General features: G+C 43.6%; 1 protein-coding gene across 1 annotated transcript; it reads left to right on the top strand.

The window, feature by feature from the left end:
* The first annotated feature begins 15,301 nt into the window (after positions 1-15,301).
* Positions 15,302-121,404, top strand: Shq1 (SHQ1, H/ACA ribonucleoprotein assembly factor). Its single transcript, XM_052722042.1, has 11 exons — positions 15,302-15,530; positions 16,714-16,778; positions 21,280-21,402; positions 22,181-22,341; positions 31,909-32,021; positions 40,673-40,800; positions 52,455-52,609; positions 54,595-54,648; positions 56,141-56,269; positions 75,372-75,487; positions 119,990-121,404. Exons 1-11 carry the CDS (start codon positions 15,388-15,390, stop codon positions 120,513-120,515), a joined length of 1,713 nt encoding a protein of 570 aa, XP_052578002.1. The 5' UTR covers positions 15,302-15,387; the 3' UTR covers positions 120,516-121,404.
* Positions 121,405-136,286: the final 14,882 nt, after the last annotated feature.

The raw sequence follows: 136,286 nt of genomic DNA, 5'->3' as shown, positions 1-136,286 counted from the left end.
CTTCTCTATGCAGAGGCAGTCCTTGGCCCCTGCAGGACAAACACCCCTGCCCCTTTTCCTTGTTCCCTCCTCCTTCTCCCTTGTCCTCTGTGGCCTGTCTTTGTCCTTTATTCCTGCCCTCTGTCCCTCTGGGGCAAACAAATCCCCTTGGTCTGAGAACTTGGTCTTGGGGGCCCTGGGCCAATACCTTTCCTTTCAGAAAGTAGATCAACAAGTTGTGACTTGGGATGGGGGCAAAGGTTACAACCAAGTGAGGAAGAGAGGTTTTTTGGGGGGGCGGTGATGGAATGTTCTGGATTGTGTTGACAGTTGCACAACTTGAAACTAAAAATCCCTGAGTAGTCCACTTAGAGTGAATGCTACAAAACGTAAATCATAACCACAATAAAGTTGTTTTTTAAAACCTAATGGAGAATTTGGTGAAAGTTCAGAGGCTAAAAGGTTTCAAGTTTTTTTGCTTTTTAATTTTCTTTTGGCTCTACTTTTAATATGCAGAGGGTGGATAAGGGAAAGCTGGTAAGAGATTTACAATACAAAACTATAAGAACTTGGTTTGAACCACTCTTGTGTCTGGTAGATAGAATTGTCAGCTAGATGGCCCATGGTGTTTCTGGTGCCAGGACAGAAAGCCTACCTACATTTCCACACAGAACACCTGCCTTGTTTTCATAACCAATTGTGAGTTCCCAGAGGGGAGACGCTAGTGGGGTTAGCCCTGAGGATTCATGCCTTCACCACCCAGCTTTGAGATCCTGCCCAGGCAAGGAAACTCTCTAACCTCTGGTTTCCTTGCCTGGTAGGAGGCCAGTGGGCTGTGCTTGATGGTGTTATAGTCCTGTTCAGGTACAGGTTTCTTTTCCTTGGCATTCACCATCATCAACGCTTGTGCCAGATTCCAATCCGCTGACCTCAGTTCCTGTGTTCTTCACCTCCGATAAGCCGATGTGGAGCCACCTCATTATCTATGACTCCTCCCACTTTGTTCAGCCCCCGGACTTTCTTCTCAAAAACAAGATTTCTCTAATTGTTCCAATGCCTAAGCATTTCTCCATCTCTAGATCCCTTGGGTCAGTGATTCTCAACCTTCCTAATGCTGTGCCCTTTAATGCATTTCCTCATGTTGTGGTGACCCCCAACCATAAAATTATTTTTGTTGCTATTTTATAACTAATTATTCTACTGTCATGAGTCACAGAGTAAATATCTGTGTTTCCCAATGATCTTAGGTAACCCCTGTGAAAGAGTCATTCAACCCCCAAAAGGGGTCGAACCCACATGTTGAGAACCACTGTCTTTGACATTAATTTGTACATTATGTGTTGGCTTTTTATTCTCCCAAACGTACTACCTTAAAGTATTTTGTTATACTCACCAGTTTGCAGGTTAGGAATGAGGGTGGGCACAGTAGCTTCTCTGTGATATAGCAAGGACCTTGGTTGGAACAACTCTGATGCCTGGAGGTGGTTGGGATGGGCTTTATTTTAGTGACTTGTTTCTGTCCAAAGTAGCTTCCTCAACCATGGGAATGGCTTCTTGGCTGAATAGCTGAAGGGCAGGGAAGCCACTCCATGGACTAGGTTGTGTTTTAGAGTAGTTGGATTTCTTACACAATGGCTGCCCTCCTTCAAGCACATGGTGCAAGAGTCCAGGGTGGAAACATCAGTCTGTTATGATCGGGTTTCAGAAGTCATGAAATGCTCCTCTGACGTTCTAGTTGGCTACATGCAGCCAACTTGGATGCATTGTGGAAGGATATCCCAAAGGAGTACTTACTGAGCTCTGGTTCCAAGTGGTGTATGATCAGTCTTCATTGATAATTGGCCTGGATTCGAAATCATCTGGGAGACATACCTCTGGACTTTTCCAGAGAGATTTAACTGGGAAGAGAAGATCTACTTGAACGCGGGTCATTCCACCTCATGGACCGGGATCCATACCTGAATAAGAGACATGAGATTCTAGGTTATTCTAAATCCAGTCACGTTGACAAACTTGATTGGACTTAGATTAACCATTGCATAAAGTAAGCTTGGGGGCTCCTATCCTGGTCATGTCACTGGTGTGTAGCATGGTGTGACTTGCAGCAGTCTCTCAACCTTCTGCACCCCAGTTTCCTCATCCTGTGGTGGTAGTGAGTGGAGGTGTGCTTTTCCCTAGAGCTGGTATGTGGGTCAAAACAGAGATAATGCTCGCTAATCTGTTAGAGAAACCAATCTCACCTCAATAAGAAACCCATAAGCACCAGCCAGCATTATTGACTTAATTTATACTACTAATGTTCTGTTGGCCACAGTGCTTGCTACAGGAAGAAAAGAGAAAATTCCAGGCACTGTCTCCTGATGCAGAAGCATACCCATTCCAGAAACTGCTCTACAATGGCCATTTAAGCACTGCACCACTGGATGGAGACATTGACACCAGGAAGACATATATTTCAGGTTTTTCTTCCTTTGTGTCTCTTCCAAAGATATAATATACCTGAATAACAATGAATTAATTTTTTAAATGAATAACCACAAAGCTATTTAATATAGAAATGATCTTAGAAAACCAGCATATATAGAGCTGGGAGATGGATCAGTGGAGAAAGTGTTTGTCTTGCAGCTAAGGACCTGAGCCTAGTCCCCAGAATCCACAGAAAAAAAGTTCAGCATGATAGCATGCAGTTGCAATCCCATCTCTGGGGAGGCAAAGACAGGGGGATCCCTGGAGCTTGATGGCCGGCCAGCCTAGCTTATTTGGGAAGTTCTAGGCCAGTGAGAGACATTGTCTAAAAAAATGCAGATGATACCTGAGGAATGACATCCAAGGTTGTCTTTTAGCTCCCACTCACATGTGCACACAAGTGCACATGCGCACACATGAGCATTTGCAGAGTAATATGGGAAAATCAGAAGGGAGACGAGAGCAAAGAGCAAACAAGGTAGGAGGAAGGCCCCAGAGCTGTGCTTGGATGATGTGCAATTGGCGATAACATAATTGCCACCTGCATCTTCTCCACCAGAGCCTCTTACTGAAAGGATTTGTCTTTATTCTGGGGGGAAAAAGTGACTCCTGTGAACTCTTCTGGGAAAACAATATAAAACAAGCCTGTTACACTATTTTAACTTTATAGAGAAGTGCCTGAAATGAGTTTGCAATCCATGTAATCAACAGAAATAGCCCCAGATTACAGGAGGGCCTATTTTCCTTCTACTTAGAGCTTGGAGTTTTGTGGCTGCTGTTTCCACAAGATTGGTTTTCTTTCAGGCTAGCTGCACAGCTCAAAATGCGTTTAGGGAGAGGTGGTGAGCCCTGGCAATGTGTTTCAGAAAAACACACAAATCCATGGCTTTAGACCCCCCTCAGTTAAGGAACACCGTGAAATGATGCTGCCCGAAAACAACGGAGGAGGTTGTAAAGTTAATTTGGGAAATTCCACTCTGCGGAGGCTCAGCACTGCAGCTACAGTTTTCCTGGTCAGAACAAATCTCTCTCACCTGCCAGTCCCGCAACTGCTCAGACCCAACCCAGTAAACACACAGAGACTTGTATTGCTTACAAACTGTATGGCTGTGGGAGGCTTCTTGCTATCTAGTTCTTCTATCTTAAATTAACCCATTTCTATTAATCTATAAGTTGCCACATGGCTCATGGCTTACCGGTACCTTACATCTCGCTTGTCATGGTGGCGGCTGGCAACATCTTTCTGACTCAGCCTTCCACTTCCCAGAATTCTCCTCTCTCCGTGTTTCGCCTATACTTCCTGCCTGGCTACTGGCCAATCAGTGTTTTATTTATTAACCAATCAGAGCAACACATTTGACATCCAGAACATCCCACAGCAATATCTTATAGAGTAAAATGCACAAACCTCAAATAGAAGGCTTTGTGAATGTTTACACTTGCACATGCCCAGGCATCCCACCTACAACAGCATCCCAATAGGCTTGTGTACTCTCCAGTCAAGAACCGGGCCTACAAAGGAAATCACTATTTTGACACGTCTTCAATTAACATCTAGTATGTACTCTGATCAGTCCGACCCTTTTGATTTAATGCACCTGTGTGGTTCATGCGTGTTGCTGAGTGGAAGAATCACAGGATTGGTTCCAGTACCCTCTTCCTCATCCCCGTAAACAAACACCAAAATATGAGCCATTCAAGTCTCTGACATAAAATGGCATCATATCTGTGCACAACCCCTATATTCTCTTATATGATTTCAAGTCATTTCTAGGGCTGGGTGTGTGGGGAAGAAGAGACAGGAGGGCCCAGGGTTCAAGGCCAGATTGAGCTATTCTGTGAAACCCTGTCTTAAAATAAAATAAATAGTAAATCATGTCTAGATTCCCTACATTACCTAATACTGTGTGAATAGCTGTCATACTGCACTGTGCAGAGCTAACAACAGAGCAAGTCTGTGAGCATGTAACATGGGCAATTTTGTTTCCTGACTATTGTGAGTCTGAGGTTGGCTGGCTCGGTAGGTTCAGAGCCTGTGGGCCAGGCTGAACGTAGTTCATTCATTCTGATGGACAGCAACATTAATTGAACATACCACAATCTGTCACTTTTTTTTTTTTTACTTTATTTTTTAGCACTCAGGGTTGAACTAGGGCTTCATATGTGCTAGGCAATCACTCTACAACTAAGTTACATCTCCATTTTTAAACAAAAATTTAATTTTGAGATAGGGTCTCACTACGTTGCCCAGGCAGGCCTTGAACTTAATATTCTCCTGCCTCGCTTTCATGAGTAATCTGTAATACTCTGTGTGTGTGTGTGTGTGTGTGTGTGTGTGTGTGTGTGTGTATGTAGGCTAGAGGTAAATGTCAGGTGTCTTTTCCTATTGTTCTTCACCTTGTTTTTTAGGATGAGGTTTCCAGGCTTTAGGTACCTCCACACTTAAAAGCATTTACTGCTCTTCCAGAGGACCTGAGTTCGGTTTTGGCAACCTCACAGCAACCTGCAACTCCAACTCTAAGGGATTTGGTGCCCTCTTCTGGCTTTAAAGGATCCCCCACTCCCCTTAATACACATACTCATGAATAAAAAATTGGAAAAAAATCTTTACACACATGTGGTATACATACCTTTAATCCCAGCACTCAGGAGGCAGCAGCAGGTGGGTCTCCATGAGTTTGAGGCAAGCCTGGTCTACGTACCAAACTCCACGGTAGCCAGGGCTATATAATGTGATTCCATCTCTAAATAAATCATCTTTTTTAGAAAAGAAAATTAGAGAACTTGGCTTAAACCACTGTTGTGTCTGCATAGCTGGAAATGTCGACTAGATGGCCCATCGAGTTCCAGTGCCGGGAGAGAAAGCCCACCTACATTTCCACACAGAACACTGGCCTTCTTTCCATGACCAACTGTGGGAAGACGTTTTTAATTGGTCTCTCACTAACCCTGGAGCCCACCAATTGTCTAGACTGGCTGGCCAGCAGGCTCTGGGGATGCATTCGTCTCTGCCTCCCTGCCCTCCTTCCTTCCCACTGAGGTTGTAGGTGACGTACATGCTACCACAGCCAGCTTTTTTTTTTTTTTCCCACGCAGGGGTGCTAGAATCCAAATTCAGGTCATTATGCTCGTGTTTTACCAACTAGACCATCTTCCTAGCCCTCTATTATTCTTGATAGTCATTTAAATTGTGAAGGAATCAATAAACATTTTTTTCACATGTGTCTTGATGAACAACTACCATTTGCTTTTTTTTTTTTTCCTGTTGCTGTAACAAAATATTGACTAAAAATCTCAGGGGAGAAAGGGTTTGTTTTATTTTAACTCAGGTTCAAGGGTACATCCCATCATGTTGGGGAAGTCAAGAAGCAGCTAGTTACATTTCAGCTCCAATCAGGAGACAGGGATGAGTGTTTACCCAGCTCTCTTTCACCTTTACACAGTTCAGGGTCTCAGTCAGGGAACAGTGCCAACCAGGAATGCATGAGCCCTTCTGTAGAACACAATTAATGTAATTAAGATAATCCCCCACTGGAATGCCCAGAGGCCTGTCTCCCAGGCAATTCTAGATCCTGTCAAGTTGACAATTTATACTAATCATTACACCACTCATTTGTATTATATGTCAGAAATAATTGCAGCATGCTAAGATAAATATATGTTCAGACTTAATAGATATGGCCAGATAATTTTTCAAGTATTGGTGTTAATTTTCAATTTCTCTAGAATTTTTGAAGTGGCACATTTAAATAATTTTTTCATGGAGTCCTGTTCACTCTGAATCAAGAGGAAGTTTAAATTAAGGATAGTTATCAAAATTATTTGAATCAGGTATTCTCTGTGAACATTGAAGATAATTTTTCCTAGTAGTTTCGTGCGAATATGGTAAATATTAAGGGGCTTTCCAAGACTTGGTCATAGGTTAGATTTCTTAGAAACAAAACTTGGGATAGGGAACTGATATAATTTGTCAAGGGAAGGTTCTCTGGAGAAAGCTGTAAGAGGGAAAGGGAAGGAGGGAAGGGAAGGGAAGAAAGGCCACAGTGATCTGGGTGGAGGGAAAACTCAACTCTGACCCGATCGCATAAGGGACTCTGGAATAGACCACACCACTGAACCACCTTCCCCTTGAAGGGATCCTCTCTACCCCACACAGGCATTCCAGCTGTGAGTCTGGGGTCGTGGCTGTTCTTTAGCGGGGCTCCCACCAGTCTCAAGGAGTCGTTCTCAAATACGAGCAATTCCCCTCCCCAAGAGGTTGTATTAGTTACTTTTCTGTTGCTGTGATAAAACACCGTCTTAGGGTTTCTATTGCTGTGAAGAGACACCATAACCACGGCAACTCTTACAAAGGGAAATATTTCATTGTAGTGGCTCTCTTACAGTTCAGAGGTTCAGTCCATTATCATCATGGCAGGAAGCAAGGCAGCATCCAGGCAGACAAGGTGCTGGAGCTTAGAGTCCTTACATTGTGGTGATACTGTGTTCCCTAATATATTGTGCACCCTAATAAACTTATCTGGGGTCAGAAAACAGAACAGCCACTAGATATAGAGGCCAGAAAATGGTGGCACACATGCCTTTAATCCTAGCATTCTGGAGGCAGAGATCCATCTGGATCTCTGTGAGTTCAAAGCCAGACTGGAAACAGCCAGGCATAGTGACTCACACCTTTAATCTCAGGAAGTGATGGCAGGAAGCAGAAAGGTATATAAGGCGTGAGGACCAGGATCTAGAGCCTGGTTAAGCTTTCAGGCTTTTAGCAGCAGTTCAGCTGAGATCCGTTCGGATGAGGACACAGAGGCTTCCAGTCTGAGGAAACAGGATCGGCTGAGAAGTTGGTGAGGTGAGGTTAGCTGTGGCCTGTTCTTTCTCTCTGATCTTTCAGTGTTCACCCCAATACCTGCTTCTGGGTTTGTTTTTTATTAATAAGACCATTTAAAATTCATGCTTCATTACATCTTGATCCAAAGGCAGCAGGAAGTGCACTGACTCACTGGGTGTGACTCGAACATATATGAGATCTCAAAGCCTGCCTCCACAATGACACACTTCCTCCAACAAGACCACACCTATGCCAACAAGGCCACACCTCCTAATAGTGCCACTTCCCTTTGAGGGCCATTTCTTTCAAACCACCACAAACACCATGAGCAAAATCAACTTAAGGGAAGAAGGGGTTTATTTTAGTCTATAGTTCCAAAGGGAGTGTTCATAATGGTGCAGAAGGCATGGTGTGGTGGCAGGAACAGGAGGCTGGCTGATAATAATTCATTCGCACACAGGAAGGAGACAGAGAGGCAGACAGGGGACAGGAAGTAGGGTGAGGCTATAAGCTGTTAAAGCCTGCCCCCAATAACATCTTCCTCGAGAATGGCTGTACTCCTAAAGGTTCCATAACCTCCCCCCAAAGCACCAGCACCTGGGGACCAAGTGTTCAATACACGAGCCCATGGGGGACATTTCTCACTGAAACCGCCACTGGGACTGTGCTGGCTAATCTTGATTGTTGACTTGTTGAGAATGGTCACGGCACCTCTGGGTGTGTCTGTGAGGCGTTTTCTACGCTGTGTTAGTTAGGGTGGGAAGACTATCGGAAGTGTGGCACTGCTCAGGGAGCTGGGGTCTCAGACTGCGCATGGAGGAGAAAGTAAGCAGAGCCTCACCGTTCCTCTCTCTCTGCATCCTCACTGTGGACACAGTGTCCAAAGGCTGCTACAACTTTCCTGCTGTGATGGACAGGACCCTTGGACTGCAGGTCCAAATGAAACCTGTCTTCCTTTAATGCAGTGGTTCTCAGCCTCCATAATGCTGCAACCCTCTAATTCAGTTAATGGTGGGGTGACCCCCAATTATGAAATTGTTATCCCTGCTCTTCATAACTGTAATTTTATTACTGTTATAAATCCCAATGCAAATATTTTGGAAGAGCGAGGTTTGTCAAAGGGGTCACGACCCACAGGTTGAGAATTACTACTTTAACAGATTTTTTTTTTTGTGTGTGTGTGTGTGTGGGGGGGGGTCAGGTATTTTGTTGCAGCAGTGAGGGAAATAACTAATAGAATGCCTCAAAACTGAAGTGAAAAAACTCTGGGGCTAGGGTAATTCCTTGAAAAAGGGACCTGGGACAAGTCATTTACAACATCTGCTGTTAGGGACAGACCTGCTGGCTCCCAGTTCATTAGGGGTATCTAGGCAGGGTCTTCCAATGGCACCTTCTACAGCTGTCCTTTAGAAACATGACATTAAGAAACAACAGAAGCTCTCGAGGCTCTCCTTCTAGCACTTCTGTAGGAGCCTGTCCTTCGCCTGACAGAGTGCGATCACTTCCTGATAGGTATGTTGCTAAGCCCTAAGATCAAACAGACTGGTGTCAGCTATAGACATTGTGGATCTCTTTCAGAGGTTCACTGACTTTTTATAAAGTTAGAATTGAAGTAAGTCCCATCTGAAACATCCACTACTAACTCAGTACCCCTGAACAAGCTCAGGGCTTACAACTGTGGCTGGAATGGACTGAAGGATTGAGGTAAGGAACAAACCTAGCTATACCTAAATTAAATGGGGCTTTGAAAGCCTTTGGAGACATTACCAGTGCCACCCTCACGGTATGTATGTCTTAGTTACTGTTCTATTGCTGTGAGGAGGCACCATGACCAAGGCAACTTATAAATAAAAGCATTTCATTGAGGGCTTGGTTACAGTTTCAAGGTGTTAGTCCATGATCATCATGGTGGAGAGTGGGGCAACAGGCAGGCAAGGCATGGTGCTGGAGCAGAAGCTGAGAACTTATATCTGATCCACAAGCAAGAGGTGAAGAGAGAAGAGAGAAGAGAGGAGAGAGAGAGAGAGAGAGAGAGAGAGAGAGAGAGAGAGAGAGAGAGAGACAGAGACAGAGACAGAGAGACAGAGACAGACAGAGTCTGGACCTGGCATGGGCTTTTTGAAACCTCAAAGCCCAACCCCAGTGATACACTTCCTCCAACAAAGCCACACCTCCTAATCCTTTCTAAACAGTTCTGCTAACTGGTGATCAAACATTCAAATTTATGAGCCTATGGGGGCCCTTCTCATTCAAACCTCCACAGCATCCTTTGCTACTGTTCTGAAGGGTCTTTAACCAGACTACATTTATCTATTGGCTACCTGTGTCTTTACCCAACTGTTATCTAATCTAGCCTAAGTGTTTTGGCTCATGCCTTGTAGTTCCACTATCTCAGAGGCTGAGGCAGGAGGAGTCCTGTGAATACAGGGTGAGTCCCAGTTTCAAACAAAAAATGGCACCCCAACGAAAAGAATAATTTAGTTGGCATTTTAACTATTTTCTTCTTGATCTAGCTTTGTAATCTGTGCTCATGGTTCTAGCATTAGTTTCTTTTTTTGTCCTTTCTCAAAATGAATCATTGCCTTGTTCACTTCTCTTTTAAAAATACCAACATTAATGCTAGGAACTAAGAAGGATACAATTGTGTATAAGTCTATTTCTAGCAAGGTTGTAATAAAAGGGAGACACTGTAATGCTATGCTAATTGAAAAAGAGAAGTATAGAGCATGGTACCTTTTTTTGTTTAAAAAAAAATCTTTGTGTTTCTTTGAATAGAGTAAAAGTTTAAAAGGTTTCTATCAAAAAGTTAACAGGGCCTGCTGGGTGTGGTGGCTTACCCTTGCAATCCCAGAACTCAAGGCAGAAGCAGGAGGATTGCTGTGAGTTTGAGGTCAGCCTAGGCTACATAGTGAGTTTAAGGAGAGCCTGGCCTACTGCTTGAGTTTTTTTTTTTAAGAAAGTAATAAAATTTAAAGTAATAAAAATAATAAATAAAATGAAACACAGTAATAGTGGTTTAGTTTGAAAATTCTGTGTAAGAGGATTACTACCTTCCCCCAAATTGCTCAGAGAATGAACAGCCTTATCTGTAAACAGGTGTAAACAGCCTTATCTGCTTTAAACTCCAAGGTTACAGCCTGCTGTTTGAGTTAGCATTGTTTTAATCACCTAGGTGCTCGCCACCTTCTGGATGCAAGGGGTATTTCACCATTTGGAGACCATACAGTACAGCACCGCTCATTTGAACTCACAGAGACTAAGGCAGCATGCACAGGGCCTGCAGGGGTCTGCACCAAGTCCTCTGTGAATAGATTATGGTTTCCAGTTTAATGTTTCTATGGGACTCCTGAGCGTGTGAATGAGTGGGTCTCTGATTCTTGTGCCTTCTCTTAGGCTCTTTTCCCTCTGTTGGTTTGTCTTGTCCAACTCCCATGTGATAGTTTTTTCTCTATCTTATTATATTTTGTTTTGTTACATTTATTGTTGTCTCTTAGAAGCCTGTTCTCTTTTACTGAGAGACAGAAAGGGAGTAGATTCAGATGGGAGGGAAGATGGGGAGAAGTTGGTAGGAGTACAGGGAGGGAAAATAGTAATCAGGATATATTATGTGAGAAAACAACCTATTTTCAATAAAAAGTAAAACAAATAAAAATTTTGTTGGGGAAGAACTTGTCTTTTAAATTTAATGTTTAATTTTGAAACTCATTGGCCACAATCATATTCTTCAGACTAGAAGAGGGAATAATTTAATGTAAACAAAGATGACAAGCTATATACTGGTCCTCAGTAAGGAAAAATTATGAAGTCTAAACACAAATTCAAGGCATACATGAAAATGTCTGTAGAAATATAAAGAAGCCTGCAAAGACAGGCAGAAGAATTACCTTTGGAGAAAGCGAGGGAGCCAAAGTTGGACATCAGCTAAAAAAGAACTTTACATTTTTAAAGGGAGAATGAATGTATAATTTGTATAGTTTAGCACTAATCATAAATGCAAAAATAAAGTGAACTGGGAGCTGGGGATACAGCTCAGCAGTTAAGAGCACCTGCTGCTCTTCCAGAGAATCTGGGTTCAATTCCTGGCACCCACATGGTGGCTTGCAACTGTCTGTAACTCTGGTTCTAGGGAATCTGATGCTCTCCTCTGGCTTCCACAGGCTGCAGGCACACAAGTGGTACAGATACTCATTCAGGTAAAACACCTATACATATAAAATTAAAATAAAAAAATAAAGAAAACTGTTTACAAAGAAAAAGAAAGGAAGCAAACTCCTCTTCCTTTCCCCCATTATATAATCATAATTATTTCTGAGATACAGTAGATAAAGTAAATTCCTACTACAGAACAAGAGTATTGAACCATATAGCCTGTTTTTCTACGTGCTAGTACTTATTCGTTCTCTCTCTCTCCCATCTCTGTCTGCAAAATATATAATCAAGTATTCAGGAAAAGTACAACTTGATCTGTAAAGTGTTTTAAGTTAGCAGAGCTGGATAGCAGAGCTTGTTTCATTTAATTCCATGGCATGAATAATTAAAAATATTAATGCTTGTGACCTACAGGAATGAGGTCCCATGGTAGATATAATGATTCTTTCTAGGGAAGTGAGTTTGGAGTAATTGGCCAGAGGCTATCCCAGGGGAATCTTTCAAGGGCTTTACTAATCCCAGATTGTCATCAATTCATTGTCAGAATTGACATCTATTACTTTTAAGGATTCATATGGCCTAAAGCAGGCAGGCCTGGCCTTAGACTACGAAACCAAGATGTAAGTGGTAATATTAGAGGTTTTAGCTCTTTAGTGGTTTGGAGAGTGTACCTAGGAATGAGACTAACCTTGGTTCCAATTCCCATTGAGCCTCTGACAAATCGTGTGACTCTATGCAAGTGAACAGAATATAAATGGCTTCTTCATCGAGCTGCCAGGAAAGGAAAGAAGGAATCAGAACAAGGTGACTGTGGTTCCACTACATAGCCAGGAATCCAGCCAATGTGGAGGCCTGCTAATATCTTTTTCTGAGTCCCAATTGAATGTCAAGATTGCTTCCTTCGAATCATAAAAAGCCAGATGTCAAGAAGGCTTTTGTGGAGATCTGGGGACCTTTACTGTCATAAGAAATGACTTTAAATCCTTTCACTTGTATTTACTATCTGTTTTTGTTCTTATTAGTGTTGTCTTGAGACAGAGTTTCACTGTGTAGCCCAGAGTGCTGGTTAGTTTTTTTTTTATTAACTTGGTACAAGTTGGGGTCATCTGGGAAGAGGGAACCTCAATAAAGAAAATGTCTGTCCTATTGGCCTGTAGGCAAATCCACGGGGGCATTTTATTGATTACTGATTGAGGCGGGAAGGCCCAGAGCCTACTTGGTTGGTACCACCCCTGAGCAGACGGTGCTGGGTTATATAAAGAGGAAACTGAGCAGGCAGTGGTCCTCCATGGTCACTGCTTCAGTTCCTGCTCAAATGCCTACCTTGGCTTTACTGGATGATGCATTGTTACCTGGAAGTATAAACTAAACAAACCTTTTCCCTCCCAAGGAGCTTTTGGGCATGGTTTTTTATCACAGTAGAAAAGCAAACTGGAACACCTAGTCTGGCCTGGAACTCATTATACAGACAATGCTAGTCTAAACCTTGCACAGTCCTCCTGCCTCTGCCTCCTGTGTGTGCGGAGATTACAGGTGCAAGCCAGTGAGCCCAGCTATTCCACTAACATTCACAAACAGGGAATTATACTTGTCTTAAGTAGGGTTTCATCACTTGCTGTGAGGAAACACCATGGCCAAAGCAAGCTGGGAAGGAAAAAGTTTATTTGGCTTACACTTCCACATCACTGTTCAACTGTTCATCATTGAAGGAAGTCAGGACAGGCACTCAAACAGGGCAGGAACCTGGAGGAAGGAGTTGATGCAGAAGCCACGGAGGAGTGCTGCTCCTCATGGCTTGCCCAGCCTGCTTTTTAATAGAACCCAGGACCACTAGCCGCATGATGGCATCACCCACAAAGGGCAGGGCCCTCCCCCATTAATCACTTATTAAGAAAATACCCTACAGGCTTGCCTACAGCCTGATCTTATGGAGGCATTTTCTGCTATTTATTTATTTATTTATTTTTGGTTTTTCGAGACAGGCTTTCTCTTTGTAGCTTTGGAGCCCGTCTTGGAACTCACTTTGTAGACCAGGCTGGCCTCAAACTCACAGAGATCCACCTGCCTCTGTCTCCCAAGTGCTGGGGTTAAAGGCATGCACCACCACTGCCCAGCTGGCATTTTCTTAATTGAGGTTTCTTCCTCTCAAATGACTTTAGCTTGTGTCAAGTTGACATAAAACTAACCAGTATGTCAAATTGACATAATACTAGATTTGGACTGTGCTAGTTCCTGGAAGTAAAAGAACCGAGAAGGAAGGAAGACCAAGAGAATACATGAAGATGGAAACTAGTGGGAAAGGCATTGGGAGAGTGAGAATCACAGAGGAACTAAAAAGAATAAAGTGAAGATGAGTAAAGAAAAAAAAAGACAAAAGGCAGCTTCCAACATGTGTAAGAAAATCGAGAAAAATGAAATGGAAGCACAATTCTTGAGTGGGCACTGACAAGGCATCTGGATGCTGATCCTGTTTAACCTCCCTCAGCCCACCTTTCCTTGGAGTTTGTGTAAGCATTGCAGCTCGGATTAAAAGGGATCCTGGCAGTCAGGAACCAAGGAATACCACAAAGTCACGTTAAGCTTAAGCGTTGCAGTTTACAGCCCTGCTCCAGGGAAAGGTTTCCCCAAAGGAACAACTCTGCTCCAACAGGGGAGGGTCTCCCCAGCAAAGTTGTTACAGGTTCTGCTCAGGTTCCCCAGAGAGTAACAACTCTGCTCCGCTAGGGGAAGGTTTTCCCAGTGAAAGTGTTACAGTTGTGCTCTGCTCTTCTCCGCTCAGGCTCTAACGAAAAGTTGTTACTTCTCTGCTCCACTGCACTCTGGCAAAAGGTCGTACCCAAATCTCATTCAAGAGCTTTATTGGGAGGAAAGAATCCAGGAGAGCGGCTGCCTCTGTCTGCCAGGGTGGAGAAAGGCAGCCACAAACTGGACAGGCACAGAGATTATGGGGGGCTTTTTAGGGGCGGAATTTTTCCAGGGTGAGGATTTTTCAGGGTGGGAATTAGTCGGATTTCAATCCCCGAGCTTGGACAAGCTCAGAGATTGAATGGATTTCGCGCTCGGGGACTGGTTGGTTTTCATGTTGAGCTGGTCAGGGATAGGGTGTGTTTCTTTCACTGGCTCTGGTTTCAGGGCCAAAGTGTGTTTCTTTGGCTGGCTTTGGTTTCAGGGTGTTTCTTTGGCTGGCCTTTTACCCTACAGTTTGTAGTGTGGGTTAAATCAGAGGATGGATGCTCTGTTAATGAGAAAACCATTCAAAGAAGGGATGAAGAAGGAGAGAGGAAGCTGAGGGAGGAGACTGTCGGGCAGTTTTTTGGCACTTCAAGTGAGAACTGAACGAAACCTCGTAAGGAGGGGCGATGTAAGTCGCTGTGGCTACTGCAGAACCTGCTCCTACTTGCTGAGTGCTGGCAACTTGAAGGGTACAGCGTTTCTCCTGGATAACTTCATGCTATTCTAGCAGCATCTGAGGCTGGACTAATATTATCCTCCTTTTATAGTAGAGGTTTCTGAAGTATAGAGAAGTTTTGTAGTTTTCCTAAAGTCATACAATGGGGAAATGCCCGCACAGGAATTCAAAAACACTTCGTTGACTTGAAAAACCGAGGCGATTAAAATAATTTTTAAGCCTCTTCATAGGCCCTTAAGTGAGTCTAAAGTGAATTCGTGTTCCGGTTAGTCCGCACATTTCCCGGTTACATTTCCAGTTCTTCCAAAAATTCCCTCAGTTGAAGTCCAACAAGCCTGGCTCCAGGGCGTCTTTTCGCTTTCTAGTCAGCTTGAAAACTCCGCCTAGCCAGAGAAAGCGTCCCCGTCTCCAAGGAGACTGGCGGGGGACGGGACTTCCGGCCCCACGCGCACCCACTTCCGCCTCTGGCCGGAAGCGCTGAGGCAAACGGCGTGGGTCTGGCGCTTGGGGACCTGGTGCGTGCGGAGCGGGCCCGTGGCGGCTCCAGGCTTGCGCGGCGATGCTGACCCCCGCGTTCGAGCTGAGCCAGGACCGCGACTTCCTCACGGTCGCCATCCGCGTGCCGCACGCGCGCGTCTCCGAGTTCGACGTGTACTTCGAGGGGGTGGACTTCAAGTTCTACGCCAAGCCGTACTTTCTGAGGCGAGTTCCCGCCGCCGGCGCACCGCGTTTATTCGGGAGCCCGCGCTCGTGATTTAACCCACGCCCCGCGGACACGCTCGCGGGTCTCTCGCTGCTGCCTCGGCCGGCGGCTTCTCCCTGGCGCGCGGTCGGTCGACCTGCGGCGGAATCGCCTCCTTCCGCACCTGCGGGTCTCGGCACGGAGCGCGGGGCCGCCCACCCAGTGTCTGTCCCGTCACCCTCGATCCTCCCTGACCTGTGCTGTTGTTCTTGGGCTGCACGCCCGCGCCTCTCCCTGCGTGGTGACTTCCCCGCGTGGGTCGGTGTTTTGACACACGCCGGCGTGCTTGCCGTGTCCGCCTCCTGGCGGACTGCCCTCTGCCTCCTCCAGTTTTCAGGTTCCCTTCGCATCAGATTAGCCAATTTCTGCCTGGCTGCCGTGAGAGGCGAGCAGTACTGTGCACTTGTCCGTCTGGATTTTTCTGGATTTTTCTCCGTGTTGAACCGAAACAGTAGTGGCAGCTGACACTGGGGGCACCTTCGGTGTGGCAGGAGGCAGCGTCTTAAGGGCTCGCGTGTGTGTCATCTTGATTTTGATAGCCACCCTTTGAGTTAGGCAGTACTGTTGGCCCCCTCAGTGCAGTGGACGCTGAGAGAGTCTTCTTCCTAAACTCGCTAAACGTCAGCTGCCCCCCGCTTTTCAACTGAGCCCTCCAATGCATTCAAACTGGTTTCTTCACTGCTCGTGCGGGAACCACAGTAGATATTAACTAGCATGCTAACTTGAAAAATCCAGTAGATCACACCCCGTGGAAGATATTTCCAAGACTCCTCAATGGGTATCTGACACCGTGGATAGTAATGAACCCTGTATAAACTGTTTTCCCTATACCTACAAACCTTAGATGTCGATTTATTTACAAATTAAGTTAAAGCAGTACAAACATAACTGCATTTGATAACTAAGGTTTATTGTGAGCCCCTGACCCCCCCCCAAATCTGGTTATGGTAGCTATTCAAATGAAAAACTATTCCAATGCAGCATCTTTGATTTTTACTCTCTTAGTTGAAGAAGGAATCTAAGTTATTTAGCTTGTAAAATGTGAAAGAAGTGCTGAAAAATTGCCATTCAAATGGTTGGTAGATTTTGATGGCTACAGATATACTGTGATTGGTGATCACTGACCTTGTGTTAAATCTGCAGATTAACACTTCCCGGAAGGATTGTAGAAAATGGAGGTGAGCAGGGGTCCTATGATGCAGATAAAGGTATGGCCTTTGGGGTTTGGATTCATTTTTCTGTATTTTATGTGTGTGTATGCTCTTGTTGCTAAAATTCCTTCCCTGAGAGAGACATTCTACCTCTGCTAAGGTCTCATTGACAAACAGGTGTGATGCCACCCAAGTTCCCTGGGGGGAAGCATTGAGTTTATTAGGTTTACAGAGTAGTGGGTGAGGGGTTATGGCAGGAGCAGAGTAGTCACAGTAGAAGGTCTGCATTGCTTCTCCAGGGCTGCATAGATGGAACTCCCTCCCTTCATCCTATTACTCTAGCCTCTCCTCCAAGACCACATGTACTTGGGATAATTGTATTTATCATACACTGGTTGTGGGTGTGTGTGTGTGTGGTGGCAGCTGGATACTCAGGTGAGGGTCCCATGACCCCCTCTTGCCCCTCCTCCTGTGAGGGCAGGTAAAATAGTCCACAGGCTCAGCTGGCCCTCCAGAGCTGAAGTTTGACTCGAGAATAGAACTTTACTGATAGCATATGTAGATGTAGGTGGGTGTGTTGGGAGGGCATATGTCGATGTAGGTGGGTGTGTTGGGAGGGGCTTGTATATGTGTGGGGGTTCATGTGTGTGGATGTGCAAATGGAAGCCAAAGGACAACCTCTGATGTCATCCCGAGGAGTGCTTTTGAGACAGGCTTTCTCACTTGCTGCTTATGGGTTAGGCTGGACAGGCTGGGCAGGGAGCCCATGAATACTCTTGTCTCTGTCTCCCCAGCTCTAGGATGACAGACATGCTCCATTGCACTGATGTTTTTATGTGGGTTCTGGGGATCAAACTCAGGTCCTCCTGCTGGTATGGCAAGTTGTTGCTGACTGAGACACAGGCCCAGTCTTGGTTAGGGTTTTGTGGATTCCTCATGTTACAGTAGCCACAGAGTAGTAGTCCTTAAAGATACCAAGGGGCCTTTTAGATGTCTAGCTACACACGCTACATAATTCTTTCTTCAAGGTTTAGTGCCTGTTATCTGGATTTGGGGCAGTTAGCAATTTCCTGTCTTTTAAAGTATTTTTCGGTATTCTTTAAATTTGAATCAAATGTTCTAGTTTCGTTTTTCTGAAACTGTTTCTATGTTTAGCACATGCGTGAAAGTAAACATCAACATGAAATGATTGATTTTAAAATAGGGATGATTTAGGAGTTTTTGAATGGAATTTTTCCTTTACAGTTCTCAAACTTGAATTTTTTTTTTTTTGGTTTTTCGAGACAGGGTTTCTCTGTGTAGCTTTGCGCCTTTTCCTGGAACTCACTTGGTAGCCCAGGCTGGCCTCGAACTCACAGAGATCCGCCTGGCTCTGCCTCCCGAGTGCTGGGATTAAAGGCGTGCGCCACCACTGCCCAGCATCAAACTTGAATTTTAATAACAGGTAGATGGGAAATTATCCATGGAAGAATTTAAAGAGAAATTGAATTTTCTTTCATGATGGACTAGTCCCCATTTTAGCTAGCCACAAACTCGTTTATTTTACTCTTCACCTAGCTATTGTCTTTTCCTTTGTCACTGGGTTTGGAGAAAGAGTAACTTATGGGGCCAGCAAGGTAGCTCAGTGGTTAAAGGCGCTAACCTACCATTGTGAGTCTGGTTCCCAGAACCCATGTAATGGTAAAGGAGAAAACTGACTGCACAAAGCTGTGCTCTGACTACACACATACACCATAGCACACCCCCATACACACACATGCACGTACAATAATAATGACTTTTTTTAATTTGAAAAGGCTAGCTTGTGTACAGTTGTGTACTTTATTCAGTAATTATTGACCAGTGAACTAGGGTGAAGGAGGGGAAATGAGACTAAAGAAACTTATGATCAAATTCTCACTAATAATGCAGTATATCTGATGTGATCAGTATAAGGGAGCTGCCATCCTAGCTTGTGGATGTACATTTAATAAGTTGCATATAATAATGGAGTTATTAAACTTTATTGCTGGAGAGAGAGCTCAGCTGTTAAGTACATATATTGCTTTTGCAGAGGACCTGAGTTTCTGGTTTTACAGAAGCTTATAATTACCTGGAACTCCAGCTCTAGGAAATCTGACACCCTCTTGTAGCTTTCATACTTTGTACTCACTTGTATATATTTAAGAAACAAACTTTAAAACATAAAACAAAACTGTAAAGTTCTTAGAGTTGAGGAGTTGTATATGTGTGGCTTTTTGGGTTGAGTTGCATGTGATATATTAGATTGCATGTCAGTATGCTGAAAGAGGTAAAATGTTTAAAACAGTAGGCTGAACACACTTGTAATCCTGGTGCCTAGGAACCTAAGGTAGGAACATAATTTCATGTGAGTTTGAGGCTAGCCAGGACTACATAGCAAGGCTGTCTCAAAGAAAAAAAAATCTCTTGTGTTAATAAAGAAATTATTAAACTGTAATTGCTTTAGTGTATGTAGTTTGAAAGCTACTGCTATTCTTTGGATTAGCTAATCTAATTTGCCTCCTAGTCCAGAAATATATTTTATAAGTAACTGTTAGTGCTGTTGCCTCCTTGGGCCACTGATTTTAGAAACTCTTTGAGTTTTGGTATTTTGACTGGGTTAAGATGGTATGGTAATGCTAAAGCTTCTGTAGTTTGGACACATTGACTTCTAATTGTAGTGACAGCTTTGGAAAAGACCTTTTTAAGACTTTTTTTTTTAACCTTGACTTATAATCACCAAATCTATAATAAGGGCCAACTTTTGGAACCCCATGAGGAAATACATTTTTTTAAATAGTTCAGTTAAAAATGCTTTATTGGTGTATATTCATTGCAGAAGATATTAAGTTTCATGAAAATAATTTCTTCCAAGTATATCATATATTTAGAACATACTCACTACCCCAAACTTTTCCTTTCTCCCTTCTCCCTCTTTTCTTCTCCTGTGAGTGTCCTTGGCCCTAGTTCCCTATGCTTTCATGTCTCATATACAGGACATACCCATACACACACACACACACACACACACACACACACACACACACACACACAGAGATATATCATATCATATATTGTATATCATATCAGTCTATCTATGTCTGTCTGTCTATCTATCTATCTATCTATCTATCTATCTATTTATCTATCTATCTATCTATCTATCTATCTGTTCATGCATCCATAAAAAGACTTCAGTCCACAAAGGAGGAAAAGCCTATTTGTCCTTCTGAGTCTGGCTTGTGTGGCTTAATATGATTTCCAGTTACACCCATTTTCTTGTAAATGGCATCATTTCATTCTTTTTTATGGCTGAATAAAAAGTCCATTGTGTAGATACACATTTTCTTTATTATCTTTGATGGGCACCTAGACTGAGTCTATAACTGGGCTGTGGTGAATGTGCTGCAGGAAATTTAGACGTGCAAGTGTCTCAGTGGTGTGATGACTTGGACTCCTCAGGGTATATACCCAGGAGTGGTAGCTGGATCGTATGGTAATTCTACTCTTAGTATTCTGGGGACATCCTTCCTGATTTCTCAGGTGGTAAGATTAGTTTCTGCTCCCACCAGCAGGGTATAAGGGATCACTCATCTCTGCATCTTTTCTATCCTTTGTTGTGTTTCTTTGTGAGAGCCATTCTGACTGAGCCAAGATGGAATCTCAGTGTACTTTTGATTTGCATTTCCTTGTTAGCTAAGGATGCAGTTTTATGTGTTTATTTGCCATTTGGTTTGGTGGGTTTCTTTCTTTCTTTCTTTTTTTTTTTTGTCTATTTCTTTGTGTGAATATGTATGTTAGGTGTGGTTTGTACTGTGGAGTATTACTTATAACTATGTAAAGATGTGTTACATTTGCTTATGTGTGGAATATTTAACTATGTAAAGATACACCATTTGTTTATGCTGCATTTGTTTAATTATATAAAGATATGTTGCTGTTTTATATTGCCTGCCTAAGGCACCTGATTGGTCTAATAAAAAGCGGAATGGCCAATAGCTAGGCAGTAGAGGAATAGGCAGGGCTGGCCAGCAGAGAGAATAACTAGGAGGAGGAATCTAGGCTGGAGAGAACGCCTGCCACAGGCTTATATCTGTATGTGTTCGTGAGTGTATATGCATGTGGGTATAGACCAGAGGTTGACTTAGGGTGTCTTCCTCCATTACAGTCCACCTAATTTTTGAGACAAGGTCTTTCACTGAGCCTGGAGCTTGCTGTTTCAGCTTGGCCAGCAAACTCCAGGGTTCCTACTGTGTCCACTTCTCTAGCACTGGGATTATAGGTATTTGATGTGTTCGGTTTATTGTATATGTGCCAGATATTCAAACTTAGATCCTTATGATTGTGTGAGAAACACTACCAACTGGGCCATTTTTCCAGCCTGAGTGTTTTGAGTTCTTTATATGTTCTGGATATTAATTCTCTTCAGATGTATAGTTAACAAAGGTTTTTTTCCTCATAGAATTATATATTACTCATACTTGCATTTCTCTTATATATACTTATGAAGTCTTTGAGTATTTTAATCTGTCTAAATATAAAACCATTTCTTTTAAAGGAATTTTTACCATTCGATTGCCCAAGGAAACTCCTGGCCAGCATTTTGAGGGGCTGAACATGTTAACTGCTCTTCTGGCCCCAAGAAAATCCAGGTCTGCCAAACCACTTGTGGAAGAAATAGGTATGTTTACCGTAGTTGGAGATAAGTAGGAATGTTTGTAATATTTTGTGTTTCTAGGGCAAGAGACTTGGGGCTAGAAAATTAGATGTAAAAAGTTCAAGAGAAGAAAAGGAAAAGGAAGGTTCAGGTTAATGTGAAATAGCTTACTTGATATCACAGTTAGAAGTCATAGCTGGTAGTGGACCAGCAGACCACTCACATTTTTTTTTATCAATTAAAACTTGGAAACATTGTCTTATCAGAAGTGTATAGTTGAAAACATTACACAATACAAATACCTGCTAGGTCACAAACTGTAGTGTTTATTTATTTCCAATATCCCAGGAATCTCACCCATGCTCTTCCCAGGTACTGTGTCCTGTTCTTTCCCAGACCACCAGTACCCTCCCTTTGCCTGATTATGAGTTGCATACATAATTGTTCCATAGAGTGTGTTCCTTTTCATCTGGCTTCTTACACTCAATATTCTTTATGAGGTGTATCTATGTTACAGCAGAGGTCCATATATATATATATATATATATATATATATATATATATATACACATCTTCATCACTGTATGATAGATGGTTTGGTGAGTTTATACCTCCTACTGTTGGTGAACCTTTGGGCTGGTTCTACTTTTTGGCCATCATGAGCAGTGGAGCTGTGAATATTCTTGTCTATGCCTTTGGTGCATAATGGTAGGCCTTTTCCCTGTAGCAACTTCTTCCTCTCATTGTACCCAGAGACCTCGCTCGGTATTTTAAGGAAAAAATTAATGTTTAACACATTTAGGTGCTTCTGGTGTTTCTGAGGAAGGAGCTGACGATGAGGATTCAGATTTTGACTGGGAAATTGAGCAGACTCCCTATGAAGAGGTCTCAGAAAGTGCTCTGCAATCACAGTGTCACTATGGATTTGGAAACCTGCGGGCCGGTGTGGTTCAGCGGTTACAGGTATGCTGTCCTTCTGGAAGACTGTGGCACACAGGGTGTTTCAACTTCATTTCTGCTTACCTGGGGCGTTTTTAAGGTAACGTAGTGCCTGTAGCAAGCAGGGTCATACAGCTGTCCATTCTTCCCTGTCCAGCCTGCTGCTGTCCTTAGGGTTCTAATGGGAACAATCTAGAACAAATACAAACAACCTCTCTCCTGGTGCTTCTGGACAACCTTAAAGAAGCATGATACTTCTAAGGGATGTGCTCAGTACTAGGGTGACAGAATTTTCTGATGAGGATGAACCTAGGAGCTTTTCGTTTAGTTTCGCTTGTTCTGATTTTAAACTTGGGGACAGACAGACAGACAGATGAGATATAGCTCAGGTTGTCTTTGAGCTTGTGATCCCTCTGCTTCAGCCTCTCCTGGGATTACAGGTATGTGCCTCCTCTAGATTGTGTTGGATAAAATTGTTCAGTTCTTGTTGCATAGTAGATAGTGTATTCTGCTTATTCTTGGTGGAGGTCAAATGTAAACTCTCACTTTAGTGCTGCTTAGGAAGTTTTGGGTTTTGCAGTGTTTTGAATCTCAGATTTTCCCATGAGTGGTACTCAAATAGTAAAGGTGTATCTGAGTTTCAAGAAAAAGCCAAGACTATTCATTCTGGTTGTACTTCTGTCTCCATTTATATTGGGAATACTGTGATGATCACTGACCGCATGTAAATTGTTCTCTCTTGGTAAAATGGGAATTTTGCTAACCTATTCTGTAAATTTATTGTGAAAGTGTCATGAGATACTGCAAACATACGAGAAAATTCTGTAAAGTGTTGGACACTATAAAAACTCCTGCCCTTAAAACACTGAAGTTACTCTCAAGATTCCCACAAGAGAACAAAATTGGCATTTGCTCAGCAGCAAATAACCCAAAGGACCATGTCCGTGTGAACAGTTGGGCACTTTTCTGCAGCGTATGGTGAGCCCTCTGCCGCTCCTGTCCCTTGTTTCTCTGGTGATCTCTGAGGTACTTAGAATACAGTCAGCTTCACTCAGCTGTGATGAAAACCAAAGTGAGTGGGCCTCAGTTGTTTGGCCAACAGCTAATTTGTGATCATTTTATTTGGGGTTAGCCTGTCCAGAGCTATGAATGAAGTCTAGTAAATGTCATACAGGCTAAGTCCAGAATCTCCATTCAGGTTGAAAGTGCCCTTGTCCAGATTGCTAGTAGGGAAGATCCCTTTGAGGGCTTTGCTTACTTGTTTTGGTGTTTGGAGACAGTCTCACTATGTAGCTGGCCTTGAACTCGGTATCTTCCTGCCTCAGCTTCCCAAACATACTAAGTGTGACCACTTTGAAGGGTTTCTTTTTACTTAGAGGATACTTGAAGACCATAGTTTGGGTGAGGCCAAGTCCCTTTTAGGTCACAAGTTTTTGTGTTTTTTGAAAAGCTTCCCAAAGTTATTTAGGTTGCTTTTAAGCAAACATTGTTATGAAATACTCTTTGTTTTTTGATACAAGGTCTTATGTATCCTAGGCTGTCCTGGAGCTCAGCAAGTAGCTAAGGCTGGCCTTGAACTCCTGATTCTCCTGCCTCCCCTTTTCAAGTCTTGGGAGCACAAACATATACTAGGACACCTAGATTTTATTGTAAAAAGTGGTGCTTTGAAACATAAAAGTTATACATACTCTTGGGAATAACATGGTATTTCAGGACTTGTATGTAGGTAGTACTCTGTCTGTATGGTGTGACTAAAGCATGAGATACCTATATACTTGCCACTCAGGATAGGAAAGGAAGTATTAGTGTAGTTAGGATGCCCTGTCCATCCCTTTATGATTATATCTTCTTTCTCTTTCTCAGTCAGGAATGCTGAGTTTGTTTATTTAGTTTTACTATCTAAATTACTAAACTCTTTTTCAAACTTTAATAGCATGAACATTGTTTTCCTGAAAACTTGTGCTCCCGTTCCCCCAGTTTCGAAAAAGCACAGTACTGGAGCGAGTGGACTCCAAGGGTTTTATCATGTAAGTAGTACACTGCTAGCAGGAGAGGCTTGCACCCCATGCACAGAACACTGGAATCCCAGACACTCTCAGAACTTCCAGTCTCCACATATGTTTAATTTGGCACCAAAACCTTATCTGAAACAATATAGTTTTTGTTCTAGTTTTTCTTTCCTTTTTTTTTTTTTTTTTTTTTGAGACAAGTTCTCACTTTATAAAGCCCAGGCTGGCCTGGAGTCAGTATGTAAATCAGGCTGGCCTTGAACTTTTGGTAATCTTTCTGTCTCAGCGTCTTCAGTAGTGAGATGACAGGAGTGAGTGACCACACACGGCTGGTTCTCCCAATATGTTTTAAATTACTTAATTAAAAATTATTTTATTATTATGTTTGTGTATGTGTATATGACTCATGCATGTGAATGCAGGTGCATTTGTAGTCTAGCATGCACATGGAGCTCAGAGGATAGTTTTTGGGATTCATTTTTCTCCTTGTACCATGGGTTCTGAGGATCAAACTCAGGTCATCAGGCTAGCACAGTTCCTGTTGCAGTGATAAAATATCTCAACCAAAGGCAGCTTAGGAAAGAAAGAGTTTATTTGGACTTAGGGTTCTAGAGGGAGGGTCCCTTATAGTCTAGGGGAGGGCATGGCATAGTGGCAAGAACAGGAGGCAGGTTATTCCATTTTCTTCCACACAGGAAGCAGAGAGGGAACTAGGAGTGGGAAGAAGCTATACACTTTCTCAGTGGTTCCTCTTATACGGCTCCACATCCTTAAAGACCCATCACCTGTCCAAACAGAGCTCCAGCAGGTGACCAAGTGTTCACATGTCTGAGCCTATGGGTGACCTTTGCCACTCAAACCACCACACATGGCAAGTGCTCTGACCAACGGAGCCATCTCTCCAGCCCCCAGTATGTTTTTAAAGGTGTTTTAAACTACATACTTAGTGTGTGTCTTAATTACTATGTAGAAGTAGTAATGTGCTTGGATAGAGAGTGCTCCTGCAGCCTTCTAACACACACTGTTAAACATGGTGAGTGTTCTTGAATACCTTTGCAATCCAGAGAGAGTCTGAAACCTGAAGCCACCAAGTTGGCATTTATATGGATCTGTTCTGAGCACTGTTCTTGCGTCAGCCCAACAATACTGGTTCCTCAAGGTGTCTTTACTGTTATGTCTACACTTTCCAGTAAAAAGCTTTAAAGAAATGGGATTTCTTACACAAATTAAATTTGAGGGCTATGGTGTTCTTCATAACATTAGGAATTAATCAGATTTTCGAGAATCCTAGTAAGGTCGGTATGTTTTATCGGGTGTGTTTACAACTGCTCTGTTCGTGATGGTCCCATCAAGTGGCTAAAAATGACCATGTATTGCCCTTTGTCTTTAGTGAGGGAGCTAGAGATGCTCCTAGAAAAGGTTATCACACAGTAAGAGGATTCAGAACATTTATCTCATAATACGACTTAAAAAATGACTTTTCTAATCCTGTTTTCTCACAATTTTAGTTTCTCTAGTTTCTGTCTTTGAATCAAGACACAGCCAAAACATTTGTCAACTACTTGTATATTGCCAGTATTTCCCTATTCTTTTAAATGAAAATAGTTGTGTTTTTTCTGATAATAAAAGCAATGTACTCATTTAAAAATGTAATACAAAGAAAAAAGTAACGTCTTCAGTGAATAATTTAACCCTTTACAAGAATAATCCTGTCTCCCTTTAAATGGGTTTGCAAACTTCTGTATTTTATCTGATAATGAAAATATTATTGCTGAAGCAAATTCCCTTTCACCAACCCTTCCCACCCCTGTTTCCCATGTACATACACACACACACACACACACACACACACACCCGATTTCTTGCCTTTTTTGAAATCTCTGCCAGCCACCTTGGAAAACTGCCCTGGCTGCTCAGAGTCAGGGCTGCACAACAAGCTGTTGGCACTGGTGGCTGCCAGCAGCCGCAGTCCTGGAGTCTCTGGGCACCATCCCAGCCAGCTGTCTCCTGAGACAGCCTTCATTGCAGGATGCCAGGCCTTCTGGCCCTTGCTTTCCTTTGGCTGCTTCAGGGACCTGAGGCCTTTGTCTCCAGGAGACGCACTGGCCAGATGCACACACAGTTCATTTTCTTTCCGGCTTGGGTCCTGTTTGATCTGTGATTTAAGTGCACACAAGCCTGGCTTAAGTCCTCCATGACCTTTTCCTGGCAGTGTTCATCTTCAGATCACTCGGGACTAGTGACCACAGCAATTCTAAAACAGAGAAAAAGGAATTCTTTTCTTCCTGCTGAAGTTAATTCTCTGTTCTTCCTTTCCTTGGGTTGATTGGTGCCTCAGACTTTTTCTTCTTTTGTAGTACTGAGAAGTGAATCCAGGACCACATACATGCTAAGCAAGTGCTCTACCACCAAGCAGCACCTCCAGCCATACCTTCCTTTTAGATTCCAGTCTGATTTTGTGTATTAGCTTTTCATTGTTCTTACTACAGTACCTTGTAGGAGCAATCTAAGTGAGGAAAGATTTTGCTTCATGTTTTCTTTCCATCATGATAGGGAAGGCATGCCAGATGAGCATATTCATGGTGATGATAACATGTGGCAGAGGCTGCTCACATCTCAGAGGACCAGGAGGCCGAGTAAGACAGGAAGTAGATGGGGATAATAACCCGGAAGGACTTGCCTCCAGTGACCTACTTCTCCCAGCTAAGCCACACCTCCTAAAGGTTGTACAGCCCCCAACAAAGTGTGCTACTCTATGGGGAACAAATACTGTGCAGAGCATGTGAAGGACCTTTCACATTCAAAAACTTACCTCTGCTTTTTAGTTTGCTTTAGTTTCTTTCTTTCTTTCTTTCTTTCTTTTTTTTTTTTTTTTGCTTTTCGAAAGGGTTTCTTTGTATAGCACTGGTTGTTCTGAAACTCGCTTTGTAAACGAGACTGGCCTCAAACTTATAGACATCCACCTGCCTCTGCCTCCCAAGTGCTGGGATTAAAGGCGTGCGCCACCATAACCAGCTGCTTTAGTTTCTTATTAGGGTTCAATTTGAGCAAGGCCCTGCTATGTATGTGCATAGAACAATGCAGGTGGGGTTTGCCCAGCTGGGAGCAGGCATGTGGTGTGGTCTCTTTGCTGCATTGCTCTGGTGGCCTTGAATCAGTATACTAGCGGGGAGCAGCGGTGGGGCTGAAAGCGTTACTTTCTTATTCTCCAGTTCAGCCCGTGAGGTTGGGGACCATCTGTGTGCTCATTACTGGATCTCTATTCCAGCAACCAGACCAGTCTACAGCCTCTGTGCACTATGTACTCAGTAGTGATTTCTTTCTGACTGCTAGGCACACTGTTCTAGTTAGGGTTACTATTGCTGTGATGAAACAGTATCACCAAAAGTAAGTTGGGGAGGAAAGGGTTTATTTGGCTTACACTTCCACATCTTAGTCCATCATTGAAGGAAGTTGAGACAGAAACTCAAACAGGGCAGGAACCTAGAGGCCGGAGCTGATGCAGAGGCCATGGAGGGGTGGGGTGCTGCTTCCTGGCTTGCTCCTCATGGCTTCTCAGCCTGCTTTCTTATAGAATCCAGGACCATCAGCCCAGAGATGGCACCACCCACAAAGAGCTAGGCCCTTCCCCTAAGGGAAATAAGAACATGTCCTACAGACTTACCTACAGCCTGATCTTATGGAGGCATTTTCTCAACTGAGGCTCCATTTTCTCTGATAACTATAGTTTATGTTAGCTGGGCAGTAGTGGTACATACCTTTAATCCCAGCACTCAGGCATCAGAGACAGGCAGATCTCTGAGTTTGAGATCTACAGAGTGGGTTCCAGGACAGCCAAGGCTACACAGAGAAACCGTCTTGAAAACCAAAAAAAAAAAAAAAAAAACCAAAACCAAAACAACCAAACAAGAACAAAACTATTGTGTTAAGCTGACATAAAATTAGCCACACTACACACTGAGAATGCTGTGAAAATGAAAGTAGACTAGACCCCTCCCTGCATTGAAACAGTCTATGGAGAAGACAGACAGTCATCATGTAGACAACTAATAAGTTAATGGCGATAGTAGCAGGTGGAGGAAAACCGTGGTATGTGAGACTGGGGACTGTTGTGACTAGGATGCCCAGAGGTGGCCCCTTGAAGGATAGGACATGCATGGGGTTATAATGAGAAGGACACTGTAGATGTAGCGGGTCAGAGTGGAGACAGATGTGTATGTTCCAGAAATGAAAAGTCTAGTATGTGGCTCTAGTAGAGACTCAGGCCAGAGGGAAAGGCTGGCATTGGTTTGAAAGGCAAGATGGGCTTGATGATGTAGAGCTAGGAGTCGAGGTTCCAAGGTTCCATTTATCTGCTGAAACACCGTTTTCTGTCCTCACAGATTACAGCCCATTCGTGACCTTAAGTCTGTCCAGGTGCAATAATTAGTTGTTCTGCTGCCCTCCCCCCACTTTAATTGCTGTTATCAAGTATAGAACCTGAAGTGGAAGGAGGATTTGTGTTTCCAGTAGGAAGCCAGTGAGTAACAGGGAACAGCCATGGAATGGAGACAGAGAGAAAAGTGAATCTGACATTAGTGAGTGTATTTAGGCCTGTATTATATTAATACTAACAACAGCATGTGTCTCCGAATGCCACCCCTTTCCCCAAGAAGAACAAAAAGAGGTCATGTGATTACCTGTCCTGTGAAGATTTTACATTACATGGCAGAAGAACTCTGCAACTGTGATTAAGGACGATACCGACATGGATTTTGTATGTGGCCGACTCTAATCACAGAGGGAGGAGATAAGGCCGTGGGATGAGAGGAGCCGAGGGAGGATGTCATCGTGCTGTGGATTTGCAGTCCAAGGGAAAGCAGTGGTGCCCACAGAAGGATCCGACCCAGGCAAGCCCTGTGGATTCATTGTACTGCCTGCCCTCCCGAGGCCCTTGTCTACATGTGCCCTGTAGACCTGAGGCTGGAGTCAGGAATTCCAGTGAGGAAATTGAGGGGAGGAGGAAGAACCGATGCTGTATTTCTGGGGAGGAGATGTTCTGGTGGATTCAACTCCAGAGACTGCACGTTTTTCCCATGGAAACTCTGCTGTGTGCTTGTTAAGTTCTTTGCATCATGAATGTTCTGTTTCAATTTATTATGAATTGCATAAACTTGAGGACTGCCCTGAGCCTCTTAACTACTATTTATGATAGGATTCCTGTAGGAAAATGCATTCCAAGTCTCCAAAAAGTAAATTGCAAAGGAACTTTGGAATGTAAATTTTATGTTTGTGGACAGCCATTAGTCTGGTTGTTGCCTCAAATGTTTGTATTTGAAAGTATGAAGATATTCTAGTTGATCCAGTCGCTTCCAAAAAGGTCACTGGATCCCTTCGTTATATTTGAATGTACTTAGGTTAAGAGCTCCACGCCTTATGGTAAGAAAGAAGGAGTTTATTTTCCTTTTAAACTTTAGATGCTTATTTATTTTGTGTGAGTGTGTGTGCTTGTTTACATGCCATGCTTTACAGGCAGAGGTCAGAGATGAGCTTTTGGGGCAGTTCTCTCCTCCACCACGAGGGGCTTGGGGGTTGAACTCAATCAAATTACCCACTCAGCCATTTCTCTGGCCCAAGAATTTTTTTTTTTTAATTTGGAAATTATGGTTATGTAGGGAGGGAGACTGGGTCCTTATGACTCCCCATAACTTACTATAGCTTACTTTAGTTTTAGTCATCTTGTATTCTGACCATCAACTTTAAAGTGCTCTCCTATGAGTGTTTCTTTTCTTTTCTTTCTTTTTTTAATGACATAAGAAGTGAAGGGACTTGCTCAAGGTCCTAGGACTACTGACTTCAAAAGCAACCCTCCTTTGTCACTCTGTTTTCTTTTCGTGTATGTGTTCCACTTACAAATCTTCCGGAACAGTTGGTGTGCACAGCTTTCCAGGTTACTGCCTGATTTCTTCCCGATTACATCCTTCTGTTTCACCCAGTTCTGTACTTGCACCTAGAGTTGATAGCAGATGTGGAAGCAGACAGAAGAAAGCCACAGCTGGGGGCGAATGTTTTGGATTGGAAGAGGTTTCTTCACTTCACAATTCCTGTGTATGTCTGTTCTGTAGAATTCTGCTTGGAAAACGTGCTACATGTTCATATATGCACATCTTGCTTAAGATAGGTGGTGATTCTTAGAATTAGATTTTAAAGTTTCAAGTGAAAAATCAAAGACATCGGAATTACTCATAAAAATTCTTTAATTTTTTTTTTTATTAATGTGTGCCTGTGGGAATGGAGGTCAGAGGAAAGCTTCATGGAGTTGGTCTTCTTCATCTATCTCTGTGTAGTTTCCAGGAATTGAACTCAGGTCATCAAGTCTGCACAGCAAGTGTATTTACAAAGTAGACTGGGATTTCGTTCCTTGAGCTAGACAGTAGGAAGAAAGAAGCCAAGTCTCTCTGTAGATGTTGGATACTCAGACCTTCCTGTCTTCAGGAATTTTCAGATCTCCGCGGCTAAAAAGGAAAATGAATGGAGAATTAAATGTTCCTGTATGTTTGTAAGGGTTTATTCAATTCTGCTTTTTGTGTTAAACATTTTAAATAAGTAAATGTGTGTGTGTGTGTGTGTGTGTGTGTGTGAACACACGCACACATGTGCACACATGCACCTGCCACAATATGGTGGGAGCTGTATGCTACAGGATGTGTATGGAATCATGATGACAACTTCTTGGAGTTTTTCTACTTTATAGGTTCTAGGGATGAGGTGATCAGGCTTGGTGACAAGCCCCATGATCCTTTGTGTTAAATGTTAATAGCCTTGATATATGCTGGTTAGTTTGTTTTATGGGTTAAAATGGGTTGATTTATATGGAAGTGTCTAGCAGAGTCTATAGAATAGTAGATTCAAATAATTATAGCTTTTTGTTTGTTTGATTGATTTTGCTTTTTGTATTTTGAGACAAGGTCTCATTGTGTAGCTCTGACTGGTGGGACTTGGCTATGTAGACCAGACTGGCCTTGAACTCAGAGAGATCTGCCCACCTCTGCCTCCCAAGGGCTGAGAGCAAAGGCTTGCACCATACCTGTTTGTTAGATCTGAATTTAAATATTACAAGCTGTTTCATACTCTAGTGATCAGGCAGATTCCTCCATGTTTTGGGGTTCCTTCTCCCTTCCCCCAATTTGATTTATATATATACATACATACTTGGTTTTATGAAGCAGAGTTTCTCTGTAACAGCCCTGGCTGTTCTAGAACTCTCTTTGTAAGCCAGCTGGCTTTGAACTCATAGAGATCCACTTGCCTCTACCTCCCAAGTGCTAGGATTATAGGTGTGCTCCACCATGCCCAGCTTATTTTACTTATTTTTATGTGTATTGGTGTTTTGCCTGCGTGTGTTTCAGTGTAAGGGTACCAGATCCCCTGGAACTGGAGATACAGACAGTTGTGGGTGCTGGGAATTGAACCTGGGTCCTCTGGAAGAGCAGCCACTGCTCTTAACCACTGAGCCATCTCTCCAACCCCCCCCCCCCCCCCCATTTGATTTTTAATTGCTAAAGATTGGAGATAGTGTTCATTCTTGTTCTGGTGTTTTTAGGATGAACTGAGTGAAGTTATTGATATTAAGGATCCAGATTTCACTCCTCTGACTGAACGAAGGCAGAAACGCCTGGCTGCTGAGCTGGCCAAATTTGACCCGGATCATTATCTGTGAGTATTATTAACTTCTGTGGCAGTTAAATAGCTATTTAACACTTCCTTAGTTGTTTTTTTCCCCCAGAATCTTGGAGTATATACATGTGTTTGTGTAGTTATGTGTCCGTGTGTACATAGAGGCCAAACCTTGACAATGGGTGACTTCTTCAGTCACTCTGCTTTATTTCCAGGGACAAGGTCTCTCACTGAATACAGAGCTCACCCATTCAGCTAGGCTGGCTCATCAGGCCTTGCCAGTGAGCTCCAAGAATCCACCTATCTGTCTTCTCTGTGCTGAACTAGAGTGCTGGGAGGGTGCTGGGGCCCCGAACTTGGGTCCTTGTATTGGCATAGCAAGCACTCTACTGAGTGAGCCATCTCTCAGCCCCTCAGGGTCCTCGACACATGTGTTTTAGATCCTGGAGTTAGTGCAGGCACTAACCCTCATTCACATTCCCCTAACCTGTAATGGCTGTACCTGTGTGGCCTTTGTAAACTTGCTACTTAGTTTATACTAGCAATGGAGAACTCTTAATACTCTTTAGCAGTTTCCTCACCAGACTTCAAAACATCAAAGTCGGAGAGTGTTTGTTTGTACTTCTTTTAGTAGAGTTTTTGTCATGGTTATTTGTGCATGTGAATGAATATGTCTTGATTTCCACAAGAGCCCAGGTCTACACGTGCTATATTTCCTGCTAGTCTGGGATCTTCCCAGGACATTTATCAGCAGTGAATAGTTACTCTCCGGTAGAGCATCGTTAGAACCTAATCTTAGTTGTGCTGTATTTTCCACTTGCATCTGTTGCAACCTTTGCTGTAATCAGAACTATATTTGCAGAAGTAACTTATCAAAGCAGAGATGTGCTGTCTCTTCCTGGCCAAGATAGCAGCACTTTTTTGCATTTCCACTGGACATCTGAATGCCTCTTCCAGGGTATGTGGAGAATGAGTGTAATTTATTTGTTGATGTAGCTCTCATTTATTATTTTTCCCAGGCCCTGGGCCAGTGATTTCAAAACTGTTACCCATATAACTATAATCACTGCTTCCCAATACATTTGTACAATGTTTTCGGCTTATCAAGTCCCCTCAGGGTTATTTCATTTAGTTTTCACAAGGAGGAAAGAGGTGAAGGTACTTGCCCAAGGTCACACTACTACTAAGTGGGTTGGGTAAAACTTGAAAAGAGGTTCCGTTTATCACTCTGTGTTTCCCCTTTATGTACACTATTCCACTTTAACTGCCAGTGCTCTTGTGATTAACATTCTCTCTCCTGTGACCCAGTGGGATACTAATTGGAATGGCAGAAGTGAATCTTGTGATGTGCAAATGGAATGAGTGATGTGTGGTGATGAGTGGCTGAACTGTTGAGCATCCGAAGGGAAGCTGGGAGAGAGAGGGTAGTGGTATACTGTGGAGGACATCTGAGAGACTCAGCTCCATTTAGACTGCCATTTCTAATTACTTTTATCTCTTCAATGGTGGTTTTAAAGGTCCACTGAAGAGTAATTTGAAGAAACCCATTTAGAATCCTGCTGAATATTTAAAGTAGAAATTTCATTGTCAGCAAATTTCTCAGCCAGTATGAAAACAGAATGAGCTTTCCGAGGCTGAAATTTCACGTGGGAGGGAGCTTAATTAGAAGACCTGCCTAGAAGAGTGTGCCTGTGGCCTGAGAGGATTAGGGTATTGGGATTTGTAGTTGGCAGCAGGACAGTCTAAGCAGGCCCTGTTTTCCTCCATTTCCTGTGCAGCTTTATCCGGAAGCTTATTTTCTTTAAAAATATTTAAACTATATTTAAGAGAGAGAGAGAGAAGTGTGTGAGGTGTGTGTGTGTGTGTGTGTGTGTGTGTGTGTGTGTGTGTGTGTGTGTGTATACACACGTCATAACACATGTAGAAATCATAGAACAACTTGCAGGACTTGCGTCTCCCACCATCTGGGTTCCCAGGGATTGAACTCAGGTCGTCAGGCTTGGCAGGTACCTCTACCCACTGAGCCATCTCACTGGCCCCAGAAGCTCATTTCCTTTAGTAGTTTTCATGGACCGTTCTTTCCATTTCTTAAGGAGTGGTTCTCAGTGGAGTGGTGATGTCAGGTTTTGAAGGGACTTCAAGAAAACGAATGTGATTTTACCCTAAGCAGGACAGAGTGAGGCCGACTGCCTGTAAGGAGGAATTTATACATTTCAAAGTGAAGTCTAGCTACTTTTGGGTTATGACTGTTCTGAAATCTGTTGTAAAATCAGGGTCTAATGCAGTCTGATTATTCTTTTAGGATGCTCTGCAGTCTGAGCAAATGCTGTTCGTGGTGATTTATAAATCTCATTGTTCCCGATTCTTCTTTTTTAATCATTTCTTTTGGATATCATGTTAGAATTTTTTATTTTACTTATTTATTTCCTCATGTGTGTGAGTGCAGGTGTGTACATGTCATCAGGTGTCTGTTGGGACATTTTCAGGGTCTGGTGCTTTCTTCTTCCACCATGGCTTGGTTACCTTTGGCTTCAGACAGAGCTTCTCTCTCTTAGCGTGCTATCCAGTGTTCTCTGTGACCCGGACCCTGCTCCTCTGTCAGGTCACATGTGAGATAATTGATTGTGGAAGTAGATGGTTAGTCAGTCACAAACATGTTCACGCAACTCTTAATTCATAGACAGTGTAAAGATAAACCATTAGCTGGGTCTGATGGTGCAGGCCCACAATCCTAGGTACACTCGAGGCTAGGGCAGTAATGAGGACTATGAAGAAGCAAGTGTAAGGTTTAGAGATTACAAGTTCAAGGCCTGCCTGAGCTATTAAGTGAGTCCAAAGCCATCTAGGCAACTTAGTGAGACTCTCTCAAAATGAAAAATAAAAAGCAGGGTAGGGATGTAGGGCTGTAGTTTAGTGGTAGAGCACTTGCCCAGCATGCATGAAACATGAGAATCAATCTGCAGTACAGTGTAAAAATGGAAAACAGAATAACCTATCACAGTGTGGATTCTTGGAATGGTATCTGAGAATTTTTATTCAAAATAGTCAGTTTATCATTTTGGAGGGTTGTATTGGGGTGGTAGGATGAGGTGGAGGTGGTTGGGATGCCGTTCTACCAAGCCAGTTTACATTTCTCTCGAGCGCCCTCTTGAGGTGGGCTCTTTTCCTGCGTCCTCAGTGCTCCGTGTCCTACTCTCTCCCGGGTTGGTTCTTCCTGCATGATTCTTCCCTCTTCCTTAGTCACAATGCTTATGACTCTGCCTCCCACGGGAGTGTCAGACTGTGTGTACAGCTGCCTGGTGGATAGCTGTATATTTACATGTCCTAGATGGACACATCCAACTTAACCTGCCTCAGGCAGGAGCTGTTATCCCTCTCCTCATGCCTTTCAGCCTCCTGTGGCACTGTCTCCCTGAGGGGCACTGGTGTCCCCTATATTGCTGAGCCATAGTCCTGGTCATTGCTTTGACTCAGAGTTCTCAGCTTCTACTTCTTGAGGACCCTGCCTTCTCCCTATATGTCAGATCCACCTACTTTGCTCCCTGTCCCCTGCCACCATCCTGTTCTGGCAGTTTCTGCTGCTTTAGAATTGACCCTCTAGGATGCGTGCCCTGTGTTCAGTGACCTTAGGGGTAAGTCCTGTGTAGCTTTCAGGTGTGTCCAACCTTTATCTTGATCTTGTTATCTACAAAGTTTACAGTCAGGAAGCAGACAATGAGTTATGTGTGTGTGTGTGTGTGTATACATACCCACACACATACATGCTGTGGATGTCTTTCTGTATGCTGTGAATGTGTTGCTCTGATTAATTGATGAATAAAATGCTGATTGGCCAGTAGCCAGGCAGGAAGTATAGTATAGGCAGGATAAGCAGAGAGGAGAATTCTGGGAAGTGGAAGGCTGAGTCAGGAGACGCTGCCAGCCGCTGCTGCCATGAGAAGCAAGATGTAAAAGTACTGGTAAGCCACGAGCCATTTGGCAACTTATAGATTAATAGAAATAGGTTAATTTAAGATATAAGAACTAGATAGCAAGAAGTCTGCCACGGCCAGTTTATAAGTAATATAAGTCTCTCTGTGTTTATGGGATCTGAGTGGCTGCAGGAGCTGGGTGGACACAGGAAAACTCCAGCTACACATACATATATACATATGAATGTGTATATAAAGTAAATTTACATTATTGTGTTGGGTCTGATTGATATCTACTACTCTGGGGTGTCTGCAGCCTGTAGTTCATGGATCAGGCATGTCTGGAAGGTTATTGTTATCAGTATCTTATTTTCAACTTATCTTGGCAGTTCTTCAATATGAGCCTTGTTTTCTAGGTATTTCTATTCTTTGAGCTCAGGTTACTCTCTTTTAAGCCTGTTTTTTTTAGATTTTATTTTCTAGTTTAAATTATGCATCCATGTGTGATCTGTGTGTGGGTCTGTGCACAGGGATGCAGGCCTGTAGAGGGAGGTGGGTGCTTGGAGCCGGAGTTCAGGTGTATGTGAGCTGCCTTGTGTGGAGTCTGAGAACCAGTCAGGCCCTCTGCAAAGGCAGTGCCTGTTGTTAACTGCTGAGCCCTCTCTCCAGCTCCCTCCCAACCCTTAACTCTTAGGGTTGAATTCTTAATCAGCTGTTGGTTGAAATAGTGTTTCTCCCCAGACCCTTGAATGTCATGTCACTTTTGTTTTGCTGTAGGATTTTGTGCTGCTGTGTCACAGCATTCTGCCATACTTGAGTCTTTGGTAGGACTATCAATTGTATGGGGGCCAGGGCAGTCTGTATCTAAAGACCAGAGGAAGCCTAGTGCCTAACATGGAGCTTAGAATATGGTGCAAAGTCATTCCTTTTTTTTTCTTGATAATTTTTAAATTTTTGATTAAGATATAATGTATCATTTTCCCCTTTCCTTTTCTCCCTCCAACCCTTCCCTGTCCTTTCCCTCTTGACCTCTCTGATACCGTCCTCCATTACTCTCTAATTTGTGGCCTTTTTCTTGGATTGTTATTGTTTCTTCTCTCTCTCTCTCTCTCTCTCTCTCTCTCTCTCTCTCTCTCTCTCTCTCTCTCTCTCTCCAACCTATTGAGTTCTGTTTAGTGTTGCTTCTGTGTGTGTGATTTTAGGGCTGATTATTTTATATTGGATAGCCACTTGGGGGCTCATCCCTGGGGCAGACTAATTTTCCCCTCCTCAGTAGTCGTCAGTTGCCTGTAGTTCCTTGTCTGGGGTGGGACCCTTGAGATTTATGTCTTCCACTTTAGCATGTCTCTTAGTGTCGCCATTGTCTGAGTCTTGTTTAGGCAGCCATATTGTTACAGTATCCTGAGTGTGGCATCCCTCTCATTTCTAGGAGACACAGTGTCACAGCAGACTCTCTGGTCTTGTGGCTCTGTTCCTGAGTCTTAGGTGTAACTGTATCCCTTGGGGATAGGCACCCCACCATCAGTTGTTCTCTGTATTTTGGCAGTTGTGATTTTCTGTGATGCTTCCCACCTGCTGCAGAGAAAAGCTGCTTTGATGAGGGGCAAGGGCTACACCAACCAGGAGAGAGGGTTTGTGAACCCCGGTACTTATATGAATGAGTCAGGCAGTTCGTAGGATAGCACATTTACTCTTGGCGATTACTTTTTTGACACTCAGTTCTTAGAAGAGGCTCACATTCTGTTAGGTGGATGAATTTGTAGTAGAGCCTACATTCAGAACAGGTGAGCCTGCTCCCTAAGGAGGAGGGGACACTTCATAAGAAAACAGATTTGCAGGGCTAGTTTGTTGAACTGCTGCTTTATCCTAGTCTTGTGTGCTTTGTGCACCTGACAGAAGTGGATAGTAAATATTTTTACTTTAAGATAATAGCTATTCAGTTTTGTCCAGTATGTATTTTTTTCCTTGTACATAAAAATAAACTTTTTAAATTTTTTTAAAGATTTATTTAACTTAATCCTTATGACCGTTTTTGCCTGCATGTATGTATGTATACCACATATGTTTCTGGTGCTCACAGGTCAGAAGAAGATGTTTGTTGGATCTCCTGGGTTTACAGGTACTTGTGAGCCACGATGTGGGTGTTGGCAATCAAACCAAGGTCCTCTCCAAAAGCAATGAGTATTTTTAACCACTGAGCCAATTCTGTAGCACCCAATGTTTGTGTTTGCTAAGAACTTTGATTCTGGAGTAGGACTTGAATGGTTCCACATTTAACTGAATTTACTGAGGTTTTTCTTATATTTATTTATTAGTTTTTTTGAGACAGGGTCTGTCTATATAGCTTTCACTGTCCGATAACTCACTATGTAGATCAGGCCAAGCTTGAACTCACAAAGATCTGCCTGCCTCTGGCTCCCAAGTGCTGGCATGGTGTTCACTGCCGTGGCTGGATTTGTTTCATCTTTAAGTAAACTTTTTATTAATTTTTTTGTGTGGGTAGTTGTGTAGGGACGATTTGTATTTGTCACAGCATGCATGTGGAAGTCAGGACAACTGTGGGAGTCCGTTCTTTACTTCCACCATACTGGTTCTGCAGTCAGACTCAGGCAGTATGGCTTAGGGGCAGGCGTCCATACCTGCTGAGCCATCTGACCAGCCTCTTACTACTGTTTTAGTCTTGGCTAAGATATGTCACTTTTCTGGGCCTCAGTTTCCACCCAGGTAAATGAGAGCTTCAGTAGTAGTCTTCTCAGATGATAATGCTGGGCGGAGTGGAGGGAGTCTGCAGTCTTTCTGATTTTAAAAAGACTGCACTTTCTTCATTGAAAAAAATGAAGTGTGTGAGGTCATTAAACCATGAGTGCTTATGACAGCAATGGACTCCGTAAGTTTCTAGTCAACTGAAGTACACATGGGAACTTCAGAAAGGCTTAGACTTGCTGTTCTTCCCCAGGAATACCAGTTTTCAGCTTCAAAGGCAAGATCATGGGATTTCTGAATGTGTCTTCTAAAAAGAGCTAAAGGTGTATTTTAAATGTATTTTTCATTTTTCTAGTTAAAACTGAGAAAGTATAGAAAACTCCTAAAGGCTAGGGTATTCTGATTTCTACAAAGGTTGTTTTCATCTTTTTTCATAATTTTAAATCAAGGAACTGCTAAGATTAGCATAGCTAAATAAAGTAGCTAGCATTTTAGTAAAAAGTTTTCATGCTGAATAGTGTGTTTCAGTGTGTGTGTGTGTGTGTGTGTGTGTGTGTGTGTGTGTGTGTGTGAGAGAGAGAGAGAGAGAGAGAGAGAGAGAGAGAGAGAGAGAGAGAGGTAACACAAATATTAAAAGATCTTATTAATTAAAAAAACAAACCCAGAGCCAGATATTGGGGTAAATTCTGAAAGATCAGAGAGACAGAACAAGCCACAGCCAACCTCACCTTATCATCTTCTCAGCTGATCCTGTTTCCTCAGACTGAAAGCCTCTGAGTCATCATCCAAATGGATCTCAGCTGAACTGCTGCTAAAAGCCTGAAGCTTAAGAAGACTCTAGTTTCTGGTCCTCATGCCTTATATACCTTTTTGCTTCCTGCCATCACTTCCTGGGATTAAAGGTGTGAGTCACCATGCCTGGCTGTTTCCAGTGTGGCCTTGAACTCACCAAGATCCAGATGGATCTTTGCCTCCCAAGTGATAGAATAAAAGGTGTGTGCGCCACCATTTTCTGGCCTCTATGTCTATCTAGTGGCTGTTCTGTTCTCCCACCCCAGATAAGTTTATTAGGGTGCATAATATATTGGGAGACACAATATTGAGAGAGAGAGAGAGAGAGAGAGAGAGAGAGAGAGAGAGAGAGAGAGAGAGAGAGAATATGTGTGAGAGAGTGTGTAGTTGGAATTTTCTCCAGTCCCACTCGGGCCTGCAGCCACTCAGACTCAAGTAAACACACAGGGACTTATATTACTTATAAACTGTATGACCATGGCAGGCTTCTTGTTATCCAGTTCTTATATCTTAAATTAACCTATTTCTATTAATCTATAAGTGGCCATGTGGCTTGTGGCTTACCTGTACTTCACATCTTGCTTCTCATAGCGGCAGCGGTGGCTGGCAGCGTCTCCTGACTCAGCCTTCTACTCCCAGAATTCTCCTCTCTGCTTGTCCCACCTATACTATACTTCCTGCCTGGCTACTGGCCAATCAGCGTTTTCTTAATCAATCAATCAATCAATCAATCAGAGCAGCACATTTACAGCATACAGAAAGACATCTCCAGCAAGAGTGTGTGTGTGAGAGAGAGTGTGTGTGTGTGTGTGTGTGTGTGTGTGTGTCCGTCCATCCTCAGTCTCTTTGTGGCAATGCAGTGTCCTGAATCATCTGCTCATCTGTTTGCTTTTTTGCTGCTGGGTCTGGAAGATCTTTCCTTTATCCTAGCATTACTAGATCTGTGCTGCTCATACACCCAGCATTGGCTCTAGGCTGCAGTGCAGTCAGCGTTCAGATTCACTCAGCTTCACTGCAGTAGGAGGAGACCTCAGGGTAGGACAGTTCTTCCGTGTGCTTTCTGTGGAAAAGATCAGAAATGACCACTGTTCCTTTAGTCAGGTCGCCCTTTGCTGTATGGGATTAGTAACCATAAAGTCAGCACTACACTTGCTCTTCTCTCAGATTGTGTGTTGAGTTGATGTAATCTCTACTTCTGGGCAATTGTGATAAATTAAGATTATAAAAAAGAAGGAAAGAAAGCCAGTGTAACCTTATGTAACAAACCCATTGGTTTTTGAGCAGAGCTGACTTCTTTGAAGATGAGGCAATTGAGCAGATTTTGAAGTATAATCCCTGGTGGAATGATGCACATGCAGAGATGATGGCCTCTTTGGGAAAGAGCCAAGAGCATGGAGACAATGCTGCATTAGGTAAGAAACTCAAATCATGTTTTCATTGTGGTCATTTGTGATTTTTAAAACTCACATCGCGTGCCAAGCCACTGCCTTTCGTGTTGTATGGCATCTGATTTTACTTGCCTTTCTTTGTGAAAATGGGAGTTTTGGTAGCTAATTCCACCTGTGTGTTTGCCTTTCTTTGCTGGTAGATTTGAACTGTGAGGTATCATAGCCTATGCTGCTTGCACAGGTTCCAGGTCTTAGTCTGTGCTTGAAAATTCCACACTAAATCATTCAGCTTATGTTTGTTAGAAAATTCTTATGAAATAAATTTTACTTTAGACTCACTGGAGTCCTTTTAAGTTTTGAATTGATTTATTTTTGGAAAATTAGGGATACACATATGACACACATAACATTCATAGTTGAAGAATCTGCTTGAGAGATATGACTGTGTGCCTGTGCTGAGGATTCATGAGTATAAGTAAGGGAGACCCAGACTCATTCCCTCCCTCTAGTGAATGAATTAGATGTAGCCTCCTCTGTTTATTCTCAGGTAGTGGTATGAGGAAGCCAGAATAGCTGTCTTTCCATCATAGTTTCCAGAGCATGGTGAAAGCATTTGTACTGGAGAATGCTGAGGTGGGAATATGGCAAGCTACAAGAGGTGACTGTCCCATGTGAAGACAAGAATTACCAGAGTCCTTTCTTGGATGCATATGTTCTCATCATTGGTCCAGCACAAGCTGATTGTTCTAGGTCTGTATAGTAGAGTCCTAATGGTGTCAGTTAGATAAGAACAGGAGTCCCACGTTGTCTGATAGGCTGATTTGGCTTTTCTTTATATACTAAAACTAAATTTCAGCATTTAATGAAATGAGTACATACATAAGAATATATATTCTAAAGAATCATAAATGGAATATAAATTCTCCTTTTGTGGAATATTAGTTTAAGGCATGTTACATTTGTTTATGCTATGGAACATTTAATAATGCAAAGATGTGTTGCATTCTTTTATGTTGTATTTGTTTAACTCTGTGAAGTTGTGTTACTTTGCCTGTCTAAATCACCTGATTGTCTAATAAAGAGCTGGACAGCCAATATGAGGCAGGAGAGATAGGCAGGGCTGCCAGGCAGAGAGAATAAATAGGAGGAGAAATAGAAATCTAGGCTCGAGAAAAGGGAAGAGGAAGGAGCAAGAAAAAGAGGAGAGGAGGATGCCAGGGGCCAGTCACCCAGCCACCCAGCCATCCACAGAGTAAGAAGGAAGGAAAGATATATAGAATAAAGAAAGGTAAAAAGCCCAGAGGCAAAACATAGTTAAAGAGAAACAGGATAATTTAAGTTAGAAAAGCTGGCTAGAAGCACTTGGCCAAGCTCCTGGAGTTCAGTTGAACAGAGGGAGGAGGGATTATAGGAACAAGGGTGGTATAGATCATGATGGGAAAAACCATAGAGACAGCTGACCCAAGCTAGTGGGAGCTCACAGACTCTGGACTGACAACTGGGGAGCCTGCATGGGATCACACTATGCCCTCTGAATGAGGGTGACAGTCATGTGGCTTGATCTATTTGTAGGTCCCCTGGCAATAGGACCAGGACTCATCCTGGGTATATGAACTGGCTTTTTAAAGTCCATTCCCTATGGTGCCATGACTTACTCAGCCTTGATGCAGTGGGGTGGAGGTGCAGCAGTGACTTGGTCCTGCCCCAGCTTGGTAGGCCAGCCTGTGTTAAATACCCAAGGGAGGCCTTACCCCTTATGAGGAATGGATGGGGGTAGGAAGGGAGGGAAGTGGGGGGGATGGGAGAAGAGGAGGGAGGGGGAATAGTGGTTGGTATGTAAAATGAAAAGAAAATTTTAATTAAAAAGAAAGAAAGAAAATCTGGCTAGAAATAAGCCAAGCTAAGGCCAGGCATTCATAACTAAGAATAAGTCTCTGTGTATTTATTTGGGAGCTGGGTGGCGGGCCCCCAAAGAGTTAAAAAAAAATCCAACTACACTTTCCCTTCTCCCCAAGTTTCTCCTCATAAAAGCAATTACTGTAACAGTTTTGCATGTATTTCAAATTAATTTATTTTTGTGTTGACCATCAAACCTAGGGCCTTATATATGCTAAACACATACTTTACTGCCAAGCTGTATACCTTCCCCCAGCTGTATTCCTAGCCTGGGGTGTTTTTAAAGTACAGACGCCACATCTAAATATTTGTTTTAAGATGCTGTACACAGAAGGCGCTGTGGCTGTGATCTTGCTGTCTTTGTTTTGGGTTGTCCTGTAGGTTGAAAATCTTTCACATGAGCACACACAGACCATTCACCTGTTCTTGTACATGAAATCTCTGGCTGCTGTCTTGTGTTTTATTTCCCATGATTGGGGAACACTTTGCTGTATTGCTGGCAGTCATTTGGGGTTTAGTTACTGCTGTCACTGCTAGTGCAGGAGCTATTTTTACCTCAGTCTGACTGAAGTAGTTATGGTCTCTTCTGGATCAATAACTAAAAATTATCATCAAGCAGTCCAGTAGCTGCTAGTCACCTCTTTTTTTTTTTTTTTTAGCATGCGGTATAGTGATTATAATATAATAGGCATTAAGAATAGTTTATTAAGTATTTTTGTGGTGAAGCTTTGTTAGAGTGAAAAATTGCCATTGTAACTTTGGAAACTAGACTATTGGTTCTGAGTAGGGGTGTGTGTGCGCCATTGTTTTCAGCGTGTTCTGTGGTTGTATTTGATGTGTGTGCCCTTAAGACGCCTTCAGACTCCCTCCCCAGCTAACAGACTTGCAGATGTAGCATTGCTGACGCAATTTGGGTCATTAATGCTAAGCTAAGTGGTCTCAGGTAGTTTGCTCATACAGGTCAGCCTGTCTTCCTAGTGTCAGCAGTGTTGTGGTGAGGTGGTGTGAGAGGAAGCTTGTGGCTGTGTAGTTGAGTTTTCTCTCCACCAGAGTGAGCTAGTTGCCCTAAAAATCAGGAGAAGGCATTCTTTCCCTTTGATTTCAGCTCTAGTTCGCTCTCCTTTAATAATGGCAGTGTGTGCTGAGGCCAGTTCTTCATGTCAGCAGTGCTTTGAGTTAGGTCTTCTGTAACATTAGCAGATGGAGCCAGTGCTCTGTCCCTTTAACTGCTGGCTGCTGACCCTTTCTCTGACTCGTGGCTTGTAGCCAGGCTGGTGGTTCAGGCAGTCAGTCTGCTCAACCATTATGGTGATTCATTCAGAAAGTCACCTTTCAAAACAGCAAGGGTATACGCTCTAAGGTGGAAGAACTTGAGCTGTAGTGAGCAGAAAGGGCCTCCTTCATTCTGTCAGGTATAAGATTAAGTATAGGCGGGACATGGCTGAATATGAGGCTTGCGTTTCACTCCCCCAGTCGCTGCCAGCCGAGTGACCGTGCAGCCTTGGGTGGCTCTGGAAATCTTCTGCCTCCCTCCGAGCTGCCATCAGGATTGAATGAGGCTGTGTGTGCAAAAGCCTCAGTGCTTGTGAGTGTTCGAGATTATTGTTAGAGAGTCAGCCGAATGGCGGGAGAGCCAGGGATTGAGTGACTTCTGTCAAATTGCCATTTTGGTGCATTGTACAAATCTTTAATGGAAAGTTCCTGTTAATGAGATTTTTCTTTCACTTTATTCTGATTTAAATATTTGAGACACCCAGAACGGGAGGAATGAACTGGTGTGTTGAAGTAGGATAAAATACGGGAGAAAAGACATAAAGCAAGGAACTAGCTTTGCAGTTCCGTTTACCAGGATACATGTTGCTGCCATGGCTGTCACCTCCTCCACATTGTCTCTGCCCTTCTCTGCTGCCTTGTCTTCCTGCCTGTCACACAGTGAGATGTTGTCATTCAGCTAGGACAGTACAGATGATACGGGTGCACCTTGGAGTCCTTCTTCATTGTACTAGAGTGACCTGCTTTGTTTTGGGTTCTAGAGATGCTGGAGGTGGTAAACTTAGCTGTTGTCTTTGCTGGGGTGCTGACTCTGGTCATATTTATTGGAGTCCAGAGTTACAGAAGGGAGTCTGTGATTAACATCTTCAGCTTTATAAAGATCCAGATTTTCCTCCCCAAAGGCTTCTGAGTGGCAGTGTTAAATGCTGTGCTCCCTGGGAGCTCCGGTTTCACGAGGATGGACTCACCACATTTCCCAAGTTGTCTTTCAGTGGTTAACGTCAGCCCAGGAGTCTTGGCACATAATTGCTTGTTATGACACCACATAACATTTACAGTCCGTGAACTTCCTCGCAGGCCATCCTGTTTGGCACCAGCGAGCCCTTGAGTGTTTGTGGAGATAACTGGCAGTGTCAGCTTTGAAAATGCTGGACGACAGGGCTGCCCGTTTAGCTGAGGCCTGACTGGAGCGCAGGGTCCTGATCTGTCTCCAGTGCACGGACAGTGCAATGGACAGATACGTGTTACTCCGAGGAGCCAGATTCTGGATGACTGAATTGCTGATCCAGACAAGACAGGGGTGTTTGGGAGGGGGATTTCAAAAGGAAGAGAAGGTTTAAAGTAACAAACCAGAAGGAATTCGGGACAAAGAGCAAGTACCTCCCCAGCATCTTTCCCTCTTCCTGGGACTTCTTCGCAGATCTCAGAACTATCAGGGAGGCTGCTAACATTGGGAGGTGGACCTGGGCCATCTGCTTTAATGTTTTGGCTCCAGTGTCTGCTCCAGCCCCACTGAGCTGCCTTTTGTTTTACCAAGGATTATTTTTAGGAGTATAATTCTCTAAAATGTTGTGAACTCTGCAGATAAGTCACACAAATGCTTGACAGATGTTGCTTGAGGTAGTGACCACTCAGGTGTTGTTAGCCCTGCGTCTGTAGGTATTTCCTGTACTGCTGCTGGGTTAGACCTGATTGTGTGCTAGCTACCCCAAATTCCCCTTTGGGATGTGATTTACAGCCCTGATAAGTTGGGGTTTAGGAAGCTCAGACTTTTTGATTTCTATAATGATATCCTTATTTGTTGTATATCCTCTGATTCTTTTGATTGGATCAAATATAAAATACATTTGAGCTAAGAAGACGAAAATAGAACCTAGAAATGCTCAGAAAAGGTTGCTATTTTAAGAAAAGGCTAGTAGTAAAGGCTAGTGGCCATAGCATCTATAAATTCAGGAGTACAGTCAGGTAGGCTTTTCCCATGCTGTCCAGTCATGGAAAGTGATATATAATGTGTGGATATCCTTCCATATGGAGTGTAACGTCGGAGCTGACAGTGCTGAGGTTAACCTTGTCAGATTGTCAAACAGGTGTGGCTATAGTTACTTAAGAATGGAGACATGAACGTGTAGAGGAGTTGATGTGTTTAAAGACAGTTCTGGGCGTGCTAACTCTGTGATTCAGGAGTTATGTGGAAGCAGAGGTCTTTATTAGTCAACCAGGGTATAAAGGCTGTTCTCTAGTGAGCTCATATTGCTGTGAACACCTGGCACTTTCCTATTAGCTAAATTAATGACTGTCGGAAAAACTGTGCTTAAGGGAATCCTGTCTCAAATCTTCTTGCTAAGTACAAGGGTCTCAAAGACTCGGTCAGGTGTGCTTTCTTCATGTATTGAGTGTGTTTCTTCATGCGGCTTCTTTAAACTGAGTCATTCAATGTGAGCTGAGTACTTCTGTTTCAATAAGGGCAGCTTTAGATGAGTCCTTTAGTGAGGCAAACAACGTTCAAGTTATCTGTCTAATTTTATTTTTAAACATTGCTCGCTAAAGAATGCTTTACCTGTCACATACCTATGTTTCATTTTTAAAAATACATATTCCTTAACTATGATGGCCAACAAATTAAGTAAGTTATTGAAATCATTTGTCATTTGTGGAAACCATGCCTATAGAAGTGCAGTTCTTCCCTTCCTTTTTGCATAGATTTGCTCACATGGTTGAAAAAAATAATTATCTAAATATATTTCAAAACTTTTTGTGCACTATGTGCATTTTAATAAGTAAAAGGAGTATTGTTTCTACTTATTTCAGTGTGTTTGAGAATTTTTTTTCTCTTAGGCTGGAAAAGTTTTAAACAAATAAAAAAGTCATGTTAAACTCATACAAGAAGGCAGGAGTGAGTTTGGAAAAGTCTGTATGAAAAGGGCTATGGTAATCAGCTCTCTGTTACTATAGCAAAATATCTGAGCCAAGCAACTGTAGAAGAGGCAAGTCTGTCCTGGTTCTTGACGTTCTTCTGTGATGGTTTGGCTCTGAGCGCTGGGGCTATGGTGGGTCAGAAAATCACAGCTGAAGCTCATGGTGAAGCCGTTCACCTACGGCCGGGATGTGAAAGGGATTGGAAGAGGTGGGATCCTTCCTAGGACAGGGCTGGATCCTTCCTATCCTCTTCAGGACTGCTCCCTATGGTCTGTGCCCTCCCATTTGGCTCCACCTTCAAGATTCTACTGTATCACAGTCCCACCATAAGCTAGATAACGGCCTTTACTAATGCAAGGGCTTATATCATTTTATATGACCTTTGACAAATTGTGAATAGGAGGACAGTCTTGTTGAGCTGTGACAGTAAGAGAATGGGCAGCTATCCTATCTGTCTATCAGGAGAATGATTTAAGAATATTAAAAGGCAGCCTAATAATTTTTGGTCTCTGGGCAGGGTAGCAGAGAGCCATGTGTCTTTTCATGGCTCTTCTTTTAGTATGAGACCTCCTTGAGTTACAGCTGGGCACATCTCACTCTGCTAGTGACTGGGTTTCCTTTCTTTACTTGAAGCTGGACGTGACCATGTGTTCCAGTACTGGCTGGAGGGACATGATGGGTAGTGATATGTATACTTTCTGGATCCCTTCTTTAGGAAGAAGATGCTTGCCATCCTCCTCCAACTTTCTTCTTTCTCACCATTTAGAAAATGATACAAACCCAGAGCAGCCATCTTGGATGTGTATAGAAAGAAGTCATATACCAGGGAGGCCGATGTCCACCGGGCCCTTGTCCCTTTCTCAGGGTAGCGGAGTGAGGGAAACATGTTTTCCATAAGCTATTGTTCTTCTGCCATTGGCGGCTCTTCATCACAGCAGGTTAGCCTGTCTTGTACGATGCAAGTCATTTTGATATCATTTTTTTTTTTTAAAGATTTAGCTATTTATTATAAACGCCAGATCTCATTACAGATGGTTGAGAGCCACCATGTGGTTGCTGGGAGTTGAACTCAGGACCTCTGGAAGAACAGTCAGTGCTCTTAACCACTGAGCCATCTCTCCAGCCTCTGATATCATTTTTATATGAAGCACCAGAAGTGGAAGCAGAGCTCCTCTGCTAGTGGGATGAGAAACTTTGGAGTGAATTTCAAAGTGACTGATAGGAGATGGAACAAAAGCACTACTCTGTAAGATGAGAGATCAGCTGCACTTTTATTTGGAGATAGCCACACTTAGCAGTGTCATCCATGTCGTGCTGGCTTTGATGGCATGGAGGATAGAAGAAGAGTGAGGGGGAATCATGGATTCTGCTTATGTGGTTTTGGAGAACCATTGAGGCCAGGCAACGTGTGACAGGGGAGTCCCTGCAGAACTGTAGAGGACATTGTGCGAAGCTGTGAAATGGATGCCTGGGTTGGGATAGAGCACCCAGGATGTTGAGAGGTGCCAGCCTGGTCTGTCTGCCATGGAGAGCATCATGCTGGTGAAAAGCAGCCTGTGGAGGTTTGAGTGAGAGCAGCCCGCATAGGCTCAGAGGTTTGAATGCTTGGCCCCCCGTTGCTGCAGTTGTTTGGGAAGGTTTAGGAAGTGTGAGGGAGTGGGTGTGTCACTAGGAGTGGGCTTTGGAAGTCCCAAAGATTGGCGTCGTTCCTGGTCGGCTCTCACTGCCTCTGCTCACAGATCAAGTGGTGAGCTCTCAGCTCTCCTGCCGCCATGCCTTTGCTTCGCCATCTTTGACTCTAATCCTCTGAAGATAAGTTCAAGTAAATGCTTTCTTCTGTATTTTGTCTTTGTCATGGTGTTTTGTCACAGCAATTGAAAAGGAAAAAGACATAACCCAAGGGAGGAGATATATATATATATTGCAGGCAGCAAATCTGGAGGGACAGAGCCATCTCAGCCCTTTAACACTAGACATGGACCTACAGGATTTGGAGTTTGTCCTGCTGGGTTTCAGCCTTGCTTTGGTCTGATATTTCTCACTGCCTTTATTCCTCTCTTTTGGGATGGTAATGCATGTTCTGCGCCATTGTATGTTGGAAGTATGTAATTTGCTTTTTGATTTTACAGGGGTTACAAGTAAGAGATTGCCTCGAGTCTCAGACGAGCCCTTGGACTTTTTTTTTCTGTGACAGGGTTTCTCTGTGTAGCCTTGGCTGTCCTGGAACTCACTTTGTAGCCCAGGCTGGCCTCGAACTCAGAGAGATCTGCCTGCTTCTGCCTCCCAAGTGCTGGGATTAAAGGCGTGTGCCACCACCTCCTGGCTGCCCTTGGACTTTTGAACAGTGTTGAGACTGTGAAAGACTGGGGGCTTTTTTTTTTTTTTTTTTTTTTTTTTTTTGGTTTTTCGAGACAGGGTTTCTCTGTGTAGCTTTGCGCCTCTCCTGGAACTCACTTGGTAGCCCAGGCTGGCCTCGAACTCACAGAGATCCGCCTGGCTCTGCCTCCCGAGTGCTGGGATTAAAGGCGTGCGCCACCACCGCCCGGCAACTGGGGACTTTTGAAGTTGAACTAAACGTGTTTTGTACTTAGTTATGGCCATTAGTGTATGCTGGGGATTTGAATGAGAAATGTCCCTGTAGGATTGGATGTATGAACACTTGGTTCCTACTTGGTGGAGTTGTTTGGGGAGATTGAGGAGGTGTGACCTTGCTAAAGGAGTACTTAGGGGTAGGCTTTTGAGTTTTATAACCTCACCCCACTTCTAGTTGTTTCTCTTTGCTTGGTACTTGTGGTTGAACTATGAGCTCTCATTGTCCTGTTCTGTTGCCACGCTTGCCCCCACTTGCTGCCATACCTCCCCACCTCTCTGCCATGATTGACTCTCACCCTCTAGAACCATAAGCCAAATAAACTCTTCCTTCTATAAGTTGTTTCATGATAGTAACAGAAAAGTAGCTAATGCAGCCATGTTTTGCTTACAAGAACTGGAAACTGAATTGTTTGTGGTTTTGGCAGTTACTCTTTCGGATTATGCTGGGGTTGGGTTTATTTTACTTTGTATAGTATTGAGAACTGATAGTGTTAGTGTGAGATTGAGTAGAAAACATGTTACATGATCTTTCTTTAACTGTAGACTGACTTCATGATGGGGCTGGAGAGAGAGCCCAGTAGGTAAAGTGCTTACCATGTATGTGGAAGGTACTGAATTTGGATCCCCAGCATCTACATACAATGCTAGGTAGGTGTGGTAACCTACCTACAATCCTAGAAATAGAGACAGGGGATCCCCAGAGCAAGCTGGCTAGCTAGACAAGCAGAATTGTTGAGCTCCAGGCTCACCAAGAGGAAAGCATGGAGGAAAATGCCTGATGCCAACCATCTGACCTCCACATGCATGCACACACAAATACACCCACACACATACACATATCTCCACACACCATAAAATACACACATGCACACATAGGTTTCTTTAAAGACTTGATATTAAGAGATGCATGATAGATGGCCTAAATTGTAGGCATCAGAGGGAACTTAGAAACTGAAGTCTCTTATTTGCTTGTCTTCATGTAAATAAAGCATTTGGTTGTATCATTAACATTTAAGAATTTCAATGTGTTGTTTTAGAATATGTAGTCAATATTTGGTAAAGTGGCTGATATAAAAAAAGAAATATTTTTTCTCTTTTATCATGAAGTATTTAATGATGGAAGTGGGGGAAATACTGTGTTTGCAACAGTTGACAAAAAACAAAAATACTTTGAAGTAATTTTAGTAACAAAAGCAGCAGATCTGTCTGACGAAGTTGGTGGTTCAGTGTTGTGGGATTCACTGTTCATCTGGAATAAAGTGAAGTCTTGAAACATGAAAAGCTGGCTTCCAGATAGGTTTGCTATTATTATTATTTTACAGTTACTATTTTTTTAAAATGTGTGTTAGTGCTTTGCCTGCATGTATGAAAACAGTTTCTGTGGCAAAAGATATCCCAAACAGTCAGCAGATTTGAAATTTGGTTGGGATTTATATTTAATATATTCAGTTTATTACTTGTGTGTGGGTTTATGTATTCCATGGCTCATGTGTGGAGGTCAGAGAACAACTTTGTGGAGTTGGTTTTCTCCTTCCCCCTTTATTGAGTTCTTGGGAACAAACTCAGGTTGTCCTTGGCCATGATCAGCATGTGTTTTTACCTGCTGAGCTATCTTGCTGACCCAAGGATTTATATTTATAATTCACAAAAAGTTTTTAAAAATTCGACAGGCCAAGCTGTTCAGTAGGAAAAATTGGACAGAACACAGTTTGATGGGCAGTTCACAAAGCAAACCCAGTTTGCCTACACAACTAGGCAATAATGCCATCCGTTTAGCAGAGTGGCACTAACTGAAAGAAGAGCTTATCTCATGCTTGTGTTCTCACAGTCTCCATACAACCTGATGGGTTCTCTGCTTGGGGCCTTGAATGACTGTGGTAGCTCAGATGTGTCCAGCCTGTGGCCTGTGGGATGAGAGCTATGAATGCAGCCCAAACACAAAAACATAAACTTACACAAAACATGATGAGACCTTTGAATGATCTTTTTTGTAACTAGATTGTGTGGTCCTTGGACGTGGTGATTGTCATGACATGGCAGCATCATTTTGCAATGTTAAAAGATTGGACATGCTTAGTAGCCAGATATGCCCATCTCTTAAATAAAAGTGGGTATTAGTTGCTACATTCTTTTCTCCAGGCTCATATTATTGTTGACAGAATTCTCTTCTCCACTTTCTTGCCAGCTTTGAAATGGAGCAATGTTCAGATTGTGGAGGTCCCAGAAGTACCTGCCACATAGCCTTTTCACAGGGCACCTCACCCCAGGAGTACCCTGGCTCTACTCTGACAGTAACTGCATGTTAGCATGGCAGTGACTGTCCTGTCATCTTTGTCGCATTCTGTTGGACAGAATCAGTGACAAGATCTGTTCCACAGAGGGAGCGATGCCACTCTTTGGGGGTCATCTCAGAATTCTCCTTACCACAGTCACTTAAATCCATTAAACTGGAAAAAAATGGGGAAAGGCTGCTAAATGTATTGCCCGGCAGGGTGGGAAGTATGTGTAGGAACGTGTGCTGGCTAATTTTGTGTCAGCTTGACACAAGCTAGAGCCATTTTGAGAGAGGGAACCTCACTTGACAAAAAGGCCCCCAGATTGGTCAGTATCTGTGTCAGGTGCTTCCTAATTGTCTTTAATGACTGTTCCTGGAGGTACCTCTGGCCTCCTGCACTCACATGTACATACCAACATTCACCCACATGCAATACTCATAATTTAAAATAATAAGAATAAACCTTAGGAAAAAGATTTGTGAAGTTGGAAACTGCTATTGTAATGTAGGAGGGAAAGGAAAGGTCTGGAAGGTTTGAACAAAGGCATGGCTCTTAATAAAGCTTGAAAAGCCTCCTTTAAGAAATTGCCTTATATGTAGAATTAAGGATAAATAACTTTGATTTTGCTTTCTATATTCAGAATTCCAATTTTGGCAAATCTTCTGCACTGGTGGTTTGATGAACCTGAATGGCATATTTAATTTTCAAAACTGTGTTTTCTCCTAGTATCTTTTTCAGAAGAGGAGAAATATCAGCTACGAAAATTTGTGAATAAGTCTTACCTGCTGGACAAGACAGCTCGCCGTCAAGTGTACTACAGTTTAGTTGACATCCTTCTGGCCTATTGCTATGAAATACGTGTCACTGAAGGAGAGCACAATGTAAGTCTGTGTGTGTCAGTGTACACCACTGTGTTAGCTACCTGTTCAGAGCAGACACAGCCTGTTGTGATAGATTACTTAGGGGCTGTCCCAGCACAAGTGCCTATGGTGGTCATAGGAGATGGTAGTGGGCACTAACATGAAGTCTAATGCTAATTGTGGTCTTGTCTCTTCTCTCTTGGCAGTAGATCTACTAGATAGATAGCAGAGCAGGGAAGTGTAAGGAAATAAAGCCAAGGGTAGAAAGGAAGGCTGTTTCACTTGACACTAGAGAGTGGCAAAGGACCAACTACCACACTCACGTTTTTTTCTCCAAGCTTTCATTTATCACATGCAGAGTAAAGCCTTTTGCAGAAGAGGATCTTAGCATACAGAATGTGTCCTTATAAAGATTTGTATGTAAGTTCCATTGTTTTCAAAACTTGAATCGTATTTCTTTTTGTTGTTTAAAAGACTCATCTCAGGTTGAGGCAAGAGGATTGAGAGATGAAAGCCAGCCTGAGCTATAAATAGAGACCTGCTTTTATCTTTAGTAAAGAAACCATGTGTCATGTCATGTATTTTAAAAACCGTGTGTTCAATCACCAATTCCTCAATCAATCTATTCAATCTTTGAATCAATAAAGAAACAAATGCTGGAAAACCAAAGGCTTTCTGGATAATGTGGCCCCACTCTTTATAATTACATGTGCTCAGAGTTTTAGCCTTGTTACGTACTTTCCTTTTTCTTTTTGATTATACAGATAATTTATATCATTGGGATGTCCCATAATTCCAGTAGTTAGTAATAACCACAGTTACAAGATTTACTTTGAGTTGCAGTGTATACACTATGATTTTATTGACTTACCTCACACGTCATCGTAGCATCAGTAGTAGTTTGAGGTGCCATTTTGTTGTTGTTGTCAAGATTCTGAAATTTTCTAAAGTGACTATTGCAGTCTGCATATGATCTAAGTGAATAACCTTGGGGTTGTCAAGAATATAATTATCTGAAAATACTTTGTTTTCAAATTGTTTTTTATTTATTTATTCATTTTTTATGTGCATTGGTGTTTTGCCATGGGTGTCGGGCTACCTGGAACTGGAATTATAGACAGTTTTGAGCTGCCATGTGGGTGCTGGGAATTGAACCTGGGTCCTCTGGAAGGGCAGTCAATTCTCTTAACCATTAAGCCATCTCTCTAGCCCCTCAAGTCATTTTTTAAAGATATCGTAAGTGGATAAAATGTTTACTTAGACAAAAAAGGCTCTTCATTTCATGTTATTGAGTCTTTTAAATTTTTTGAAAGATGTTAAATATTATATATATATGAGGCTTTGCCTGCACATATGTATGTGAACCATGTTTGTGCCTGGGGAGGTCAGAAGAGGGCATCAGATACCCTGGAACTGGAGTTGTGGATGATTGTAAGCCACCGTGTGGGAGCTAGGAAATGAACCCAGGTCCTGTACAAGAGCAGCTAGTACTCTGGACCACTGAGCCATATCTCCAGCCCCACATATTAAATCTTGATGAGTGAAAATGTTATACTTGATAAAATTGACCAATGTTTCTTCTACTTGTATGTTTAAAATCATGAAGTCTTGCATCTTTTCAAGCCTCTGGACCACTGGTAATCTCACATGCATTCTCTGAAAGGCAGTTTCTACAGGGTTTTCGGGTACCCGGCAGCAGTTCAATAGTGAGTGACTTAGTAGAGGAAGAAGCAGCAAGCATTTTGCTTCAGTTTTGTTTGAGTGCCCCTGCTTATTTGTTTGTGTATTCTGGTGCTTCATTAGTGAAGTGGTTAATTCCATAAAATTCCAAGCACGGTGAACAGAGATATCTTCTATTAGTCTCTGCATCAATACAAGTATTTTTCTACATTCATAAATACATCATTTTGCATGGGTTAGTATAATTCATGTACTAATTCCAGTGGATATATCTGCTTCATTTCCAAATGACTTTTGACGGTGACACTCCTTTGTCCACAACCAAGGTGGAGTCTGCATGGACGGTCAGAAAGCTGAGCCCCACCCTCTGCTGGTTTGAGGTATGATTTCTACTTGAAATTATTTAGCTTTTGCTGTTCATAAAGTTATTTTTTCTGTTGTTCTTCATTTTGGTTAGTTCAAACAATTTTTTTGTTATTTAAATTTTTTTATTAATATTTTAAAATTGGGAGCTTTATTATACTTTTTAAAGAATAAACTTGTTGGGATAGTCAGCCAGGTAAGCATTTTAGAAATTGTGGAGGGAAATACTATGTGGAAGAACACTGAGGACACTGGTTCATTTGAGAAAATGTGGGTAGAGCTACAGGTATGTTAATGAGTTGGGGCTCAGAGTTCAAAAATGGAAAACAAACCTAGATGATAATGGACCACCAGAATCACACGGAGTGTCTTATATCTTTTATTTATCTTGTTCCTCAATAACCTTATTGAGCAACACTCAGTAAGGTAAATGTTGCTGAATTTACAGGTAAAGAAATTTAGATCATACAGCTTAAAATGAATTGTTTTGCATCCTATCATCTTATGGTTAGAAGTGGTAACCTCTTAAAAAAACATTAAATTTTATTTGTCATCATTATTATTTTGCAGAGCACTTATCATAGCATATATGTGAAGGTCAGAGAACAATTTTGTGGAATCAGTTCTTACCTTCCACTTTTTTTTTTTTTTTTTTTTTTCGAGACAGGGTTTCTCTGTGCAGCTTTGCGCCTTTCCTAGAACTCACTTGGTAGCCCAGGCTGGCCTCGAACTCACAGAGATCCGCCTGCCTCTGCCTCCCAAGTGCTGGGATTAAAGGCGTGCGCCACCACCGCCCGGCATTACCTTCCACTTTTATGTGGGTTTCAGGGATTGAACATAGGTTTACAAGGTGGCAAGCCCCTCTACCCTGGAGCCTTCCCACTGGTGTGCTGACCTCTTTTAGTGTAACGATAATTGGTTTTGTTTCTATTTTCTAAAAATTTTTCTGCAGTTCTCATAGAATTTATTAAAGAACAGTATCTTTTATGTTTCTGAGTTTGGAACAAATTGTCCAACATCAAAGTCATACCATCAGTTCAGATTATGCATAGCATACTTTAAATTGTAAAGTGGAGATTGCTTCATATATTACTTCCTTCTATGAGGAGGTAAGATTCAGTCCATCACTGAGACAGGTACCATAGGAGCAAGAGTAAGAGTGGGCCAGCAGCATTGCCAGCCACCTCAGCTGGGAGCTGCTTACAAGGTCAGGAAGCCTGTCCCCATCCCCACTCTGCCATCAAATACAAGTCTGTAGTCTGAATGCCTGTCCCCATTAAGACTCTAAAATGTTCCTGTTACATATGTGGGTTTTAATGCACATTTGTGATTTGTTGATGCAGCATGAGGAATTATAAGTCTGTAATAAAGTGAGGTGTACAAGAAGAATCTCGCTTGTGCCAGTGGTCCAGGTTTACAGGGTTTAATTGGGATTGTTCCTTTTTCGGTGTGTGCTTTTGTTGTGTAATGTATTGTATGGAAATTACTTACTGAGATGACTCTTCACAGACTTGGACAGATGTTCATGAGATCCTGGTGTCTTTTGGAAGGAGAGTTTTGTGCTATCCACTTTATCGTCATTTCAAGCTGGTGATGAAAGCCTACAGAGACACTGTAAAGATACTGCAACTAGGTAAGGTAGGCTGGCATATATGGGCATGAGAAGTTTTAAGTTTTTAGTATGTGAAGATGTAATCATGAGTTTTGCTCTTTTCTATATATACATAAGTAATGAAAATAATCAAGTCCACTCCCCAGGATATAAAAAGTAATGTTTCCTCTACAGAGATGCGCAGTAATGCTTACCTTTTCTAAGAGAGGGGGAGTAAATGGAAACATACATTAGCATCCCAGATCACGTCACACTGAAGATAGATTGCATTGTTTGGTGTTTCTTGGATTCCTGTAACTTTCTAGCCACTGAGGTGGGACTGTGGGTCCAGTAATGAAGTTTACTAAGTCCTCTCCTTTAATGAGCTTTGCAGCTTTGTCTGAGACGTGATAAATAAACCAGCGGTTCCAGTATAGAGCCACAGGTGCTCTGACTGAGAAGTACAGTGATTGTTTAGGAGGGCATTTATCACCTCAACTTGGGCAAGCAGCGAGGACTTTGCAAGGAAAAGCATCAATACTCTTAGGACTCTTGACTGCTGCTAAATTTAGCATGAAAAGTCAAGTAATTTCTGGCTCTAAGAATATGGGAAAATCCAGGCTCAAAACAAATTCCCAAGTGCCCATACCAACATCATTAGAAAGAATTAATTTCCCAGGTAATGACTTTGAAAGGGGGCATCATTCATTTGTGTAGATTAGTTCTGGCATTCATTTAAAAGTCACTTTCAAAAAAAAAAAAAAGTCACTTTCAGTACTTGATGGTCTTTTTTTTTTTTTGTCCTGCCCCTGGGGGGGTCTTGTCTTTCCTATGTTAGTGGGACTTATTTTTCAGGTTCAGTATCAGAAGGGAAGTCCATCTCCATGTCCATAAGAAAGGAAGTCCATTCCCATATCCATAAGAAGGGAAGTCCTTTCCCATATCCATAAGAAGAGAAGTACATATCCATAAGAAGGGAAATCCATCTCCATATTTGTGAGAAGGGAAATCCATCCCCATGTCCATAAGAAGAGAAGTCCATCTCCTATATCTATAAGAAGGGAAGTCCATCCTCGTATCCATAAGAAGGGAAGTCCATCTCCTATATCTATAAGAAGGGAAGTCCATCTCCTATATCCATAAGAAGGGAAGTTCACCCCCATGTCCATAAGAAGAGAAGTCCATCCCCATGACCATAAGAAGGGAAGTCCATCTCCATGTCCATAAGAAGGGAAGTCCATCCCCATGTCCTTGAGAAAAGTCCATCTCCATGTCCATAAGAAGGGAAATCCATCCCCATGTCCATAAGAAGGGAAGTCCATCCCCATATCCATAAGAAGGGAAGTCCATCTCCATGTCCATAAAAGGGAAGTCCATCTCCATGTCCATAAGAAGGGAAGTCCATCCCCATATCCATAAGAAGGGAAGTCCATCTCCATGTCCATAAAAGGGAAGTCCATCTCCATGTCCATAAGAAGGGAAGTCCATCTTCTATATCCATAAGAAGGGAAGTCCATCTTCTATATCCATGGGAAGGGAAGTCCATCTCCTATATCCATGGGAAGGGAAGTCCATCCCCATGTCCATGAGAAGGGAAGCTCATCTCTATATCTATAAAAGGGTAGCTCATCCCCCATGCCCAGGTGATTTCATTGGATTGTTAGGGAACATCCCATCTCCAGTGTTTTATCCCAAGGGACACCTAGCTTTTTGTCTTCAATGTGACCTCTATTATCTAGGGGAGGCATGCTTGAAGTAGATTATAATTGTGAAAATGAATCACAGTTAAAAGTGCCTTTTCATTCACTGATAGGTTTAGAGTAGCAGTATTTTACTTTGAAGGATTGTTGTTTAGGATACATGAGTGAATATCATTGAGAAATCTATCTCCTTTAACTGTGGGAAATAAACTGCCTTTTTTTGGTATGTTACTTTTTTTCTTGCTTTCCATACAAGGTATTTCTTGAATCTCTAAAATACCTTGAGGAATCAATCTCTTCTAAATGACTAATTGTGCTGGAGCTATATATCACAATTACTTGCTTTTTGTTGTCTTACAGAATTTTCTGAGCATTGTTCATAGATTTAAGCCTGGAGACTCTTATGTTAGGGCTTCTGGGGAAAGCCAGCAAAACCGGAGCAAGCACGTTCCCTTATACATCCACTCTCGCTTTCATTCATATAAACTACTACTTGTTTTTTTTTATTCTGGGAAGTAATCTGGAGCTCTGGATTTTTATTTGAAAAGTAATCAGTTCTGTGATTGCATAACCTAAAATAAATTTGATTGCCTTGACTTACAGTCTAATCAATTATTCAAACAGTTTTAGTAGGTTAGAGCTGAAATTGAGACTTAACTTTTCATCATTATCACTCACAAAAAATAAGTCTTATCAGCTGTATTTTGTTAGCGGCAGACTTGAAATAACACACTAGAGCCTCTGTTGAAATGAATGGGAGCCGTCTAAGCCCCAGTGCTGGTTCTGCAACTGGCTTAGGTTGTGTTTAGAGTGGAAGCAGAGACTGGACTGTCCTGCACCTGTGCCATTGGATGTGAGGGTTGTGACCTGTGCTTGTTCAGGCAGCTAGCACAGGAATGCCATTATTATCACTGAGGAATCTCATTTGTTTGGACACTCCATAAGTTAAGTGGAAATAGCACCAGCTTGGCATTTGGTGTTTTCCAAGAATGAATTTGTGTCTACTTAAAATTCAGAACACAACCCTAGCAGTCACACTTTTATTGTAAAGGTCAGATAGTGCTTGCATAGTTGAAAGTAATGAATGACTCCTTCCCCCAAAGAAATACTGATCTCAAATGGATGAGTTTCCAGAACCAACATGGGAATGCGTCAGAAGCTACAGAGAACATAGTTCATGATAACTGACTGAGATGAGAGGTTTCAGAGAGCCATGGATTTGCTTTATCTGACTTCACAACAGCCTTTGCAAGGATGCTTTACTGGGCCTTGAGCACCTTTAAGTTTTCCTGCATCCTTACCTCTTCCTATCTTGCAAAAGGCCATGCTCATCTGTCTCTTTTGTTGTATATTAAATCCAAACTTCCTCAGGATGGGAACCTGTCCTCGCCCTGGTAAGTACTGTTTTGGTGCTTCAAAGGATTTGCCCATATGGTTGTTCTCCCTCTTCAGTCCTCTTGGGGCACAAAACTCCCCTTGAATCCTCTGTTCCTGACTCCTCAGGAAGTGCCACTGCCTCCTGCTGGCTGAATTTTTTTTTTAAGAGTGAACAGAACCCTTCTGGAGACATCCCTTAGCAGTTCTCAGTTAGTTGGGAAAGAGAAAAGTTGAACAAAGCCAGTTTCCAGTGTGCCTCAGTTTTGTCTCCTCGAAGCTACAAGCCACATCATCCAGGACTTGATGTACATGTGCACTTCACTAAGTGTTTGGGTTCGTGTCTCTCTCTTATAAACACTGTGAGGTTTTTCTCACTCTGCTTCTGCTAGAGGGCTGAACATGATGGGGTGGGTGGGCAACAACCTAGTTCCTCCTTTGAGCTCATTCTGGGTCCCCACTGCCTTGGGGGGTAAGCACACATGCCTTCTATTATATATATACACCCTATAGGTTTTCTGACACTTTACATTCTATACATGATTTCTCGCTAGTCCTAGTTACAAGAGGAGTCTGATTTCAGGACTTGAAAGTTTTACTTTGCACTTGTAAAGAGGAAGCCTTGGCTTGTCTGGCTTTCGCCTGCCTCAGGTTTTGGAGCCAGCAGTGAGTAGGACAGCTGTTGCAAGAGGGGGCCTCTTCATCCTTTAATAGGCAAACCACATCTCTAATGGCAAGTTATCATTTGCCTCCACAATTGCCCTCGCTGCTCAGCTACCACAAGTTGCTTTTTCCTGCTTTCTGATGGGATCAGGTACGAGTTCTTAGTCTGTTCCAATTCCCAGGGCAAGGAGGTTGAACTCTGGGGGCTTCTTTCAAGTAGGCTTTGGCCCATTTTGTCTTGTGTGAGCCTTAGTGGAAATGGTAATCACACCCCAGCCACCATGCAGTTGCCACTTTCTATGTGTTAGCTCCAGGGTCTGTCGTCTGATGCCTTCTTATCTCAGTTCACGTCTAGTACCATCTGGAAAAGCAGAAATTACTGCCACATGTTTGTTGAGGAAAGGCAGTCTCTAAAAAGCTAAGTGAACTGCCAGGGTGCGTGACAACAGAGCCCGAGCTTGACTCCAGGTTTGTCCAGCTCAAAGTCTGGGCCCTCTCGCCTATTGAGATCGCTATAAATGGAGTCTGGCAGTAGCCTCAAAATAACCTGCACTGAGTGTGAGAAAGCCAGTGTTGCTGCAGCTGGGTATTGGGGTGCTACTGAAACACACTGGCTGCGAGCGATACTTGCTGCCTGGGCAGTGAGTGTGTGGAATTCTTGGTGTGGCCCACTTTTGTGTGTTATGATTTCTCTTATAAGAAGTTGGTTGTTTGTTTTTTCTAAGTCTGGACTCTTAACCACTTTGCTATGTTTTCTATTTCAATTTAGTCACCATTTTATTTGGGTAACTGTATGAAAGATTTTGGCTATTAACACATATAAAATTAGAGTTTAGAGGATCTGGGGTGTGGCTCAGTAGGGAGGCTTGCTTTCCTTACCTTATCTGTTCCCAGTACCCAGAAACGAGATAAGAAAAATCTGTCTGTCTCATTTCTAAAGCTAGCCTTCTAAAGCTAGCCTACTTGGTGAATGCCAGGCAGTGTGCAGCTCAAGAAACCTCCTTCATGGCTACAGGCCAGTCTTACTGGAGATGAGTAGCAGCCCTGACATAGCATTACTAACAGCTTAAGAATAGCAGACTTTTCAGGAATTACTGCTCTCCAGTCTTCTGTAGATACAATCACATGACCAATGGGAAGGAAATAATTGCCAGGGCACCAGGCACAGGCCTTTGGGCTGACATGCTTTTCAATTTTAAGAGAAGTAGGTGATTATAAATGGAGGCATATGCGGCATATATGAACTCTGAATTCTGATGAAATTCAGAACACCCTCTTTAGGAGGGTGAGAGAACGCATGAAGAAGATCCCTGTGGCCAGCTGAGGACTGTTCTAATGCTTTTGATTTGTATGCATCTTAACCACTAGACCATTCCTTCTGCAGCTCAGGAGAGCACATCCCGCCCGACTGTTGACAATATCCTGTAACCCTTGTGCTCTCCCTGAGGTTCTTTGCTGTCCTGCTTAGATTTGTTTTGTTTGTTTGTTTGTTTCTGTTTTTTGTCAGTTTGATACAAGTTAGAGTTATCTGGGAAGGGGAACCTCAGTTGAGAAAATGCCTCCATCAGATTGCCTGTAAGCAAGTCTGTGGGGTATTGTCTTGATTGATGATTGACATAGAAGGGTAGAAGGGTCCAGCCCATTGTGGGTCCTGCCTTTCCTGTGCAGGTAGTCCTAAGGTGTATAAGAATGCAGATGGAGCTAGCCAGGAGGAGCAAGCATGGTCTCTGCTTCAGTTCCTGCCTCCAGGTTCCTATCTTGAGTTTCTAGCCTGACTTCTCTGCATGGTAGACCACAAGCTGTAAAAAGAAAGAAACCCTTTACTCCCCAAGTTGCTTTTGTTTGTGGTGGTTTTTCACACTAGAAACCATAACTAAGACATTTGAGTTACATGTTTTCCTTATTCCTCTTCGAGTCTAGCTTGATTGCAGAGTTAAGTTTATGATTATGAATAAAAACCATGGTAAGAAGGGACACAGGCCTTAATGTCTGTGTCACTAAGTACTGAAGCAAGTACTGTTCACTAGCAGGTACTTAGCACAGAGTACCCTCCTTAAAAGAAACATTCAGCTCAACAAAGGGAGACAGGATGATTCACTTGAGGTTGGACAAGTTCTCATGGAGGTCACGTGGTAGTATACTGACAGGATGATTCACTTGAGGTTGGACAAGTCCTCATGGAGGTTATATGGTAGTATACTGACAGGATGATTCACTTGAGGTCGGACAAGTCCTCATGGAGGTTATATGGTAGTATACTGACAGGATGATTCACTTGAGGTCGGACAAGTCCTCATGGAGGTTATATGGTAGTATACTGACAGGATGATTCACTTGAGGTTGGACAAGTCCTCATGGAGGTTACATGGTAGTATACTGACAGGATGATTCACTTGAGGTTGGACAAGTCCTCATGGAGGTTACATGGTAGTATACTGACAGGATGATTCACTTGAGGTCGGACAAGTCCTCATGGAGGTTATATGGTAGTATACTGACAGGATGATTCACTTGAGGTTGGACAAGTCCTCATGGAGGTTACATGGTAGTATACTGACAGGATGATTCACTTGAGGTTGGACAAGTCCTCATGGAGGTTACATGGTAGTATACTGACAGGATGATTCACTTGAGGTCGGACAAGTCCTCATGGAGGTTATATGGTAGTATACTGACAGGATGATTCACTTGAGGTTGGACAAGTCCTCATGGAGGTTATATGGTAGTATACTGACAGGATGATTCACTTGAGGTCGGACAAGTCCTCATGGAGGTTACATGATAGTATACTGACTTGCCATCATCTAGTTCTAGACACAGTTCACATAAACCCTATTTGAAATCTTACAGGAGCAAGCTTTGGAGCAGGAGTCAACTCCCAGATTGTGGTACTGAGCCAAGAATGCTGGAAAGTATAGGGACTGTGAATGAGCCAGCCTGAACTACTCTTTCTCCTCCCTCAAGCATAGAAGCTTGAAATCTTATCTCTTTGTTAGAATGCCAGTTTATGTTTCTATCTCTTCATTGGTTCTGTTTTCCCATTCATGTTTGTTAACCTCAGAGCATTTGTAGGTTTCTATATGTGCCCATCTAGAAGGATGTTGATGTACAAATGACCATCAAAGGTAAGAAAACCATGTCCACCATTTCCACAGAATCCCTCCCTGCCTCTCTAATATTCCTGGTACTCACTAAGTATTGTTAGCTGTTAAAAGTGTGTAGATTGTTCTCATGGTAATTTGGAAGTTAAAATTATAAGAAAAGTTCTTTGTTCGCTTCAAATACAGTATAGGAGGCAGCATTTCCCACAGGATTTGCATGTTATAAATTGCCTTCTAGTTACTGTGAATTGCTAATAGGTTAAGGTTATCCTGGTACCAACAGATCACTTAAGATCTTTTTTAGTGTTCTGTTCCTTGAAGCTTGAGTTTTGTATGGTGCTTACTGGTGGTTATGGCTCAAAATCAGCTAATTTCTTAAATACTTTCAGAGCGTTTCAATTTCCTTCACTATTTAGTTAATAGGCTTTGCTAAGTTCTGCAGTTTCTTAGCTGAGTAATATAGAAAATGAAGAAGTTAGTTGTATTTTTTGAATGTATGATTTTAAAAAAGCTTCATAATTAGTTCTCTTTAAATATATGTAAAATCAGTTTTAAGCCTTTTTTGAAAATGGGAGTAACTTCCCTTCCATGTTCTGTAAGAAGATAAAAGCAGAAAATCGTTTTTCTTTAAAATGAAGTTGGGGTGGGGAGAGAGGAAAGCTTTTATTTGACTTGAGGTCCTATTACCTGTTAATATTGGAACCTAGATGAAATCAATTGAGTCATTTTATATGCCCTCCCCCCAGAGGACATGCAAGAATTCTATTTATGTAACTTAAGAGTTTTTTTAAAGTAGGAGCTGATCTTTCAGTACCAGCAAGTGACAGGCATGCCTGTGTTCAGGAGACATGAATCAAGTCTGCTTTCTGTGTGGGGCAGTACAACAGAATCAATGAAGAATATAAGGTTATACACAACTTAGCCTATGAAGAGTTTATTGTGTAACAGACAGGAAGGAACAAAAGACAAGACATAAAATGTATGTATTTGTAAGATAAAGGGGCCTGGTGATAGGTGATAAATGGTTCAGTTGGTAAAGTGCTTGCTCCACAAGTTTAAAGACCTGAGTTTGGATCTCTAGGACCCACAAAAATGCCAGGTGGGCATGGTGGCCTGCTTGTAATCCTAGCTGTTGAGAAGTGGAGCTAGAATACCCAGAGCAAGCTAGCTAGTTAGCCCAGCTGAATTGGAGTGCTCTGGGTTCAAGTAAAAGACCTTGCCTCAGTGTATAAGGTGGAAAGTAGTCGAGGAAGACACCTCTGTCCTCTGCGTGTATACACATGTGGAACATGTACACACACACATACACACAGGTGTACCAAACACACATATGCACCAAGAAAGTATGTATATGTAAGATAAGAAGTATGTATAAGATAAAAATGTGGAAGCCCCTTTAGAAAATACCTTAACTGTTCCCAACAGACCGAATCTATCCTGTTTGATCCTTAAGTAAAAATGCTTTCGTATTTTAATTTTTTAAATCTCATTTATTTATATAGGAGGGCTATTAAGCTAGGGTCTGGTGTCATGTCACCCAGGCTGACCTTAAACTCTTCATGAATGACCGCCCTTGGACTATTGATTGTCCTGCTTCTACCTTCCTTAGTGCCAGTACTTTAGGTATGTGTCACTATGCCTGGCTCTCCTTTTACGTTTTTAAGTGGTTAAAAATATCAAAAGAAAAGTGGTACTTTGAGACAAGTATGGTGGCACACACCCTTAATCTTGGCACCTAGGAGACCACGCAGAAAGACTGCAAGTTCCTGCATGTGGAAGACTCTGTCCCAAAAGAAAGACAAAATAGTGTTTTGTGACATGAAAATTATACTCACTTCATATTTTAGTGCCCATAAGTAACGTTTTATCAGAACACAGTCATGCTCAGTCACTTCTGTATTTTCTATGGCTGTTCTTATAATTTAATGGTATAGTCCAGTAGTTGCAGCAGAGAGTATACAGCCTACAAAGTTAAATATCAAGTTTCTAGCTCTTGGCAGAATAGATTTACCACCTTTGCTTTGAGTGTATCATGAAGGATTGGAGGCAGCCCTCTCCTGTGAGCTGAGGTCATGGCTGCCACCCATCCCTAACAGCAGCGTGCTAACGTATATCCCTTTCTTTGCTATCCTTCCCTGTAGGACAAGATGGAACTGATCTATTTGGTTTACAGTAGCATAGGAATCTCCACACTAGGAAAAGCAAACTGAAACGCCTAGTTGGCCAAACAGTAAACAAATAAGGCAGGGTGTATGAAAACAGTGATGAGCCCTGGGTGAGCTGGGCAGATAGATGGCCCATCTGTCACCTGCTGTCACTGTGTTGTGTGTATGTACTCTTGCCACTCTGCAGGACTTTAAAAGAAGTAGAAAGTAAGAATACTGATTGTCAACATTAAAAAAAAACACACACACACACCTTGGCACAGTATTCCACATCGTCAAAAGATGCATCATATGTCACGGGGCTGAGATGATTTTCTTCTAGGTGCCACTTAAAGTAGCTACTAGCTCTTTCCTCCTGTGCACTCAGATTTCTTCTCTCTGGCTTCATATGACTGCTTTCCCAATTTGAAGCTAAAACAGTTCCTAAAGATGTGTCAGAACTTTTGTTATTAAGCAGTATCTGATGGAAAAGTGAAGTCTAGTAATATCAGTTCAAACAGCCAAATTTTAGTTGGACATAGAAATATGTGGCATATTCTTAGGATGAAATTGTTGAATCAAAATTGTGTTAAAATAGTTTTGAAGTTTTCAGTATATGTTTTAAATGTGGGTTTACATAAGAAGCTGTGTATCTTTGGCTTCTGAACTTGTCCATATTTTACTTACTGTGTAAATGGGATTTTTTTGTTTTAAAGAGTTCTCCCTGGAATTTGAATGTCTCGTTCTTTACTGTCTAAATGAGTGAGAATCAGTTATGCAACCATCAAGTAATTTTGGTGACATCCGACTGTGTGCTTAGAGATTGAAACCCCCGACACTTTGACAGACTCTGATTAAGGGTTGTAGGAATCGAAAAAACTAAAAGCAGCCTTGGTTTGTACCGGTGCAGAGAGGAAAGAAAGTTGGTACAGCTGAGTTCAGGGAGTAGATGGAATAAGAGAAGAAGTTGGAAACAAGTTGTATGTTATTGGGTGGCCTTTTCCAGGGAGACACTGACAACAGACAAAGAAATGTTTCTACCAAGTTTAGTGTATCAGTGACCTTATTGGAGTTACTCAGAGGATCATGGGGAGGGGCTACTTACATGAGCGTGGATGTATAAAGGCAGTGGAATCACCAAGAAGCCCAACCCAGCATGAGTAGTGTTCTTGGAGCTACCTGCATAACTTTCAAGCAGGTTGGCTGGTCCTAGAGGCCCCTTTTTCTAGCAATTATTACTGCTTTATAATTTTAAGGAGAGGTCTTGTGAACCTGGTAACATTCAGGAGTTTCCCAAGCCTTATGAAACTTACTATTTCCCAAGTCTTGTAGGCCTCCACCTTCCCTCCAAGAAGGAATGAAAACCTTAGAGAAATTAGCTGTATGCGTTCCACTCTTTCCCCCAGTATTTACATTTTTTCTTGCCTGCTCTTTTATGTTCCCTGGAGGAGGTGACATAGATGTCCGGTTATTTTCTTTCTTTTATAACTGAGAGCTGAGTCACTATGTGACAGTAAACAGTCACTTCTTCGTGAGCGATTCACCAATTATAAGGCTCTACATACCACCGCCCACTGCAGAAGAGAAGTTGCCTTTGTAGTGGGGATGCAATAGTGGCTTATGGGTGTGAACACAAATGTTTTAGAAGGCAGTTTGATGGGCACAGCATCCCTCTTTAGTAATCAACAATAGCAGTTGCTTCCCCACTGGATCTAGCCATGAGTCTCTGCTGTGGTTTACAATGTCAGACATGAGTTCCCTCCTACAGAGAGGGCCTTCAGTCCAATCAGCAAGCAGTCAATGGCGCCTGTAACAAGCATTCTATTATTGTTTCAGTGGACACATCTTACCAGGTATGTGGGGAGTATACCATGCAGTGTCCTAACCAAACAAGACTGCTGGTGACAGTTCTGTCTACACAGCCTGCGTAGCATTTTCAAGCACTATGAGAACCAGCAAGGACAGAGCTTCCAGCTCACTTGCAGCCTGGCTTCTACATGTCCTGCTGCCAAAGTGTGTGGTTTCTTTTAACAGTGGGGACTGACCATCTAATTTGGGCATGCAGCTAATAGTAATGGCAATAGCCTTTATGGAGTGTGGGGAGCTCCTTGGCTACCTCATAGAGTGGTAACCCATCACTAGCACCAGGACTGTCATCCACCATTACGGCTCCTGTGAGTGCCTTTTCCACCTCTGTGTGGTGCCTTTGTTCAAACTCTTTAACTCTTACTTTTATTGTTATTCCAGATCCTTTTCAAATCTGTAAGACCCTCAAGGGATAATAGAGCATTATATAATTGAGCCTTTTTTTTTTTTAAGGAGATAATTGCAGGGCATTTACCTACCAACCCCACAGCTCCCCAGAGTTTTCTTGAGTGTGATCAGCAGGAAATATTAGATAGAAGGATTTAGATTGTGGAGATAAACAGATAGAAAATAAAGGCTCTCCTCTAGAGGGCCTGGAACCTATTCCAACGAGCCCTGACTGTCTCTGCCCCAGGGTATTTATAGAGACACCAAGGGGTGGAGCAAAAGACCTCCCCCCAGCACAGCCAAGTACAGACCATCTCAGACACCTGCACTCAGGCCCGTGGTCCTAATCATCCTCTCTATGCAGATCTGCTGAGTAAAGCCACGAGGAACCTGAAAACGGGCTCCCACAGATAATCAAGCCTTTTAACAGAGGTTGGTAAGGATCTTTGAAGTCCTGTCTTATCCCCTGTAAGCAAGTGCCAGTTTGTCTTGGAGGGTGTTAAAAAAGAAATCTTAGCAAGGTCTTGTATAGTTCAAAAACAGTCTCATTATAGAACAATGTTGAGGGCTCCATTAAGGGCTTGCTATTAAGTACTACTCAGGGATCTGAGTTCAGATCCCTAGCATGGTAGAAAAGTCTGGGCATGGCATTGTACACTTTAGTCCTGGTGCTGGGGAGTGGAACCAGGATTCCTGGGACATGCTCGCTAGCTGATCTAGCTGATGAGTGAACTCAAGTTTCAGTGGGTTGAGAAGTGATTGAGGACAATATCCAACGCTGACCACTGGCCTACATGTACTCACAGATGTATGTGTTCTAGCATTTCTTTCGTTTGCATGCGCACAAGATCAGTGTTGATTACAGTGGCATGTTGGAGACACTACTCCATCTGGCCGCCTCTGATCTGTAGTTGCTCTCCATGAGATATCTGGGTTTTGTCATCTTGGGAGGCTGCTGCAACTGCTACTTTGGCTGTGACTGCTGTACATCTCTACCCCACTGGTCTCTGTGGTGCCAGCTTGTACTGCTCAGCCTAGCTCGAGGCTAAGAGGGAGCAGTGCTTTGTTCTAGGGCCTGTGGTAGGCCCCAGAACCCACTCTCTAACAGGCTCTGGGCTACCACTGTGGCACTTTCCTGTCCATCAGTCTCCTGGCTGTGAAAAGGCTCTAGGTGTGGTAAACTGTCACCACGGGCAGTAAACTTTCTTGGTGGGGCAGAAATGCACTGCGTATTCTGGATGTTGAACTGCCCAGCCCAAGATAAGCTTCATCATCTCTTTCACCTGTGTGGCTGTTGCGTCCTCCCTGAACTGTGCTCGGGTTTCCGAAGTTCACTGGCACAGCCCTTGCCTTTCTGGTCATTTTCTCTGTAGGAGAACTCTCTGCTCCACACAGTCTCGGCACATTCACCATCTAGAGCCTGCACAGACTCCTGTCTGCTTTGACCTGCTTTTCCTCCCCTCCTGATGCTTTTTGTCTTTCCACACCTGGCTTACATGCCAGCCGAAGGAAGTCATCCAGGTCTGCGGGCGCTGCGCTTCTCCTACACAGTAAGGGTTGTGTCCCACCTCAGGCTCAGCGACACCACCAGAGCCAAGTCCTTGCTGAGTCAACTTTTCCTTCTCCCCACTCCCTTTCCTTCTTTCCTCGCTTCCTGTTTTATTTCTTTTAATATATTTTTAAATGTGCGTGTCTATGTGTAGATACATGCATATGAGTATAGGTGCTCATAGAGGCCAGGGGCTTTTGATCCCCGTGAGGCAGGAGTTACAGGTGATTATGAGCCCCTTAGTGTGGATGCTGGAAATCTAACTTGGGTCTTCTGCAAGAACAGTATGTGCTCTTAACCACTGAGTCATCTCTCTAGCCTCTCAGCTTCTTCCTTCCTTCCTTCCTTCCTTCCTTCCTTCCTTCCTTCCTTCCTTCCTTCCTTCCTTCCTTCCTTTCTTTTTGGTTTGTTTTTTGAGACAGGGTTTCTCTGTGTAGTTTTGGTGCCTGTCCTGGATCTTGCTCTGTAGACCAGGCTGGCCTCGAACTCAGAGATCCACCTGCCTCTGCCTCCCGAGTGCTGGAATTAAATGTGTATGCCATTACTGCCTGACCTCAGCTTCTTTCTTAACTTTGCTGTGAACACAGTCCTATCAGGTGAGCTAGTCATCAAATACTGTTCCTCTTCTGGCAAACTTCCTCTGTAATGCCTGCCTTTTATTGTCTTAATGAAATTCATGGCGCCCTTAGCTGGTGAAACCAAGGCTTTCTGATGATGCCCCTGCCAGTCCATGGATACTGCTATTGTTTGCATTGCTTCAGGTTATGCAGCTTCTGTCTCAGGGAAAGATGAGTAATTTAGTGTCTTGGTTTATTTTTCTATTGCTATAATAAAGGCAACTTATAAAAGAAAGCATTTCACTTGGGGCTCACATTTGCAGAGTGTTATCTGTTACCATTATGGTGGGTAACATGGTGGCAAGCAGGCATGGTATTAGAGCAGCACTTGAAAGCTTACAACCTGATCCATGAGCAGGAAGCAGAGAGTGCTAACTGGGAATGGTGTGGGTCTTTGAAGCCTCCAAACCCATCCCCACCCCCCAGTGACACAACCCCTCCAACAAGACCATACCTCTTAATCCTTCTCAAATAGTTCTACCAACTGGGGACCAAGTACTCAAATATATGAGCCTATGGGGGCCATTCTCATTCAAACTACCACACTTAGTTTCTCTGCCTTCATGGCACTCAGACTGGACCCATATGCCCCCCTGTTTTTTTACAGCCTCAAAAAGCTAGGCTGTCAAGGGGTTCTTCATTCCTCAATTAAGAGTTTTTCCCAAGTTAATCAGTTCAAATGCAGAGTATTCTCTGATTATCAGTTTCCTGCCCTGATGCCATTGTTTAGGTCCCCATCTGCCTGTTAAATCATGGGCTTTTCATTCCTTTGTATTAAAGGTGGGACTTGAGAAGTATCTTCTAGCGTTTCTACTTTGCTCTATCCTGCCTCACTGATTCTTCCATGAGTTCTAAGTTTTTGGAATCAAAAAAGGGCTCTTTAGCACAGACCTAACATATGCTATCTTTTCATTACATCCTTCCAGCTGTGAGAAATGGCAAGCCAAACACCTCCATCTCACCTTTTTCCTTTTCCCACTTTTCTGCCAGTGGGTAGCATCTGCATGCCTTTTTCTCATAATTCCTCTTTTATACAGGCAAGTTCTTTTATTTTTTTATTTATTTATTTTTTTTTTTTGGTTTTTCGAGACAGGGTTTTTCTGTGTAGCTTTGCGCCTTTTCCTGGAACTCACTTGGTAGCCCAGGCTGGCCTCGAACTCAGTGCTGGGATTAAAGGCGTGCGCCACCACCGCCGGCGCAAGTTCTTTTATTATCTGTTTGAGACATTACCATTTCACAGGATGGACCCCATTAGTCAAGGAAGCATGCTATCCATCTCAAGTAGAGGAAGATGGCCACCTGGAGATTATCCTCAGGGATACTCTACTCTTAGACGGCTTGGCCCTGGTTGCATGTCCTGTCATCTCTCTAATGTAGCATGTAGCATCAAATATCAAGGAGGCACATCATCCCATACCCATGGGGAGAAGTGGTTCTGTCAGGACTGCTGATAGAGGAGCGCCCCATCCTCACACAGATCAGCCCCAGTTGCATATCTCAGTACCTGTTGCAGGGAATGAGTAGCCTCTTCTCTCTTATTCATCATCAGTTCTGTTGGTCCTGTTTGGGTGTCAGTTTTGTTGTGTGATTCTTCCTGGGGAGACAGGAACAAACTTCTGTTCACCCTAGATAGGGCACTGATGATGGACCAAAGGAACACTTCCCTTCACGCCCAGCTTGGTAAAACAGTGCATTTACTGGGGTTACTTATAGGAGTATAGGTGAGGGTTTACTCACAGGAATATGGTCACTCAAAAGGCAGCTCTATCTCCAAGAAGCCCACCTTTGCGTAAGTGATGACTCATAAAGCTGCATCCCTACAGCTCCTGGAACAATTTGCATGCAGCTTGACTGGTCCTTGAGTCCTCTCTCCCTAGCAGCTGCTTATTGCCTTTTATAACCTTAGAGGTCTTGTGAGTGTTGTAACTCAGGAGTTTTCTGAGTCTTATGTCTTCTCCTTCCCTCCTGGAGGGAATGTTCCATGATTGTCATGACTAGGTGGGTTTTTTGTTTGTTTGTTTCTAATTATTTGTTTGTTGTTGTTTTGAGACAAGGTTCTTTCTGTGAGTTGTCAGGTGGGTGCTGAGAATTGAACTCAGGTCCTCTGGGAAGAACAGCCCATGCTCTTAACCACTGAGCCATCTCTCCAGCCCCCAAAGAAAGAAATCTTTCTTTATCCCAGATTGTCTCACTGTTGCCCAGGCTCAACTTAAACTGGAGGTAATCCTCCCATGCTGGAATTACAGGTCTGAGCACCATGCCTGTAATAATACAGTAGCTTGAAGTAAGTTCACAGGCCCCAGAGGTGTTTCCTGCTGTTGTGCATGTTAACCAAGCAGTCTGAGCAAGGATATAAACGTCAACTTCTGTCTACTCTAGAGTGTTGCCTTTATTGAACAGGAACATAGAATTTTCTGCATGTTGTTCCAGTCCTGAGAGTGAAAGATGCAAAGTATCCTCCTTTCTTGCCTAGTTCACCCTACAAGGTGATGAGTTTAGACATTGTTTATGGCGTAGTGGCTAAGAGTCAGACATACTTATTTTCAAATACCAGCTGTGACTGGGCCAAGTCATTCACTTCTTATCTGTGCCTAACTTGCCAGGTTAGTGATGTGATGTAGGTGCTGGCTCTAAGTTATGTAATAGGTGTGCCAGGCATTGTGAGGGTACCTGAAGTGGGCCTGGGGGAGAGCTGGGACTCTATTTCCAGAAAAAGGAATGCCTGAACTGATACTTGGATGGAGAACTGGATTGGACCCGGTTTGGGCAGGACCACCTACAAAGCATACTCTTGCTTCCTGTTAATTCTGTTTGTGAATGTATGGATACTATGTGTAACTGTAATAGCAAAGGATCATTTGTTTTGTTGTTGTTTTTGCTGCTGTTTTAAGCTGGCCTTACTTTGCCTAATAGAGTAACTCATTGTTTTAAGTATGTGCTTCTTACAATGGAGACATGAAGACCTTAAGTGGAATTTGAGGATGTGAAAGACTTAACCCAGACTGAGAAACATTTTGTTGTTAGGGACTTGAGTTTATTCTACATCTTAACAGGGCTTGATCTTGAAACAAATGACCCCATTTTGGTTCTCTTAATTTTGATTGATTTGACACAGTGTTTCTATCTTCTCCCTTTTTAGGCTCAAATGAACTGTGAAAATGAATGTTAAAATAATTGCTAAAATATCTCTTTTAATGATATTGTCTCATCAGACTCTAAGAAATATACCCAGGTATCTGCTAAATTATGTTTAAAGATGATAAATACTGTTGGCTTTTATTCTGATATATTTTCTAAATAACGACAAGGCAGCCTTTCTGTCAAGACTTTAAAGTCTTCTTTCCCTTTCTTGACTTCTTATTTTGCATAGCTTAAAACATTAAGGAGGTGGCTTAATCAGAGTGGACCCTTGCTGAGCAAGTATGAGGACCTGCGTTTAAATGCCTGGCCCACATATAAAAAGCCAGGGCTTAGCTGCCAGGTTCAGTGAGAGACTCTGCCTTTAGAGATTAAAATAGTGACAGAACAGGCCCTCCACTCACTGGCCAGCCTTGGCTATTCACTGAGCTCCAATCCAGGAGCTACTGTTTAAAAAACCAAGGTTGACTCTTGGCGAACTACAACAACAGAGGTTGACAACAGTGCAGGTTGACCCACATGTGCATAGATCAGAGCTGGGGACCCAGAAAGCTGTAGCTGCCCACTGAAAAGAAATTGAGGTCTTCTTAGGTATAGATAGACAGCAGCTTAAATGACTCTTCCTATTCTGGCATCTAACCAGCAAAAGCATCTCCTCCTCTGATCCTTCTAGGGATGGGACCAGTTTCTTAAATGCCTTCAGCCACAGGCTGATCTGTCACTGAGAGATTATTGCCCAGCCTGGTCTGCTAATAGGAGGGAATGCTGGAGAACATGTTAAATCGTGTTTACTGGCCACCTACTAATTACTGTCCTCCATGTTTTCTTTATGTTGTTGTTCTGTTTCTGTGTGCCGTCATTAGATAGTCATTCCAGTGCAGTAAAACATCCGTAGCTTTTGTCATTTATTATCTTGGGACATTAGTTTCTAGTGCCTTCATGAGTGAGTAGGAGACCCTAGATTCAGGGAGAACATTCTTACATGGATAGGGTTGGCTTATCCAGCCAATCAGTCCTAGAGAATCTCTGAGTTTGGGGCCATTTGACATCCTGGGGACAACTGCTAGTTCCTTCCTGCAGTGAAAATAGTTACCGTGGTTATTGTGCAAAAGTACTTTTGTTTTTTATACTCTGGAGCAGGCAGCGAACTGCTTGAAAAATGGTCACTTTCCTGCAGTGCCTTTGAGCCAAAATAATTGTCTTAGCTTTAGGCCTACACAGCTTTTTTATGCTCATAGGATGTATGACAAGACCACAACTGGGTAAAAGCCCCACAGGAGGCAGGGACTGTGCGTCCCTGTAAGCTTCTGGTCTCTGGTCATGTGACAGCCTAGAAGAGGACTAGTCTTTTCTTTTGTGGATAGCTGCTGAATAAGTAGCTGAGGACAGAACAGAAAGAGCATTCAGTACAAAAGAGATGTTAAACCCCAGCTAGCCACCTGCATGTGAACAGCCCAGCTGTGATGCTGGGCTTGCCCTGGGGAAGCTGACTGCTAGCTTGAGAAACCAAACAGGGCCTCCAATGACAATAGCAAGTCAGAGGGAGGACAATTTTCATGTGCTTCTTTAAGATTGTCAGCTGTCACCAGTCTGGTTGTCTTTTACCATGCTATGACATAGAATTCCATGAAACTAGTTTTGGTAAGGCTTGTTGAAACACAGCTTTTGAAGAGAACTTAGAACTCCCATTTTCCCAAGCTCTCTTGCATGGGGTTCTCCTGTGAAGTGAGCAGGGGGGGGTTATAGGGAAGATCATCTGGCTTCCCTTTCTTTCCCCTTGCAGGGTTTAGTAATGCGACATGGGTTTGCTGAAGGGACCTAGGCTATGTCAAGTGGAAAAGAAAGGAGGAACATGTTAGAGAACCTTGAAAGCACATGCAGGGAGGGAGATGGACAGCACATCACAAAATGAGTGACCAATTGGAGAGTCTAGAACCAAAGATGGGGAAGAATTCTTGACTCTACACATGAGGTGATGGATATGTGAAAGGATGCGAACTGTGTTGGCCGTGGAGAGAGGGTGGGAGTAAGACATTTCCAAGGGGAAAGGATGGAGATTTTTTCTTTTTTTTTTTTGGAGCTGAGATTGAACCCAGGGCCTTGCGCTTGCTAGGCAAGTGCTCTACCACTGAGCTAAATCCCCAACCCAAGGGATGGAGATTTTGTGTGGAGTTCAAGAAGCAACAGGGAAAGAAGCTGAGTGATCTCCACACTGTGCATCTGATTCAGGTTGTCGAAAATGGAACCTGCTAATGTCCACGTCTCTTCTAGGTATTGGGCACCACCACTTAAAAACACAAGTTCTTTCTTTTAAAATGTACTTCCAAACCAGGCGGCAATGCAGGCCTGTAATCCCAGCTTCTCAGCGGAGAGGCAGGCGGATCGTAAGTGCGAAGACAGCCTAGGTAACTAGTAAGACTGTTTCAGAAATAAAAAGGAAGGGGCCAGAGAGATGGCTCATTAGTTAAAATATTTTTAAGAAACTATTAAAACTCTGAGCTGTTTAAAATACGTTACCTCTCAGGATCTTAATTTCTTAGTTAAGAAATCAGATTTTTTTTTTTTCCCCTTAAGTTTGACTGGATGTTTTTAAATTTTTCTTCAGGTAAGAGTGCAGTTTTAAAGTGTCTCCTGGATGTTCACAAAATCTTTCAGGAAAATGACCCAGCATACATTTTGAATGATCTCTACATCTCAGACTACTGTGTATGGATTCAGAAGGCCAAGTAAGTTTTGTGTCCCTGGGCAGTTTGTACATGCTTGCGTTTGTAAAACACCACTTACCTGGGAGGAAGAAGCTGAAATACCTGGAGAGTAACTCTTAATGTAAGAGAAACCCATATAGCTATGAAACACTTTAGAAACAGCTGGATTTTAAGCAGGGGCATTTGGGACTCACCTGGGCTACATAGAAAGACTTGTCTCAGAGAGAGAGGGAGGGAGGGAGGAGGGGGGTAGGCTTCATTAAGATAGACAGCGTGGTGAATTGTTTAGGGAGGTAGGTGTAGGTGAATAAAATTTGATTAGAAGAGATTGGTTTGATACACACACACACACACACAAATATATGATTTTTGGGGTGTGTGTGTGTGTGTGTGTGTGTGTGTGTGTGTGTTACTATAGCAGAATATCTGACAGGAACAACTAAAAAGAAGGATGATTCATTCTGTTCACAGTTTAGAGCAGTGGTTCTCAACCCATATAGGGGTTAAACGACCTTTTCACAGGGGTTGCCTAAGACCATCCGAAAACACATATATTTACATTACAGTAACAGTAGCAACATTCCAGTTATGAAGTAGCAATGAAAATAATTTTATGGTTGGGGTCACATGTATTAAAGGGTTGCAGCATTAGGAAGGTTGAGAACCACTGGTTTAGAGGTACATGGCAGGAAGGCTTGGTGGCTGGGGTCAGTGTGGACTTGCTGCATGGCTTCTCATGTCTTATCAAATGAAGAGAAAGTGGGGCCAGGCTGTAGCTCTCAAAGGGCAACTCCTAGTAGCTTGTGTCCAAAAGCTATGCAGTTCCAAAGGCTCCATAGTTTCCAGGTGCTCCGTTAACCTTGACAAGTGCTCAGACAGATGAGACTGTGGGGCCCTTCTGGATTCAAACCCTAACAGTGTGCATACAGAATTGCTACCCTCCTCCGAATGGAAATCTCAAGACCAGGTTCTTAGACCTATCCTGTGGTGGGGCTCTGTGTGCATGCATATGCACTGACATACATGTGTAAAAGTCACAAGATTTAAATCTAATGCAGACAAGAGCTGTGCCTTTGTCCGCTGACCCCTGACGTACCGAGTGTGTGTTTCAAAGTATAAGAAAGTCAAACTTGCAGCATAGGTATTGAAGTGTCTGAACACTCACAGATAGGCTCCAGTACTTGCTCAGTGAAATTGTCTTGATTTGTAAAACCATATAGTATTGCCTCATTCATTCAGGGAAGCATAGTCAGCTGACTGTTAATGTTGAAAGCGGTGCATCTGTTTATCGGGAAGGACTTGAGTAGATAGATCTACTCATCAGGCACAGCCAGTGATCCACTTGAGTAGCACGGGGCTGTTCGTTGAGACTTACAGAGCTCCTGATTGGAACGATTCCGGGTGCTGTAGAACAGTGTTGTGTCAGTGCTGACCTAGAAGGGAAAGAAGCAAGAGGCTTCTGTTACTGCTCTGATTGCCTTTTAATACCTCTTTGAATGAACCGTGATACGGAATTTATTTCTTATTTCTGTTCACGAGGGAACAATTACATTAGAGTGCAGTGGGAAAGCCCCCTGACTGCCTGTTGGCTGGAGGATGCTCAGGATTGCTCCAGACAACACCTGATACTATACAGCTTGTGGAGTCAGCGTCTGTGTTGGGAATCTAGATTTTGCCAGATGGAAAATTGACTCTTTAACCCCTGAGGTCATCATGGTAGGCCATCACTTTATTGTGTTCTCATGCTAATTGAGCTTATCAGATACTCCACAGCCATTTCCTGTTGTGACTTTTGTTTTCATAATATAATTAAATTGAAACGGTCTCTCTGTGTGGGTTGTTTTGTTTTCTGAGAGCAGGGATTTTATAAACATGTAATGAGTATCGAGGTTTGTGCCAGGATCCCATTTTCACGCAAGTTCTTCTCCCATCTTGTGACAGTCCTTATTAAATACTGAGAAGACCTCATTGTGTTCCATAGACAGATGTAAGTGTGCAAGTTGCTGTGGGGTCACCAGGCTTATTCTTAAAGTTTTGTTTGTTTTTTTAAACTTGTTTTAAATAATGGGAAACAGCAGAACTCCTAGGTTCTCAGTAATGGACTTTTCTGGTGGTGGTGATTTGTTTGTTTTTTCTGTTTGTAAAAGGATAGTGTAGCAGGGTAGGAAAGGTGAGAGCTTGTAGAGACTCAAGTGTTTTATAAACGACTTTGCTTCTTCGACTTCAACAATTTGAGCCTAGCTTTTCTTTCCCTCAATAGGCTGTGTTGTTTTACTGTGATAAATGATAGCCCAGCTATTTTCCTCCTTCTTTGAAATAATCCATTTCTTCACTCATCTGATTTTTATTAAACTTTCTAATTTCACCCTTGGTTTTACAAGCACAGCTTAGATGGATTTTCTGATGGCTTACAACCTTCTCACCTCTAACTATGGCAGCCTCTAACTATTTTTTCTTCATCTTTTGCTGTCTTATTGTATAGTTAAACCACCATGTTTTTATGTTTACAATAGTTTGTATTTTCTTTCGTCTACATTTGATGTTTTTGATAGGAATAATAAAATATAACATTTTATTGGAAGTACCAGACAGTATGAAACCTGCACAAAACAGCATCCCATTTTTCCAGTCAGACATTTACTTTGGCAAAAATTTATTGAAATGCTGTTCTTCTTATATTGAATCAGTGAAACTATGGCAACAATGTAAGGTTCACCTCATGAGGGTGTTTTGCTTCTGTGCTATCTGCTTCTTGTGGAACATGGAGCCTTGGATTCTTATTAGGAATTACGGGTCTGTGGGGAAAACAAACTAAGCTTCCTTGTTTCCTTCGGTGTACATGGCACTGGACTTTGCAGTGTGGTGCCTGCTGCATTGAACATCGCCTGCGTGGCAGCATGAGGACTGCTGAGGTTTGGCTTGCAGTCGTGGTAACAGATAGATCTGCCCCAGTATCCTGCCCTGTGGGTTCAGTTCCTCTCCCAGATAAGCCACATGTTACAACCAGTTGTCTTTACTCGTGGCTGTAGAAGAGAGCCCGAAGAAAAACTGCTCCCTCTGGGAACTGTTCCTGGAGGAAAGGGGTTTAATGAACCATTTGTTTTGTTCGTAGATGCTCCCATAGAGCTTGAGAAATCGCTCTACACATCTCCTGCCTTCCCCTAGTGGGATGATCTAAGCCCTCATCTCCACTAAAACTTCAAGGACCCTGTGAGAGAACACTCATCTGGGTCTACATACTTTCTTGTGTGCACAGCAAATTCAATTGAATTAAATGGGCCCTGTTAGTTGAAGGAGAAATTTTTCATTGTTAAAAATGTAGCTCTGGGGCTGGTGAGATGGCTCAGCAGTTAAGAGCATTGGTTGCTCTTTCAGAGGACTGGGATTCAGTTCCCAGCACCCCCAAGGCGGATCACAGCTGTCTGTAACTTCAGGTCCAGGGGTATGTGGTGCCCTTTTCTGGCCTCCGCAGGCATTGCACACATGCAGTACACAGACAAAACACCCATACACATAAACCAGAAAAACTTCTTTAATGTAGCACTTTTAAAAGCTGTAGGTTCGGGAGATGGCTCAGTAGGTAAAGGCACTTGCTGCCAAACCCAACAACCTGGGTTTGGTCCCTGGGACCATAGTGGAAGAGAGAAGCGACTCCTGTATCTTGTCATTTGACCTCCACACATGTCCATGCACAAACACTCAAAATAAATAAATAAAACATAATTTTAAAAAAGCTGTCCATCAGTTATAGCTTATTTTGTTGAAATTTCCAGTTATGTTCAGTACTGGATTTCTTTCTACCTCTGATTCTTTCACGGTGGCCTTCCATTATTAGTAGCTGTTGTGGTTCTGTCTGCTGAGAATTTATCAGTTTCCACCCTTTATGTAATGTAGGGTGGGTAAGAGTGAAGTCTAATGTATTCTGGCTCTATTTTTCCTTGGCCATGTGACCTAAGAAAGTTGTTTCTTCACTCCCTCTAATGCAGTCAGTATTAGTATTTTAATACTTCCTCCAGCTATTTCCTGTCTGTCTGTTTTTCAAGGTAGGATTTCCCTGTGTATCCCTGGCTGTCCTGGAACTCACTCTAAACCAGCTGGCCTACAACTCAGAGACCCCCCTGCCTCTGCCTTCCAAGTGCTTGGACTGAAGGCATGCACCGCCACACCTGGCTCCCTATTCGTTCTTAAACTAGTGGAAATACATTGCACATACCCATTTGCAACCCGTTTTACACTTCATAGTATTCAGTAAATCTTTTCTCTTTAATAATGAAGTTTCTAACAAGTTTTGTTTCTTTAAATAGAAACTCCTCTCTGTAAAAGGAGATGTGTGTGCTCATGGAAAAGAATTGACAGTAAACTGAATGGGTTTTGTTTTGTTTGGGTTTCACTGGTTTGAAACAGGATCTTATGTAGTCCCAGGATCTTTTTCTTCAACTTCCCGGATACAGGGATTGCAGGCATGCTCCACACACCTGGCTTAAAACTGTGTGGCTTTAATTCACAGTACATTTTGAAATGACAAGGGGACAGATAAGGCGTTATTTTTGTTCTTCTGCATATAAAAAATGTGGTACTTTTAAGTCTGAATAAAATCCTGACAGTCTTCAGTATTAACTATGTGAGCCTGTAACTGAAGCATTGAATCATGTCCTCTCTCTAATTTTGTGGGGTTTGTTGGGTTTTGAGTGGTACTGGGAATTGTACCTTTGTCTCTGCACATGCAAAGCAAGCCCCCTGCCTATCAGCTAACTCTCTAACTCATCTAGTATAGCATTTTGTTTACAAGGTAGATAGTTGTGCAGAAAAAGAATTTAAAAATGTGTGCTTGAGGCCTGGAGAGAGAAGGCTCAGCGTTAAGAGCACTGGCTGCTCTTCTAGAGGACCCAGGTTCAATTCCCAGCACCCACGTGGCAGCTTATGTGTGCTTGAAATGCTGGACCTGTTTACATTGAGCTGGTAATTTACTAATACTCTTGGAACATTTAAATTCCTGCTCCTTTTTAGTATACTTTTTCCTCAAAAACAGTCTTATGACCCCAAAGATACTGAAGCCAGATGTCTATGGAAGAAAACAGTTTTTCCTAAAGCCTTCTCTTGAGGATGAGATGCCCTCGACTCAGCTTTAAGTGGACTTAAATCAAGGTGTGCCCCTGGTTGCTGCAGAGGAAGAGGCTTCCTTTGCCACTCTTATTGCTGGCATATCTGCAGCAGGAGGGGTGGGTTGACTCATGCCGAGGTGCAGCATTAGTTCTAGCTATCTAATAGAATATTGTAGCCTTAACCTTGGTGAACCCTGAGAGAGGGCAGACGCTGTGACAGGTGTTGGGAATGCTCTGGTGAACAAGTAGGACACGTCCAGAGTGTTGAGAAGCTATGGGGCCTTCAGAACTGACGAGCCGGAGAGTGAGTAACCCCTTCTGAGAGGCAGTATTGACTTTCACAACACTGGATTGGTTCTCTGTCGAGCAGGTTGTTATAAAATGGGTTGGCTTCTTCATCTCTTTCCCTCCTCTGCCCAGGCCCGTTTTCTTCTGATATTCCATCATCCAGTGTATGGTTCTCTTTAGAAGATAAGCAGCTGTAGTGATTTTAGACTTCTTGAACTGAGAGCCAAAATAAACCTCAAATTACTCAGTCTGAGGTATTCTGTAATAGCAACAGAAAATGGATTAAAACACAAAAACACTTAGTTCAGATAATAAGGATTGATGACAGTTAGTCAAAGGGCTGGGACGTAATGTAGTGGGAGAGCTCCTGTCTCCTGTGTGTTTAGTTCCGGCAGGGGGAGGGGTTAAAAATAGTGACACAGACCTCAGACAGTAGCTAGCACTTGGGGGCCTGGGGCAGAAGGGTGGAGAGTTTGAGGCTAGCCTGGGCTATGTGGTAAGACCCTGTGTCAGAAAACCAGGTGGAAGTGAGGAAGAAAGCAGGGTGTCGGACAGTGGAAAAGGCACACGGTCAACCTGAGGTCTCACAAACTTGTAGCTACATCACAGTATAGGCATAGGACAGAGGGAGATGTGGCTGGAGGCCCCATGAAAGCTATGACCATTTCATCCCGAAAGGGGGAACAGCCAAGGAGCCTGAAGCTAAGGGTACCTGTGTGAGTGACATCTGCAGATCACACTCCAGGAACTTACTGGGGTGGGGTTGGCCTCAAAGCTGGAAGACTTGCTTGGGGATGTCATGATCCAAGCTAATGGTGACAGTGAGAAGGGAAGCAGGCCAGCGCTCAGAGTCAGGGGTGGTGAGGCTAGAGTAACGACTTGGACAGGTTCAGAGAGGAGGGGAGCAGTGAAGCTGAGAGCCAGGTTCTGACTTGGTCAGTGAACCTGACCATTGAAGGTACCTTTGACAAGACTTAATAATACTGGAGAGGTTAGGTCAGGAGAGATGAAGAGGGCAGTCTTGGAAATGCTGTCTTGGCTTCTAAGGAACACCAGAACATTTGGATTGCAGCTGGGCAAGATGTCTCGGGAACTTAGACAGAGAAGGGATATGAATTAAACAGCAATGTAAAAATGCTGTCTGCTTGCCTGGGACTGTGGTACTCATGTGACTATAATAGTAATCATTCTTGGCTGAGAAAATAACTGTGCAGGGAGACAAGAAAAATGTGGAAGCAACATGCTGCACACATTGCCTGCTTGTTACTGTGGTTAGTGGAAGAGCAAAAGGAGACTGAAACTGCTTATATTTGGGCCGGTTTATCCTTGTGGTATAGCTTTATTACTGTGTGAGAGCCTTAATCACTGGCCTCCGTTTTAGTTATGGGGCCATATGAGAAACTCTCACCCCTCTAGTGTGTTCTGAAGTCGCTATTATCTTGGTTTGAGTCAGGTTATGGGGCAGAAACTCACTTGGGCTTTGGCAGTAGAAATCAGTTTCTTAGTAGATGGCAGATTGTCCTCTGGAGCCCAGGTGCTGTAAGAGACTGGGCCTGGGGAACTCAAGTTGTGCAGAAATGAGGCAGCAGCCTGCTCTAGTCATGACCCTGAGGCTGCTGCTTTCCATATTCACCCTTGCTGTTCCAGAAGCTCTCAGAGGACCCAGATAGCCATTCCATGGCACCAAGTTTACACACCCTTTCCTGTAGTGCAGATGGTGTAGAACCATTGGTTTGTAATTCTGGGAGAGGAAGAGTGGGGTTGACCCAGTGGCCATTCTCTCTTCTGTCTAGTAACTTTGGTCATAGAAGGTTGGAGAGGTGCTTGTGGAACGCTTTATACTACCCAGGGTCCAGCGTGTACCAGACACATGCATACCTCACAAGGGCAGAGCTGTAGCCAGGGAGAGACAGGGTCTCTGTGTCACTGATGTTTATAGTGAGCCTACAACACCAAGGGTATCTGGCTGAATGAAGGCCTGCAAAGTGACAGGCAGATAGATACTCTGGGTAGTTTGCATGGCGTGGGAAGTTACTTCTCTGATACATGGTTAAACGTTGAGGTTTGCATTGTCTTCTAATGACAAACATGTAGAAATTTCAAAAAGCAATTGTGAACAATTCAAGCACGTTAAACCTCCTGGAATTGAAGTCATTCCCGGTGAGATGCTTATTCTGCCATGTCAGGTTGCTCTTTAGTTTTACTATTTATTTTTAATTAAGCCCACAAGTTCATCCTGAATGGAAGCAGGATTTATCTCCATACGGAAGGATTTCTACAGTGCCAATATCTTCTCCCTTGTGTCCGTCCGGTGAAGTGTCATAGAGAGAAGGGATCTACTTAATAGGCCTTTACCTTATCACCAGTAGTTCAGTAGTGAACACTGGGGACTGCTGCTCTTCCTTAGACTTCTTTCACTAGCAAAGTGCCAAGAAATCACAGGATTACAGATGTTCCTACAATTCCAGACTCCTGTAACACTTTGTGAAGAGACCAGTGCTCCTGGAACTGTATTCAGAACAATCACATATCAGGATGTCGGGAGTTTATGAGAGGGTTTTTGTTGCCATTCTTTCTTCCTTTGTAATTCTACCCTACTTCAGACAATCGTGTGTGTGTTCACGCGCTCAGGGATTTTGCATGTGGGTATATATGCATATGAAGGCCTGAGGTCAGTGTCTGGTGTATTCCTCAGTCATTCTCTACCTTATTTCATTTTATTTTTTATTTTTCTGACATGAGGTCTCTCGGTGTAACCCTAGCTGTCTGGAACTTGCTGTGTAGAGTAAGCTAGCCTCAAACTCACAGAAATCCACCTGCCTCGGCCTCTAAAGTACTGGGATTAAATGTGTATACCATCATATCCACTTACCACCTTATTTTTTGAGACAAGGTCTCCTGCTGAACCTGCTGCTCCTCAGTTGAGCTAAGCTGGCTGGGGAGCTGACCGTCTCCATATGCTCCCCAATACCCAGCATTGGGGTTGCGGATACAGTGCCTGCTGCCTGACTTTTTATATGGGTGCAGCAGACTCTTTTCCACCAGAGCCTTCTCAGCTCCTAAATGGATGTTTTATTTTAATATAGTTTTAGACTTAAAAAAAACTGCAAATATAGTACAGCATTCCCAAATACCCCATCACTTCCCGATATTCTCATAATACATTGAATGCTATGGTGTCAATTAATGAGTTAGCATTGACACAACCTTTGGTTGTCTAGCCTGAAGTGAACCTAAGTCAATTCCTTATGCATTTGATTATCCAGGAGATTAAATGCCTTTGAAAGGTACTGAAATACTGTGGAAGTACCACTTATCCGAGGATCGGAATTATCACAGATCCAAGCCTTGTAGAGGAGTGGTTGAGGATTTTCAGAAACTTCAAAGCATAACTCACGTATCATTTGTGTGTACACATGGAGTGTGGGCATCAGTGTGCTGATGCAGTGATAAAATAGAAGACTGTGAGAATAAATTGGGCAAGACTGTGGGCCTTCCTATTTTCTTAAGATGGTGGAGATTAGGGCAGAAAGTGTGGCTATGAAGCTTGTAGGAAGATACCAGCTTTCAGCAGTGCCTGGGCATGGGGATGCTGTGCCTGTGTCTAAGGAGTGATGTGTGGACCCAGCCCATCTTGTAGGTTTGACTGGGTTCCGTTTGCTTCTGGTTCTTCTCATGCTCCTCACTGCTGGTGGCTCTGGCCTCCCCAGACTCTTGGAGCCGTGATTTGCAGGGGGAGCAAATGGTGTTTCCCTACACCTCCTTGATCTTTTCATTTTTATGCCTTAAAACTCAGGTCAAGTGAGTGTGGGTGGTGATGGATACAGTGGGTTTGGTAAACCACATTCTGTACCTTGTGGAGAGTTTCTCCTGTGCTTGAATGTCTTAATATCTCACTCGGGGAAGAGGCTTACATTGATTAATGTGGTACGGGTGCGGTTATCATGCTCAGAAAGCTCTCTGTTTAAGGAGAGCTTTGTCAAGAGCAGTCTCTGAATGGAGTCACAAAAAAGGCTTTTAAAAAACTGACAACTTCAAGTACAATTTCCTTTTCTTCTGCCTATTATGATTGAAACCCAATCCTTGTTATAACATAATTATCTTAACCGAAGCCAGCAGGGAGTTGCTGCCTTATTGTAAGGGGTGTGAAGTCCCCTAAATAAATAGAGGATTAATTACATTCACAGCATGTTGTGAAGGTGATGAGATTGATTGTGGTCGTTTGACTTGTCCCATTTCCTGCTCTGACTACTTCTTGAATAAATAGAAGCTGGGAAAATGAGAAGGAGAGCTCCCAAGCATGTTGCTGGCCTGGGGTATTGGAAAAGGACCTTTTCAGGGCTAGTTTCCAGATTTTAAGTTGTTTATGTGATGCTTATTTTGGATAATTCTATTGTTGATTTTTCTGTTTTAAATTTAAAGACTTCTTTTAGAGATAATTTTTACTTCAAGAATATAGATAATAACAGAATATTTAAAGAATTTGACCATTTTGTTTGTTTTGAGAGGGGGTTTCACTGTGTAGCCTAGGCTAGCCTTGAACCCATGCTCTTATTTTAGCCTCCTGAGAGCTGAGATTACAGCTATGTACCAGCAAACCCAGGCAACAGTGCTGTTTCAGTGTATTGAGCTCTCTCCTTTTCCTGTCCCCTCTCCCCTTGTCCCTTCCCTTTCCTTCCCTTTCCTTACAGTTGTGGGGATCAAGCCAGGGCCTTACACATGCTCTCAAGCACTCTACCACTGGATGGCATCCCCAGCCCCAAATATGGACATTTCTGCTCTATGTTTGGATATTTTCATTTAGCTGGCCTATTATTAGAAAGCATAAAGAAAATATTGGCTGTTAGGTTTTGTCCATTTTACATAGGAGCTTATGCATTTGTTAAACTTTAAATAATGAATTTGTTTGTTTTTTTTTGTGAAGTGGGTCACATTCTTCTGCTTCGAGAAAGTTTTTATAATGTTCTAAGTTGATTCATGTATTTATTCTCTCAGTTTTCTACCTTCTGACTTCCTGGATGAGGTGTACTTACCACAGGGGGCTCATACACACAGCTGTGTAGGATGGAGGAAAACTGTAATAGACTTTTTCTCACCTACATTTATTAGGAATGAGATTAAGCTTCACTATCATTGTGTCTGTGGTAGAAAGTCTGTGTAGTGGGTGGTACACCATTCATTTTTTGGTCTAGGGTCCTTTATCAGAAAAGGCTATCACTTCCTGGAACAGTTCTCCTTATTTTTTTCTTCCTTCCTTTCTTCCTTCCTTCCTTCCTTCCTTCCTTCCTTCCTTCCTTCCTTCCTTCCTTCCTTTCTTTCTTTCTTTCTTTCTTTCTTTCTTTCTTTCTTTTTTTTGAGACAGGGTTTCTCTGTATAGTTTTGGTGCCTATCCTAGATCTCGCTCTGTAGACCAGGCTGGCCTCGAACTCACAGAGATCTGCCTGCCTCTGCCTCCCAAGTGCTGGGATTAAAGGTGTGCGCCACCACCACCCAACTCTCCTTATTTCTAAGGAGAAGCATAGCCATTATTCCATTTTTCTGAGAGTCTGAACTATGGCCAGGTTAAAAGGTTGCCTTTCCTACAAAATGAAGAGTTGGAATGAGGGGGTTCTTGCATTTTGTTTCACTTAAGTTACAGGTGTGGAAGCTGGGGTACTACAGCTGGAGCCCTTCCAGCAGATGTTCAGGGGCACCAGCTGTTGCTCACACGTGGGCAGAATGGGTTTCCAGGGTACTACAGCCTGGCTTTACTTAACTTTTGCTGTGGGGATTCTTTCTTGTTTTTCATGTTTTGTTTATTCATGTTGTGGAGAGGGGAGGCACACATGGAGGTGATAACCCAGTCAGTGAAGTCAGTTCTCAGGGGTCGAACTCAGGCTGTCAGGCCTGCTCTTGCTGCCCTGTTTGGGGATTCTTAGATATCCATTCAGGAAGGAAAGAGCAAGAGCCAAGTGTCATTTTGAGAAAAACAATAGAATTTGAAATAGACAATCGTATTTTATTCAGAAGTGTTAATTTAAAACATTAAAGAGCAAAGGCTGAGACTAGGGAGAGAGCTCAACTGGTAAAAGACTTTCTGTGCCAGCACAAGGCCCCGAGTTTGACACCAGAACTCATGTAAAAAAGCCATGTATCACCGGTGGTTTAATGTCTGTAACCCTGAGGCTCCCTGGCTGGCCGGTTTACCCAAATAAACAGTGTATGAATGAAATGTCCCCTCTAAGTCTCTGGTATTTGAATACCTGGTCCCCACTTAGTGGCTGTTTGGGAAGGATTAGGAGGTGTGGCCTTGTTGGAGGTGTGTCACTAGGGGAGGGCTTAAGGTTTCAAAAGCCTCCTGCCTTCCCTGGTGTGTTGTTTGGTTCCTGTTCCTGAATTGGGGATGTGAATTCTCAGTGACTGCTCAAGTTCCATGCCTGCCTGCCTGATGCCATACTCCTGGTCATGATGGTGAGGGAACTACCCCTCTGGAACTATAAGCCCTCACCAAACCCTTCTTTCTATAAGTCGCCTTGGTTGTGGTGTTTTATCACAGCAATTGAAAAGTAACTAAGACAGGGAAGCTCTAGGTTCAGTGAGAGATGCTGTCTCAAAAATCAAACAAGTGGAAACCGATCTAAGAAGACACCTGGGATGAACCTCTGGCCTTCCCATGCATGTACACATACATGCGTGTACAAAATAAATTGTAAAAAGAGCAAAAGCTGGGTAGTATTCTGAGGGGAAAGGGGAATGTAATTTGAAATGGATAGCCTGTGTGAGGTAAGACATGGGCTTAAACTCAAGGTGTATGATCCCATGAGATGTGATTTTGTGATTTCATGGCCCTAGTTTTTTTTTTTTTTTTTTTTTTTTTTTTTTTTGGTTTTTCGAGACAGGGTTTCTCTGTGTAGCTTTGCGCCTTTTCCTGGGACTCACTTGGTAGCCCAGGCTGGCCTCGAACTCACAGAGATCCGCCTGGCTCTGCCTCCCGAGTGCTGGGATTAAAGGCGTGCGCCACCACCGCCCGGCACATGGCCCTAGTTTGCTTTGCACTGTGAGGGAGACTCTTAGGGGATGAGAGTTTTACTGAATTTGGTACTCTAGCATGACCCTTGTTAATAATGCTCAGTAAATGCTCGATGCATTGAAAATCTCTAATTCAGTAAAATGCTTCAGTGAATACAACACGTTTTACCATTTCTGTACAAAACACAAACCTGTGTCTTATAATTCCAGTTTATAACTAGACACAAGGACATTTGCATAGCTAGCTAGCTAGCTAGCTAGCTAGATTGATTGATTGATTGATTGATTGATTGATTGATTATATATTAGGTAAATGCCACACACACACACACACACACACACACACACACACACACACACACACACACACCACACCCCAGAAAGAATAACTTTGCAGCAGTGCCTGGGTGTGAGAAAGTGAGAAGTGTGTAGGTCTTGTTTCCTGCTCTTTCCAGCAGTAGCAGCTCTGATGTTGGGACTGCTAGGCAACTTCCCAGAGGAGTCAGACTCAGTAATTAACCACCTCAGGGCTTGCAGCCATGTGCTGTTACCTTGTCCAGAAACAGTGGAAGGCATTTGCAGAGGAAAAGGGTGCTCCCCTTCAATTCTAGAATGTTCTCCACATCTTATCCTCCAAATTATGTGCTTCAAAAGAAGATGAAGTGATTTGCTTGTAACTGAAGGGCATTATGTATAATTATAACCATTGTTTTTATCCTGTAAATGATAGTTTTCTAGATCAAACTCACACTGTTTATCAGAAATACTGAACTTGTGAATGTTTCTGTTCTTAGACCTTCATTTGTGTAAATGAATTCAGATTATAATTGACCCCAAAAGGTACTGAGCACCTGCTGTGGCAGGCACACTGCATGCCGGGTAGAGTATGAGAGTCATGGTTTTTGCATCACAATATCCACTGTCAAGGAGTGTTCGTTGGAAGTTCATGTTTAGAGAGCAATGATATTATACGGTCATGAAAAGTCATAACTGGAAAAATACATAGCATACATAAAGCTGTACGGGCCAAACTTGCTGAGCCATGTTAGAAAACATTCACAGAAAAAACAGTCTTACAAGGAAGCATGATAATGATAGAAAAAGTGTCCCTGGTTTGTATGCTCATTGGAAACTTCTTTTTCATACATAGATTTTGCTACAGAATTTATGTACTAACTATATAGATATACATGGATTATCTATCTATCTATCTATCTATCTATCTATCTATCTATCTATCTATCTATCTATATGCCCTTACATTTTCTTAAATAAGCATTTTAAGAACTTAAGTGGGCGCTCCACTATTGCAAAATAGCATAGAAGTGTAGGCAGAAAGTGTGGTGGTTTGTACTTAAGCCCAAACAAACAAATCTAGGACCTGCTGGAGCTCACGAAGGGACTGGTCCTGTGGGACAATACCTGCAGGACCTCCATGACCCGGGGCAGCTGTGGGATATCCAGAGGAGTTTCAGTGAGGATCCAGTGATGACGGTGTATCAGAAACCAGAGGCCTTGAACCAGACCAGTGACTCATTGCAATGACCAGTCATAGGAAAGCTGGTGGACCAAAAGGTTCAATGGGACACACTGAGGCTCCTAATGCTACCAGGACCAATGAAGAGGTGTTGGAGAGGTGGGAAGGAGAAGCGAAGAGGGTTTTTTGGTTTGTTTTGTTCTTGCTCTTGTTTGTTTGATTGATTGCTTTGTTTTGATTTGATTTTTTTTTCTTTTGGGGGGGTACTGCAGAGGGGAGAGGAGGATATGGGGGGACTGGGAGGTGAGCAGAATTAGGGTGCATGATATGAAATTCCAAAAGAATCAATAAAGAAATTATCTTTAAAAAGAAAAAAGAATGAAAAGAGAAACCTCTTATGTCCCAAAGGAAATGCAGTAGATACAGCAATTAGGTAGTTTGTCAGTGCTTGTTTGGATTTTTCTAGCTCAAATAAAACATTTAAGTCACTGGTCCTTTGGTGCACAGATTCAAAGTTTCTCTCATTGTTTTGATGCACCAGTTTTATGACTTAAACAAAATTAAATAGCAAAAAAAAAGAGGACCACACCATTTGACATATTTAGTTGTGAATTTTGTGCCTATGTTACCAGGCAATAGAATGTCCCCTGTAAAACCTGTAGTGTTACCTGCCCTGAGTCTTGTACTGGATGAAGTACCCTGTCACAGGCTTGTAATTCTGTAGTGTGCTTTACGTGACATAGAGACCCAAGGAAGTGATACCTCTTCTAGTCTTCATCCTTCTAACTCTGTTTGCTCTGTAGGCCCGGGGCACATACCCTGTCTTTTTTCTTTCCTTCCAGAACCCAAAGATACATTTTGTGAGCGAGGAATGCAGCAACTTCCCACATGTAGTTTTATGTTCCCATGTGCCACTCCAAGGAAGCGTGCCAACCAATTTAGTTTTTATTTTTGTCCTTAATATATCCTAATGCTTCAGGAAAATGGCGTTTAGTTCTTACTGGAAGAAATTGACTTCCCTTCCAACATGATGTGTAAAATTCCTGTTGTCAGCGTATGTCCCGCTACTTGTCTTAATAGCCACGGCAGTTTTAAAGGACTTCTATTGTGCTGTGTAAGCTAAAGTGGTGTGGATTAAACTGCAGGCAGAGGCTCTCCAGTGGACTCATGGAACCCTGTGGCCCAGAGCACAGGTTTCCAGGCAGCCTTGGGAGTGAGCATACCACCTGCACACCCTCCCGTGGTAGATGTTTGGCTACAGTTGTGACTCCCATGTAGCTTCTGTCTGCGCTGTTGGTGAGACCTAGACTCTCCTCAGACTCCCATCAGGAAGGCCAGCCTTGCTCCAGGTGGTTTGAGACTAGCTTCCCTCCAGTCTTTTCAGAAAAGCCACCCAGAGTATCCTGTCGTGTGTACAGGTCAGTGTAACATGTTTCCACAAGTCTCCTACTAGTGCTTTTGAACATGGCTCCAAAGCTTTACCAAATTCTGACTTAGCTTCACAGTTTTTGGAGTCTTGTTATGTTAGGTAGTGGTAATAGTGCTTTTGAAATTGCTTTTGTGTTGGGTGTAAACACATGTTCACCCACCTGTTGATTCAACAGAGAGCTAAGAGTTGCTCCCGTGGGCAAGGGTCTGTGCTAAGATCCTGAGCCTGTGGTAAAATGCAGCATGGCCCCTGTGCTCCTGGAGCTTACAGTATCATCGGGAGAGAGGTGTTAATCAGAGTCGAGTGTACAGCAAGTAAAAAACATGGAAGGTACTGGAAAAAAAGAAAAGAAAAGAATTCACACTATTTCTAGAGTGTGGGATCTAGACTTAGTCTGGTGAAGAGCAGAGGAGGAAGAGTATGTGTTAAAAAAGTTGAAAGATGCTCATGGTGGCAGAAAAGCGAGAGGGAAAGGAGCATGTGAGTGGAGGGTCGAGGTGAAGCCGATGGGCTGGCTGAGCCAGACAATGTAGCGCCTTCCAGTGTGAAGGCGTTTATGGCACGTAAAGGGGTCTGTAATGGGATTGCTTGTTAGGCTGGTGGGGGGACTGCTGGCAGTATTCTCAGGATGAGTGTAGCCTATGTAGGGAGGGAAGATTTAGGAACAAGAGAGGAAGACCAGAAGACAGTGCCGAGGTTTGTGGTTTATGCAGCTGAACCCGGGATGACATTTCTCTCATTTGGGGCTATGGCTTGGGATATTATCTTTTATTAGAGAGGTTCTGCTGACTATGGAATTTAGCCTCTTTTGGAATAATTCATAATCCCAGGGAGTGGCTGCTTTTCTCCCTTGCCTCTGTTATTGTAACTATTCTTTATGTAAAGTAACTATTAAGGCTGGCATGAGTCACGGGGTAAATGTGCTTGCTGCCAAACCTGAGGACTTGAGTTCAATCCCTGGGACCTACATGGCCAGGAGGAGAAAACTGACTCCCAAAAATTGTCCTCATCACAGCACCCCCACCCAACCAAATAAATAAATGTAATAAAAAATAAGCAGAATGACTGTTGAGCAGAACCATTTATTTAGGGTTTGGCTTTTGTGCAGCTTTTTGTGTGTGTATTTGTAGAATATGGCTGTTTTCTTAAAATGTTCCCTTAGAAAATAAAATAAGGAAATGTAGTAATATAGTGTATGCATGCAGTTAATGAACAGTATCAAACTCAGCATAGATGTCTATCACCAGCCCTGAGAGACAGAATATTGCCAGTTTCTCAGAGGCTGGCTGTGAGGCCAGCCCTCATCTGATTACAGGATCCCCCACCTCCGTTTTGATCATTATTTTTCTTTTCTTTGTGGTTTTACCATTTATGTTTTAGTCCCAAATTTGCTGTGTAGTTGGTTTAAATTTAGCATCCATAGAATCCTCTTGTGCACGCTCTTTTATTACCTCACTCCTCCCCTTAATATTGGTGTTAGGTTTACTCGTGATGCCCATGGGGCTGCGGTCACTTCTTTGTTTTCCTTTTGTGCATTGTGCCGTTGTCTGCGTGCTGTAAGTTCTCACTGTTTCCAGGGCTGTTCGGGCTGTTGGAAAAGTGATGCTCTGCTTGTCACTGCATGCTTCCGGTGGACTCATGTATTGCTTAGTGATGCTGGGTAGAGAACCCAGGGCCTTATGCAAGCGTTCTACACTGATCTACATCCCCAGCACACAGTGTCTGGGTAAGCCCTTACTTAGGGATGGAATTGCTGGAATCTGGGGAGTAATTGTTGGATGGATGGACTTCCCTGGGTAAATCAAATTGTTATCCAAACTGGTTGTAGCCACTTAGACCCCATTCTAGCAGCATAGACTCCCCTGGTTCTAATTTCATACTAATACTTACGTTAAACTTAAGATTTCACAGTCTTGACAAATGAGATCATACGATTTCAAGATGGCCTGGCCAGAGATAAGATTTGACAGTCTGAAGGAGTGTGAAGCTGTTTCTTTTATTTTTGTTTGTATTGATTTTGGATATCAATAAAGTAAAGCCTTTATGTATATTGTTTAGCCATTGGTGTTGCTTGTCCTGTGAACTACCCATGTCTCGTAATTTCCAGTTTTCCCAAGAAGGTTGTCTTTCGTTTTGACTTGCAGGAGTCCTCCAATCTGCTGGTTGCTAGCCCTCTGTCAGTTAAATATGCTGTGTGTCCTTCCCCACTTGTAGTGTCTTCCATTCTGGTTGAGTCTTTGTAAGCAGGTTTTTATTTTAGCACAGTTTATCAGTGTGCTCCTTTTTGACTCTGCTTTTTGTTCTTGTTGAAGAAAGTCTTCATGATTTGAGTGTCATAAAGACACTCCTACAGCATCTTCTAACTTTTTATTCCTTTGTGATTAGCATTATAGGTTTTTAGTCCATCTGGAATTGATTTTTATGTGTTATGAGACAGGGATCCCATTTCATTGTTTTCCCATATGGATTACCTTAACCCAGCTTCCTTTATTAAATAGTCTAGCTTTTCGTTGTCCTCTGTCATAAATCAAGTTTATGTGTATGTGTGGATCTGTTTCTGGGTTGTCTGTTCAGTTCCACAGATTTACTTGTCTATCATGCACCAATAACATACTTTCTTAATTACCATAGCTTTCTTTGTATCTTAGAATCAGCTTGTCAAAGTTCCATGAACAGCATTGTGATGGAATTGCTTTGAATCTATTCATCAGTTTAGGGAGACTAAAACTGTTAGCTTCTTCAATAACATGCTATGACTCCTAAGTTTTCCTTATAGTCTTTCAACAAAATTTTGTAATTTTTTTCTATAAAAGGCTTACGCATATTTTGTTTGATTTATTGCTTCATTTGTGGGTTGCTGTTATAAATAGAATCCTTTTTAAACGGTTACTTTCAGGCTGACTGTTGGAAGTTCAGGGAAATACATCCCACTCCTTGCTCCAAGTATGCTTTGCATGTGCATGCTCTTTAGTTTTCTAGTAGACAGTGGTGCTGAGGTGCAGTCAGGTGTTCTCTTCTCTCCACACCTTCTCTCCGTTTTTATCTTTTAAATCCTTTCATCTTACTACTCTGGTCTTGTGCAGTGCTAAGTAGATTTGGTGGTAATCTGTTTCTCTTTCACAGCATGCTTTCATAGACGCTCTTTATCTTTGTCTGCAGTTTTGATTCTAAGTGCTTGTTCAGTCTTACTGTATCTCTTCCCTCACTTTGTCAGTGATTTCAAAGTTTTCTTTAATCTGTTACTGTAATGAGTGACAGTTGTAAAACCCCTAACTTAAATGAGGCCTTGCATTCTTGCCTTACCCGTGGTTTATTATTAATTATGATGTGGGCCTAACTTGCTCTAGGTATGCTCCTGCACTCTAGGGAAGGTGAGGGAGAGGAGGGGTTGGCCTGTGATTTTTGTGGAGAGATTTTTTTTTTTTAACCGTTGGTTTAGTTTTTCTAAGTGGTACAGGACCACTCTGGTTCTTTATTTCTCTTGGAGTCAGTTTATTCAAACTCATCTTTTAGGTTTCATCATGGCATCTTCATGCACATGTGCCATGCTTGTTCTTCATTTCCCATCCCATGGTTCCCCTGGGTCTCTTCTTCCAGTTGTTCTGTCTCTTCCTGCAGTTAGCTGCCCTTCTGCTTTGCTGCTGTATTACCCTATCTCCCACCACCTTCAAGGTTTCTTCCTCCCCTCTTCTGCTCCCCTTTCTAATTTTATGACAGAGCACATGTGTACATACATAGATGTACTCATGTAATTTTAAGTTTCTTATATATGCAACATGTGAGTCTGACTTATTTTGCTTAACATGATTTCCAGTTGCATCCATCCAGTTCCTGTAAATGTCCATTTTACTTACGGCCACATAAAATTCCATTTTGTATGTGTAACCCAGTTTTCTTTATCCATCATCTGTTCATAGACACCTAGGTTGGTTACATTTCCTGTTGTGAATAGTGCCCCAGTAAACATGAATGTGCAAGTGTCAGTGGTGTGTTGACTTAGAGTCCTTCTGGTATATACCCAAGTGGTGCATAGGTCATAGGCAAGTTGTAGAATCCTTCTGGTATATACCCGAGTGGTACATAGGTCACAGGGAAGTTCTTGTTTCCATTTTTTGAGGAACTTCCATACTAATTTCCATAGTGACTGGCTGCAAAAATTAACATTCCTACTAACAATAAATAAGAGTTCCCTTTCCTCACATCCTCACCAGCATTTGTTTTGTTTTTTTCAAGACAGGGTTTCTCTATGTAGCCTTGGCTGTCCTGGAACTCACTCTGAGACCAGGCTGGCCTCAAACTCACAGAGATCCACCTGTCTCTGCCTCCTGAGTGCTGGGATTAAAGGCGTGCAGCACCTACGCCCGGCCTGAGTATATTTTCTAGTATTTACTGATCATTTGTATTTCTTCTTTGGGGAACTGTTTACTCACTTCACTAACCCATTGATTGGTTGGATGATTTGGTTTTTGGATTTTGGATTTTTGCTGTTCATTCAACTTTTGTAGTTCTTTATATATCCTGAGTATTAATCCCCTGTCTGATGTTTAAAAATGGAAAACATTTTCTCACATTCTGTAAGCTATCTCTTAACTCTAGTGACTGTTCCCATTGTTGAGCAGAAGCATCTTAATTTTATAAAGTCCTATTTGTCCATTCTTGAGATTTTTTTTTTTCTATGTTAGGCCTCCATCCTGAAGTACTTTCCTGTTTTCCTTTTGTAGTTTCAAAGCTCCAGGTTTTACATTCAGGTCTTCAGTTAAATTTTAACCCATTTGTGCAGAGTGAGAAGTTGGGTCCAATTTTATTTTCCTTTATGTGGAAATCTACTTTTCCCAGTACCATTTGTTAAAGAGACTATCTCTTTTTTTTTTTGGTATGAGTGCTCTATCTGCATGCCAGAAGAGGGCACCAGATCCCACTATAGATGGCTGTGAGCCACCATGTGGGTGCTGGGAATTGAACTCAGGACCTCTGGAAGAGCAGCCAGTGCTCTTAACTGCCAAGCCATCTCTCCAGCCTCCAGTTTTAAGGTTTTCATTGGAGTATTTTTTCACCTCTGTGGTTAGGGTTTTTTTTTCCTATTCTTTTATTATTTGAGAATTTCATACGTGTATATAATGTGTTTTTATCAAATGCTCCCTCCATTTCCTCCCTTCTCTTTCCTTCCCTATCCCTGCCTCCTATTCCCTCCCAGCTTTGTGTGTTGTTTGTAACCCACTGAATCCATTAGTGCCGCTATTGTGTATATGGACATAGGGCTATCTACTGAAGCATGGGTAGCTTCTCGGGAGTCACATTTTTAAAGAAAATTGACAATCCTTCCCCAACAACCAATTGCTGCTCAGCTAAGGGCACAACATCGTAATGTGTCCTGACCCATGTCTATCCCTGCCCCTGTGGTGGGGTTTTATATAGCTTTGTCTTGCACAGGTCTTATACATGCCATCACAGCTGCTGTGAATTCATGTGTACAATTGCCTAGTTGTGTCCAGAAAAACACTTGCTTTACCTCTGTTGCTTATAATCCTTCTCCTCCCTCTGCTGTGATGGTGCCTGAGCCTTGGGGGATGGGGTGTGATAACAACTGCCCTGTTTAGGGCTGAGCACTTGACAGTCTCTTATTCTCTGCACACTGACAGTTGTGGGTCTCTAGGTAAATTGCCATTGACTGCATAAAGAAGCTTTTCATGAGGGTTGAGAAGTACTAATCCATGAGTATAATGATAGTGTTTTGTAGTTGGGTTTTGTTTTTGTTTTTACTCTTTTGGCTCTTTGGGGAGCCCAGCACCCAGCTCCCAAATAATCACATGGATACTTATTTTTTTCTTATGAAAAATGGCCTTAGCTTGGCTTATTTCTAGCCAGCTTTTCTCAACTTAAATGATCACATCTACCTTTTGCCTCTGTGTTTTTATCTTTCTCTATTCTATATACCTTTCTTTATTTTTTACTCCATGATTTGCTACATAGCTGGGTGATTGGCCCCTGATGTCCTCTTCTCCCTCTCCTTTTCTTGCTCCTCAATCTCTCTTTCCAGATTTCTCCTCCTATTTATTCTCTCTGCCTGCCAGCCCCACCTGTTCTCTCTCCTTCCTAGCTATTGACCATTCATTCAGCTCTTTATTAGACCAATCAGGTGTTTTAGACAGGCAAAGTAATACAGCTTCACAGAGTTATACAAATGCAACATAAAAGAATGCAACACATCTTTGCATTCTTAAGTAAATGTTCCACAACATAAACAGATGTAACACATCTTCAACTAAGCCGGGCGGTGGTGGCACACGCCTTTAATCCCAGCACTCGGGAGGCAGAGCCAGGCGGATCTCTGTGAGTTCGAGGCCAGCCTGGGCTACCAAGTGAGTTCCAGGAGAGGCGCAAAGCTACACAGAGAAACCCTGTCTCGAAAAACCAAAAAAAAAAAAAACACATCTTCAACTAATATTCCACAACAGTGTTTAGAATTTGGTTTAATAATAAGCCCATTTAGTAGAATACTAATAGCAGGTTCTCCCTTAGGACTATGACCTACTTAGCCATGAGTTCTTGGCCCTGGCAATGGAGCAAGGTATGAGTTTCATCTTGTGGAACTAGCCTTGAATCCAGACAAAGTGACTGGTTACTCCCATAGCATTCATGTCACTATTATGCCAGTGGACATATCTTGCCAAGCCAGTTGTTACTGAATATAGGTTTCACAGCTGGATAAGTCTGATGGCTACTTTTCTTCCCTGGTAGCATGCAGAACACACTCCAGCACTATGAAAACTGGTACCACGTTGGTACCAGCCTGATTTCTTCATCTTCTATGAAGAAGTATATATATATATAAAATATCTTGAGTGTGTGCTGTGTTCAGCAATAAGGTCTTACCATCAAGTTGTGTACAGTAGGCAAGAGCTGTGACAATAGCCTGTAATGTTGAGAGGGGTCTGCTGATGTGATGAAACACCATGACCAAAAGCAACTTGGGGAGAAAAGGGCTTATTTTACCTTACAACTCTCAGGTTACACCCCATTAGTGAGGGGACTCAAACCAGAAACTCCAGGCAGGAACCTGGAGGCAGGATTTGAAGCAGAGGCCATGGAGGAGTGCTGCTACTGGCTTTCTCTCGTGCCTTGCTCAACTTGCTTTCTTATAGAACCCAAGACCACCTGTCAAGAGGTAGAAGTCTATCTTTTCCCCATGGGCCAGACTCTCCCACATCAATTATTAATCAAGAAAAATACCCTACAGACCTATTTCCATATAGGCAATCTGGATGGAGGCATTTACTCAATGAGGTTCCTCTTTCCAAAGATGTCTAGGTTTGTGTCAAGTTGGCAAAACCCATCCAGCACACCATTCCTAGCACTGGTTTTTTATTTCATAGCCTATGGTGTCTAAGAGGGGCATTATGCCCCCCCCATTATAGGGTAATTCCATTTAAACTCATTTTACATATGCATAATTATATGTAAATGTGTACGTTTTAGGAAGCTTCTATACTTGTAGGTTTCCATGTGGCTTTTTCACAGACCTTTATTGTTTTGTTTTCTTCTTTTTTAAGCTATTATGAATGAGATTCCCACCCCCTCTTCTCAGTTTATTTCTTGGTGAGTTCACGGTTGACATATAGAAAAGCTACTGATGGCCGGGCGGTGGTGGCACACGCCTTTAATCCCAGCACTCGGGAGGCAGAGAAAGGAGGATCTCTGTGAGTTCAAGGCCAGCCTGGTCTACAGAGCAAGATCCAGGACAGGCACCAAAACTACACAGAGAAACCCTGTCTTGGGGGAAAGGAAGGAAGGAAGAAAGGAGAGAGAGAGAGAGAGAGAGAGAGAGAGAGAGAGAGAGAGAGAGAGAGAGAGAGAGAGAGAAGCTACTGATTTATTTGTCAGATTTGTATCCTGCTACTTTGCTAAGTGTTTATATGGTCTAACAGTTATTTGGTGAGGTCTATAGGATCTTTTAATTGTATGCTCTTGTGTCTTCAAACAGATAAACTAACTCATTCCTTCCCTGTCTGCATGCCTTTTGTTTCTTTCTCTTGTCTTAACTGAGGATGCTAAGACTCTCAATACTATAGTGACTATGAGTGGAAAGCGTAGACAACCTATTTCACTCCGGACTTCAGAGAAAATGCTCTCAGTTTTTCTCCACTTGGCATGACATTGGTGTGTTATATATAATGCCTTTATTTTGTTGAGCTACTTTCCATCTACTTCTAGTTTGTTCAGAGATTTTATATCATGAAGGGATGTTGACTTTGTTAAAAGTCTTTTGTGTGTTGATTGAGATGATCATGTACTTTCTTTCCTTAAATCTGTTTATGTACTGAATTGCATATGTTGAGCCAACCTTGCATCCTGGGAACGAAACCAAATAGTCATGGTGTGATCTTCTAAATGTGTTCTTGAATTCACTTTGCACTGATTTTATTGAGAACGCACACATCTGTGTTCATCAGGGGAACTGGTCTATTCTATTTTTGTTATGTGCTCATCTAGTTTTGGGTCAGGGCAGTCCTGGCTTTCTAGCCTGATTTTAATAGTGTTTTTTTTTTTTTTCTTTTCTATTACATGGAACAGATCAGGGAACACGGTCGGTATTGCTCGTTTTTTAAAGGTTTGGTAGACATCACCAGTGAATCCGCCTGGTCCTGGACTTCTCATTGTTGGAGGCTTTTTATTACTGCTTTAGTCTTGTTGATTGGTATGGATGTGCTTCCCAGTTTTTTGAATTATAAATTTATAAATACTTCCTAATGAGTTTCTGTATTTCCTTGGAATCTGTAGTAACAAATTCCAGTAAAAGAAAGCCTTTTCTTTTCTTTTTTTTTTTTTTTTTTTTTTTTTGGCTTTTCGAGACAAGGTTTCTCTGTGTAGCTTTGCACCTTTCCTGGAACTCACTCTGTAGCCCAGGCTGGCCTCGAACTCACGGAGATCTGCCTGCCTCTGCCTCCCAAGTGCTGGGATTAAAGGCGTGCGCCACCACTGCCCAGCAAGGAGAACCTTTTCATCTCTAATTTTATTGAGTCTTTTCTTTCTTTGGCTAGGATGTTATCAATCTTATTTTGTTTTTGTTTTTTCCAAAGAACCAACTCTTGGATTGATTCTGTATATCTATTTAATCTTCATTTTGTTCATTTCTGGCCCGATCTTTGTTGTTTCTTGCTATCTATTGCTTTGGGATTTAAATTGATCTTGTTTTCTATGACTTTGAGGAGAGGTGAATCATTAGACTACTTGAGGTCTTTCTGATTTCTTTTTTTTCTCCTTCTTCTTTTTAATGTAAGTCCTCATAGCTAGAAACTTTCCTCCCCACAGACTCTGGAAAGCTGTGCTTTCATTTTTATTTGATTCTAGAACTTTTTAATGTTCTTCCTGATTTCTTCAGTGACCCACCGGTCATTCACTTCTGTATTGCTCAGTCTCCATGTATTTGTGTAGTTTTGAAGGTTTTCTTGCTATTTGGTTTGTAAAGTTTGTAAGTTTGTAAAACTACTTTACTATGATCTGATAACATAGAAGGTTGTTTGTATTTCTTAAGACTTGATTTGTGGCCTGGAATGTGGTCTGTTGTTGGAGAGCTCATGGACTGCTGAGGAGAATGGGCATTCCGCTTCTTTCAGGTGGAATGTTCTGGAGCTCTCTGCTCAGTCCCTTTGAACTGTGCTGCACTTTAACTCTGAGGTTTCCGTATTGATTTTTTCAACTGGGTGACCTATGCAGAGATTAGAATGGGTATTGAATCACCCACTGTTATTCTGTTAGGATCCATCTGACCTTTTGTGTCCATTACTGTTTGTTTTGTGAAATTGGGAGACCCAACATTTGGTACATATGTATTAACGATCACAATACGTTCTCTATAAATAGCTCCCCTTATTAATATGTAGTGGCCTTCTTTATGTCTTCCGAATAATTTTGATCTAAAGTCTGTTCTGTCAGTATCAGAATAGCCATGCCAGCCTTTTAAATTATTTCCATTCACTTGATAGGTTGTGTTCCATTCTTTGATGCTCAGTTTGTGTGTGTCTATACCAGTGAGATTGTTTCTAGGAGGCAAAAGAAGGGTGTGCCTAGTTTCTTAACCTACTGAGGAAGTCTCTGTCTCTTTATTGGTGAGTTAAGGTCGTTTACACTTAAGGCTATTATTGAAAGATGTTAATGAGCCCTATAATTTTGTTGGTTGTTTTTCTGATTGTGTTATTGTTTGTCCTTTACTTCCTCCCCTATTAACATCAGATGTTTGTTGGCCAACTGCATTAGACACAATAGATTCCTTCCTGTCTTTCTTTTGTTCAGCCATCCTCTCATGAAATTTACTATTCCCTTTGGTCTTGTGACTGAGACCGTCTTCCTTCCTCCTCTATGTATAGTATTCCTGTAAGTATTTTTGCAGTGCTACCTTGGTGGTCATGAACTGCCTTAGGCTGGGCTTGCCTTGAAATGCCCTTATTTCTTCTTTAATTAAAAAAAAAAAAAAAAAGTCTTGCTGGATATAGCGCTCTTGGCCAGCAGTTACTTACTTTCAGGTCTTGAAATACATGATTCCATGCTGTCTTGACTTCAAGAGTTGCTAACCAGAAAGCTGCTGCTCCTGTTTTTGTTGGTGAGTTGGCATTTTCCCCTTACAATGTTGAATGTTGTTTTTTGCTTTGTATTTCTCGACAAACTGACTATATTGTGGAAGGGGTCCTATCTGGCCACATGTATATGGGGTTCTTTTTTTTTTTTTTTTGTTTTTTCGAGACAGGGTTTCTCTGTGTAGTTTTGGTCCTGGCTCTCACTCTGTACATCAGGCGGCCTCGAACTCAGATATCCACCTGCCTCTGCCTCCGAGTGCTGGGATTAAAGACATACGTCACCACCACCCGGCATATATGGTGTTCTTAATGACTCCTATTCTAATGTCTATCTCTAGATTTGTGAGATTTTTCTGCTGTAATTATTGAATAGGTTCTCTGTCTTTAGGGTTTAATCTCAGCTCCATCTGTCTTATTAAGTCTTATATTTCAGCTTTGATTGTATCCCAGAGTTCCTGGATATGGTTATGCTCATTTCCTTTCCTCTTATCAGTTTTGAAATGCAGTATTTTATCACCTGTGGCCTCCACCCCTGATAATTTTTCCTGTTTAATTCACTTCTAACACTTTTTTAAAAATCCGTTTCTTTGTTGGGTTTTCCTGCCCTGTCGCTGAGTTTTTTATCTGAATTGCTGGTTTTCAAATCCTTTATGCTGACTCTTTCTTCTGTGTTACTGGCTTTTTTCTCTCAGGCCTGGATGAATTCATCTGGTTGTTTGTGTCCTCTTTAGCTTTTGAAATCTTCATCTGGCCCTTTGTCTGTGTTGGTGTCTTTGATGCCAGTAGTCAGGGAGCCGTTGTCTTTTAGAGGGGTCATGTTGTCTTGCCTTTCCCTGTTTCTTGGATTGCTGTGTTGTGTGTGCCTTGCAGATCTGTTGGTTTTGTTATCTCTTCTGGACTTTTGGAGAGGATCTTCTTATTGAGCAGCCTGCTCTTGAAGGCTCAGTCTCTGGCACCACTCAGCACAGAAGAAATAAACTGCTGTAGCAGCAACATCAAACCACCCAAGATAAATTTGCTTAAATAAATCATAATCGCACAAGGTATGCCACCAATGACCATAGAACTGAAAATGGCAAAACCTGTCGTTGAATGTGCTATGAAATAAAGGATTACTTAAGTGTGGAAATAATAAGTGAATGAGATATGGAAACTAGACCAGGAAGGCTGAGTATGGTGACACACACCTTTAATCCCAGCACTGGGGAGGTAGATGCCCGAGGATCTCTATGAGTTCAAGGCCTTCCTGATCTACATAGCAAGTTCCAGTTCAGTCAGGGCTACGTAGTAAGACCTTGTCTTTAGGAAGGAAGGAAGGGAGGGAGGGAGGAGACTAGGAAAGGGAAGAGAAAGAGGAGATGCAAAGTTAAGTAGGTCAAAGGAGAAAGGAGGAGCATGGAGAAGACTGTTAGAGAGAAAAGAACAAAGGATGGGGTGTGGCAGGGAGTACCAAAAAAAAAAGATTTCATAGTGAAAAAGTTCAGAAACAAAATTTGGTAAATAAAAGAAGGGAAATAAAAATTTAAAAGACTATTAGAGAAAGTGATTTTGTAAAGTTGGTAAGATAAAGATACTACTAGATATAAAGAGAGACGGGGGAGGGGTATGGGAAAGAAACCAGCAGAAAGGAAAAGTATTTCCCTAAATGAAAAAAAGATTGGATGAATAGATGGAGGGGATAGCACTCAGGATATCTTTTAGAATACAGTATAGCAAAACCTCTGCTAAACATCAGAATAGAAAGAAATCAGAGTGGGAGGACTGTACTAGAGCTTCTTTTTTCCCTTCAAAACTTAGAGCCTTCTGGCTGTGTGCACAGAGTAGCTGAATCTTCGGGTTCTGTCTTTCCTTTGGTTTAGCTGTTGCTGTGTTTGTGTTGGACCAGTGTCTGCTGTCTACCACAGCTGTCTTCACACCTATGGTTTTCTTTATGTGCTGGTTTGAATGAGAATGGCCCCTCTATGCTTACACTCAAATCCCCATGTTGTGGTGCCGTTTGGGTAGATAGAGGAGGTGTACCCTTGCTGGAGGAAGTATGTCACTGAGCATGGGCTTTGAGATTTTAAAGCTATGCTCCATTCCCAGTTCACTCTCTCTGCTTTCCGCTTGCATTTGGAGATGTGAGCCCTCACCTTCCAACTTCTAACTGTCCTGTCTGCTGCTTGCTGCCATGCTGGCCCCCAACCCTCTGGGATCATAAGCCAAAAATAAACTTTTTCTTTTGTAAGGTGACTTGGTCACAGTGTATAAAGCAATAATAGAAATAACAATAGAAAATTGACTAATATACCTTGTTTGTGTATTGGGGCCTCTGCTGGTTATGCTTAGCTTTGCCTTACATGGCATCCCCCATGACTCTCCAGGTCATAGCCCATAATGTTTTAGCTGAGGGGTGTCTCCCAAGCCAAGTGTGTTGAAACACGAGATGCAGCCATGGCATTGAGATCATAGTTGTGGCAGAGATCAGTACTGGCAGTGGAGAAATGCTACTGTAGCTATCATGTTTGAAACTTTAGAGTTCTTGGGCCATGCTGCAGTAAGGTACAGTGTCCTAAATGTGATCTACTCACTGGCCTCAAGCTCAGAGCCACCAGGCTCAAGGGTCATTTTCAGTTAATGAGAACTGTTCCCAGCCACCAAGAGCAGACTTAACATTCTCTATGATGTCTCATATTAAATCTCCCGCTGCCTGTACCTTTGGACTTGGCAGAGCTGATTCCCTGAAGCTCTCCAACCTGTGAATGTTCCCTGATCTCAGGTTCCCAGGGAAATTCAAGTTTTAACAACACATGCTTTTTTCACGGTAGTGCCTGGCTGCTGCTTTCGGAATCATAAAACATGAGACTGGGATTCTCCCTGCTGCTAACCTCTCCACTGAAGAGTCATTCTCAACAAAACCTGTGTGCTGGCTGGTTGTATATCAACTTGACACAAGCTAGAGTCATCTGAAAAGAGGGAACCTCAGTTGAGAAAAGGCCTCCCTAAGATCCAGATAGGGCATTTTTTTTAAGTGATTGATGGGGGAGGGTCCAGCCTATTATGGATGGTACCATCCCTGGGCAGGTGGTCCTGGGTTATATTAAAAAGCAGGCTGAGCAAGCCATGAGGAGCAGACCAGTAAGCAGCCCCCCTCCATGGCCTCTACATCAGCTCTTGCCTCTAGATTTCTGTCCTGCTTGAGTTCCTGTCCCGACTTCCTTCAGTAATGGACAATGATGTGGAAGTGTAAGCCAAATAAACTCTTCCCTCCCCAGCTTGATTTGGTCATGGTGTTTCATCACTGCAGTGGATACCCTAGCTAACCTCCTGCAACTGGACTTGACACTTGGGGAGCTGAGGGTTTGTCTTGAGGCCAGGACTGCCCAGCTTTCATATCTTACCTTTGGAAGCAGCATCTGAGTTCTCAGGCAGCTGCTCCCAGGGATCTGTTGGACTTGCCTCTGCCTAGGCCTCAGTTCCTGCTCCTTCCCAGCATTTTTTCATCCTCCTTGGCGCTCTGAGCTTTTCTTCTGTTTCTGTTTTGGGATAAGATTGGTTTCTTCTCATTGTGACTCTTGCCCCCAGAAAGGCAGCTCCTGCTCTCCATCTTCCCCAGCAGTCCAATTATGATCTTTGTAGCTGGAGATTTCTCCAGTCCTGCCTGAGCCCGCAGCCACTCAGACCCAAATAAACACACAGACACTTATATTATTTAAACGGTTTGGCCTAATGGCTCAGGCTTCTTGCTATCCAGTTCTTATATTTTTAAATTAACCCATTTCTATCCATCTATAAGTTGCCATGTGGCTTGTGGCTTACATCTTGCTTCCTCTGTGTCTGGCTGGCGACTCCTGACTCAGCCTTCCTGTTCCCAGAATTCTCTTCTCTGCTTATCCCGCCTATACTCTACTTCCTGCCTGGCTACTAGTCAATCAGCGTTTTATTTATCAATCAGTCAGAGCAACACATTCACAGCATCCCCAGCAGATCTTGAATTGAGTTTTCATAGATTCTGTTTCTCTAGAAATTTGTCTCTTTCCTCTGATTTTCAAGTTTTCTGTAAAAGTTGTTTTCCCTTCTATATGTCTTCTCCACATGTCTGAAATGGTCTGGTTTTTACCTGTACTTGCTCTCTCTCATTCTGTTCTGCTTGTTTCTAAAATAAGCTTGGAGAAGGAGGGTGCATTTGCCTCATTTATCCATGCTTTTTGTGTTAATCCTATCTATTTTTGTTTGTCCTCTATGTGATTGCTTTCAACTTTCATCTGTGTCATTCTGGGGGTTTATTCTGCTTTATTTTCCTCCTTGGCTTGGGATATCAATATTTATTAACCCATTATCAGGGAGCCTTGTTTTATTTATGACTGTACATTTCTTTCCAGCTATCTGCTTTGTAGTTACTGCATAGGTTTTGAAACTGAATTTTTTCATAATTATTCTAGTCTAAATATTTTCTGGTTTTACTCACACAATGTGTGGGTTTTCCCTTTCCAAACATACTGATTTTTTGAATGCTGTGTTTGCTGATGACTTTGAACAGTTCTGTTCCTGTCAAAGAATTGTGCTATTTTTTAGAAATTGGTTGAGGTTAATTTTATATCTAGCATCTAGTCAGTTTTCGTGACTTTTCAGCTTTATTCAAAACAGTGTTTGTTTTCTGTTAGCTGCTGTGCTCTGTGTGTCTAACACACAAATGAGCTAGCTTGTCAGTCGGACGATTTGATTTCTTTTATCTTTACTGATTTGTCTGTTTCACCTGTCAGGTCAGAATTGGAAGACGTATGTGAAAAACTCCTACTGTGTTGGCAGCCTTGTTGGCTCTTTATGGAGAGACAGTGTGTTTTTGGTGATAATGGTTTATAATTGTTACATCTTTCTGATGAGCTAAATGTTCATTATGTGGTGATCTTTATCACTAATTACAGCTTTTGTCTTATTGTTTGTTTTGTCTGCTAGCAGTGTGGCTGACTTAGCTCTTTATTTCTTCTTATATTTGAGGCTAAGACTTGCTATATAGCCCAAGCTGGCTTTGAACTTGTGATGCTCCTTCCTTAGCCTCCCTAGTGCTGGGATTACAAGCATGTGCATCATGACCCTTTCCAGTTCTTTTAATTACTGTTTGCCTGATTTGTTTTCTTTTTTTTCTTAATAGATTTACTTTTTGTAAACATTGTTTCAGTAAACTTTAGACAACTGATTTGTAGTAAATTCAAATATCCTTTAAAAACCTTACTTTTTGTGTATGTGAAAATTATACTTTGATCATATGATATAACGCTAAAATCCATTAATAACTTGGGACTCTTTAGATGCTCTGGGCTTTGGTCCTCATTATGTAGGTTATGGTGTTTGGCTCCTCTCAGTCATGTGTTCCTGTCTTTGATTCCCAGCTCCATATTGAATCAATCACCAAGTCCTTCAATTCTTTCTGTCCTCTCTTTCATGCGAATCTCTCCTTTAGGTCCCCATGCCTCTCCTTTAATATAGGTCTGTATTTCTTACTTCCTGCTGTAGTGGCCTCAATGTTTTCCTTCCTGCCATGGTTTCTCCCTTGTGTCTTTCCCATAGTAAAGCCAATCTGGCCATTGAAATGACACTTTTATCATAATGTCTTGTTCTTTAGGTATTGCAATTCCTCTTGTCCACAGTGTAAAAGCTTAAGTGAGTTGCTCTTCCATGTCTACTGCCTCATTGTCTAAGCCAGATGTGTCGATCCTACTGCCTACAGCAGCATGTGATCAAGGATATCTGTGAACATAACTCAACACAAAAATCATGAAGCTACTCTAAAATGTTGTGTTTGTTTATATAACTGATTTCATGAGCTTTGCAGATGACAACATCATGTTGCAATATCAAAGCTTAGACTCTACGCTTTATCCCCTGGTTCTGGTAGATGCCCTCTTCCCTGCTGTGGAGATAGATTCAGAATCCCTCAAACTGGCCACAGCGTCTGCTGTTCATTGCCTTTGCATCTTCTGTCCCTTCTACCAGAAAGGTCACACTTTGTCCCCGCTTTCTCTGACAACCCCATCAACGTCATTTCCCCACTGTAAGACTTGAAGCTAATGCTGACACCACTGTCCCTAGTGATGGTCCTCTGTACTGCAGCCAGTCTCCGACCTTGTAGAAATCACTTTCTTCTGCCGTTAACTCTCCCAGGTCCTGCGTTTCCACCCTTCTGCCCACCCCGGCCTTACTCCAGCAAGCTCCACTTTGTCAGTCCCCGTGGCCCTTTTCAGTCAGGGCTTCTTCAAAGTACTCTCCAGATTGAACCATAGACTACAGGCTTGGCCGGAGAGGGGCAGTTGCTCTTGTTTTATGGTGAGCATCACTTTCTCAGTGTCTCAGTAGACCAGGAAGTCATCTGTTTTGGGTTGAAAACCTTAACATTCTGTTTGTTCTTTCTTTGCAGTTTAGCCAGACTCCTAAGATCCCCCTGTCTGGGTGAGATGTTGCTCTTAAACACAATTCCTCTGCTATTCTGACTGTTGGAGGGCTTTGCCTCTGTCCCTGTTAAGTTTCCGTTGTTGGATCTGGGTTGGCAGGTCCTTCCATTTGGTCTTTTTGGAAGTGGACTTTGTTGTCCAGGTAGGTCTTGTTGTAAATGTGACTCTGGAAATCTACCAGTAATCTTTTGTAGAGCACTACTGTGTGCTGGGCGTAAGGACAGGCACTGGAAGACTGAAGAATTAGAGAGGGTTTCTTATCTGAAGGAGTTAGAATGACCATTCTGTTTTACTTAAGATGTGGATGGAATATTGAAAGAGGAAAGCTGAGATCGGAACAGGACTGCCTTCTGCCAAGCTAAGTTCAGTCTCTCCGGTCAGGTCAAATGTGAGTCCAGTCAGCCTTAGGATCACATACTCCATGCTCCAGACTTGCTCATTAAGAGACCATAGGAGATTGTCACATGCAGAGTTCCTGGGTTTAGGCTAGCTAATAGGTGGCCTCACCTTTGTGACTTCAAGCAGTTCCTGGGGATCCCCACTTCTGGACTGTGGTCTCATCTTTGCGTTGCCTCTCTGAAAGCTAAACAAGACACACCTCTTTGCTATCTTGTTCTTAGATAATGGGGATACACATCCCTCTGATTCCTGTCTAGTTGTTTTGTGTGATCAGCAAGACGTCTTTGTCAGTTAATCTGTACCACAGTTTTTGTTCCACATGATAGCTGTAATCTTGTGGTAGTTTCTGAGTATGTTTCCCTTTTCCTATCATTCTTAGTTTATCCAGCAAACCAAGAACCCAAGGCAGACTGACAGAGAAGCAGGCTTCTCCCTTCTGAGACTTCTAAGCTACAGTCAGATCTAGAGTAGCCCTTGGGCTCTTGGTGTAAGCCATGGTCAACAAAGCCAGTCCTGCTTTCGGTTTGGGAAGACAGAGGTCACAAAGTTACCCCCGCCACTGTGAATACTGTAGCAAGGCCTTGGACATCATGGACAGTATGAGCTCTGAGCCCCCTTGACAGTCCTCAGACCTCTGCTGTTTCTATAGACAGTCACGTAAACTCTGCTCTTCAGCCATCTCTAAAATAGGGAAGTTAGGCATCCAGTGTAAGTGGTCAATAAATGCATGCTAACAACCAAGCTGTACTGATGTCATGCTAGTTTAGCAGTGGGATCCGTCCATAATGGTAACAACTAGCATTTATCAAGTGCTCACCGCATGCCAGGCATCGGGCTTGGTGCTTTATATACATTCTCTCTTCCTCTCATAGGCTGCATAGGCATTTGAGCTATGTCCCATTTTATTATAGCCCTAGGTTACAAGTATAGAAATGGAGGCTCAGAGAGATCAAGCAACCCAGGCCTGTTTGATGTCAGCGCCTGAGGTCTTAACTGCCTAACTGTGGCCAGCCAGTCCCTCTGGAGTATTCCAGAGCACAGAGACAGACAAAACCCCAGACAAACTCTGCATTCTGTTGGTAGAGTATCTGAAGCAGTATCTGTTACAGAGCATGTGTTCTAGTTGGAAAGACAAGATATACAGAGAGCAGAACTAGAGAACTTGGGGTGACCCCACCACACTGCCCAGGACAAGAGCTAGTGAAGATGGTCATTCAGGGACAGGCACTCAGCTTGGCATGCCGAGCTTAGTAGAGGAGGGTCTTGAAGAGAGAACTGGAGCTAGGTGGGTGTGACCTAGCACAGCAAGGAAAAGGGAGGTGGGCTAGGCAGGGCCAGCACTTGCAGCGTGTCGTGAAAGGTAGGGCAGTCATTCTGTGGCACACAGACAATGGCAGGGAATTGAGAAGATGAAGCTAAGTAAATGTAAAGGTTGCAAGCTAGTTGCCTTGGGTCACATTTGATGCCTCTCTCTGTGTTATTAGAAACTTTAAATTGGTTTTAACACTTAAAAATTGGAAGATTTTATGGAAAAGTCTGGATTTATAACTGCTCTTGAATCATGGAGTTCTGGCAGTTGCTGGCCCATCCTCGTGTGGTAACAGTTGGCTGGAGCTGGGGCCAGCTGTCTCTATTATGAGGTACAAGTGCTTTCCACTCTGTCCAGACCCCACCTGCCCATGAGACTCCATCTGTTTGCTTTCTGTGGGCCACAGTTTGCAGCCTGGGCCTGGTGGGTTGGAGCTCTGATACTGGATACAGTTTACTGTGATTGGGCAAGCTTCTGGCACTTCTGGATTGTCAGGGCCTAGCAAATCCTGCATACTTGGTCCTGTGGCACCTGGTTGGCAGCAGTGACCACATTAGAGTGGAACGGGCTTTGGAAGCCACAGCAGGGCTCTAGAGGGCTTAGGGGAACCAGACCAAGGTTGCAACAGCCAGCCTGGTGTTCATTTTGAGCTGTGCTGTAAAGGCACAGTGTGGCTGCCCATAAGCCTCAAAGAGGCTGCGCACAGTGCAGGGAACAACCTGAATGTGTGTGTGCCAAAGGAAAACTGCTGCTTATGATTGCTCAGTGTCCAGCTCCCTGGCCAAACATGGAGAGGCTCTGTTGCTGTTTGATTCTTTGAATGCACACTAGACAATAGGAACAAAAAAAAATGCACAAGCAAGGCTTATAATCCATAGTTGCCTCACACAGCAGGACAGCAACATGATGAAGATCACTGCCAGGGCTTTCAGCCCCGTGTATTTTAGCAAAAGCCTGTAAAACCCAATGCCTTTCAGTAGTGCTATGATCTTTCTTCCTGGCTGCTGACGACAGCTTGCCTCTGCATTTAGCCTGTGTTCTTGCTTTGTTTATTTATTTATTTCCCTTTCTTCTGCACTTGGTATTCCTCCAGGCTCCATCTGAATGTACCTTGCCATCGGGAGCACTAGGCAAGAAGAAAGTCCTACTGTCTCTCCCTCAGGCTCAGGCTTAGGAAAATCAAAGCCAAGCAGAGGCAGCTCTTTCCTGCCTGCAGCAGGGTCAGCAGTTTGTGTAATGTTTTCCCTGTCAGCTTATCGCAGCTGATTTCTTGTGGTTTTGAGCAAGGGAGTGGGAGAGCTGTGTGGTTGCTGCCTTTTGAAGCAGGTGGGGCCTACAGCTGTGATCAAAGCCAAGCTCTGTGCTCCCTGCCAACCGACTGCATTCCCTACTTTTTTGTATACTGCTCCGTGTGGGGCTAGCTTTCTCTGTGGAGTGAGATGGCACCAAGAGAAAACCACCTGGACTCTCAGACAAGACAGAAAAAGGGAACAACACTTGGGCCCCACCTTCTGAGCAGCAAGCGTTTGGACACCATCATTTGAGTCAAACCATAAAACTAGCTTTAGCGGGGCTGGAGAGATGGCTCAGTGGTTAAGAGCACTGACTGCTCTTCCAGAGGTCCTGAGTTCAATTCCCAGCAACCACATGGTGGCTCACAACCACCTGCAATTAGATCTGGTGACCTCTTCTGGCCTGCAAAGACACATGCAGGCAGAACACTGTATACATAATAAATAAAATAAATCTTAAAAAAAAAAAAAAAAACTAGCTTTAGCATCTAGTTCCTAAGGAACATTCACTACCATCCTTTTTGGCTATAAGCATCTCACTGTGGAGGTTTTAAGTTGAACTTTGCATCTCTGGCTTACTGAAATAATATATCAGCCACTCTCCCATTCTTATTTTTAGCAGTCAGTGATTTTTATAGATACCAATTTGGGTCTGACAGGGACATGTTGGCAACTCTCCAGTTCTAATTATAGAAGAGTTCTTTGTCTGTGAGTCTTGAAGAGTAAGTGAACTTGGGGTTTTGATGAAGTATCCAGCCAACTAGTGGGGTCTTAATCTTCGATGGTCACATGATCACTGTAATAAACACTTTAGAACTGTTTTTAGAGAATTTGCATGTTCTGTTGATAGGTCTAGGACTGTGCACATTTAACAATAGCATCAATTCTTAAAGAGTCTGCCTTTGATACCCCTCACAGACGCCCCTCACAAACCTCTACCAATGATATATTCTAGTGCCCTAAAATAGTTTTATCTAGTGTCAGAATCCAGAAACCCAGCTAGGCCTGTTTTCACATAAGGTATAGACAACCTTTAGTCAAATTTAGGGACTTACTGTAGAAACTTTATCATGAGGAAGTAGTTGTTCAGAATAGATACAGGTATCAGTGATTATAGTGTCTGGCTGGTGTGAGCAAAATCAGTGACATACTCTGATGGAGTGGCTCCTGAGGGACATGGTACAGAGTATGAGAACGCTGGGAAGAGAGTGCTTCAAAAACAAAACAAGGGCCTGGAAAGGTGGAAAGAGCTTCTGGCCTCTGTGGATATCAGGCTCACAAGTGGCAAGAGATTCATACACATAAAATAAATTAAAAATCATTTAAAAATAATCTGATTAAGGGCTTCATTATAAATACATAAAAATACATATTTGAGTCTATATGTCTACCTAGGTGTATAGATATTGGTACTGGTAGATACTAGTAGATATTATTAGACAAAGTAATTTCTTGAATTTCAGAATTTATTTGGGAAAAAAATCTAACTTGAATAACTAAAGCAACTATTGTTTCATAGAGACATGTGTAATAGGCCAGGTTCTTGGATGGAAAACACCATAGATGTGCTGGATGGAGGTGAGCAGTCTGGCAGCTGAGGTCAAACAGACATCTTTCATCTTCTCCTGTTCCTCACAGCAGTGACACAAAGACCTGGGCATTTGATAGAGTGGCCTTTGATTGAGGTGGTGCTTTGTGAAATAGTGTAACTTGTATGCCCTTGTGGGCTTTGTGGGCTGGGGAGAAAGCTCTGTAGGTAAAAATGCTTGTCTTGTAAGCATGAGGACCTGGGTTGGATCCCCAAGACTTTTGTAAACAAAGCTGAATCAGTGGCATGTGCTTGTAATTCCAGTGCTGAGGAAGCAGAGGTGGTGGGGGTGGGTTCCTGGGGCTTGTTAACTATAACCAGCCTACACTACTTGGTAAGTTCCAGGCCAATGAGAGACCATGTCTCAAAAAAGAAAACACAAGGGGCTGGAAAGATGGTTCATCAGCTAAAGAGACTGTTGCTCTTGCTGAAAACCTGGATTCAGTTCCCAGCACTCATATTCAAACTTCCCTTTCTGACATCCTTTTCTGATATCTTCCCTCATGTAGTACATAGACATACCTGTTAGGGTCTGCAGATCACACCACAAAGACCACCACTAACATATGCAATCAGCAAGAGCTTTTATTTCTCAAGACAGTTCCCACATGCAGGGGTCAGCCATTTAGGTAGAATGGCGATGGCCATGAGAGGAGTGTGCAAGCTCCTTTTAAGCACAGCTAGGGGAATTCCAGATGGGGTGATCGGACCTTTGGGCTGATTGGTGGGTTCCAACCTAATGGCAACTAGTCGACAGGGGATTGATTGGTTGGGAGCTAGGAATTTTCCAGCTTCAGGGTGGGGCAGCTATCTTTGGTCACCATGAGGTCATGGTGGGGTATGATTGTCCCTGGGAGGGCCAGCTCTGCCCAGAAAACCAAAACTGAGGCCTGGTCTTTTGGCAAGGCTACTTGGGCCATGCCATAAGATCTTGCTATAAGAGGGGATGGCTGCTTCATACCCACAGGCAAAACACTCTTACACATAAAACAGATCTTAAAAATGTTTTTTAAAGTATAACAAGATGCATGGCAGCTAAAAAATGACAACCAAGGTTTTCTGTTATCTACACATACTTATGGGTACACATTAACACACATACACAAGCCACATACATACACATAAACTATCTGTTTTGAGAAAGTAAGCTTTTTTTCTGTAGTACACAAATTAAAAGATGCTGTTCACTTTGGTTAAATATTTGTACAAGTGAAACAATGATTTCTAATGACCCATGTTTATATTTTTGTTGGCTAAGAGAACTATTTGAGAATCTGAAACAGTATTAAAGTTTTTTCTTTTTAAGTGTTTTAGTTCACAAAATACTAAAGTAGCTTTGCATGTCCAAAGTCCTGGGGCTAATGCCTTCAGATACATCTAAAGTGGCCTGGGACAGTGCTGTAACTGATACTCAGTCCACTGGGGTGCACAAGCTGTGGACTTGAGCAGAGACAACTCCTTGCTACTCTCTGCACAACTAGCAGAGTATGAAGTTTCATGTGGGTCTGGGAGCACACACCTCATCTTCTAAAAAGAATTTTGGATGAGGAGCATAGTAATAGAGGTCTGAGATTTGCCCATGACCATGGGAGCTGTGTCTAGGACTCTGGCTCCAGCCACTTTCCTACACCAGCCTCCAGAAGCAGGGACGTCTTTCTCAGAATTCATAGGTAGGCAGGTGTGGCAGGAGTAGATTGGGGGAGGGGGTGTCTTAAGTTCATTTTTGCTGAGGTCTGTGCAGACTCTCAGTATACATTATAAGCTTTTTAATAGGGTAAACATTATATAGCAGCCACTCTCCCAACCCTAAGGCATGACTCAGAAACACCCAGCAGTCTTCCCTGCACGGTCCTAGCGCTGCCTACCTTGTACCTGCATTGTCGTTTCTCACTAGCCTGGTTTTGCCTGGTTTCTGAACTTTCTGTAATTGAGATAATGAAACTACCATTTTGTGAGTGACTTCTTTATTTGGAGGGTATCTGACTGAACAGCAGGCCCTACAGATCTTTTTAGGGCACCTTATAAAACAGCTTACAAAACAGCATGGCAGCATTAACCCCTCCACAGGAACATGGCTAGTAAAGTCGCTCGCTGGCAAGGCTTGTGTACTGGCAGGATCCTGGGGAGAGTTGGGTACATTTCCCTCCACCTTGCCAGTTGGTTCTAAGATGCAGTGAACGGAACTAGTCACTGTGAACCATTCAATGGGATGTCATTGAATTAGAGCCTCACCATAAAGCAGTGTGACCTCAGCCCTTTGTCGCTTGATGATATCTGCAAAAACTATGTCTAAATAAGTCCTATTCACAGGTTGCAGGTGAGGATGTTGCCATGTCTCTGTGGATCAGGGTTCAACCTGTAGTACCTTCCAACTCGATTTTGTCAGGGGCCACTTTATAGTAACTGAATTCAGACAGCCATCATTAATTACTTTGAGCTGCTTTTGTTAGATGAAATGTGTGGTGTTTTCAGAATTGTTCAAGTCTGGTATATCCACATGCTATGCTTCATGGGGTCATGGGGTAGTTGCCGAGGAAAGGGGACTGGAGAGCTCTGTCTGCTCTTAGACGAGACCCATCTCTCATATCCCTTCTAGCCTACAAAGGTAGGTGGTTTTTGTTTCCTGAACTTGACCAGCTATTTGGTTTCACTCATACATTGTTAGCTGATTTCTTGCTTGGTACCAGAAGTTGTTTTGAATCAGTCTGCCTTCCTCTGTGCCCCTCCCACCCCCAGTGCCCTTTTCTCTCTCCTTCAACCCACACTGGATGGGTCTCTGAGATTCCTCACTGGCAGCCTGGAGAGGCTTACTCACCAGGGGCTGCTGTGAGGACTAAATGGGCTAATGAGGCATATCAGGATGAGCAGAGACTGCCCCGGGATAGGACCCAGGAAGTGATAGCACTTCTGTAACCTGTGCAGAAAGGAGCTTTGCCCCTTTACATGGCCCCTTGGTGTGGTCCAGTCCTTGTTAGAGCTGCTTGCCCTCATGATCTGACTGTGTCCCTTAAATGTTTTATTCCTCTTCCTCATTTGAATCTGTGGTACCAGATATACATATACAACGAGTAATGAACATTTATGCATTCATTGTCATTTTTAAATACTAGAGCCTTAAAGAAATAAAAAGAGCGGATGGTTGTAGGATTGATTGTCCTGAGAACACTTAGTCAAGTACTTAAAGCATTCTTACCATTGTTACATGGCTGTATACTTAGAACTCTGTGTGGAATGTGTAGATCTGTTGTTAATTTTTCAGATTTTCCTATACTTTATGACATTCCAAGAAGATGAAAGCTCTTTTTGGCCAGGATCTTGGAGAAGTGGCTCCTATCATGTCTGTAGAGGAAGGTTTGAGTCTGGCTTATGACTTCATTCAGTTCTCATGATAGTTTTCCTAAGCTCATGACATCAGTCAAGTTGCCATCTTCATAGGACTTGATAGTACTGAAATGTGTATAATGTATGTGCCCACCCTGGCATGGGTGGGTGTGTGGAGGCCAGAGGTAGAGTTCAGGAGTCCTCCTCACTTGTTCTCTGCCTTATTGTTTGAGACAGGGTCCCTCACTGAACCTGGAGCTAGCTCTCTGTTGTGTCTAGACTTGCTAACCAGCAAAGCCCCAGGCTTTGACTGTTTCTGCCTCCTCCTGTGGGGTTACAGGTGCTTCCTGACACACCCAGCTTTTTACGTGGGTCCTGGGAAGCCAGATTCAGGGGTTCGTGTTTATGCAGCAGGAGTTTTACCCACTGAGCCGTCTCCTCAGCCCCATGTTGAAATTTTTTTTACTTTCTTTCTCACGCATTAAAGACTTTGGATTAGTGCCACAATAGCTAGCTGGTAAGCAGTTGAAAGAGCAAGTAAGAGGAAGAGCCCTTCTCACTGGGAACTGTGGGGTCTTGCCCAGTGGCAGCTCTTGGCGTGGAAGTCACGGGGCATTCAAGCATGCAGCAAAGGAACCCTCACACCAGCTTCTTCAACTCTAGGTGTAGGGAGAGGTAGAACCATTCTATAGGGCTGACCTCTTGGTGAGTCTGTCCTTTAACAGACATCCGTGTGTCCTGCAGGAAGTCCTGCTGTGCAGCTCCTCAACCTCAAGTCCCTGTATGTGGGAAGTTAACAAAGAGAAGCAGTGATAATGGTGATAAAGTGGAATAGCATCTATAAGCCACAGAGTTCCAGCATGTCCAGCCATGCCGGAAGCTGAGGATAGCAGTGGGGCCACCCTCCCCTCAGAAGGAACTACCTGTCACCACCTTCAGTCTGTACCCACAGAACTATGACAGACCCGCTAGCCTGTGGGTGCTGGGCAGCTCCAGAGTGGGGCGTTCAGAGAACCACTAATCCACGAACTAGATGTTTCTCCTCGTCAAGCCACAGACCGCCTTAAATCTGGTTGGAAACTGAACAGGAAGTTGCTTCGTTGCTCAGTCTGACACGGCTTGAACAACTTGTGCTCAGCATCCCCTGAGGGATAAAGCAGTAGCTGCTTGTTCAGGGGGCAGATGTCAGTTTTTGTGATGGGGCTGCAAACGACTTCCAGTCTGTGTCCATACCTCAGTGGGTATTTGTCTTTCATGGAATTCTCAGAACCTAGGTAGGACTTTTGCTGGCAACTTCTACTGAAAGCCTGTGTACTTACTACCTTTAGATTAGGCTATAAAAATGAGTGTAGGGCGAGGGCCAGTGAGATGATGGCTCAGCAGATAAAGACACTTAGCACCATACGTGACAGCCAAGTTCGATCCCTGAAACGAGAGAACCAGCTCCCTTAAGCTGTCCTCTGAACTCTGTACACACCAGGGCACCGCCGCCACCACATACACTAAATAAATACAGTTTTTAAAAGTAAAGTGTGTGTGTGTGTGTGTGTGTGTGTGTGTGTTTGAGGCAGAGGGCCCTGAAGTGTAGAAATGTTTCTAAATTTCCAGTAGAAAGGAATCTAACGTGGCAGAATTAGAGCCCTTTAAAAAGTGGTGTTGTTTAGCTCTAGATTGAACCTAAGACATTATATGGGGCCGAGGGACAAAAATCCTATAAAAGGTGAGGTGTCCTAACAGAGTTAGCCAGGAGACTGTCATCCAGTAGGAACAGTCTCATATTGCCTCACTGAAGCCCTGGCCCGAATTAGCAGGTGCTGGCTCCAGTCTCAGAACATCCTGCCAGACAGGCCTGGGTTTGGGCAGAGGAAATGAAACCTAGTTGTTTACTGTGAGAGTTACAATAGACCTGCCGTCGCAGGAAGTGGTGAAAAGTTGATTGATCACTTACGACACAGCTCTACCACGAGAAACAGGATGTATGCTTTCATTTGTCCCCGAGTCCCGCCCGCCCCCTCTTACATACAGTTCAGGTTCTTCCTGCACTTTGGCTGCTTCATGGGCTGTGGGTTCTTTTTAACACCACCACCCCAAAACTCAGTCACCAAATAAACTAACTGGGGGAATGATATCAGTTTAGCTGTGCCAGTGGTGTGTGCCTAGAGCTGTTACTGTTACACTTTCACTGTGGTTAGTTTACTAAAACTCATCAGCAATCTATAATTTTTTTAAATCCTCCAAATGGGATGTTATGTCACAATTGTACAAAGAATAAACCATTTTTACAGTTATGTGGTGGGATTACATTTGTATCAGCTTCTAAGAAAATCTAGTTTGGGCTGTGTCTTTATATAGCAGTATGGTCCACTTGGCAAGTCTCTTAAGTACTGATTCTCTTCACTCTAACGAGTGCATTCTGAGCATGTGAGATGTCCCTCATTTACACATAAAAGACACACAACTGCAGCCAAGTTCACTAAGAATATCAGAATGGCTGGCGCCTGTAAGAGTCTGGCTATTTAATGTCATTAACAAAGCTCTTTTTGATGTGAACTAGCCAGTTCTGCTTTGAATGTGACAAAAAGAATCACCAACATCCTTAGATGGCTTAATTTTTGAAATGGTGGCACTGTTATAGAGATGGATTCTAGAACTTACAGGAACGGCAAATTAGAACCAATATTAATTATGCTTGTGCTTGAAAGAACGAAATGGCTGCCCTGTCATGACTTGATTTTTATCCCTAAATAAAGTCCCCATTTTTCCTCTTATCTGTGTGAAACAATTGAGTAGGGAGCCCTATTTTATTCCTCCAAGTCTTACATGTCCATGCTGTTTTGACATTTTATTCACTTTCTATCCCTGCATTGGGGGGCAGGGTGTGGAATCCAGAATGACACTTGTGTGAACTTGAGAGTGTCCGTTAGAACTCCAGTGCTGGCAGGACACTAGCCAGCCTGAGCTAGCGACAGTGAGACAATGAGAAATGGAAGCCGAGGAGCTAGAGGCCGGAGAATGGTAGATCTGAGGCCAGGTAAGTTCAAGGCCCCCTTGAGCTATGTAACATGACCATTTCTCAAAACACAAAGGCTGCAATTGTAGCTCATTGGTAAGGTAGAGTTTGTCTAGTATGCATATAGCCATGGGTTTAATCTCCAGGAAACCCTTTCTTCTTTAAAAAAAAAGCCGTCCTAGTGGTGGGTCAGATGAACATAGGTTTTAAAGTAAAATACTTCTGGAAAAGTAAAGGTTCGCATAGGTGACTATGCAGACAGATGCCATTGGATGCTGTGGCACAACCACAGCTACACTGTGTGTGATGCCTCGCAGTGGTGAGGCTTCAGGTTGTCCCTCGACGGGGTCACTAGCTCACTCCACCTGGCCTGCCCGGAGTCCTCTTTACCTTGGCAGGCCTTCTCCCTTGGCCAGCTCTCTGGCGCTGCCCGCTGAAGCCCTGGGCCTTTCTTCTGTCAATGCTGCAGCTGCTCTCATCCCCTTCTCCTCACTCTGCCCATCCCTGGACATTGCTCCACCGTGTCAGTGTGGAGACTCACAGACACAGTGACTGTCCTGAGGAAGGGCTCAGACACATGCCAGCTCCTCCGTGGGAAGTGCTGTCTCTGTTCACATCAGCTCTTCTGAAAGAAGCCATGTTGGTTTGTTTGTTTGTTGTGTGAGCACATGTAGAGGTCAGAGGATACCCTGTAGGAGTCACTTCTCCTTTACAGTGTCTGTCTGGAGGAGTGAACTCAGTCATCAGGCGTGGTGACAGGTGCCTTTACTCACGGAGCCACCTCACCAGCCCCAGTTTGAATTTTTAGTTAGCAGCTATTGCATTCCTAGTGGATTTTAAAACTACACAGTAAGCAACACTAAGGCTCCATCATCTGCTGATGTCATTTGTCCAGTTTTCTGTTGGATTGTTAGGTCTTAGCATTCTGATTTCCAAAACTTCCTCTGGACTAGGCCCTCGTCTGTGATGTAAGTTGGGCATATTTCTCCCACCTGAGCATTAGCCCTTTGGCCTGGTTTTGATGGCTTATGGGGTCTCCCTTAGTTGACGGTATCAAGCTTCTCTTCCCATGACTTCTGTCCTGTGGGTGGGAGGAAGGCTTTCCTCCTTCTAAGTCATAGAAAATCCTCCACTGCTTGTGCGCCTTCTCTTTTTCTCACACACACACACACATCTGTGACTTGCTTGGGGTTTGCCCTGGTGTCACATAAAGGTGCCGGCTTTGTGATATTTTATATCTTGTTGTCACCAGTCTGATTAATGAGCCGAACCTAATTTTTCTTCTTAATATAATTTTCAAGGTCCAAAAAGTTGGCTGCCCTCGCAGAAGCCTTGAAAGCGGTCTCCCTCAGTAAGGCCCAGCTGGGGTTAGAGCTGCAAGAGCTAGAGACTGCTGCGCTTCTCGTCCAGGAGGAAGAAACTGCCAGAGAAGCAGCCCAGTGTGGGCCCACGCAGCGGACGCCAGGCTGCAGTCCCGAGCCCAGTGACTCGGACAGCACCACATCGTCTGACACAGAAGACTCAGATTCAGAGCCCGAGGAGCTTGTTGGGACTCGGCCCTCGCTGCTCACTCCTCGGCAGGACCCCCTTTTGGAAGAAGACAGTGCCCTGCTCATCCAGGAGAGTGGGCTCTGCAGAAACATGGCCAGCCAGGGATGCGAAGTCAGTCCAGGGCAGACCCTGGCCTCTGCCCGGGCTCCTCTGATAGAGGAGGTTGGAGAGGAGCTGAGGACCATCCTTCAGGTCTCCACACCTCCTGGTGGCAGTGCTGGGAGCCACCGCAGTATGCGGGATGGAGAGGAGAGGGGACAGGTGCCCTGTGATTGACTCAAGTGGTTGGCTCATTATGGGCAACTAGGTCCGCTGTGCTCTCATATGGCCGTGGAATTTGATTTCCATTGTGTACTTTTCCTGTGTACATAGAGGTCGTTGCTTTTCAGCGAGCTAACGTTTATACCTTCAATTTTTTTGGTTTGTAACTTGAAAAGTAAAACCCTAAAGTATTCTTTCCAAGGTGTAAGTAACATTTTAAAATGAAGACCAGAGTTCTAGTAGGAAAAGTCTAGACCAGTGGTTCTTAACCACCCTAACACTGAGACTCTTTAACATATTTCTTCGTGTTGTAGTGACCCCCAAACAAAAAGTATTCTGTTGCTACTTCGTAACTGTAATTTTGCTACTGTTATGAATTGCAGTATGAATATCTCCTCTGCCAGATATCTGATATTCAACCCCCAAGAGGGTCAAGACCTACAGGTTGAGAACCACTGTTCTAGACTGTAGTGGGACAGCTGACAGGTAGGACTCACATTTGAAGTGTGCACTGTGAGAAATACTGACAGGTGAGCACACCAGGTGAATTGTTCACTGAAGCCAGGATGTTTGACATTTGACACCCCCTTCTCAGGCCAGATGCCACCCACCTGTGTCCCCTGAGCGACCCCTGATGTGCTGCTGTGTCGTAGTCCAGTAGCTTGCATTGCCGACCCTGTACGTAAACGAAGCATTCAGTGCACTCTTTGGATCGGGCTCTTTTCGCTGCACGTAATTACTGTGAGACTGACAGGTGTGCTAACGTGTGCCAAGACTTTTGTGTTGTCTTCTCAGTGTGCAGACCAGTTCTTGGAATGGATTTGTCCATTCACCCACTGGTGGACATTTGAGTTGCTGCCAGTGTTTTGACTGTTAATAAAGCTGTGTGAGCATTTGGGTATAAGTCTCCATGCACATGTTTCCTTTCTCCTAGGTAAGTGTCACTGTGACATGGCTGAGTGCATGGTAGGTACATGTTTAACATTTAGCAGCTTGTGGAATTGTTTCCCCTCATAGTTTGGATGGACCAGTTTACACCAGCAGTAGGTGAGTAAGTGTTCTCATTTTCTCCATTACTCAGTGCTACTTGGTATTCTCATCTTTTTTACATTTGCTTATTTAGTTACTATGCACAAGTGTGCATGCGTGTGTGCGTGTGCGTGTGTGTGTGTGTGTGTGTGTGTGTGCGTGTGTGTGTGTGTGTGTGTGTGTGTGTGTGTGTGTGTGTGTGAGAGAGAGAGAAATTGAAGGTCAGAGAACAACTTTCAGGAGTCAGTTCTTGCCTTCCACCATGTGGATCCCACAGATGGAAGTTGGGTCGTCAGGCTTGGCATCGAGCACTTTTACCCTGAGCCATCTTGCCAGCCCTCTTAGTGTGTACCGTTCCAACAGGTATGGAGGTGAAACCTGATTCTGATCTGTGTTTACTGATTGAAGATTTACTGTGCTGAGCCGGGTGGTGGCGAAGCATACCTTTAATTCCAGCACTAGGGAGGCAGAGGCAGGCAGATCGCTGAGTTTGAGGCTAGCCTGGTCTACAGAGCAAGTTCCAGGACAGCCAGGGCTACACAGAGAACCCTTGTCTCAAAAAAACAAAAACAAAATAACAGATTTATTGTGCTGAGCCTCTTTTCACAGGCTTATTTGTTTTAGTCTGAGAGTTCTTTGTAAGGTTTGGATACAAGTTCTCATTATGAGTCAGGTTTTCCTGCTGTTTTACATGCCTTATCATCTTTGATCAGCTGGCAGACTCTGGATTTTATCTTGCCGGGTGTTGGGTTTGCATTCCTACAAATATTCTTTTATCTTTCTTACTAAGTGACTTGTACTGGTTTGGATCTGGCTTCCATATTCATTCGTTCTAGGGCAGAGCTTGGCCTAGGGTCCGTTATTGCCCAGTGTTTGTATTCCTGAGAGTAGTCTTTCTGTGTCTGTGTCTGTGTCTGCCTGCCTCTCCACCCCATCCCCTTAACTTTTGGCATAGCTGTGACCAAATACCTGGCAGAAATAACTTAGGAAGGAAAGATTCATTTTGGCTCAAAATTTCAAAGGATTTCTGCCCTTTTTGGTGGGAGAGATATGGGTGGGAATGGTTCCATCTGTGAAGGTGGGAAATTTTGAGGGTGGCTTGTTCACATGGTGGCAAGCAGAGAATACGGATCAGAACCAAAAGCAAAGACCCATCTCTAGCAACCTGCTTCCCCCAGCCAGACCCACTGCGACAGCTCCCCAGACGTCAGAATACTGCCACAAACTGGGAAGGAAATATTCAAAACAAAAGGCTGGAAGCCTTTCAGATTCCAACCACCATGCTTTCCTGCTCTTTGGCTTTTTCCTCATAGGCAACAGCAGCTTCCTTAGGTGGAAAGCCCTTGGATTATCCCTCCACACAGTGGGACGGTCTTGGAGGTCCCCTGGTCTGTTTCCTGTCTTCCATTACCTGATAGTCATTGTCTTGAGAAAACCCGGCTTCATACATGTTCCCATTTTTCTCTTGTGCTGCTCCCTGTGCCTCCATCTTGAATGGGAATGGTCACAGTTATGTGCGTTTCCCAGCTTGCAGGTCAGTTGTTGGGAAAGTGGGGCTGGGTCAGGTCTTGTCATTCCTAGACACCACTACTGTGTTCTCTCGGTGCTCTAGAGACACATAGTGAGGAGTGAACACGTGAAATAAACCCATTTGCTTTGGGTAGGAATGAGATGAAACCTGATACACATTCGTTCATCTCAGCACTTTTTATTCCAAGACTTTATGGTCCCCTTTCCTTTGAATTAGAAAGACAGCAAGGATTTGTATTTCTAATAGAAATTCCAGTTGTATTAACATGTTAGTTGGGGTGACGGTGCCGTTTGACATGCATTTTAACTCCTAAACACTGTAACAGCTCGGTCTGGGTGTGTTGGAGCCTTTCTCAGGCTCCCTGGAGAGCTTCAGAATTTCTGTGACCATTGCCAATGCATTTCTCCTCAGCAGCACATTACCTGAGGCCGCTTTGAAAAGGCTTTGGATCCACTAACAGCAAGTAGAACAGATCCTCTCTTGTCTAAATGTTTAAAGCTGTGGACATTTTCTTCCTTTCTTCAGTTCCTGTCCCTAGGAGTGTGGGCAGGATTGACTTCCGTGAGAATTGTCTTGGAAAAACTGCTTTCCTTAAATATAGGCAAGCATGATCCTGCTGCCATTCTTAAAGCCAAGGGGCTCTATGACCTGTCTCATGAGTCTTAGAGATGACACTCGTGAGTGCCACAGCTGCAGACTCCTGAGTTCAGTTTGTGGCACTCCCTTCCATCTCCCTTTGTCCACGGGGCTGAAAGCTCGTGTATCACTCCACCTGGCCTTGGTTTAAGATGGCTAGGAACACTATTGCACCACACCTGCCGCCCAGAACACCCCTCAAAGGGGCTGCCTTTTGGGGTTCTATGCTAAACAACTTGCCAGGCAACTTTAGGGATCTCCTGTAACCACAGAGGTTTCCCAAGAATGCTGGATGATGGGAGAAAAGACAAGTTAGGGAAAGAACCGAGAGGAGACCACACTGACTCTCTAGTCACAACACAGTGAGATTTGACTCACTGAGGTTGGCAAGACATGGAATTGAGTTCCAGAACCTTGGCTCAGAGGCGACCTGCCCTGGAGGGTTATGTCAAAGCCCCAAACCTTTCCTTTCATCTGGAAAATCGGACTGAAATTATAGTCACGGTCACCTAGCAATGTGTTTTGAGAAGTACCGCATTGAGTTATTTTGTCACTCAGTGTATGAACATCATGGAATCTTCTTGCAGAAACTGTGGTGGCTGTGATGTCATCAAGTGACAGAGTCTCTTGGGTTTGGTTTTTGGTTTTGCAACAATGTCTTACTATATAACCTAGGCTGGTCTAGAACTTAGTGTCTTCCTGCCACAGTCTCCCAAGTGCAGACATTACAGGCCTATGCCACCACTTCCCAGCTAGGTGATGGAATCTCAAGCATCTGCCTTCACATATGTAATGTGTCTTTAACAAAAATATGCAGAACTTGTCTATATTTTTGTTACTTATCTTATAGGACTGTTAGACTTTATGTTCAAAACACTTGATAAACTTGAAGTGTTAAACCAACATGAAGGTTCATCCTTCTTGCTTGACTTCCCCAAGTTAAACAACAGGTTGCTAGGGGAGTCAGCACTGTGAAATGACCCAGCCCTGTCATCATTCAGAAACAGGCTACTGATCAGTCTGCACAGTTCAGCAGGTTAGATAGAAATGTTAGTTATATTGGTAAGTCCCAGTGATAGCTTGTGTTGTGGCTTCGCATCATCACCAACCGGCTTTCCTGTGTTCTGTCTGTCCATTATCCTTGAAGAGTAATGTTCGGTCTTGCTGTGGGCCTGGTGGGGCTCTGATGCTGTAACCAGGATAGTATCATCTTTCACCAGCACAAGATTAATTTACCAAAGAGACAGGGCTGCTCCCTACCACATGCTGAATTGGTTGGCAGCTGCTGGGCGGTTTTCACACCTGCCAGTGGAAAATACACTTTCTTTGTGGGAAACAGATTCTGTTCCTGCGTACTGGAGGGAGGGACTTATAAAAGTTGATTAAATTATTTTAAAACAGACTCCTTTATGTTGTTATATCTTATAAGAAGTAACTGGAAATATACATAATAATGATGAGAACAGATACTGCTAAAAGAAATAGGAATCAAATTTAAAACATCATATTTTTAGAAATGTTAATTGAAAAGTATTTTATGATGTAGAATTCTCCCTAAATAACATGACCTGTCGTATCATGTCATTGCATGTCAGGTAAATTCAAGTTTCATGAACACAGCTCTTGAGCGTTTGGTTGGCTTTAACGCCTAACTCCCAGTGGAAGCTTGTGATCAGAACCACAACCACCTGTCTTCTGAGCTTGTCCTGTAGTTTTTCAGCCCATGGCAAGCGAAGGGAGCATTGATTAGACTTGATTTAAAGCAGTGAGTGATAAATGCAGCTGGGAAATTGATTCATGTCTCTCAAGTGACGGGGGCACAGCCATCTACCGTTGACACAACTCGTGTCTCAAGGCTGGAAAACAAACAGGGAAGCACGCGTCAGACATAAATGATTGCTGCTCTCAGCTCCTGGGAAACCATTTGTTTCTGAGATAAGACTGGCTCCAGCCATAAAAAGATAAGCCAGGGAAAGGGGGCTGTGGAATTTGATGCCCACGGACTTTGCAGGATTCACCTCCCTAGGAACATCGTGCTGGGTGAGGCACTGGGAATGCTGTCTCTGGAAACACTTTAAAGGGATCTCTGTGACACACTGGTGTCTTTGAAGCCAGGTCCCCGGAAACATTCCCCGCTGCTCTTGGTGTGTGCAGTCAGGGGCAGTATCAGCAGGAACCACTGAGTGATGACTTTATGGTCCCTGAACCAGGGCAGGCACCTGAAGTACTGATGCTCCTAGCCTGGAAGGCCTCTGAAAACTGGTCCTCTGCTGCCTGGCACCTCTAAGGAGACTGGCCTGTCATGCTTAGATGGTTGCTGTGTTTGCATTTCTGCTGTGTCTCACCTCTCTCTCTGGTCTTCCCGTGCTCTTTCCCCTTCTCACTTCTGGAAGTGTGTACCTTTCCATTTCACCCCAGCTTCAAGACTCCTTCAAATGCCCCTGCCCACAGAATGTTAGTTACCCCTTCCTTTAGGTGGTAATTACTTAGAAAGTAATTTCTCTCCTTGACCCTGAGGAACAGTTTCTGTCTCAGTACTTGCTGCTTTCAGCGGGGACTCAAAGCACAGAGCTGTATGCAGCTCCTTCAGTACTACAGAAACTTAAGGTGTCTCTGCTTTAGGTCCCTCCCTGCAATTACAGTGTCTGTCCATAGAATACTTTCATATGACCCTTGTTGAAAGACAAACCAAAAATCCAGCAGACTGGGTGGCTTCTGTGAGTACTGGTTGACTGTTAATTCTGCAGATGTCCCTACCTGGAATGACAGCCATCTGCTCATTTCTTTTCCATAAGCCTTGGTTCTGTGTGCAGTGTATGTTGCTGCCAATGCTCTAATCAGGAAGGTCAAGTATGTTTCTTGCCTGACCGGCTGGGTCAGGAGCCCTCATGTCCTGGCCCAGTCAGTGCCTATATTCTGTCTTTTCCTGCTGTGGTCTCCGCAGCCCTGACTTCCCAGCATTCTCTACTCATGATTCCCTAGGTAGGTTGTTAGCTAGCAGGGATCCTGTGAAGTCTCCTCTCTGAGCAGCGTGCACGGGCACCATCAAATTGAATCAGGACCAGAACTGTGGCTCCAGGGGAAGCTAGAGAAACAGAAGCAGAGAATAGGTTCCTCCCAGACTGTTCCCTGGAGCAGTGAGCTTCAGATCTGTGGGTACAGAGGGTGCTGGGGCCAGTCCGCTCACCTCTTGGCTTTGCAGATATCCAGCCCAGCCACGATTCTGTGAAACCCTCCTTTCACACAGAAGTTGACAATGAACACATCCTAGGACTTTAGCAAAAACTCCACCTAGTTATCGTCTCAGTGTTTTTTCTCAGGTTTTTATGCCAAAAAAAAAAGTCTACACACATTCACACATTGTTGAAATAGCATTGGATTCCTGTACTACATAAAGTTTCTCTTTTTGTTTTTTTTGGGGGGGGATGGTGGTGGTTTTGTTTTGTTGAGGCAGGATCTCTCTTTGTAATACTGTCTATCCTGGAGCTCGATATATAGGTGGAGCCTCAAACTCATTGAGAGTCTCCTGCCTCTGCCTCCCAAGTGCCGGGACTAAAGATGTGTGCTGACAAGCCTGGCGCTCCTTTTTCTCTATGAAGTTGTGGTTACTTTCTCTTGTCACTGAAGAACCTTCCAGAATCTGACTCCATGGCTGCGTTCTCACTGCAGTGGAAGCAGTTACAGAGTACGTGAGCCAGCTGCCCCTCCCTGCCTACAGTGTGTCTGAAAGAAGGATGTCTCCTCCGCAGACTCACCAGGGGCGTGCGAGTGGTCAGGAGCTGAGCTGGTGAAACTCTGCTCACACAGATTTGAACTGGGAAACGGAAGGGCTTGGTAGGTGGAGGGAGGGGCTAAGAGAGACATCAAGAAAAGGCACAAATGGGATCGAGTCAGTCTTGCAAACTCGGGGAGGAAAGAGGTTAGAAGGATCCATGTACTGAAGACAGCATGCCAAGGGAAGGGTACGGGCACCAGGGAGTCTTGGAAATGGGGGTGACGTGGAAGAGGCAGAGTCTGGGAGTCCTTAAGTGGTGTCACTAGAAGGAGAACGCTCACGTTTCTGTCTGGGGCTCCCACACCTCCCACCCATCTGTCTACATCAGTGTGGACCCAGAGCTTGCCTTCATCCATGATCTAATCAAAGCCCTTTCTCGTAAGCACGTGAGTCCTTTATCCAGTGTTGCCCCAGGACTTGTCTCCCTGTAGTCAACTGTGGTCTGAAGATAGTAAACAGAAAATCCCTGAGTTTTAATTCCAAGCTGTTCTGAGTCATGTGGCAGATTCTTGTGCTCTTCTGCTTTGTCCTGCTGGGTATGCTACCTACTGTGGGTCACTTTGCAGCTCCTTAGCTATCACGTCAGCCATTGTCTTGCTGAGTTTCAAGTGACCCTTCTTTTACTTAGTAATGCCCCCCAAACATGAGTTGTGATGCGGGCAATTGCAGATGCACCACAGAGAAGCTGCAATACACTTCCCTTATGGGAAAAGAGAACTCAGAAGAAAAAGAAACTATGGTGAAGTTGCTCAGACCTATAGTGCACTTGAGTGGGAGAAATACTGCTGAGAGGCCCTGCTGGTCAGAGGTTGCAGTCTACCATGGCCTGGCAGCTCAGCGACATGGAGGACGCCCTCCGCCACAGTGGGAGGGGGGTGCTTTCTGCTCTCCATCTGACCTTATTTGGAGAATGTCTCTAGGCCTGGATGCCTGACTTATCTCTGTGACCCTTGACACAGTTCCCTGTAGAAGCTTTCCCCTTGCTGTCCATGTGGTAATCAGTCATTGTGCTAGGAGCTTTCTGATAGGACCATGCTTCCACAGATGATGACTAAGACTTGTACTAGGAGCTTTATGATAGTGTGTTGTTTGATGCAAATTAGGTGATGCCCCAGCCACTGTCCTCATCCTTTGTATCCTTCCTCACTCTGGAATAAAGGTGAGCCGTCTCACTGAAGCTGGCTCCTGGAAGGCTATTTCTGCTGTGTACGCAGGCTGTCCAAAGCTCTCTGTCATTACTTCTGCCCCTTTGTCCTTGTGGCCCATGGACCTGGAGGAGAAAGGGGACCCCACAAAGTACCATACACAGAACTTGTATTGCAGGTACTGTTGTAGCTAGTCTATTGTTGTTTCTCTTATTGTACCTGCTTTATAAATTAATCATAGACGTGTATGGGTAGGAAAAACATGTACCGGTTCAGTACTGTCTGTGGTGTCAGGCATCGGTGAGTCTTGGGGAGGACACCAGAGAAGATAACTAAGAATGCTGTAACAGGAACCCTAACGCAGCTACTTCAAACAGTAGAGACGACTAGTGCACAGTCTGACAAGTTCAACTGTAGAATGGGTCTCAGGAGCAGCTTACACACACCACTCTCACGGGACAGAGCTGGTTTGTGTGGTCACTGCTCCAGCATCCTCCGTGTTGACATAATTCCAGTTGGATGCCTCTCTCAGGCATGATGGCTGCCACCAGCCCAGAGCTTCCTCTTTTCTGAACAGAAGAGGTTATTTGTCCCAGTTTTCAGCAAACTCAGACTAACACTGACTAGACCAGCTCAAGTAAACACTTGATTGATTTATGGTTGGACATTTGAGATGGTGTGCATGGTCTCAGTCATTGGCAACTGTGGTGGTATTGTGTTCCCCAAAATATTGTGTACCCTAATAAACTTATCTGGGGTCAGAAAACAGAAAAGCCACAAGATACTTAGGATAGGCAGTGGTAGCACACGCCTTTGATCCTAGCATTCCAGAGGCAGAAATCCATGTGTTCAAGGATACAGCCAAGCATGGTGACTCACTCCTTTAATCCCAGAAAGCGAGCCTTTAATCCCAGGGAGTGATGGTAGAAAGCAGAAAGGTATATAAGGCGTGAGGACCAGAAACTAGAAGCATTTGGCTGGTTAAGCATTTGGCTGGTTAAGCTTTTAGGTTTTGAGCAGCACAGTTCGGCTGAGAGCCATTCGGATATGAGGACACAGAGGCTTCCAGTCTGAGGAAACAAGATCAGCTGAGAAGTTGGTCAGGTGAGGTTAGCTGTGGCTTCTTCTGCTTCTCTGATCTTCCAATGTTCACCCCAATAACTGGCCTCAGGTTTGATTTTATTAATAAGAACTTTTAAGATTCATGCCACAGGCAACCTTGGGGCAGAGTCAGGATCTTTATAGATGGAGGATGGAGGATAGTAGTGAGAGTAACTGATAAATATACAACCCACCCCCCCTTCGGGTCTCTATCGAAGCCATGGAATGGGCCACTCAGTTCCACCTTGTGGAGAGTCCTGTGGGGCCCAGAGGTAGAGTCCGTTCCTGGCATTTGCAAATCTCAGTGTTTCCACTCCCAGGAAAGGGGGAAGGATGGGAGCAAAGAGAGAACCATGTAATTATGAATGGACAGCCTGTCCAGCTGTCACCCCTTGGCTTCCCCCGTCCTCCTGAGTGTTCCGAGTTGGCCACTGGGCGGTGCTAGAGTCGGGTGTCCTAAGTGAGGGCCTTCTCTACCAGGCAGGCAGACTCTGGATGCCTCATGGTGCCAACCCCCCCACTCCAAGCTCTTCCCAGGCAGCACTACAGTTCACCGCTGTCCCTGACCGGATTTGCATTCCCTATTCTCCTTCCTGTTTTTCTCTGTGCACACTGGCGCTCTAACTTCCTCTCTCACCTATAATCTGCCTTGGGCCCTACCCATAGGGCCAAACTAAAAGCCCCGGGTTATCCCAGATACCCTAGGTAGTAAGGCTGCAGCTTCCCAGGCTCCAGCGCTGGCCTCGCATGCCACTGCGACGCAGAGAGCACCCTTGTCACAGAAGAGGGGCCGGCTTGCAAGTCTGGCCCGAGATCGCCCTTGCATTCCCAGCCCGGATGTGCAGCTCCCCGCAGCGTGCTCTTTCTGCAACACTGAGCGATGGTCCTTCGGGTTCCTACAGAGCCGGGGAGGTGACCTGAATCACAGAGAACAGGATAGACCCCATTCCGGTGCGTATCCTGGACCATCCCCACATGGGTCCAGGACTCGCAAGACTGTGGATCCTTAGCAACGGTCCTGCACTGAGCGCGGACCCTTCGCAGGGGACCTGTCGCCGCGAAGGACTCCGTTTGTCAATCATCCTTGTTCTAGCAAGGGGCGGGGGAGGGTGAGCCTTTTTGGCGACCGCCTCGCGCGCGGTGGCGGGGAAGGCCGGGATCGCCAGCCCTCCCCGGCTAATCCGCCGCATTGTCCGCTGACGTGTCTAATTATGTGTCTTACAACCACCGCGCGGTCCCCGGAGCAGCGGGGGCCTTCTGGCGGAAAGACGAGAATGATTGCTCCATCTGTTCCCGCGGCACCTGGGGGGCGGTGGGGCGTAGTGCGCGTGCGCGCAGGGCGGCCGGGAGGGCGGGGCGGCCACGCGGAGCGCAGGTGCCTCGGGAGCCGGGATCCCGGCGGCAGGTGCAGGTGCCAAGCTCTCCCCGGCTGAGTGGATGCTTAATTACAGTCGACCGCAGGGGCTGTTTCACTCCTGAGTGACGGGTGGAGCTTGGGTGAAGTTCAGAGCAGAGCTGGAGAAGGTTAGCGGCTGGAGACTGCTGGGAAGCGAGAAAGAGGTCTTTGCCTAGTCACCGGGCCACGCCTGGTTCCCGGGCGGATTAGAGAGTCCTTGGAGCTACAAAGATGCTCTACAGACATTCCCTTCTATTCTGGAACATTGTTTCCCTGGTTCTACAACCACGCTGGACAGGAACCCAGACTATCAAAAATAGGCTGTCCTTGGAGTCAAGTGTCAGCAACAGCTTCTACAACCCCTGGCCCTTTACAGTTTGCTAAGGTTTGCTGGCAGGGGATCCTTTCTTCCCCAGTGTACTGGGGATGGAGCTCGGGGTCTCCTGGATGCTGGGCAAATGCTCTAGCCTCTAGTTCTCGTTCTGGTGCTCACGTGTGACCCTGCTGGGGTGGGCACAGGTACAGGGGGAGCTACAGAGGATTAGAGTCAGTGTTAGCAAGCACTGAGTGTGGTTCATAGTGAGAGCTGCGGGTGATCTCCCGAAGAAGAGAAGGTGGACAGACGTGGAAGGCCTTTGCAAGCGTGGAGGAAGCTGGCTGCTGTGGGGCTAGTTTTCCCCCAGGTGAATGAATCTGATGAATGAGGGAACCAGATTGCTCAAAGTGGGTGGGACAGTGGGGTGCAAGCAAAGCTAGTCGTTTGGGACAACCCATAGAAAGCCACATTTGTTTGGGGACCCAGACAACGTAATCATAAGAAGAAAGAAAAGAAAGGGGGGACGAAGGAAGGAAAGGAAGGAAGGAAGGAAGGAAGGAAGGAAGGAAGGAAGGAAGGAGATCCATCCAGAATCTACAGAAATGGAAAAGTAATGTTAGTGTGTATTGTAGCTTGAGGCATACTTCATTACTAAGGCCCAGCAAGCATTTTCAAATCTTGCTGTCTTGGGGTAAGCAAAGCACCTCAGCTTATCACCAAGCCTGATGACCCGAGTTCCAGCCCCCCAGCCTCGACCTGGGACCCACATGGTGGAGGTAGAGAACGGACGCCAACAGGTTGTGTTCTGGCGTGTGTGTGTGTGTGTGTGTGTGTGTGTGTGTGTGTGTGTGTGTACACGCATGTGTGTATGCTAGCCTGTGCTGGTGGGAAGAGGGGGCACACATACACATGCACACACAAAAATAATAGTAAATAAATTAAAATGTAATTTAAAAAGAGCCTTCTTGTGTCCTCCCACCCTTGGTGTCTCAGAGCCATCGTTCCTCAGCATTTACTAGATGTAACTGAGCGTTTTCCCCTCATATGCAGTTGATCTGTCAAATGTCAAAAGCACCGATACTGATGACAAGCCGTATTGTGAACACCAGTGTGCTAAGGGCTCAGAGACCTCCAGGCCCTGCTACAAATGAGGAGGCAGGATATCTTGATCCCATTCTACAGACAAGAAAACTGAGTCCTTTACCTAAATTCACCGTCTTATTAGATGTTTGTATTAGCAACTGAGGTTGTTTCTATGTTCATTAAAAAAAAAAAAAAAAAAACTCATGTGCATGGGTGTTTTGTCTGCTTGCCTGTCTGTGTGACATGCGCATCCAGCGCCCACAAAGTCCAGAACAGGACATTGGATCCCCCGGGGCCAGTTACAAATGGTTGTGAGCCGCCATGTGGATGCTGGGAACAAACCCCATATTCTCTGAAGAGCAGCCAGTGCTCTCAACTGCTGAGCCATCTCTCCAGGCCTACTTTACATTCCTAAAATTGCATGTACTTAGTGTGTCACACACTTGTACACACGTGCTGGCATGCGAGCATGCACACATGGGCATCCGCATGCACACGTGCACATCTGGGAGTGAAAGGATGATTTACAGAAATCCGTGCCCACTTTCCAGCATCTTGGACTGAAGGATCAAACTCAGGTCCTCGGGCCTGGCGGCAAGCGCCTTTACCCACAGAGTCTTCACAGATGGTCCAGTTGTTTCTATCTTAAAAGAAAGTGATGATGTGGGGGAAACAGGAAGGCTTCATGAAAGACACCCCTTGAAGATAGACTGGCATTTCTGGGCTGCCGGCCCTGTGCCCTGGGACCTTGAACCACAGACTTCTTTTCTGTTGTTACTTTTGCTCATATGTATGTGTACATGTTTGCATATGTGTGAGTGCATGTGCGGGGGTCTTTTTTTGGTCACTCTTCACCTTAGTTATTGAGGCAGGGTCTCTCACTAAACCTGGATAATGGCTCACTAACCCTAGCTGCTGGCTTGCTCCAGGAATTTGATTTTTACTCCCAAACTGAGATTACCAATAGGCCACTATGCCCAGCTGGCTTTAACTGGAGTTCTGAAGATCCAAAATCTGGTCCTCAATGCTTCTGCTGAGCCATCTTCCCAGCCCTGGACTTGTTAGACTTCTCTGAGCTTCAGTTTTTAAAATACCGACCATAGGGTGGTAGTCTCACCTCCCCAGGTGGTTGGAACGGGACTGAATGAAAATAGAGCATTCTCACCACAGTCTGGTCCAGGGTGGAAGCCAAGTCATTTGCCATTTCTCTACCCTGTGTTGGTTTCTAGGGACTCAGTCCAACAGAACATGTGCTCTGTGCATACCAGGCTTCTAGTGGTTTCCTTTATGCTGTTTCCTCTGCACCAGAACCGCCTGGTACATCACAAACATTCAGTATTTCTGGACCTGAGTCCTGGGTTTCCGTGAGTTGGTAGAAGAGGTGAGCCGAGCGGTGGGTGGTGCACACCTTTAATCCCAGCACTCGGGAGGCAGAGGCAGGCGGATCTCTATGAGTTTCAGGCCAGCCTGGGCTACAGAGTGAGTTCCAAGAAAGGCACAAAACTACACAGAGAAACCCTGTCTTGAAAAACCAAAAAAAAAAAAAAAGAAGAAGAAGAAGAAGAAGAAGAAGAAGAAGAAGAAGAAGAAGAAGAAGAAGAAAGAGGAGATACAGCCACTGTCATCTCCACCACCAGCAGGCCAGGATCAAACCATGTGGTTTATATCTTGGTGATCGTGGCCTAATGTGGGACAATAACTAAGTACTTGCTGGGGATGCCAGGTGAGTGTCCTATGGAGCCATTGTAGCCCCACTTCCTCCTGTCACCCTGGTTTCCACAGTGGCTCAGCTTGAAAAGATTCACGAGGCTGTCGTGATTTGAAAGAAAATGGTCCCCAAAGGGAGTGGCACTATAAGGAGTGTGACCTTGGAGGAAGTGTGTCACTGTGGGGGCGGGCTTTGAGGTCTCCTTTGCTTGAGTTTCACTCAGTGTCTACTTCCTGTTGCCTTCTGATCAAGATGTAGCCAGCACCATGTCTGCCTGCATGCCGCCATGTTCTCCACCATGATGATAATGGACTGAACTTCCAAACTGTAAGCAAGCCACCCCAAATCAATGTTTTCTTTTGTAAGAGTTGCTGTGGTCGTGGTGTCTCTTCACAGCAACAGAAACCACAAGACAGCTGTCTAAGGTATGTATTACCCACCAGCAGCCCCAGCACCCATCTGTTGCTCTGGCACTGTTTGGCTCCTCTCCAGCGATTGAAGCTGCCCTGGGTGCCTCCAGCTCTAGCCTAGCTTCCTCAAAGTGAAGACACGGCTGCCTTGGGCTGCTCCTCTTAACTGGAGAGGTCATGGAGAGGTTGCACTCCACATTGGGCATTTGTTTGCTCCTTGAAGTGTGTTAGACAGGTTTAATGGCTTCCTTCCACCCTTACTCTGAAGAGGCTGGAAGCTAGACCGTAGGTAGGAAGTGACTTTGGGGAGAGCCTTCCACGGTTTCACCCATGGTCCTTGAGAAGCAGGTTGGAAGATGGGGTTGGCTGGGATCACACACACACACACACACACACACACACACACACACACACGGTGGCCATTGGGGGAAGGCTCCTGAGCGTCCATGCCCCATAAAGAACCCAGAAGCTTGACAAAGAGTTTAGAGAGCTGGGGAGATAGCTCATCTTGTAAGCGTGAAGACTACGTTCAATCCCCTGGACCCACAGAAAGAAAGCCAGGTGCAGGAGCTCACGCTTGTAATCCCAGTCCTGGGCAGCTGGAGACAGCTGGGTCCGTCAGGCATGCTGGCCAGGCAGCCTGGCCTGCTCAGTTCCTTCTAAGTGAGAACATGTCTCAAAAAAATGGTGGATGGCACGTGATGAAGAACGCCCAAGACTGACCTCTGGCCTCCATTTGCATATACACGTGTGCACCCGTGTGCACGTGCCCCTCTGTACACAGGAGCACACATGCATGCAAAAGAAAGAGAAAGAGGTAGCCTGTAAAGCCAATCAGCTCTCCAAAATCCCATCATCAGCAGATCTGTAGGACTGGAGACTGAAGGAGACCATGAGTGCAGGACAGGACAGGATGAAGTCTCAGCTCTAAGGAGCAAAGGAGCCATTCTCCTCCATGACTAATGCTTTGTACTGGCAACTGCCTACGGAATGAGCATCTCCAGGGAAGAATCAGGACTTTTCCTGAGCGGTGTGCCTTCATATGAAGCTCACAGTTGTGGTGTGCAGCAGGGGCACCTTTTCCTCTGCTCCCAGAAGCCTCACCTGGCACCTGTGTTGGACATCAGACAGCCCCATCATGTATGGAAGTGCACATACATTTTTAAAGACTTTGAGGACGCTGCTGCTGTTGAGCATATTTGTCTACGCACAGTAACCCAGCTAGTGGTGAATGGGCACCGCTTTCTTGGCTGTTGCCACTCACACTTGGGACTTCCTGCCAAGCAAAGGAGCCAAGCCACAGGTTATTTTTAGTTACAGTCTCTCCGAGGTAGAGTCTCATTATGTTGCCTAGGTTTGCCTGCATGTATTTATGTAGCTAGCCCAGGCTGGCCTGGAACTCTAGATCCTCCTGCCTCAGTGCTGGGATGCCAGGTTTGTACCATCATAACAATGAGCACAATGACCACATATCCTATGGACATCTAGTGAAATATTCATTTCAGTTTTCTTAGTATCCTTTTAGCTTTTTGTGTTTCTCTTGAGCTGTAGTGTATTAGCAAGTCTAGCAAATGTTGCTCTGTGTGTGTGTGTGTGTGTGTGTGTGTGTGTGTGTGTGTGTGTGTGCTACTGATAGATAGCACACCTTTCCCAGGC

This window comes from Peromyscus californicus, unplaced genomic scaffold (genome assembly GCF_007827085.1).
Source record: "Peromyscus californicus insignis strain IS unplaced genomic scaffold, ASM782708v3 Scaffold_6__1_contigs__length_162567912, whole genome shotgun sequence".
NCBI classification, from domain to species: Eukaryota; Metazoa; Chordata; class Mammalia; order Rodentia; family Cricetidae; genus Peromyscus; species Peromyscus californicus.
This window is presented reverse-complemented; position numbering and strand designations above follow the sequence as displayed.

What these genes read in the sequence shown, in the direction of transcription:
- Shq1 (XM_052722042.1), top strand. Translation starts at nt 15,388, where the DNA reads ATGCTGACCCCCGCGTTCGAGCTGAGCCAGGACCGCGACTTCCTCACG. An exon ending in GCCAAGCCGTACTTTCTGAG is followed by an intron (nt 15,531 to 16,713) that starts GCGAGTTCCCGC and finishes TTAAATCTGCAG; the next exon opens with ATTAACACTTCCCGGAAGGA. An exon ending in AGATACTGCAACTAGGTAAG is followed by an intron (nt 56,270 to 75,371) that starts GTAGGCTGGCAT and finishes TCTTCAGGTAAG; the next exon opens with AGTGCAGTTTTAAAGTGTCT.